Consider the following 144,179-nt stretch of genomic DNA (forward strand, 5'->3'; position numbering starts at 1 on the left):
TTTCTCTGATGGTCAGTGATGATGAGCATTTTTTCATGTGTCTGTTGGCTGCATAAATGTCTTCTTTAGAGAAATGTCTGTTCGTATCCTTTGCCCACTTTTTGATGGGTTTGTTTTTTTCTTGTAAATTTGTTTGAGTTCTTTGTAGATTCTGGATATTAGCCCTTTGTCAGATGAGTAGATTGCAAAAATTTTCTCCCATTCTGTAGGTTGTCTGTTCACTCTGGTGGTAGTTTCTTTTGCTGTGCAGAAGCTCTTTAGTTCAATTAGATCCTATTTGTCAATTTTGGCTTTTGTTGCCATTGCTTTTGGTGTTTTAGACATGAAGTCCTTGCCATGCCTGTGTCCTGAATGGTATTGCCTAGGTTTTCTTCTAGGGTTTTTAATGGTTTTAGGTCTAACATTTAAGTCTCTAATCATCTTGAATTAATTTTTGTATAAAGTGTATGGAAGGGATACAGGTTCAGTTTTCTACTTATGACTAGCCAGTTTTCCCAGCACCATTTATTAAATAGGGAATCCTTTTCCCACTTCTTGTTTTTGTCAGGTTTGTCAAAGATCAGATGGTTGTAGATGTACAGTATTATTTCTGAGGGCTCTGTTCTGTTCCATTGGTCTATATACCTGTTTTGGTACCAGTAGCATGCTGTGTTGGTTACTGTAGCCTTGTAGTATTGTTTGAAGTCAGGTAGTGTGATGCCTCCAGCTTTGTTCTTTTTGCTTAGGATTGTCTTGGCAATGCGGGCTCTTTTGTGGTTCCATATGAACTTTAAAGTAGTTTTTTCCAATTCTGTGAAGAAAGTCATTGGTAGCTTAATGGGGATGGCATTGAATCTATAAATAACCTTGGACAGTATGGCCATTTTGACGATATTGATTCTCCTATCCATGAGCATGGAAAGTTCTTCCATTTGTTTGTGTCCTTTTTATTTCACTGAGCAGTGGTTTGTAGTTCTCCTTGAAGAGGTCCTTCACATCCCTTCGATGTTGGATTCCTAGGTATTTTATTCTCTTGGAAGCAATTGTGAATGGGAATTCATTCATGATTTGGCTCTCTGTTTGTCTGTTACTGGTGTATAAGAATGCTTGTGATTTTTGCACATTAATTTTGTATCCTGAGACTTTGCTGAAGTTGCTTATCAGCTTAAGGAGATTTGGGGCTGAGACGATGGGGTTTTCTAAATATACAATCATGTCATCTGCAACAGGGACAATTTCACTTCCTCTTTTCCTAATTGAATACCCTTTATTTCTTTCTCTTGCCTGATTGCCCTGGCCAGAACTTCCAACACTATGTTGAATAGGAGTGGTGAGAGAGGGCATCCTATTTTGTGCCAGTTTTCAAAGGGAATGCTTCCAGTTTTTGTCCATTCAGTATGATATTGACTGTGGGCTTGTCATAAATAGCTCTTATTATTTTGAGATACATTCCATCAATACCAAATTTATTGAGAGTTTTTAGCATGAAGGGCTGTTGAATTTTATCAAAGGCCTTTTCTGTATCTATTGAAATAATCATGTGGTTTTTGTCTTTGGTTCTGTTAATATGCTGGATTACATTTATTGATTTATGTGTGTTGAACCAGCCTTGCATCCTAGGGATGAAGCCAACTTGATCATGGTAGATAAGTTTTTTGATGTGCTGCTGGATTTGGTTTGCTAGTATTTTATTGAGGATTTTTGCATCGATGTTCATCAGGGATATTGGTCTAAAATTCTCTTTTTTGTTGTTGTGTCTCTGCCAGGCTTTGGTATCAGGATGATGTGGCATTCTGTGTATTTCCTGAATTTGAATGTTGGCTTGCCTTGCTAGGTTGGGGAAGTTCTCCTGGATAATATCCTGCAGAGTGTTTTCCAACTTGGTTCCATTCTCCCCATCAATTTCAGGTACACCAATCAGACGTAGATTTGGTCTTTTCACATAGTCCCATATTTCTTGGAGGCTTTGTTCATTTCTTTTTACTCTTTTTTCTCTAAACTTCTCTTCTCGCTTCATTTCATTCATTTGATCTTCAATCACTGATACCCTTTCCTCCAGTTGATCGAGTTGGTTACTGAAGCTTGTGCATTTGTCACGTAGTTCTCCTGTCATGGTTTTCAGCTCTATCGGGTAATTTAAGGTCTTCTCTGCATTGGTTATTCTAGTTAGTGATTTGTTAAATCGTTTTTCAATGTTTTTAGCTTCTCTGCAATGGGTTCCAACTTCCTCCTTTAGCTCGGAGAGGTTTGATCATCTGAAGGCTTCTTCTCTCAACTTGTGAAAGTCATTCTGCATCCAGCTTTGATCTGTTACTGGTGAGGAGCTGCATTCCTTTGCAGGGGGAGAGATGCTCTGATTTTTTGAATTTTCAGCTTTTCTGCGCTGCTTTTTCCCCATCTTTGTGACTTTATCTACCTTTGGTCTTTGAAGATGGTGATGTACAGATGGGGTTTCGGTGTGGATATCCCTTCTGTTTGTTTTCCTTCTAACAGTCAGGACCCTCAGCTGCTGGTCTCTTGGAGTTTGCTTGAGGTCCACTCTAGAACCTGTTTGCCTGGGTATCAGCAGTGGAGGCTGGAGAAGAATGAATATTGCTGAGCAGCAAATGTTGCTGCCTGATCATTCCTCTGGAAGCTTCATCTCAGAGGGGTACCTGGCCATGTGAGGTGTCAGGTGTCAGTCTGCCCCTAGTTGGGGATGTCTCCCAGTTAGGCTACTCGGGGGTCAGGGACCCACTTGAGCAGGCAGTTTGTCCATTCTCAGATCTCAAACTCCATGCTGGGAGAACCACTACTCTCTTCAAAGCTGTCAGACAGGGACATTTAAATCTGCAGAGGTTTCTCCTGCCTTTTGTTTGGCTAAGCCCTGTCCCCAGAGGTGGAGTCTACAGAGGCAGGCAGGCTTCCTTGAGCTGAGGTGGGCTCCACCCAGTTCGAGCTTCCTGGCCACTTTGTTTACCTACTTAAGCCTCAGCAATGGCAGGCGCCCCTCCCCCAGCCTCGCTGCTGCCTTGCAGTAGATCTCAGACTGCTGTGCTAGCAATGAGGGAGGCTCCGTGGGCATGAGACCCTCTGAGCCAGGCACGGGATATAATCTCCTGGTGTGCCATTTGCTAAGACCCTTGGTAAAGCGGGTAAAGCACAGTATTAGGGTGGGAGTGACCCGATTTTCCAGATGTTTTGTGTCACAGTTTCCCTTGGCTAGGAAAGGGTATTCCCTTCCCCCTTGCACTTCTCGGATGAGTTGATGCCTCACCCTTCTTCGGCTCTTGCTTGTTGGGCTGCACCCACTGTCCTGCACCCACTGTCTGACACGCCCCAGTGAAATGAACCTGCTACCTCAGTTGGAAATGCAGAAATCACCCATCTTCTGTGTCGCTGACGCTGGGAGCTGGAGGCTGGAGCTATTCCTATTTAGTCATCTTGGAACCATCTCCTGGCCTGGCATTTTATATCTGTTCTAGAATTTCTTTTCCTAACAACTCTCCTTCTCTTCTATGACTTGTGTAAGCTGAGTAGAAGCAGCACTGAACATGGCTTGAGCCCATTTCTCCCACCCAGTGTCAAATGCTGGGTCTCATTACCCTTTGTGCCTTCTGACCTAAGAGGCCACCAACAGTTCTTAAACTCTGAGGGTGGAGTCATGAGGGAGAGTGGCTGGAAAATCTTCCTGTGTCTGCAGAAATACCATGACTACCAGTGTACACAGTACTCTAGTGTTTATGTTAGAGAACTTTCTCACATGTAGTTTCATTGGATTCTCACAATTCCGTCTACTAAATAGGACAGTTATCTTACCTATCCTAAAAGATTATGCTAAATGGTCTTACAGAGGTTTCAAGGTGTGACAAAAGGGTAACACGAGAATTCTAATTCATGTCACACTGCTTTGCCCATTGCCGTGCTCTTTCAAGAGCTTTTCAGGGCATTATAAAGAAGATCTTATAGAATACCCAATCACTAGCTTGGAGCCCGATAATTTAAAGTTCCCTATACTAACAGAAACAACCAGAATCAGATCAACTTATAGTTATTGAATGCTTACTGTGTGCCAGGAACTGTGCTGAGAACTTCATGTGTATTATCTCATTTAAGCTTAAAATGAGAACCCAGGCAAGCTTTGCCCCTCAAAATGTGGTCCACAGGTCAGCAGCATGGGCATCGCCTGGAATCTTGTTTGAAATGCAGATCTCAGGTCCTGCCTCAGACCTCCTGAATTAGAGCCTGCATTTTAACAAGAGACCAGGTGATTTATGTGCACATTAAAGTTTGAGATGTTCCTCTCGCTTCTCTGTGAGGAACTGTCAAAGCCCATTTTACAGAGGAGGAAAGGGAGGCTAAGAGAGATTTAAGTAACTTACATATTCATTTATCCAGTGGAGTAAAACCAGGCAACTTGCCTCAAAAACCTTGCACATCACTACTGGTCACCTTCCTTCTTTGAGCCTTAGCCTGCACACCTGATACATGGAAATAATTACGTCTTGGAGCTTTGATGTCATTTTGTGAAATGCAAGAATCACGCAAAGTGGCAGGCTCAGTGTTTGGCCCACAGATAAAGAAAGGCTTGATATATTTTCTGTAAAATAGTCTTTCTAATACTCACTTGTCAATATTCTGAAACTTCTACCATAACGCCCGCAAAGGACTTAACCAGAGTTTAACAAATGATGCTTATTACGTGTATAAGAATGAAAATCTGTGGTTGAGGACTGGACTGAGCAAGTATTTTTGCCTGAATTTCCAGGCAAAGTGTGATTTCTGATTGTTTGCAAGGACAAAAACCCTTTCTGTACCCCCACCCCCCACACACGCGCACACACACACACTCCTGTTGCAAGAAACCTGGAGTGAGATAAGCACGATCAGAAACATCACATCTACCCAGAGGCATCAGGCTTCTCTTGAAATTATTTGCTTAGCAGGAAGCAAGCTGGACCATGAGCAAATGTCAGTTTCTGTATTTTCTAGCAATATCTCCCTGCTATGGATGTGATCCTGGAAGTGTTTCAGCCTGAGTGAGTGAATGCCATTTTTTTATTTACGAGAAAACTATAGTCGGCTTGAAATCTGTAATACAATCTATACATTCTTAATTGCTCCAGTTTTCTTCACTGTGTCCTCTTATGTCATAAGGCCCCCTTTCTTTGTCACCAAGGAGACATCTTGGTTGGCACACACTGTGGAGGGGATCACACAGGGACATGACATACTGGGATCTGGCCACTGGGAGGCTTGCTGGTGTCACGGGTGTGAGTCTGACCTCTGATGGATGAGCACTGACCCCTCACCCACTCTTTGTACTCTTCTGTACCCTCCTCCTGGGTTAAGCACCATCCTGCTTTGCACACATTTTCCTGGGGTGACCAGTGCCATTCACCTTTCCTTGAATGCCTTACATTGTGTAGCTACTAAATCTAGGGCTTCTGTTGTCATTGTTTTCCATTTACAGTGAGACAAGGGTACAGTGGCCAAGGCACCCCAGTTTAATAGACTGCCTAAGTTGAACTCCTGGCTCTGCAGTTGACTTAATTTTTTTGTGACTTGTTTCATCTGTATTAGGTTGGTGCAAACATAATTGTGGTTTTTACCATTACTTTCAATGGCAAAAACTGCAATTACTTTTGCACCAACCTAGTTAAAGGATAATAATAAAAATACCTACCTGCTTTATAGGGTTGTGAGAATTTAGACAAACTTAGAACAGTGGATGCACAGTGAGTATTCGGTAATGGCTCTTGTTACCTTCCCCCCGCCCCACCCAGAAAATCTGTCGTCTGGTCAGGACATTTTTGTGTTTTCCTTGAACAGATGAATAATTTGGAGTCACCTAACTACAGGTTCGTAATCCTTTGTGCCAAAAAACACTGAAGACAAAAGGGAATTCTTTTTTAAAAAGTAATTCATTTGATGATCAAACTGACATGATGATATTTGTGATCTTTCATCCCAGTTTGTGTAAATATTTGTGTTGCTGAAACGTAATGTATTTGGTTTTGGATGTGGCTACATGCACTGCTGGGGAGTTGATGAAATTCTCTGAGCCTCAGACTGCTTGCCTGAAAAACAGGGTTAACGATTCCCCCCTCTTGAGGAGACTATAAAAAATGAGGAGACAGAGCCATCCCATTTCTCTTCTCCCAAAGGGAGACTAACGACAGCTAAGACTTATGGAAGTAATTTAATACGACTGTTTCCTGAACGGGCCATTTAGTGTGTCTCTTGTGTAAACAATTGGGCTATACCATTAAGGTGTGCTAAGGCCCAGTTCTTAATTCTGCAGGCTCCCAGGCAAGCAGGGAAAGAGCCAAACACTGCTCTGTGCACCAGTCAACCCTGCAATCCTGTTTTCTTCCTCCTTTTCTACCAAGCACTTATCTAATATGTTCTGATCTGTTGAGTTATCTTCTTATTGTCCCTCTCCCCTCATTGGAATGCAAGCCCTCTAGGGAGGGGTTTCTCAGTCTTGGTCATTACCGTGTTCTCAGAGTTTAGAACAGTGCCTGGCAATCCACTAATTGTGAATAATGAATGTGTGAAATAAATGAGTTAAGGAGCAGAAAAGGGAAACTCAACCTGGAAGACCCTTGTTCACTTTATACGATGGTGTCTGGAGAGCCAGATTCTACCTCTTTTCCCCACTTTAAAATGTTTTGAGGAGCTTGGAAATCCTGCTGGCATCATGGGAAGGCAAACGCTAGACTTTTCCAGACCAAAAAGTCTGGAGAAAAATGCACGAGGCAAAACATCATATCTCTAAAGCAGTGTCCTCTACTTAGGGGATGAGGGAGGAAGGAGGGTATGGGGTTGGAAGTGTTAGGATTGTGGGATTTAATTATTTTTGTAAAATATTGTTACTTTTTAGAAAAAGAATCACAGGTAAATATAGCAAAAGTGTTTAGATTTGATAAAACTTGGAGGAGGGTACACAGATATTTAGCATCTGATTTATCACAGTGTTCTCATTATTGGAAAGACTTTACATTATAACATACTATGAAAAACAGAGATTCTGTAAGATCCAGGAGACTCCTTTCTGTGGTTAGGGGTGATTTCACTGAGAGATGGATGGAATTCACACATGGACCCTTGCAGAAAGAGGTGACTGGGAGAGAGAGAAGCAGGAACCACAGGGCAGGGCAGCCAGGTAGGTTCTGTGGAGTATCCATGAACGATCCTCTTGTGGAGGGTTCATTTCCTTGGGGACTTTACCTCTGGCTTCTGGAAGCAGTTAACAAACACAGCCTCTCCTTCTCTCCGTGAGGTAACTCCCTTTTAAAATTTGTCCTAACCCTTTAGTGAAGAAATTCATGAAGGTATAGCTTCTTGCAACAGCCTGGGGGAAATGGAAGACTCGCTCCTATCCTGGAGAGGAAGCCTCATCCTATTGAGTTGACAGTCAGGATTTCTGCACATGGCCATTAGTGCTGTGAAAAGTTGCTCATGATGGGGGTTAGGAGGGATGGAGGATGAAGTCTTGATACTGAGAACAGCTCCTCAGGAGTCACACACAGCTGTATAAAGCCTGTGCTTGTCCTCATATATTAGGAGGCTGGAATTTGAGCAAGAAAGGGAAGTGGACATCTGGATTTTATGTGTGGTAGATATGTAATAGAATGTCAATGGAAGGTCGATCTCCAAAATTTGGTTGAAGTCTGTACTAGTCTGTTTTCACGCTGCTGTTAAAGATATACCTGAGACTGGGTAATTTATAAAAAAAAAAAAGAGATTTAATGGACACACAGTTCCATGTGGCTGGGAGGCCTCACAATCACGACAGAAGGTGAAAGGTACGTCTTACATGCTGAGAGACAAGAGAGAAATGATAGCCAAGCAAAAGGGGAAACTCCTTACAAAATCATCAGATCTCATGAGACTTCTTCCTTCCATGAGAATAGTATGGAGGAAACTGTCCCCATGATTCAATTATCTCCCACTGAGTCCCGCCCACAACATATGGGAATTATGGGAGCTACAATCCAAGATGAGATTTGGGTGGGGACACAGCTAAACCATATCAAAGTCCAACACCTTAGACTAGGGGATAAGTATCCTCATATTGTAAAGACAAGTAATAGACACATCCAAGCCAGTCTTACTAAAAGATAGAAAATCTGATCCAGCAAATAGCACTGCCACCCAGCCGCATTTTCAGCTTATAAAGAAATGAAAAGAAATTCGAATGGGTTTTATTAGAAGGAGTCCATATAAATAGAGATCCTTGCCTGTTTTCCCAGGATGTTTCTAACAACTCTTCCCCTCCCCCAGCAAGTGAGGCCTCCCAGGAGGACCCCCGTAGAGACTGGCAGTGCCCAAAGCCTACAGAAGGGAGGACTGGTTCCTCAGTCCTGGCGGGAGGTCTGTTGGGGAGTGTCACCATCTGTATGGAGCATGGAGAGGGAGTTCCTGAGAAACCTCCTGTGTCCACAGGTGTGACATTAAGACTGAAGCCTGTGTCCTGCAAGTTCTGAAGGCAGGAGGGTATCTGAAGTAGCCCACAGGGCAGAGGGTGGGTGGGCTGTACCTGAGCAGATTTATAACGAAGATGAGTTCCCAAGGACCAAGGTAACAGGGCCATCTGGATGAGATCCTTTTCAAAGATCACCTACAGTTAGATCTTTTGGGGGTTGGACTGCTGAGGACAGGAGGTGGAGGTGATGCAGGATTTTTGCTTCTTAGTTCAGCTAAATATGAGTTCTTGTCTCACAACCAGAAAAAATTAGGCATGCAGAAACATTGAATGGTGAGAAGGATGGAATTTATTAAATGAAAAAAAGCTCTCGGCAAAAGAGGGGATGTCCTGCCAACAGGTTTTCACCTCCCTAACTGAATATCAGGGCTACCACACACGCCCTGAAGGGGTCACTCCTTCCTTGCATAAGGCATGAATTCCTGGTGGCTCCACCCCATTCCCCCAGTGCACAGGCAGGCACGCCCAGGCAAGCCATAGATTGTATTGGAAAAGGCAACATTTGATTGGTTAAAGGGCAAGATTCAGAAAGAATCAATTGGGAAAGAGGGCAAACAGGGGCAGAAGTTTTCCCTCTGGATTGCAGGTTTCCTCTGGAACCAGTACTTCAGTCTTTCAGCTTTCAGGCTGCTTTAAGCTTGAAGGTGGGGTCTCACCCAGGACCCTTCCCTATCTGCCTAGGCATTTGTCTGCCTCGTGCCTTCATCAGAGCAAGACTGAAAGAGGCTGGCCAGAGAGCCCCTTGCCCAGGTCCGAGAGCTCAACACATCTGCGGGGAACCTTGGAAGTATGGATGTCTTCATCACTTGAGGGCTGATGTCCAGCTGGGGTGATCTCAAGGGGAATTTCTGTAGTTTGCTCCTCTTCCTCCTTGGCTCTGTGAGGCTGAGAGAGAAGGAAGATAGAGAAGGAAAGGTGGAAAAGGCATGAGAGACCAGTTTGGGCACCTTTATACCTACTCTAGTTGTCTGACCTGCAGGCTAGGCCTGAGTTAAGGGGGAGGAAAAAGTTGTAAATGTGATCTTGGTGTTTTGATGACTCTACTGGACTTTTCAATATCTAAGAGTGAGTCTTACTTAAAGCGAATGAAAGAGGTGGGAGTTGCCTGAGCTCTTGACCAGGGATGGGACAGGAAGCTTTGATGTAGCAGACCAGCAATGGGAGAAGAAAAGAGGTGTTTCCTGGTTGTACCTTGTTGTGATCATCTCATTTAATAAGCCACACAGAACCTGATATGTTGCTGTAAATGGCAAATTCTTGGTAAGTGCTAAGTGAAAGACAGCTTTGTGATCATCCTTTTTTTTAATCTTCCCTATGTATCAAGTGAGTCAGAACCAAATCACCACTTTGCAGACACAGAGGGCACAAGGTAACAAGAGTTAAGCGATGCCTGACACCCAAAAATCCAAGAAAATGTCAGTAATCAGATCATACTTTAAAGTTCACCCTCCGACCCACTTGTCTGGGAAAATGCCAAGGAAATAAATAGGAAAGATGAAGTCTCTTAATACACAATACACATTAGTATTGAACAAATGTGCTGTCCTTCCCAGGGGAACAGGATTATGTTGACCCACCTTCAGTGACATTTCCCAGATGCTGTCCCTGAAAAGCCCCTTTATAAAGCCTTCAAGACACTTCAGTAAACTGGGGAAGGAGTTGTGGTTTTCAATGGTCCATAAGTCATGGGAATTGCAGGGTGTGAATCCATTCCTGCTCTTCTTGGCTTTGGTGTGGGATTAGCATAATTCCGTCTTTTAGTAAGCCTAAGTCATGCCATTTCTCCATGCCTGCATCTTATAAGTGGAGAAGAGCCTATGTACAAACTCTCAGGGTAAGGAGGATCTGGAAGGCATGACTATGCTAGTGAATATCAATTTTCATGACATGAACCGGCCTGGGGAAAGCATAGACGATTGAAATACACACATAATCCAAAAACGTCATCTTAGTCAATTGCTTTAATCCTTACCAGCCATCTTCACTGAGACCTTAAGTTCTTAATAGACTAGTTTGAGTTTTTTTTTTTTTTTTCTTCTTGCCAACCTAATACTTGGGGATAATGACAAGCACTGAAATGAAAAGAAAGTAGGTAAAGTGATGGAACAGGGTAGTCGAATTCATAAACTGGATCATCAGCCTTTGAATGCTTTGGAGTCAGCTATAAATACTCTTTTGTGATTATGTGTAAGCATCTGGCTGATTTAAACCCAGTCTGTGAAATGTGACAGGATAGATGTACCCTGCACTTGTTTTTCTTCCTCTTTGGATTTGTTAATAATGAAGCTTATACAACTCAAGAAAATTACCGCTGACAGAATCACAGGAGGCTCCGTGCTTTGGGCGGTATAAATTTTAGGCGATTAAGTCTGCATTTGAAGCAAACCTTTGTTGGATAAGACCATTTCCTGGAATAGAACGCTATTGAGATTTGCCATGATTGATTCTGAGAATCTTGGGGTCACTTTCCCTAGTATTGTGAGAAAAAGAACCCACAGATAAAATCAATACGGTCAGGAATAGCATCTACTGAACAGTTTAACATGTCCTTCTCTCCTTTAGGAAATAGCTTATTTTTCAACCACAGGAATACTTTGCTCTTTTGAATGCTGACCCTACCTTTATTCGAGCTGACCAGAGACAGTAATTTAACAACAACAGAAAAAAGGTCTTTAAATGCATGATGGAAGTTGACTCATTAATGTGGAGACAAACATTTAAGGACACAGAACCTGTCTAAATCTAGCTACCCTGTTATTCAGCTGCAGCCCAAGGACCTGCCTGAGCCTGTGGACAGCTCTCCGCCCCCACTGAGACCTCCAAATACTGTCCACTCCTGATTACCTTAATTCATATATACACACCCCAATCATTTCATTCATTTATTATATGTCTTATTTATTTGTTTCTTATGAGATGGAGTCCTTGCTCTGTTGCCCAGGCCGGAGTGCAGTGGTATGATCTCGACTCACTGCAACCTCTGCCTCTCAGATTCAAGCAATTCTCCAGCCTCAGCCTCCCGAGTAGCTGCGACTACAGGCACATGACACGTGTCCAGCTAATTTTTGTAATTTTAGTAGAGACAGGGTTTCACCATGTTGGTCAGGATGGCCTTGAACTCCTGACCTCAGGTGATCCGCCCACCTTGGCCTCCCAAAGTGCTGGGATTACAGGCATAAGCCACCGTGCCCGACCTCTTGTTCATTTAATTCATTGTTATACATCTTGCTCATTTTGTTCATTTGCTGTACATCTCCTTGTTTATCTCATTGATTTGTCATTCAGCTCTGCTCATTTGCTGGGACAGGGCTGGCCAATGGGAATAGAAAAAGCTTCAGGACAGAAGGAATGACAGGAACCTTGTCTCCTTACAACAAAGACTGAATGAATGTGGGAAAACCTCAATCAAATCCAGGGTGGTCCCACTATCCAAGGAACCAGGTTGAACTTTAAAAGGGCCAAGGTACCCCAATCCTGTCTAAAATATGGGTTTGGTTTCCAAGTAAGAAGAACCACTAACTGGTTACAACTCCCAAGGGGATTGACAAGTACTGGGCAAAGTATGTGAGATTGCCTGGCTCACTGGTTGGAATTGAGGACCACTGCTTGAGTCCCCTCCCTCTGGAATGGTGGTAGATGGTTGGGGGAAGGGGGGATTAAGATGGTAGCAGGTTCTGGTCGAGGTAGGAACACCCTGTGGAATAGGAACAATGCAGAAAAGCCATAACCTTATGCTTGTGTTGCACTTAGAAAGCTCTGCTTCTCGATAATCAGATTTGAGGTAAGAGATAACTAAGAATTTTTCAATTTGATGCTGGACTGGACTTTATTGCTTCATAGTTAAGCCATCAGATGAGTGATCTTAGTGTATTTTCAGTAGCCAGAGTTGGGTGATGCTTCTTGAGGACAGGCTCTGTGCCTTATTCACCCTCCTACATGTTTGAGTACCTCTCACTAGGCATTGGACGCAGTCAACATGTCAAGGCAACATTTGAATACATATTTGAATGTTTTGATATTGAGCTTTACTCTACAACCTTATCCGTTATTTTTTCTAATTTCAATAGACTTTGTGGTTAGAAAGACCTGGATTTGGATTCAAGTTGTGTTAGTTAATAGCTGCAAAACTTCAGGCAAGTTGCTTTCTCTGAGCCTCCTTACTCACCTCTGAATTGTGGATGACACAGTTATATCTTAGCATTATTGTGAAGATGCAGTAAAGTAGAAAGTATAACACACCTAAGGGTGCTAACAAGGAGGTGCTGAATCTTTTGCTGAATCTCCTTACTGTACCGGACCATTGTGAGACCCTCCCTCAGTGGTTAGAGTGCCTTTCATGCATTACTCTGAACTATAGTTTTTATCATAAGATATATTATCTTTATTTCCTAGTAAAACAAAAACAAATTAATTTATTCATGGATATAGGCCTGGAGTTCAGTATAGCCAGGATTCAAATCCCATTCTTTCTAACTCATATGCCCACAGACTCTTTTTGCTCTTATTTCTCCTCTCTGTTGCAATTAGCAAGATTCTAGCATTAACTGTATTTTATTTTACTCTGGCACTTTGAAAATTGGATCAAGTTTTTGCAGTTTTGTATTCTCGCAGAATCACGTATGATAAACACAAAGCAGACAAAACAAAATGCTAAATTGCTGTGGTTATGTTTTGCTGACTCAATATCCCATTCCTCAACTAGCAGAAATTGGTTTCCTTTGTGCCCATGTCTGCACTTTCACATATACTCACGTGTGGTCAGCTGAAAAATGCCTCCTCGAAAGATATCCATGTCAAACTACTGGCAGCTGTGAATGTGATCTTATTTGGAAAAAGGGTCTTTGCAGGTGTAATTAAATGAAGGATGTTGACATAAGGTGATCATTTGGGATTGCTCAGCTGGGCCCTAATTCGAATGACAAATGTCTTTATCAGAGAATGGCAGAGGCAGATTTGAGATAGATAGGAGTGAAAACACAGAGAGGAGAAGGAGGCAATGTGACCATGGAATAAGATATTGGAGTGAAGCAGCCACAAGTCAAGGAATGCCTGGAGCCACCAAAAGCTGGAAGACACAGGAAAGGAGCCTCCTGGAGAGCCTTCTAAGGGAGCACAGCCCCACCGACACCATGATTTCAGACTTCTGATTCCCAGAATTGTGGAAGAGTAAATTTCTGTTGTTTCAAGTGGCAAAGTTGGTGGTAATTTGCTACTGAAACCCCAGGAAAGTAATATACCATGTTTTTATCGGTATATGATAAATATAATGAGAAGAAATTATTTCTCTTGAGGGCCTACCCTCTTCTGTGATTTCTATCTCAGACATTGCTCCAAGCTTTGAAGTAACTATCAGCTTTGTTTCTTATCTTAACTAAGACATAAATCTTAATGCAGCAGCTGCCTCAGCTGGTGGTGTAGCTGCAGGGTCTGCTAACCCATCTTGGATAGAGCAAAGTCAGATGACTTCTAGCGGAGTTTGGAGAGTTTGGAAAACCGGGTCTTGAAGACCCAAGGTCAGCTTTTTTGTCTTTAATCATTTGCTTAGAGGAAGGTGGAAAGGTGAGGTCAGAATTTCCATTAAATATGGAAAATATTAATTAGGGAAATGGACAAAGAAGATTGTCTCATTACCTGGCAAATTAATTTTAGCTCACCAGCAACATGGTGCCACTAGATCTGAAGATCCTGCCAATGAATAGTTTAATACATTCTTTGCAAGGAGGTGACAACTGCCACAGTGAAGAATGTGCATCATTTTAAAATGAAAGTAAATTCCTGTAGAATACTATTGAGATAAAAATCAGAGTGATCTCCTGACGTCTAGAAATGAATGAAATGACCAAGGGTTATGTGTAAGAGGTTGGTAGCGAATAATTGCAGACTTAAGATGGAAAATGAAATAGATTAAATCTTAAAGACTGAGACAAGGATTCTGTTTCTAAAGCTAATGCAGTGCAATCTCTGTATCTTACTAGTGAGGAGAGAAAGGAAAATGGCATTCTGATGAAAGAAACCTGTCCACAGTGATGATTTCTCTAAGGGCCTATTTTCATTGTCAGAAAATTCAAGAGACAAATTATGTTGCGAGGGCACAGAACTAATCTTTCTCTGAACAACGACCAGAACAAAAATGCAATTAAAAATATATAGATGTACACCTAGAAGTCAATCTTTTCGAAAGGATGCGGTTCCTGAGTGTCAGGTGAATAGGGACTCACACACAAATTAAACAATCTTCCTGGTTACAAGAGCTGTGGAAGTTGGATTTGATTTCAGGTCAGAGTTGTTGGTCACTCAGAGGTGGCCTAGCTCTGTGCTGCAGGAAGGGCAAATTAATTCTGGTGAGCAAAAAATAGAAGTGGAGATGTTCCTGTTCTTCCCCATTTTGTCGCAATTTTATAAATTCTCTATTTTGCTGTAATATCCGTCATAAATTCTACTTTAATGGCTGATACTGGGTCAGAGACATCAGACAACTGTCCCTATGGCTCAGGTCCCTTCCTTTCTCTCTCTCCCTCTTTCTTTCTTTCTTTTTTTTTTAAATAAGTCCCTATCATTATCTTAGTGCTTGAATGAAAGCTTAAAAAACAGAATATAGAGGGCAACAGTCTCTTCCCTTCAATTGTTAATGTCTACATGTAATTTTCCAGGGAAATAGATTAAAAAGAATGTGTAATTTTTGGAAATCAGCCATTCAGTGGTAAATATAAGGCATGATTCTTCTTGTCACATAAGTATAAGAATTTTTAAAAAGTACCAAGAAAGAAAACTAAAATAAAGAAAGCAGTGAGTGATGTCTCTTGGAGATTCCTATCACTATCACATCTGGGTTATCTGAGACTCCTTGACAAGATTTTATTCATGTTGGGTGTGTATTATCATTGTTGTGTAATAAACTAGCTTAAGACTATCATCTTCAAATAGCAGACATTTATTATATGTGAGATTCTGTGGGTCAGAAACCAAGAAGTGGCTTAGCTGGTGGTTCTGTCTTAGAGTCTGTCCTGGGGTTGTCGTGAAGCTATTGGCTAGGGCCATAGTCACCTCAAGTCTCGACTGTGGGAGTATCTATTTCCAAGCTCATTCATGCAGTTGCTGGCTCTTGGCAGAGTGGGCAGTTAGCAGTGGCTGTAGCCAGGCTGGCCTTGCTGAGTGGAAGTCCACGTTACTGAGACCATGCATAACCTCCATCCTTGCCTCCACTGCCTCTTTGTGAACCATCTGGGCAGTGACAGAAATGGCAGGGAAGGAGGCTGACTAGCCTCCACAGACTGGTCATCCAACCCACTTGATTATTATAATCCTTCCCTGAAGTCACTTTTTTCATGAGGGACACAAATATCTTTACACTCTACTCATTTGAACATATCTCTCTACATACTTCTTTCCTAGACTTACTAGCCACCAATTTTCTAGTTGTGTTTCTTTCAAGTCTTTGACCATCCCACCAAACAATTTATTAGCCACAGCTCATAAATTGGTATAGACATGTATCTTTGGACATCTCTCTTTCTTGAAAAGTGAACAATCTGGTTCACTGCTTGAAGTTCAGCCCACTGGAAGAACCTCCCTTCACCTTCTGGGTTCTTCCAGATTGGGACTGTAATATTGCAACCCTCCACTTTGGTTGGTAACTGCATGTTGCACAGAACTATGTGTAATCCAAGCCTTATATTTTTTTCTTCAATCAAATGATTGTAGAGAACTCCCTAAGAGGCCATAGATATTGTGTGTGTGTGTGTGTGTGTATGTGTGTGTGTGAGAGAGAGAGAGAGAGAGAAAGACAGAGAGAGAGAGAGAGGAGAGAGAGAGAGAGAGAGAATATAATGTATCATGATTGGGATCATTTCTTGTCAGACTTGTGTCTAAAGACCTGCTTACGCCTGACCTCATAGTGCTGCTGTGCATGCCCATCTCTATAACTGGGTGAGTCAGAACATACCCAGTTCATAATTAATGTTTAATGTTAATGGCAGTTCAGGTTTAATGTTAACTTGATATCCTATGGACAAGTATTCAGTCTCTACCAATGCCCAGCAGCAAACCAAATGCTGTTTCTCAAGATGAGTGCAATTATCTTCAGAGGTTGGAATAACTTTACTCCAAAATCCTAAGCATCTTCACTATAATTCATGTATAGGGGCCTCCCAAAGGCTTCAAACAGCATCCTTATGGGCCACTGCCACTTCAAGCACCACCAGATCTGCTGAGTTATACAGGCCATGTAGCAGAGCACCTTGCATGGCAGCCTGGGCCTGTTGCAGACCCTCTCTCATTTTAAGCACCACTAAAAACTGGCAGCTCCTATGGATCACTTGGTAAGTGGGTTGAGGTATACATTGCCCCTCAAATCAAAAGAGGGCTACTAGGTGTTATACTTCTTTCTTACTGGCAGGGAGGACCAGGTGCAGCAATTGTCTTTCTCTTGGAAAGGCTATCTCAACATTCCCCAGACAAGTGGGACTCTAGAAATTTAATTGAGGTGGCAGGCCCTGGAATTGTTATGGAATTTATTTTCTATTCTTTGGTATTTTAGTATCTTATCAATATATCTAGAGTAGTTGCTATTCCCTGATCACCAGGACCAATCAACATCACATCATCAATTTCTTTTTTTTTTTTTTTTTTTTCCTGGTAGATCTATTTTTTTTTTTTTTTTTTTTTTTTTTTTTTTATTATACTTTAAGTTCTAGGGTACATGTGCATGACGTTTATATCATGTATAACTCCCCAATGCAATCCCTCCCTCCTCCCCCCTCCCCATGATAGGCCCCAGTGTGTGATGCATCATCAATTTCATGGACATCCTGTGGAGGGGAAAGGAAGTCAAGGTCCCTGCAAACTTGATCATGACATAGGGCCGGAGAGTTGATATACCACCGAAGTAGGTCAGTAAGGATATTTTGCCGGTCTTCCTAGCTGGAAGCAAACTGCCTCTGATGGTCTTTACTAATAGATCTAGAAAAAAAATTTCCCAAAGAAATTCCTGCATAACAAGTACCAATAGATGTGTTTACAAATGAAACCACATTTGGAAGAACAGCTGCATTTGGAGTCCTCACCTAATTACGTTTATCATAGTTCACTGTCATTCTCCAAGACCTGCCTTCTTCAGAAGCCAAACAGGCAAACTGAATAGGGATGTGTTAGGAGTTGGGAATAAGCACTCTTGCATCTTTCAAGTCCTTGATAATGGCACTAATATTTGCAATTTCTACAAGAATGGTATTGCTTTTGGTTTACTATTTTCCTAGGTAAAGACAGTTCTAGTGGCTTCTGCTGGACTTTCCTACAGTACTAAGCCTTATTCCATGGTCAGGGAACCAATGTGGATATTCTTCCAGTTTGTGAGCCTATCTATTCCAATTACACCTTCTTGAAATGGTATAAAAACCATACATCGTGTTTAGACTCACTGGGCCCACTATAACAGACCTGAGCCAAAACTCCATTGATCCCCATTCACCTGACCTCCACAAGCTTCTTTTGTTCTGACGTGATAGAGAAGTGACACTTAGGTTTCCAGGAAACACTTAGGTTTATAGTTTAGAGTCAGTATCTGGTAAATCCCTAGAAAGCCTGATTATTTCCCCTTCCTCAATGTGCAATTATTCCAGTAAATGGCTTCAGGTACATTTTGGGACAGCTGAAAAGATTAGTAGCATACAGGCACTTTTTTGGAAGCATAGCAGGGTTTCTTCTTAGAAGGATCTGGCCTCCTCTTTATTTAAGGAGATCTGGGCCTATCCACTGGCTCAAGCTGGGGATGGAGTGAGGGACTGTGACTCTGTTTTGGTGATCCAAGTTAGACTTCTGTTCACTATCTCTAGAGCTTTCCTCCTATACAAATCAAGTAAGATTTTAGTCGGCTACTTTGCTGTGCATTATGGTAACCAGGCACAACTTGCTCATGGATAGCAGAATCAGCTCTTGCCTGAGAGTTTTCAGCCTACCCTTCTCCACAATTTGCCCTGCAGATTTTGCTTTGCCTAGCCAACCCTGACAGTCACTAATTCCTTGCAGTAAGTCTCTTAATACATATTTCCCATTGGTTCTTTTTCTCTGGTGGAGCTCTGACTGACATGGAAGCCATGCTTCCTCCCATTATTTTCAAGCTTTTATTCTCATGTCATTCCCTCATATTTCATTATTTGTCTCCTCATTGTTCAGTAGCAGCCATGATATATCAAACAAGATCATCTTTAGTGGCATAAAACTGATTAATGTCTTATTTCAAAAAGAGATTTATTGTTCTCATATAACTATTAGTCTAAAGATGGCAGTCCAGGCTCTTTCCTCAAGGGAAACTTCAAGGATCAACGTTCCTTTTAACCTGCTACTACTATCCCTAGGACATAGTTTTCCCACTCTTGATTTTAAGGAAATAGCAAAGTTCTTCTAACCTTTTCTCTACAGCTTTGTGCCTGGATACTAGTAGGAAGGAAAAGGAGGAGCAAAAGTGGAAGGTTTGTACCAACTAGTTCTTATCCTTTTTAATGAGGAAAACAAGAGCATCCCTATTCTGCTCTTATCTCACCAAGTTCCATGGCCATTCTGAGCTGCAGTAGAGTCTGGGGAGGTGAGTATTTTTTATTGCGCATATTTTCTTCCCAAACAAAAATGGGGTTCTCTATGGAAGGAAGAGATGCATAATGGATATTGAAAATTCCTACTGCTTGGGATTTTCTTCTTTTCCGAGTTTGTATGTGTTGAAGTTGGTGGATAGACATGAGAAGCAGATTGAAGGATCTGCAGAAAGGGAGAGGAAGAGGAGGAGGGGGCTGTCAGAGGATTAATGGATGCTAGAGGAATGGATTCCCTCCAGTTTTAGTAAATATACATAATTTTCACTGCATGTAAACTCTCGTTCTCTTCTTAAGAGAGAAGGCTTGGGAGGTAAGGATTCCTTAAACTTCAAGCCATTTCTGCTGCCTTTTCTCTCTGAAAGGAGAACCTCTTTTCCCCCATTATTGCTTGCTGAGTCTTATGAGGGTTTGTTTTGACCCACGATACCTGTTTGGTGATCTTGTACCTTCTCTGTCAACAACCAAAGTGACTTCTTTGGGTTTGGGTTTCCATTTTTCCATTCCTTGGAGACGTTGTCTCTAAATGTGCTGTCAAAGTAAGAGAATGACTCTCAGCTTATGATGTTAGGCTGAGTAGTTAGGAAGGACAGAATTTATAACATCAGTGAAAGAGTTACTTTCAGGCAGGTGGAACTTGGGAAGATATCAGGTCACACCATATAGAAGTTTCCTACTTGGCCAAAACACAGATGTTTTGGCTGTGGAAATTCTCCTTAAACTCATTCTAGTGTCACTGACTATCCAGGTCCCATCTGAATGCTTCCTAAATCCCTGTGGAATAAACTTTGAACAGGGTGGCCTACCCTGCAGAAACCTCTGTCCTATGGTCATCACAGTATTTAATTAACAAGACATCAGCTGTACTGAATATTAGTTAAGTGGCAGGCCTTTCTGCCAACGACTTACTAGCATGCCATCTTCTGACGCTGTACCAGAATAGAACATTGATTATTTGGGGGCGGGGCCATGGTAGTTAACACATTTGTTATGTGCAACTCTGTACTATATCATCTAGTATATCTTATAAATCATACATATATAAATTGACAAACTGACAGGATGAAGCTATGGAAGCTACTGCACCATAAAATTTCTGCATCTAGACTAATAATGAATATGGTGAGATAAACCTGGTGTCACAGTTCATAAACTATGTAGAAAATAATGTTAATTTCTCTTTTGCTCCAAGATAAGTATTGCCAGTCTCAATGGAAAACTATTCAAATTATCAGGGTTTCTGCTTCTTAGATTAGTAGGTTTTAATAATTTAAGTCGTATCTTTGATTGCTAAGCTGTCTCCATGGTAACCTAGTTGGAAGTCTTCGTGGCAACTAAGTGGGTGAGAACATGTCCCACGGCCACTTTGACTTGTGGAAAACTGCCAATAGCTGTTTATTCTTATCAGACACAGAGCGTCTCATCAGAGCTGAATTATCCCCAAAAACTTCATACTGAAGAAGATTTAGACCCTTACATTTCAGGATGGGGGACTCCTCTGCTCTCTGCCTGACATGATACTACCTACCCCCATGTCCCACCCGTCCAGCCTATGTTTTCTATTGTGGCGTGACCAGTGTCCAAATTCCCTGATTCTGCTGGAAATTCAAACTTCTCAGAGGCAGAATGGCTTGTGATTGCTACTATGGTCATTGTTTGTGACCTTTATGTACCCTCTGTGATGACCTTGTGATTTTCTGCCTTCTCCAAGCCAGGAATATACTTTGTCAGCTGATCTATCACCACATTTGGATAAAGTTCTCTTCATGTTCATGACCCACTTATGTGTAATAACAACATAAAGTGAAGGAAGAGGAAGGGAGTCTTAGAGCATTCACTTCTTCATTGCCTGCCATCCCATTCTCTGGCAGCTCATTAGACAAGGCTGCCAAATCCCAAGGTGAGATGTCAGGCTACTTTGAAAACTACATTTACTAAAAACTTCATTTGTAACAGACACCTGGGGGAACATAGGAGAGTGTCACAGAACAATTAGCTGACAATATTTTTTTCTGAATCTATTATTTATCCTTTTCTTGCAACTGTCAGAACATATTTGTTTGGGTAGTCATTTCAAAATGCTGGCAGGAGTTTGTAGAAATCCATTTTTTAGTTTATCTTCTATGGTGGTCTCATGGAGCAGTTGTCTTGTTCATGTCCTAGAGAGATACAGCCCACAGGAGTTCAGAGAGTTAAGGCTGAGTAGTTAGGAATTCAGGGAGTATTCAGATGGGGCCGGGATAGTCAGTGCCACTAGATTGAGTTTAGGGAGAATTTCTACAGCCAAAATACCTTTGTTTGGGCAGAGTAGGAGACTTCTGTATGGTGTGACCTGGTATCTTCCTATGTCCCACCTGCCTCAAAGTAACTCATTGATGGTATAAATTCTGCCCTTCATAACTACTCCCTTACCTAAGTCAGGGACTTCAGTTAAGCTGACTAGGGAAAGTGCAGGATAAGAAATCCTCTCATAAATATATTGTAATACTTCAACATCTCATATACCATGTCTATCCTCTCTTTCTTTTCTTTCTTCTCACAAAAAATTCTTTTAAAAAATGGTAATTTCTCAGATTTTTAATCTCCTCAGATCAACCACAATCCTGCATTCTGTGGTTTAACTGGCCATGGCAGAGACCACTAGCTATCTGAAACAAATTTGTGCTCCTCTTTACACAGTGGGCAGCCACTCAGTGAGACTACACTTCCCAGAAGCCTTTGCAGCAAGGCAGGGTCACATGACTAATTTTCACCAACAGAGTGTGAGTGGAATAATATACTCCTCTTCTGGGCTAGGGTTTTAAGAAATGTTTGTGCATTTTCTACTCTTTCTTCTCGGGATATTTGGCTGGATTCAAAGAACTCTGAAACCCAAGGTGATGGAGGAACCACAGGATGGAAGGTGCCTGAATCCTGAATGACTGTGTGGACAGTTTACAAACATTTGGGTATGCCATCTCTATCACATAAACTTCTTTTGTCTTCTTTTATTGCTTCTTACCTTCCCATGATTTTCCTGGGTGAATGACTAATTAGAAGAGTAAGATGAGGTAGAGGGTGAAATAGAGAGATGATAAATTCTGCTTTGGGGATATTAATCTGAGTTGTATGTAGATGTCCAAGTGAAGATGTCAAGCAAAAATTTAGATATTTGTGCCCTGGTGTGGTGGCTCATGCCTGTAATCCCAGTACTTTGGGAAGCTGAGGCCACTGGAGGTCAGGAGTTGGACACCATTCTGACAAACATGTCGAAGCCCCATCTGTACTGAAAATACAAAAATTAGACAGTCCTGGTTGTAGGTGCCTGTAATCCCAGCTACTTGGGAGGCTGAGGCAGGAGAATTGCTTGAACCTTGGAGGCAGAGGTTGTAGTGAGCCGAGATCATGCCATTGCACTCCAACCTGGGCAATAAGAGCAAAACTTGTCTCAAAAAAAAAAATTTAGATATTTGCCTATGGATTTTAGAGGAGAAATGTGGTGAGAGTAAAAGTTTCAGAGTCAACAACCTAATACTTGTATTTAGCTCCAAAAGAATTGTTGAAACTTTATAGGGAAAGAGGGTAGAGATTAAAGAAGTGCCTGAAGTTGAGACTTAAGATTCCTCAACATTTAGAGTTTGGGTAGGAATGGAGTTCAAGAAACAGCAGAAGGAAAAGTAGAAGGGATATCAGGAGAGCATGAGGTCAGAGAAGTCAAGAGAGAAATATTGTTCAAGATGGAAGATGTGGCCACCATTATGAGTTCTACTGAGTGGTGAAGTAGCTATGGGAGCCATTGGTGGCCTTGACAAGAGACATTTCCTGGGATGATGGTTGGAACCTAGACTAGAGCAGATTGAGGAGAGAGCCAGCAGTAAGGCTACAGAGAAAAGGGAACACTTACACACTGTTGGTGGGAATGTAAATTGGTTCATCTACTGTGGAAAACAGTTTGGAGATTTCTCAAAGAACTTAAAACAGAACTACCATTTGACTCAGCAGTCCCATTACTGGGTATATATTCAAAAGAAAATAAATCAAATAACTTAAAACAGAACTACCATTTGACTCAGCAATCCCATTACTGGGTATATATCCAAAAGAAAATAAATCGTCCTAACAAAAAAGCCACATGTTCTCATATGTTCATCACAATACTATTCACAATATCAAAGAACTAGAATCAACCTAAGCACTCATCAACCATGGATTGGAAAAAGAAAATGTGGTAATATATACCATGAAGTACTACAGAGCCATAAAAAATAATGAAATCATGTCCTTTGCGGCAACATGAATAGAGCTGGAGGCCATTATCCTAAGTGAATTATGCAGGAATAGAACACCAAATATTACACATTCTCATTTATAAGTGGGAGCTAAATACTAGGTACTCATAGACATAAAGATGGTGATAATAAGGCTAGGTGCAGTGGCTCATGCCTGTAATCCCAGCACTTTAGGAGGCCGAGGCAGGCGGATCAGGAGGTCAGGAGATCGGGACCATCCTGGCTAACACGGTGAAACCCCGTCTCTACTAAAAATACAAAAAATTAGCCGGGCGAGGTGGCGGGCGCCTGTAGTCCCAGCTACTCGGGAGGCTGAGGCAGGAGAATGGTGTGAACCCGGGAGGCGGAGCTTGCAGTGAGCCCAGATCGTGCTGCTGCACTCCAGCCTGGGCAACAGAGGGAGACTCTGTCTCAAAAAAAAAAAAAAAAAAAAAAAAAAAAAGATGGCAATAATAGACACTGAAGACTACTGGAGAGAGAGGGTGAAAGGGGGAAGAACTGAAAAACTAGCTGTTGGGTATATACTCTGTGCTGGGCGATGGGATCGTCTGTATCTTAAACCTCAAAATCATGCAATATACCCATATAACAAATCTGTACCCCCTGAATCTAAATAAAAGTTGAAATAATGAAAAAAGGTGTTCACCATCATTAGCTATTAGAAAAATGCAAATTAAAATTACAATGCAGGCTGGGCCCGGTGGCTCATGTCTGTCATCGCAGCACTTTTGGAGGCCGAGGCGGGCGGATCACGAGGTCAGTAGATCGAGACCATCCTGGCTAATACAGTGAAACCCCGTCTCCACTAAAAATACAAAAAATTAGCCAGGTGTGGTGGCGGGTGCCTGTAGTCCCAGCTACTTGGGAGGCTGAGGCAGGAGAATGGCATGAACCTGGGAGGTGGAGGTTGCAGTGAGTCGAGATCATGCCATTGAACTCTAGCCTGGGCGACAGGGCGAGACTTTGTGTCAAAAAAAAAAAAAAGACAATGCAATATCACTACAGATCTACATGAATGGCTAAAATAAAAATTAGTGACAAGACCTAATGCTAGCAAGTTACAGGGAAACTGAATTACTCTTACATTGTTGGTATGCATGGGTGGGAATGTAAAATGGTACAGTCACTCTGAAACAGTTAAGCAATTTCTTATAAAACAAAATATGTGTAGTACACCTCAGAAACTTCACTCTTAGGCATTTATTACAGAGAAATGAAAACTTACATGCACACAGAAAACTTATACATGAATATGCATGAATATGCATAGCAGCTTTATTTGTAATAGCCAAAAAGTAGAAAAAAACCCAGATATTATTTTTACAGGTGAATGGTTAACAAACTATAATACACTCATATGATGTAATATTACTCAGCAATAGAAGGGAATGAACAATTGATACTAGCTACAATTTATATAAATCTTCAGAATTTATGCTGAGTGAAAAAAATCAATCCCCAAAGATTAACTACTGTATAATTTCTTTTTTTTTTTTATTATTATACTTTAAGTTCTAGGGTACATGTGCATGACGTTTATATCATGTATAACTCCCCAATGCAATCCCTCCCTCCTCCCCCTCCCCATGATAGGCCCCAGTGTGTGATGTTCCCCTTCCCAAGTCCAAGTGATCTCATTGTTCAGTTCCCACCTATGAGTGAGAACATGCGGTGTTTGGTTTTCTCTTCTTGTGATAGTTTGCTAAGAATGATGGTTTCCAGCTGCATCCATGTCCCTACAAAGGATGCAAGTATAATTTCAAATACACATGCACATACACACACACACACACACATATGCATATATGTATTTTTTAAATGATACAACTTTAGAAAAGGAGCACATTAATGGTTTCCAGGGCTTAGGGAAAGAAAGTTGGGGGCGGGGGGCGGGGGAGATGAGAAGGAGAAAGGGATCAGGAAAGAATGAGAGACAGGCAGGTGTGGTTATTAAAGGGCAACCAACTGGAGGGATCCTAGTGATGATGGAATGGCTCTGTGTCTTGACAGTGGTGAAGGATATCTGACCCTATACATGTGATAAAATTAAGTACAACTAAATAGATGCATGTGCACACACGTGCACAGGACAAAAAGCTGCTCAAATCTAAATAAGATCCATGGATTATATGAATATCAATATCCAAGTCATGATATTGTATCATAATTTTGCAAGATGTTACCATTGGGTAAAGGGTACATGACATTGCTAAGTTTTATTTCTTACAACTGCCTGTGAATCTACAAATTTCTCAATTAAAAATTTGATTTATAAAAAGCAAAAAAAAAAAAAAGAAATTACATAAAAAGAGGGGCAGGGAAATTAGGTAGAATGGGAAGGGATGTGAAGTGTGGGGTCAAGAGGAAGATTTTCTATAGGTAAAAGGTACTCGAGCCTCTTCTAATGCTATTGGAAATAATCTGGTGGGGACAGGGAAAGAAATGATGAGGAAAGAGAGGGAGGGAGAGAGAGAGAGAGAAAGATATATATATATAAGAATATATTATTTATATATATTATATATTATAATTATATATAATTATTTTAAAAATATATATATAATACATTATAATATATATTAAAGAATACATATAAAATAATATATATAATATATATACTAAAGAAGAGAAGTCTTTGAGAAATAGATGAGTGATGAAGAGAGGAACCCCAGTGGGGGAACTGAGCTTTGAGAGCAGGAGGGACATGTCTTCCACTCTAACAGGAGAGAAGGAGAGGTATCAGTTAAGTGAGGATGCAGGCAGATTTAGTGTTGGAAGATGAAGGATTTTATTTCTATTTTCTGAATGAAATATGAGGTGAGACGTCTGATGGAATTGAGGGGAAGGAGGTGGTGAGAAAAGTCTAAAAAGAGTGGGTATGAAGGTTGTAGTAGCCAAGGATATCCAGTCCTAAACCCTGAAATCTGTAAATGTTACCTTACATGGCAAGTATTTTGCAGATGGGATTAAGGATCTTGCCTTGGGAAGACTGTCTTGGATTACCTGAGTAGGACCTAAATGGGATTACATAAAAGGAAGGCAGAGGGAGATTTCACACAGACACTGTGTTAGACTATTCTTGTATTGCTATAAAGAAATACCTGAGAGTAATTTATAATGAAAAGAGGCTTAATTGGATCACAGTTCTGCAGGCTGAACAGGAAGCATGATGTTCGCATCTGCTCAGCTTCTAGGGAGGCCTCTGGAAGCTTTCAATCATGGTGAAAGGCGAAGTGGGGAGTAGATACGCCACATGACAAATGCAGGAGCAAGTGAGAGAGAGTATGGTTGGAAGTGCCACACCCTTTAAAAAATTGTACTTTAAGTTCTGGGGTATGTGTACTGAACGTGCAGTTTGTTAACACAGGTATACACGTGCCATGGTGGTTTGCTGCACCTATCGACCTGTCATCTACATTAGGTATTTCCCCTAATGCTATCTATCCCCTTGTCCCCAACCTGCTGACAGGCACTGGTGTGTGATGTTCCTCTCCCTGTGTCCATGTGTTCTCATTATTCAACTCCCATTTATGAGAGAGAACATGCAGTGTTTGATTTTCTGTTCTTGTGTTAGTTTGCTGAGGATGATGGTTTCTAGCTTCATCCATGTCCCTGAAAAGGACATGAACTCATCCTGTTTTATGGCTGCATAGTATTCCATGGTGTATATGTGCCACATTTTCTTTATCCAGTCTATGATTGATGGGCATTTGGGTTGGTTCCAAGTTCCTTTGCTGTTGTAAATAGTGCTGCAGTAAACATACATGTGCATGTATCTTTATAGTAGAATGATTTATAATCCTTTGGGTATATACCCAGTAATGGGATTGCTGGTTCAAACACACTTTTAAATGACTGGATTTCATGTGAACTCAGAGTGAGACTTCACTTATCAAGGGGATGACCCAAGCCATTCATGACAGATCTGTTCCCATGATCTAGCATCACCCACCAGGCCTTACCTCCTGCACTGAGGGTTACAATGCAACATGCGATTTGGGTGGAAACAAACATCAACTCTATATTAGACACATAGAGGAGAAGGTGGTGTGAAGATGGAGCAGAGAGGGGCTACCAGCCAAGAAATATCACTTGCTACCAGAAGCTGGAAGAACTGAGGGATAAATTCTCTTCTAGAGCCTCCAGAAAGAATGTGGCCCTGCTGACACCTTGATTTTAGCCCATCAATACTACTTTCAGACTTCTGGTCTTCAAACTGAGATAATAAATTTCTGTTGTTTAAGCCACTAAGTTTGTGATAACTTATTGCAGCAGGCATAGGAATCGAATGTAAAGGTACTCTATACTTGTATTTCATTCAGTAGCTCTCAGTAAGACACTGTTGGGGGGTGAAATAATTTCTCCTAGGATAGTCAGTCACCTAGTACTTATTAGTACTTTTGTTAGCACTGGTACTGATAGTCTAGCTAGTTTTCTGTGCTGCTGACAATTTCCAAATTTCACAGACAGACAGACAGACAGACACACACACACACATTTTTTTCTCCCTGCAAAAAGTACAGATTTTTGAAGGCAAGCACCTGCTCTATAGGTTTTTTGTTTTTTCCTAAAATGTTCCTTTATTGTGCTTAGAACAGTACTGGGATGTGACAGATACTAAAAAACTAGTATTTGAATTTAAATGCAGTAGTCACTTAAGTACACATTTAATTTTGTTTTAGTTCATATACAAATCTATGGTCTTTTGGCCTGTGAATTTTGGGGGAAAAGTATGTCTATTTCACTGTACTGTTGACAGAATGAGGCAGTGGATGGGAAAGTGGCTGTCCATGGTGCTGCGTGAGCTTGTTTTGACATGAAGCTGCCTCTGTCTAGGGCTTCACAACTCCAGTTCTAATGCATTTCCCTGGGACAGAACTGTGTTTTCTGAAGACTTTACAAAAATGCTTTTATGAAACAGTCTTGGTAGTGTTGAATATTTTGCTTTTTGAGTCAGATAATTTGTTTCAATTAATTTATTGTTGATTTTTCTTCACTTAATGGGATATACATACAATTTTTACTATACTTAATAGAATATGTTCTGCTTTCTTAATTCCTGGGGCAGTTTGCTTTGATCTTCCACTTCCTCCTTATCTAGGCCTTCACTTCTAGTCTGGTTTATTTACCAAGTAAAGAAATGTTTTGAAAACACTTATATGAAAATGTAGAATTGACACAAAACAAACAGGATGTGTTCTCAGGTAGATTATAATTCATTAATCTATCCATTTATTAATCCATCTATCCATTATCCATCCATTTTGACAAATATTTTTCAAATGCTTATTGTGGTCCAGGCCCTATATCATGGGTATAATAAAAATAATAATATTAGTAATAATAAAACATGCTATCTCTTTCATCAAGGAGTATATACCTGGGGAGGTAAGGGAGATAAGTGACTATTGTGTTGTGTGTTTTTAGTGCTATGGTAGAGATGAGAAGATGCTGCTTTAGCAGCATGGTGGAGGGCCATCTAGCCATCTAGTCAGGGGCAAGAGGGCTGGGAAAGGTAAAGAGAGCACAGAGGAAGTCAATCTCAATTGTGAAGAACCGTAGATTAGCTGAATGAGGGTTATTCTAAGCATAACACAATATGGCACCACCCGACCTGAACCATTCTTCCAAATAAGATACAGTCTCTTGGTACTCCTTGTAGCCTTCCTTGATTGACCTAACCTAAAGTTACCTCAGTCTCCTCCAGTCTGCAGAATGTATGCTATGTATGGTGTTTTTCACATCTGCTCTGCACGGCTTGGTGTGGTGGGAGCACCAGGGTGTGGTTGGAAAGACTGGAGTTGAGTCTTCCTTCACCTATCTGCCAATGCTTCTTGACACACATGCCTTTTCACTCCTACCTTCCCACTTTCTATTCCAGCCATTCTGACTTACCTGAAGTTCCTTCGTGTGCATTTCCCCACACATTCCTGACCTTTGCAGGGGCTAATTGCCTGGTCAGGTAAGCCCATATCCTCTTCTCCCATCTTGGCATGGCTAACTCCTATGTATCAAACTCAAGTATTTTCTACATAATATTTCCTTGATATCTGTAGTTAGATTCTCCTCCAGTGTGCTGTGCAGAACTGCAAACATCCCTCTGCAGTACGCTTATCACAGCAAAGGACAATCGTCCTTGCCACTCTTATTCTCTGGCAGACCTTGAGCACTTTGAAAATAGAGACCATGGCCTGTTTATCTTTGGATCCCAAGTAACTTGCATAGTGTCAATGACATGATAGGCATTCAAAACGTATTTAATGAATACATGAGCAACTGAAATAGGCAATAGATTGGCTGTTGTTTCACTGAGTTGGTTGTTATTAATAATCTTTACCCAGCACCTAAGAATATATTTTTTCTTATGTAGGCTCAAAAACACTCTGCATTTAATCACATACAAGACCACTATACTTAAGGATTAGAAAATGTCTATTTCATCGCTAGAAATTTAGTAAAATATGTGGTAGTTATAGATGACATGGTTTGAGAAACTTTAACAAATAAAGAATTGAAATTGGGTAGAAAAATACAATCTATTGATTAGAACTAATTCTACTGCTTGGAACAAAGTTTTTGATTTTAAAGAACTCAAGGGGCATTATACTGTGTATTTCTGCTGCTGAGAAAGTTAATTTACATTAGGTAAAGAGGACTAATATATGATGTAATGTTAAGAGTAATTAAATTGATGATGACAAAATATCTTTCTGATTTAGCTTTTATTGAAATGAAGCTGCTGTTTTAATCCCCCTTTGAGATGGAGTGGGAGTGGGGAGGGTATGATATCTCATTTTCAGGGTAATTTACGAAATATGTCATTTTCAGTGGGACCATTTGTGAATTACCAATAAGGGATTTGAAAAGCCAGACCTAAAATTTACAGTCATAGCAGTTGGTTTGTTTTAAGAAATAAGTCACCTTTCAGGCTCTGATTAGAAGATGCTCCCAGAGAACTTTTAAAATCTCCCAGTACTCAGAGAACTGTTAGGATCTCCTCTGGGAACTTGTTAGAAATGCAGAATCTGAAATCCCAGGTAATTCATGTACACGTTCGAGTTTGAGAAGCACTGCTCTAGGCTATCCATGCTAAGATTTTAGTTCAACCATTCTGCACCACACCCACTGCCTCCATCTCTGGGCCTTAGTTTTCCATCTGTAGGTTGGATAGAGTGGGGTTAGTCACTAGGTTCTTATTCCTGAGCATGAAGAGACACTGAAGTGGAGGGACTCTTGGGAGGGAGAGAGCTATGTCTGTGCCAGATACGTGGCAAGTGCTGTGCTGAACATCATGGACTTTGTATCCTGTAAAATGTAATATACACGCAAAACTGTTCTGTCAGTTGATGAAATGCCAGACCAGAAAAGGTGACATTTTTTTTTTCCTTTGGAGTGCCATACTGTGATGGCAGGGGTCATCAGCCATCAGTTATGGACAACAGGGAGCTGAAGTCAAAGGAGAGAGAGCAAGAGAGTAAGGGCATGTGAGCTCAGGGCAGAGCAGCTGCAATAACCTGGGAGGACAGGACCAGGTTAGAACAAAGTGGAAGGAACCAGAGCCATGGGGCTTGGTGAAGCAGAGATTTAATAGGGGCAGAGCAGGGCTGTCTGACAATTTGAGGCGTGTAAAACTGCAAGAGTAAGAGAGTGTTTGATCCACGGGAGATTTCAGCATGAGATGCAAATGGAAACCTCAGTGCAAGATTTTCCAGAAGAGCTGATGAGAAGGGGATAGACTCAAGGGATGTCCGACAGCTTGAATCATGAAATGGACAGAGTATTGAAGTACACTTCAAATCAATCCTCTCTGCTCTCGGTGTGTGGGGTGGGAAGGGGAAAAGGAAACAGGGTGTTATCTTTTCAGGTTACATTAATAACAGCACACTCACCTTGCTTTTTCCTCCACAGAGTCCTCATTGGATCTATCCCAGTGACTTCCACCTAGTCTTTACTGGTCTGCTCATGTTAACTACCATTAAATATTTGCCCAGTCTTGATATGCTTCAAATCTTTTTTCATTTAATGCTAGCCTGAGAGCTCCAGAGTCTTTTCCATTTCACTTCACCCTCTATGTCCCCCTGTTCAAAAATGCCACAGCACATCTCACAGGTGCTGCCTGGAACTGATGAACAGCTGTTCAGTTAAGCTGTTCCTTTTCAGTGCCATCTCCTGCCAAATTTTTACAAGAGCTACAGACATGCAGAGAAATCAGAAATGACTGAAAAGCTAGCATTCCAAATAGTGCCAAAAAAACAACAAAAATAAACTAGATAAGTGAAAGATAGCATAATTAACCCTTGCACAATGTGGAGGGGACTGAGTCACTTGCCACCTCTGCTGGGACCTCTGAGAGAAACTGATCCTCAGGGGCCATTGTCAACTATTTAGAGGGGACACATTGTCCACAGTGCCCCATCTTTCCTTAATCTCAAAAGAATTGGCTTTAGTTCCTTTAAATTTAGTTGTTGGAAATGTTCTGTAGCAATGTTTCTTAAGAAGTGTCTGACTTTTTCATCGTGAAGATGCTGTGGCATAGGAAAATCAACTTTGGGTCTGCAGTTGGGAGACTAGGTTCTGACTCACTAGCTAAGTGCCCTTAGGAAAGTCACTTGTCTTTTTGAGCATCTGTTGTCCTGCAAAGTCTGTTCCTTCCCCCTGGGTACATGGCTGCACAGCTAAGGACTACATTTCTCAGCTTCCTTCCTAACTGGATATGACCAGTCTCATGACTTAGTTCTCACCAGTGGAATATAAGGAGAGGTGTTATTTGAGAAAATTGCCTACCCTAGACTCTCTCCTCCTTCCCATTCTCTTGAGCTGGATCCTGGATCTGGAGGTGATCCAGATTCTATAGTGCAGATGAGAACGACTTCCCTAGGAACAGCAGACCAAGAAGAGGAAGGAACCTGGTTCCTAAGATGACTTTGTGAAACAGCTTTCTCACCAGCTTGGACCTCTTAGCTCCACAGGATAAAATGGGAGAGGAACAAATGTCTGTCTTATTTAATCCTCTGTATTTTTTGCCTCTATATTATACCTGCTTAGTCTTAGCATTAGTTAATAGAACATCTGTATCTTTACTGGTAAGATTGGAGAAATCATATGTACCTTGCAGAACTGTTGTGAGAGTTAAGTCATATGATATACACAAATGTTTGACAAATTGTTAAGTACTATGACAACGCTAGCTTTTGTAGTTATTGCCATTCATTGCATTTGTAAGACCATGAGGTGGAGCATGGCAAATGATGGGATATAAGGTGAGCACCAATAATCAAGTCTCTGGAGGGGCATGCAGCACTTCTGGTGGTCTATCTTCTGCCCCTGCAGGGAAACATGGGAAGGCATCAATAGAAAAACATGATGTCTTTGTAGCAGAATGATTTCTACTCCTTTGGATATATACCCAATAATGGAATTGCTTGGTTGAATGGTAATTCTGTTTTTTTTAAAAAAATATATTTTTATTATACTTAAGTTCTGGGTACATGTGCAGAACGTGCAGGTTTGTTACATAGGTATACACGTGCCATGGTGATTTGCTGCATCCATCAACCCATCATCTACATTAGGTATTTCTCCTAATGCTATCTCTCCCCTAGTCCCCCACCCCCCGACAGGCCCTGCCTGGTGTGGGATGTTCCCCTCCCTCTGTCCATGTTTTCTCATTGTTCAACTCCCACTTATGAGTAAGAACATGTGGTGTTTGGTTTTCTGTTCTTGTGTTAGTTTGCTGAGAATGATGGTTTCCAGTTTCATCCATGTCCCTGCAAGGGACACGAACTCATCCTTTTCTATGGCTGCATAGTATTCCATGGTGTATATGTGCCATATTTTCTTTATCCAGTCTATCACTGATGGGCATTTGGGTTGCTTCCAAGTCTTTGCTATTGTGAATAGTGCCACATAAACATACATGTGCATGTGTCTTTATAGTAGAATGATTTATAATCCTTTGGTTGTATACCTAGTAATAGGATTGCTCAGTCAAATGGTATTTCTGATTGTAGATCCCCCAGGAATCGCCACACTGACTTCCACAATCGTTGAACTAATTTACACTTTCACCAACAGTGTAAAAGCATTCCTATTTCTCCACATCCTCTCCAGAATCTGTTGTTTCTTGACTTTTTAATGATCACCGTTATAACTGGCATGAGATATGGCAAAGACTCCATGACTAAAACACTGAAAGCAATGGCAACAAAAGCCAAAATTGACAAATGGGATATAATTAAAGTAAACAGCTTCTGCGCAGCAAGAAAAACTATCATCAGAGTGAACAGACAACCTAGAGAATGGGAGAAACTTTTTGCAATCTATCCATCTGACAAAGGGCTAATATCCAGAATCTACAAGAAACTTAAACAAATTTACAAGAAAAAACAAACAACCCATCAAAAAGTGGGAGAAGGATATGAACAGACAATTCTCTAAAGAAGAAATTTATACAGCCAGCAAACATATGAAAAAAAGCTCATCATCACTGGTCATTAGAGAATTCAAAACCATAATGAGGTAATTCTGTGTTAAGTTGTTTGAGAAATCATCAAACTGCTTTCCACAATAGCTAAACTAATGTACTTCACCAGCAGTGTATGAGCATTTCCTTTTCTCCACAACCTCACCAACATCTGTTTTTTTTTTTTTTTTTTTTTTTTTACTTTTTAATTATAGCCATTATGACCGGTGTGAGATGGTATCTCATTGTGGTTTTGATTTGTATTTCTCTAATGATCAGTGATGTTGAACTTTTTTTGATATGCTTGTTGGCTGCATATATGTCTTCTTTTGAAAAGTGTCTGTTCACATCCTTTGCCCACTTTTTAATGGGGATATTTGGTTTTTGCTTTTAAGTTTGCTTAAGTTCCTTATGCTGGATATTAGACCTTTGTCAGAGGCACAGTTTGCAAATATTTTCTCCCATTCTGTAGGTTGTCTTTTTACTCTGTTGATAGTTCCTTTTGCTGCACAGAAGTTCTTTAGTTTAATTGGGTCTGATTTGTCAATTTTTGTTGTTGTTGCAATTGCTTTTGGCATCTTCACCATGAGATCTTTGTCAGGTCCTACGTCCAGAATGGTATTTCCTAGGATATCTTCCAGGGTTTTTTATTTTTTATAGTTTTTGGGTTTTAAATTTAGGTCTTTAATCCATCTTGAGTTGATTTTTATGTATGATGTAAGAAAGGGCTCCCGTTTCAATCTTCTGCATATGGCTAGCCAGTTATCCCACCACCATTTATTGAACATGGAGTCTTTTCCTCATTGATTGTTTTTGCCAGCTTTGTTGAAGATCAGATGATCTTAGGTGTGTGGCCTTGTTTCTTGGCTCTCTATTCTGTTCCATTATTCTATGTGTCTGTTTTTGTACTAGTATCATGCTATTTTGGTTATTGTAACCTTGCAGTATAGTTTGAAGTCAGGTAATGTGATGGCACACATATGATTATCGTAGCACTATTCACAATAGTAAAGACATGGAATCAACCTAAATGCCCAGCAATGGTAGGTTGGATAGAGAAAATGTGGTACATATACACCATGGAATACCATGCAGCCATAAAGAAGAATATCATGCCCTTTGCAGAAACATGGATGGAGCTGGAGGCCATTATCCTAAGCAAATTAACATAGGGACAGAAAACCAAATACTTCATTTTCTCACTTGTAAGTGGGAGCTAAACTTTCAGTACATATGGACATGAAGAAGGGAACAACAGAATTCAGGGCCTCCCTGAGAGTGGTAGGTGAGAGGAGGGTGAGGATCACAACTACCTATCAGGTACTATGGTTATTACCTGAGTGACAAAAGAATCTGTACACCAAACCTCTGTGACATACAATTTGCCTATATAAGAAACCTGCACGTGTACTCCTAAACCTAAAATAAAAGTTTTTTAAAAAGGGAGAAGCACAATGGCCTAATGCAAAGGCTTTGATTCACACTGCCCGATTTGAATTCAGGACCTGCCACTTACTATCTTAGAATAAGTAAGTGTTCTAAGAGGTTGATTAATTTCTAGCAACACATGATTCAATTGAGGGAAAACATATGAATTAAGTGGGAAATGTTGATGCAACTTCAGTGGCTTTTGGCATGCCTAGAAATTTATACTAATGGTACTTAAGAGATAAAGCACTTGATCGTGGATTGGAAAGCACCATATCCTTTAATAATATGCATAATTGCACTGGTCAAAAGTCACCATATTTAATTGACTCCACAAAAATATATCAAATAATGAGATATTCCTCAAAGAGGAAAGAAACAGATGAATAGGTGATGGTTAAATTGGTAGAGTACTGGCATGAAGTCCCATGTGTCTATTTTTGTTTTTGCTGTATTTGCTTTTGAGGTCTGTATCATACATTCTTTGCCTAGGCCAATGTTGGACATCTCAATGTTCACATTCACACTCCAACCAGAATTTCATGGCCTTCCAGAGTTCTTATTCTCTTACACAAAATGTGTTCTTTGCTTCAAGGAAATATCCAATTGCCTTAGTTCCTCTTTTCTATTTTCCTTGCCAGCTCATGTCTCCCTTCCTCTGACTACTTCATCATCCATTCTGACCCCACAGCACATCTCTTCAGCTACTCTCCTGCTGGCACCTTCAACTTTGCAGTACTTTCTCTTTAATCCCATGTCACAGTTGTTTAGCTAATTGTCCAACTTTGTATCAACATGTTTTAATTGCTTCTTTAAAAATTAATTACAATATGAAATATGGTTAGGCTTTGTGTCTTCACCCAAGTTTCATCTTGAATTGTAATCTCCATAATCTCCATGTATCAAGGGAGAGACCAGGTGGAGGTAACGGAATTATGGGGCCAGTTTCCCCCATGCTGTTCTCGTGATAGTGAGTTCTTGTGAGATCTGATGGTTTTATAAGTGTTTGGTAGTTGCTGCAAGGAAGATATTTCCTTATGTGTCTTTGAGCTTGTGTGCAAGAATCTCTCTAGGGTATAATAGAAGTGGGATTGCTGGATGGCAGGATATATACCTATTCAAGTTTACTAGGTATTGCCAAATTGCCTTACAAATACACCAGTGCTGTATGTTGATTTCTGTCATAGAGAAGCTTTAAATCTTAAAGAAACCAAGTTTATCAATCTTTTTCTTTATGATTTGTCCTTTTCAATGTGTTGTGTAAGAAACCTTCTTTTACCACAAGATCGTTAAATATTTGACTACATTTTCTTCTAAAAGCTAAAATTTTTCTTTAAAAAATTTTGTCCTTTGATGTACTTATATTAACTTTTGAGTATGGGATGAAGTTAGAATATAATTGTATCATTTTCCACATTGTAGGCCCTTTGTCCTAGCACACTTTATTTCATTCCACTGGTCTACGTGATTATCCCTGTTCTCACACTTAAAATTCTTATAGCTTTATAGTTTGTCTTAATTTCTGACAGGGAATCAAAGGTTAGTGACTCATGGTGGAATCAAGGGTTAGTGACTCATTGTTATTTATTTTCTTCAAAACTGTCTCGGCTATGTTTGGCGTTTTACTCTCTCGAATGAATGTTAGGATCAAGTTTTATGAAAACCCCTGTTGGGATTTTGATTAAAATTGTGCTGAATTTATAAGTAAGTTTGGGGGAGAACTTATATTTTTGTGATACTGAGGGGGACATCTTACTAAATAGGGTCTTGCTCTTCAGCCTGTGATCTTCAGGCCAGTAATATTGACATCACCTGGATGCTGTTTGAAATGCAGCATTTTGGGTGCTATCCTGTTCTTACTGAATCAGAATCTGCATTTTAACAAAAGCCCAGATTTTCCTGCACATTAAAGTTTGAGAAATATGGTTCTAAAGGCATCTCTCCCCTCATTTTAAATATAGCTATTAATTTAGGGGTTGGATGTCATTTTTCAAACCTCTCTCTCTACTAGATTATCTTGAGCAGAAAAGACACATGCTAACATATCTATCATTTTAATAAAGATACCCCAACCTCAGACTCTGACTCCATCTAGCTATTGTCCACTGTCATTGTCTCCCTTCACCGTCAAACTCTGTGACAGATATGTTTGTGCTCCTGGCGCACACTTCCTCACCTTTCAGCCTTCTCAGTCCCTATCATTTCATCAAAACTGCTTGATTTTAGGTTATGGAGGACCTTCTAATACCCAAATTATCTGGGTATCTCCCAGAGCTCACTCTACTTGACCTTCTTGCAGCATCTGTGCACCTTTTCACGATTCACTCATTTCTCCTATATTCACAACATTTGACTCAGTTCAGCTTATAATCATCTTTCTTGATTGAAATTCTCTCCTAACCAATATTTTCTTCTCCAGCCCATGCCTTCAACTCTCTATAAAGCTTCTACAATTCTTCTAAATGTAAACCAGAACACGTTACTACTTCACTTGAAACCACTCTGTAGGGCTCCCAGATAAAACCTAAAACTTCTTGGTTCATCATCAGAGGGCCTTGTTGATTATGCCTGCCTGTCTTCACTTCATTTCCCTCCCATTCCCTTTCATGAGACTTATGTTCTAGCCAGTCTAGTTGACTTGCAGTTACCCAATAGACATTCCGTTCTATTTCCTGTGTCCATGCCTTTGCATTTCCTTGCACCAGAGCTGTCCCTTACTCCTGTGTCTATGTATCAAGCACTTACTCATCCTTTGAGATCCAGTCCAAATGTCTTTTCCTCTGTGAAGCCTTCCATTTCCACCTAGACAGAGAATCTCTGCTACCTTGGGCTGCATTTTTATGATTTGCTATCACAGTTTATAGCAACTATTGTTTACCTTTCCTCCCCTACCAGCCTGTGAGCTTGCTGTGACTGGACTTACTTGTACTCATGTTTATATCTCCCATAAAAGCATATAGTAGGCACACAATAAATGCTGATTGCACGAACAAATGGAAGACTGAATCAGGCCATTATTTGCAGTTGTTTCTCCTTCTGAAATTTAAGCACATCCTTCTGGTACGATTGCAAATTATTCCTCACCTGGAAAGTCCTTCCTGCGATGCTCCAGTTGGGTGGAACCTCTCATCCTCATGTGCTGAAGTACCAATTCTAGCTGATCCCTCTCTTAGACACTTCCCTCTTGCTCTGTATTTGAATCTCTTGCTCAACCCAAGTTATTCGTAAGTTCCCCAAAGAAAGAGATTCTGCTTCATTCTTTTTCATCCTTTCCCCAAATGCCCATCTCAGTGCTTTGACATGGGAGATGCTTGATTGATGTCTGTTAAAATGAATCAACATTGTTTTAAGTCAAGCAACGAGGAGTTTTCCAATGAGAACATAAAGGAGCTGTGGATTCCTAAACTGGTGAGAACATTATATGGGTAGAGCACATGCTGTGATTGTTAATATCAGATAGACCAGTCACTCTAGAAGTCAGAAGCTGAATACTTGCTGAGAGAGAGGCTTGTGGAGGTTTGAAAAATCTAACTCCACAAGGAAGCTGCCCCACAGAAATGCTCTTAACCCACATAGGAGTGTTTGGTGTATCCTCTGTACTCTTATTCTGGGGCAGTAGCAAAAACTGCCTTTTCACTAAGCCCATCTAAACTTCTGATTGGACTTTGGGGCTAAGCTTGGTGAAACTTCTAAAAGGCTGTTCTTAGAAGATGTCAAAGGAGGTGATTAAATCTTCTTGAGCCATGGGAGACCCTGGGAGAAAATGCATTCCCTCCGGCTCGGTTCCCTTGGCTGAAACATCATGGTTGAGGAGTGTTCCTTTCTCACTCCCAGAGGCCTTAGTATTCTAATCTCTGGTTAAATTAAGCATCACTGGAGAGGAAAAAAAGCCTGACTTGGGAAAAAACAATAAGCTTAAGTGGAACAACCTGAGCTTGTGGTACAGCGCATGCCTTCGGCAAGTAAATGAGCTCAGACCCTCATCCTGATTCTGATCCACACTCCTGACTAGAAGAAGGGACCCATTAAATATCAAATTTACCAACCATCAACATTTTCTTTGATTTTCTCGTAAGGCATTAGAAATTTCAATATTTTGTTTTAATATGTTTTCATCATGTGCTGTTTCGAAACAGGCTTGAAAATAGGCCTGCAGCCCCAGCTCCTTTCTTGCCTGCTAAAGGAAGCAAGGCTGTGCCTAGTCCTGGATGGCTCACACTTGGACCCTGATCATACCCGGGGTGGTGTGGTAAGTGGTGACCTCCCCACAGTTACTCTAGCAACAGGACGGAAGTCCCAGCGAGATGACCTTTGGGCTTGCAGGACCTGAAAATGCTTATTAAAATATGCGGCATGAGACACGGCCATTCTGTGACCCAGAAAGGGTCATGTTTAATTTTTTAAAATCCCTCAATTACATTAAACCCCAACAAAGCATAGATGAATATTTCTCCTGTGAAGGCTAGAGGACAGCAGTGTTTCAGTGGCTTCATTTTCCCAAGTAGAAACAAAAGGAAAACATAAAAGATAAGTAGACGAAAACTCTACCTTTATTTTATTCTTGTGGCCAGTGAGCTTACTGAGTACCCACTCACTTCCTGCATCAAAGAGGCATGTGTCCTTCTTCCATGGAAGTCAGAGTTTAGTTGGGAAAGACACTGTACCATGTAAATGCAATGACTGAAGCTGTGTTGGATGTTTTCTGTTTGTCTTTCTAGCTCTACCTCCTTCTCTTTCTCTGATTCCTAGGAGGTTAAGCACTACAAGCCGAATCAGAGGACTCTCTTGCCCTCTGGCTCCAGGTGGTGGTTGATCCTTTGATCAAACTAGCAAGAGGTGGAAGGAAAGGAAGACCGTAAGTCTGGTGTGTTTATTTCTTGGCTCTTCCCTGGTTGTCACCGCAGGTTAGATGGGTTTCTACTTACAGCCACAGCTTCTGTCAAGCGATCCTCCCTTACAATTTCACTGACTTTCTCGAGATTTTGGCAGTTGTCTCTTCCCTTTGCTGCTTCAGACCTTGGAGGAAGAAACAGCTCCCTGATGTTGCTACTCTCAGGGTACTATACTATTCCTTGTCCCTTAACCCTCGCCAAATTTTGGAGATTCCTGATATGGTTTGGTTGTGTCTCTACCCCCAATCGCACCTTAAATTGTAATAATCCCCACCTGTCAAGGGTGGAGCCAGGTGGAGATAATTGAATCATGGTAGCGGTTTCCTCGTACTGTTCTCGTGGTAGTAAATAAGTCTCACGAGATCTGATGGTTTTATAAATGGGAGTTCCCCTACACAAGCTCTCTTGCCTGCCGCCATGTGTGAGACGTGGCTTTTCTCCTCCCTCGCCTTCCAGCCACGTGGAACTGTGAGTCCATTAAACCTCTTTTTCTTTATAAATTACCCAGTCTATGGGTGTGTCTTTATTAGCAGCATAAGACCAGACTAATACAAGTCCCTTTATTAATGCCTCCTCTAGTGCCCTCCCTGAGTGTGCCAATTGTTTTCTGCTAAGACCTTGCCTGATACAATAGGTATCTTGGAAATATAAGATGGGGCACTTAATACACCATGTGGAAATTCTAGAAGGTATTTGGAGGAAGTCAGGCATGAAACAAATTGTGGGTTAGCCTGGTGGGGAGGAGATTTCAAGCAGCTGGAACTGAAGAAAGTACTAGTTTGTCGTGGTTGAAACATATTGCTCGAAAGGCAAAGGCATCATTACCTATCTTATTGTTACAGGCTAAGCTTCCACTGAAGCCCCAGGTACATCATTTGTGATCAACCACATTTGCCAAATAAGTAGAAGAATGAAGGAAGGCAGGGAATTGAAGATGCTGGGGTGTTCTGCATAGTTCAGATGACAGGGAAATGGTTAAGCCATGGTAAAGAGCTGAGGTAGAGAGAAAGGAACGCATTAAAAATTATGTAGAAGGAAAAGAATAAAAAACTTGGCAAATGATCAGATGAGTGGAATACAAAATTCAAGAATGGCAACTACTAGAAAACCTTGCTCATCATTTTTAATAAGCTATTTTCTCCTGTATTCTTCTGGGGTCCTTTTGCAACTTTCAATGATTCATTCATACTGAACTGGCGAGAATTCCTGCTAACTGAAACTTGTAATGTGAGGCAGATTTTACCTACATATTTAGATCTTCAAGTTGATAAAATGCCCTGGGGACACCTGAGTTAAAAAGGACACAGATGTTCTTAATCCTTGCCCTTTATTAAGTTTCTCCTTCCAAAGCCCAGGCTCCTGGAATCAACATTAAGCTCGTGCCAAGAAGGCAACACCTTCTGAGTTGTTAGCATGTTGCTTTTGAAAGACGGGTTCTTCTTCAAAATGTGAATACTTTAAACAATTTTTTAGATTCTTTTCCACATAAGTCTCCACCCTTCTTTTTACCAGTATTCATTGAAAACCTGCTGTATGCCGGACATGGATAGATTTGGGAATTACAGAGAAAAACAGCCACAGTCCTTGCTTTAAAGAGCTTAAGGCAATTTCAGTTGTAAATACAAGACAGTATTACCTCCTGCACAGGTTGTTCCTGAAAATATCTGTAGGAGAGTGTTTGAAGTTAGGGGAACAAAGTTTATCATGAGAGAGTTGTGTGTACTAAGATGCGCATGGTTGCAGAGAAGTGATATGGCTACAACTTCGAGTTGAAGTTCATGGTTGGGAGGAAACAACACCTCTCTGAAGGTGTGGTAAAGCAGCCAGAGATGGATGGAAGTGCACAGAGAGGGCACAATACTCAGTTTCCTAAGGTTAGGAACACCTGCTAAAATGAGGTTTCATCTGTGCTTAGCCTTAAAGGAGGATTAGTTTGCTGCCTTATGAGGTGGGGGGTGGGGAAGGTGAGGTTTCTGTTAGAGTGAATGTTGTGTGCAAAGGTGAAGTGTGTGGGAGGCAGGTGAATGGCCATGAGCTAGGCAGGAGTCAGATCACAATAGAAAATTGCCTATTTTATTTCCTTTTTCTATTAATTAGGTTGTATTCTATTATAAGAATAGTTCTTTAAAGTTTTTTAAATTATACAGAAAAATACAAGGTGAAAGGTAAGTTTTTCACACGCCAGTCTAAATCCCTAGAGGGATGAAAAAGCATGAAGACATTTCCATGTTTTCTTACAGATAATTTTTGTTGGCATACCTGCCTGCACATTCATATATTCCATATTTTGCAAGTAAAGTTTCAGTCTAGATTATGCACTCTACATAAAACGCAAAATTTTAAAACTGTAATGCCATTTGATTTCCATCTGGCTTCTAATTATTGCATGGTATTCTACATTAGGAGTCATCATAATTTAGTAACCAAGCCAAATGAGGAATGTGTATGTTGTTTGGTATTACAACAGTACAGAAGTTGGAACTGACGGATTCTTAAGCGTGGAATAGATAAATTCAAGGGAAGTAAGTAGCTTTAATTTTGATGTCCATTTCCATGTTATCTTCCAAAAGCGGAACCATTTTATGCTCGCAGCCATAAATGTATGAGAGCACTGGATACTAGATTTTATTCAACTTGACAAATCTGAGTGTTATTACACTTAATATTTCATACGACTGGAAAACAGGCTTTTAATAGTTGTCTGATAGGTGAACTCCTACTCATTTTTATTTATCCCACCTCTCCCAACCAAATAATTTATTTAGGCATCAATAACTTTCATTTCTCATATATAAATTGCAAACTCCAGTTAGAATAAAAAGAATTTTTATTTTTTATTTTTTAAAATTTTTTTATGACACTGAGTCTCACTCTGTCACCTAGGCTAGAGTGCAGTGGCATGATCTCGGCTCACTGCAAGCTCCGCCTCCCAGGTTCACGCCATTCTCCTGTCTCAGCCTCCCGAGTAGCTGGGACTACAGGCTCCTGCCACCATGCCCGGCTAATTTTTTGTATTTTTGTAGAGACAGGTTTCACCATGTTAGCCAGGATGGTCCGATCTCCTGACTTCGTGATCTGCCCACCTTGGCCTCCCAAAGTGTTGGGATTATGGGTGTGAGCCACTGCATCTGGCCAAGAAAATCTTAGAAGTATTAATTAAACACTTGCTATTTTTGACCATTTGTTTTATTCCCTATATTCACTTCCTTCAGGATATTTCTACAGCTCTGAAATGGATTTTCTTTTTCTATCTTAAATATGTGACTATTTTAAATTAGCTTACATATTAATTTTTCCCTTAGCTCATCTTTACTGCTTTCTCTGGCATTTAACATTATTTCCTAGTTTTTCAAGGGTAATCTGGAAATGCAATTTCTGCATATGTTGTAGTTAGGGAGGCAGAAAATGAACACTTGAAGAAGAAACCAATATGATTTCAGGTGGAGATAAGTGCTATAAAAATAAGGACAGGGTTTGAGGTTATGTACCTTGGGGGATGTGGGTGATGAAGCTGGTGCTCAGATATGTAGTAGATGCAAGACCTCCTCGAGGAGGCAACATTTGAGCAGATCCTGAATGATAAGAAGTAATGAGACACATGAAGATAGGAGGGGTTGGGGGGTGAACCAAGCAGAGAGAAGCATGTGCAGAGGGGTAGGAAGGAGCTTGGGACATTTGAGATCAGCTGGAAGACAGCTTGGCAGGATCCTAGTGAGCAAGGAGAGGAAGACAAGGGCAGGGCCACTAAGGGCCTGGCACCCACTGTAAGGAGTTTGGATGTTTCTGGATTGAAGGGATGCCACGGGAAGGTGTTAAGCTGCAAAGTGACATGATGTGACATGTTTTTAACAGGTCCTTCTGGTGACATGTGCTACCCTGGCTGCTTCCTCTTCTTTCCATTCCACTCAGCCTCAGGAGGCTTCTCCCTGCATAAATGTAGCCCCCTATTACACCACTTGACATTGTGAAGTTACCAAAGGTGAGGATTAAACTGCAATGATGGTTTTGCATGTGGTCTTTTATCTCTCCTCCAAGTCCTTCAATTTATTACATCAGAGATAGTTTAATTATGCTAAGTCATTGGGTAATAGCTGAAGTATTTTGGATAGATCTGTTAAGAGTAGACGTCATTTGGAAACCACCACAGTTGTTTTAGACCATGTCCAAGTACAGAATTGGATTGCTTAACATTAACTGCTGCTTTGACTCTTCAGAGATGCCTGAAATGTTCCATTCCCATGAAACTTTAAAAAGAAAGCAATTTCAAATAAATCTTCCCATTTTTCCTCTTTCCAGTTTTTTACCCTCCTTGTTTAAAAATATTGCCAATAAAAGTCAACTTGAGTGTGAATTATAATTAGAGATACAGTGTCTGAGGTTGCCAAATTATGTTCTTCACAGATCCATTAACATTTCCCCAGTTGTCTGTTGGCTGATGTAGATCCAGTACCAGAAGGACTTTTGGCTACTTCTCCATTTAGTCTCTGCACATAGGCTGATGTGTATCAAGTTAATTGTGGGCTAATTCTGTAATAGATGGCTCCCAGATGTTAGTCTCATGAAGCTTGTACTCGGGTCTCTTCTGCACTTGGACTTGTACTTACATCTTTGTCAACTTGCACAATGCATGAATATCTAATCTCTCACAAACAATGCCCCTCCCCCTGCTGTAAACTCTGGATTAAAAAATACCCTGGCTGACTACATTGAGTTTAGTTCAGGAACTTTGATTAACAGCAAATATTAAATCTGGGAGCCTTATTTTGAACTAAAATCTGAGAATGTACAAGAGAATAGCCCAATCACACTGCAAATACAGAAAGAGTTTAGGATTGAGAGCAAAAGGGAGGTGGCAAAGGAAATAGCAGTACTCAGGCTCTAACGCTACTGTCTTTTGCTATGTCTTACGCATTACTTTCTACACAACAGCAATAAGTGGACCTACGGTTTCAAGGTGATGCTATATGCCTTCACCTTGTTTTTACTCCAGAAGTTTGGAATCTGAGCTGACATTTCCTAAATCTCAAATGACAAACTCTTTGGTATCATGGGTGGAAAGTTTTTAGCAGTCTTTTGCAGCCATAGCCTTTACCGGCGATCTATTGGTGACATATTGTTCACATACTGTTTTTCAAAGGACACCCACCCTTAACCACCATCCCATTTAAAATTGCAACACTACAGCCACCACTCCATACCATGCTCTTCTCTTGTTTTTCTTAGCACTTGTCACACTCAAAGCTACTATGTGACTTATTAATCTAATAAAGATTATTATCTTTATCTTCGCTAGAATGTGAATCATAAGACAGTAGGCACATTTGTTCACTCACATATACTGAGCACTTAGAATAGTGCCTGGCACATAATAGATGCTTAATAAGTATTTGTTGAATGAATAAATGAATGAATGAATGATGTCTCATGACAGGAATAGAACATGACCATCAGCTCTCAAGTTTTTTTCTTATTTTGGGCAGCCAATTAATTCAGCTCTTCAAGCAGTCTTCACTTGTGAATATTTTCATGATGTAATATGTAATATATTGACATCTATCATAAGTTTTAACATGAATTCCTTACCAATCATGTACATTTTCATCTTACTCTTGGACTACCAAACCCTGTAAAATTAGCTATTTGCGTGGTAGTCAAGCTGATCTAATATAGTCTGATCCTCATAATTATGTGATATCTTGATGTCTTTTCATTGTGCACCACTTTGTTTTATTTTCATGCTACCATCACCTCCTCCTTTGGATTTAGCATAGCACTAGGCACTTTGTAGATACCAATTAAGTACATGGTGATTCAAATGCTATAGGAATTTCCGTCTTACAATAACTATTTTCAAAGTATAGGTTATTAATAGTTGTATTATTGACAGCTGTAGCACCTCAGAGTTTATTCTCGTGAAATAGAAATTGCACACTTGCCTGCTGCAGATGTTGCCTCCAGGCTGTTTTCTCTGTCTCTAGTCCTTTCTGCCTCTGCATTATTCTCTACAACTCCATCCAGTTCCCTCCTTAAAGCCCAGATCTGACCATCTCATGCTAACCCCAGAAACCTTCCATCATCCCCAGTGTCTATATAACTAAGCAGAGATTTTTCAGCAACTTATTCAAAGCTCTCTTTAAAGGCCTCAGATTATCTTCATAGCTTTGTAGCTGATCATTTTCATATTCTCAGAAAACCAGGAAAATTATGCTTCCTGCTCTGTACTCTGGGCATTTCTGGTTCTACAACTTGGCTCATGCTGATTCTCTGACCAATTGTTTTCCTCTTTCAAACTTAGCTCCAAGGCAACCTTTTTTAATGAAACTTATTCTAATTCTCCCAATTGGATGTGCTTCTCCTTTCTCTAAACTGCCACAACATTTTGTACTTCTAATATACACCTTATTATTTTTACTTATATTTGGTGTATGAACTTGCATGGTTTCCCTCTTCTACTGGAAGCCACCTGTGGGCAGGGATTAAAGGTAGTGATCACATGCACAGTAGCTGGCGTATGATGTTACATTGCCACACTAATGTGAATGAATGAAGAGCCTTATCCCGAATAGTCAAACATTTTTCATCCTTGTCTTTGGCCTTATTTCAAAGTTTAAGTAAATTCAGCTTCCCTGGTTATCATATCAGAGTTGGAGGGATTACTTCATGAGATTGTCTCCTGGAATTTCTAACTTTCATTTAGCATAAAAATCAAAATTAATGTATATGAAAGCACTTTGAAAATTAAAAATAGTTATGTAATCTAAACTATTTTTATTTTATAGCTCTAGCACACTGCCTGAAATGTAGTTGACACTTCATAAATCTTTGTTGCATTGCATGGAATGGAAAATTAATTGAATATTTGAGATGTATGATAATAAGTTGACTGTCACTATTGGGTCCTTCCTCTGTGCCCTTCTATTGACATGAGGCAGCTTCTGCTGGAATCCCTATCCAAGGTTGGGAGTTTTGACAGGGTGTGTTTGGATGCTCTCCTGTGCCACTCTGCATCTGTGGGCAGAGGCCATCTCTGCCTAAACACTCTCCATTCCCAGTTCTCCTCCACTGCTGCTATTGCTGATCTCACAAAAATCTTCTGAATGGAAAGTTGATATTTTGTTATTAGAATGATTGGTTTGGCCACTTTGTCATTTAATTATAGGTTACAAGGAGTGCAATTATGCATGAACACAATTGAAAGGGCAATAAAAGCATCGGTCTCAATTGGCCACATTCCACTATGTAGTCATTCATTTATTCCACAAACGCATATTTGATCACCTAGTATGTCAAGGCTTTCTAATACGTGCTGACATAAAAGGTGAAAAAGTGTAATTCCGGCTGTGAAAGACTGACAATGCCACTGTCAAGACAGACAATTAAAGTGTTTTATTACAATTCCACAGGGTAAGAGCTTGATAGGGCTGTGAACGAAGTACCGTGGCCACGTTTTGCCTGGGGTTGTCTAGGGATACCCCACAGAGATGGTTGGCATTTGAATTGGGCGCTGAAGGTGGTAACAGGAAGAGATAGAGGGGAATGATATTCCTGGCAATGAGACTTGAATGTGTAGGATCAAGATTTGTGAAAGGGTAATGTGCTTAGGAATGGTGAGATACTACATGTGACTAGAGTCCCTGGTGTGGAGGTAATTACAGATCTGAAAAGACTTTTAGGTCAGTTTATGGAAGGTGGTTTTGTGTTATAGCCCAGGGGTGGAACAGATTCATGCTCCAATTTATTTCCACCTCTGGTTAATGTATAGAGGTTGTACTGAAGTGGGAAGGCTAGGATCAGATGAAACCTCGTTGGAGACTATTTGTAATATTCTAGCTCTGAAATGATGAGATTCCCACTAAAGCCATGGCCATGGGCATGGAGATGCTGGGCTGGGCTGGATGGGGACATTTCTAAGGATGAATGGCAGGATACGGTGACTGATTAGATATAGAAGATGAGGTGGTCTGTAAGGAAGAGGGAAGGGAGGCTCTTTGGCTAACAGGGTTAGTAGGCTCCATTAACTGAAACTTGTAGAATTGGAATGAGAGCAGAAATGGGTTTTCATGCATACATTAAGTCTGGAGTGCTTTAGAGATACTGAGTAGAGCTGGAATTCAGGTAAGGAGCAATGGAAGAGGGCAATAATGAGATCATCAAGGCAGGTAAATAAAAGGAGAAGATGACCAAAGATGGAACTCTGAGCTTATCCAACAGTTAGGGAGTTAACAGAAACAATGATCACCACAACAAGAAAAAGTGGGATCAGAGAGGTAGGAGGGCAGCCAGGTGCTCTGGCAGCTAAAGGAGTGGAGAGCATTAGGGAGGGGAAGGTGGCCAGCAGTGTTGTTGCTGCCATGAGATCCAGGAGGGTGAAGAGTTCATTGAGGCCTTTGGGTCCGGACATAAGGAGGTCTACAGTGTTCTTAGGCAGGACCTTCACCTTTACAGTGTGAGGGCAGATGATAAAGCAGACTAGAAGACAGCGACCAACTGCAGCTTGTTCTTAGGAGACAATTGACAGTAAAAAAACAAACCAGAAGACAAAATGATAACGAGGGGAAAAGAGCTATATCTTCATGGAAATTGAGGGAACTAATGTAATTATTGTAACTTGGAATGGAGGAGGTTTAAGTTTATAGGCTGATGGATAGGAAGGAGGAAAGGAATAAGGGGGCAGTGAGATATGAAAATAGGAAGGAGGGCTGAAAAAAATGGAATGTGGTTCAGAATAGCATGGAAAAAGGATGGACCAGTCTCTTAGCAAAAGGTAAAGGACAAGGCCAGGTATGTTTAGAAGGCGAAACAAAAGAAAATAAAAAGGTGGGTTGATAGGATGTATGGCAAGTTTTTTGCATGGTAGAAGGAAAAGTGAAAAGGAGTGAGTTGGCAAGAACATAGAGGGAGTGATATGATGAATGATGAGAATTTGAAGTGCTGTGATGGGGAATGAGAAAGAGTTAAGTGAACCTCTAAGGACTAATGAAAGCTCTGCTGAAGTATGAAGAGGACCCAGCTGAGCTGGCAAGGTGAGTCATGACACATTTATGTTGCTAAAGAATGAGGAATAAGTTGTGTACTATGTGCTAAGCAATATACTAAGCATTTTACAATAATAATTTTACAATAACATTTTACTAAATATAACTCCTATGTGGCATATGTCATTTCTATTTTACACGCGAAGTAACTGAGGCTCAATGATTTATTCATACAGCTAATGAGTGGCAGAGTCAGAATGAACCACCAGCTGTTTCTGGCTCCACATCTGGGGCGTTTTATATTCATACTATCCTGTCTCCATGGGAGCTGAGCTTGCAGGCTGGAGGCATACTTTAGCTCAAATGCAGAACTACTCAGCCAGAGAGCAAGTCCCATCACTTGTGGATTTTAGCTTCCCTGTGTCTAAAACTGACTGGAGGTGTTGGGATTGGGCAGAATGGGAGGTATCCTAGGTGGTCTCCAAGATCCTCCCTAACTCAAACATTCTGTGATTCTAGTCCTACAGCAAATATACTCAAACGGAGCTTTTACTTGGAATTACAAAACAAGATACAACAGCCTATGAAGAGTACCTCTGATGCGTTGTCTTTGTATAGGACAATCTCATTGCTATTGTTTTCAATTCAGACTGAGAATCTAGGCCTGACACAAATATATTTTTTTCTCAGCCACATTTTACCTTTTACCATGCTTGGGAGGAGACAGGGCTATTACATTTTCTTCTTTTCTACAAACTGCCTACTCTTTGTCTCTGCTTTTTGGCACTTTTGTGATCATGGTAGCTAGAGCATAAGTTTTCTTGACCTTTTACAGACCGCAATCTCATCTCAATCAGAGTTGTCAAGTGGATTGCTGAAAGCCACTATTTAGCCTGATTGGGGAATGGAGCCCTACCTGCCTGGAGACACCTCCTTGCTGAATACTTCCCAATTCTAGTACATTTCCTGCTTGGACACACACTTTGAATCACACAGTCTGCTCACTCTGACCTCAGCACCTCTTACTTCTGTGAAGTTGGAACCAATTCTCGGAAAGAAACACTTTCCAGCAAGTTTAGGGACTAGTATTTATGTAGAAATAACAAACTATAGGGTCAGAAAATCTAGGAGTAAATTAAAAATGCATTTTTGATTATGTTACATTCAAATCATCCAGGAGATTAGTATCTGTTTTAGGCAAGGTATACAAACAGTTATATCTTTCTTGATATATGAACTATGATCTTATCAGCAATATTTATACTGTGGAGCTAGTCCGTCAAAGATGAATCTCCACAGGTACTCACAGAAATTAGAGCTCATCTGTGCACAAATTCAGCGCTTATGGAGAAGGATGTGCCTAAAGTCTGAGGTCTCCAGGCATGGGGCCTTTGGCCTTCTATCATTAGCAGAACTTGAGAATTTCTAAGTTTGATTGATAATGAAACTCTACCAGATTGCCTTCCATTTAGCACTCACATTACCTGTCTCTAGTTATTTCTTATCAATAGGCAAAGGACACAGATATCCGGTTTGCACGCATTTCCCAAACACCTGTTTTCCGTGGGTACTGTGCGCCACAGGGAATTTTAAAATGAATAAACTGTGGAGTCACAGTGTGGCAGGGACAGGTACAGACGTAAATAGCTTAAATAGAAGGCAACTCTCCTTTTGTATTTTTTCAGAAATTATTTTAGGATTTCTTTAAAAAAAAAGATTTAGGGGATATAAGTGCAGTTTTGTTAATGGATATATTGCTTAGTGGTAAAGTCTGGGCTTTTGTTATAGCCATCACCTGAATAGTGTACTTGTACCCATTAAGTCATTTCTCATCCCTAATCCCCCTCCTGCACTTCCTAGACTCTAATGTCAATTATTCTACTCTCTATGTGCGTGTGTACACATTATTTAGCTCTCACTTGTAAATGAGAACATGTGGTACTTGGCTTTCTGTTTGAGTTATTTCACTTAAGATAATGGCCTCCAGTTTCATTCATGTTGCTGCAAAAGACATGATTTCATTCTGCTTTATGATGGGACATTATTCCATGGTGTATATATACCACATCTTTTTCTCCCTTTTTTTTTTGAGATGGAGTCTCACTCTGTCACCCAGACTGGAGTGTAGTGGCATAATCTCGGCTCACTGCAACATCTGCCTCCTGGGTTCAAGCAATTCTCAGGCCTCAGCCTCCCGAGTATCTGGGACTACAGGCATGCACCACCATGCCCGGCTACTTTTTTGTATTTTCAGTAGAGACAGGGTTTCACCATGTTGGCGAGGCTGGTCTCGAACTCCTGACCTCAGGTGATCCACCCACCTCAGCCTTCCAAAGTGCTGGGACTACAGGCATGAGCCACCACACTCACACATCTTCTTTATCCAGTATTTCATTGATAGACACTTAGATTGATTCCATATCCTTGCTATTATAATTTGCTCTTTGATACACATACAAGTGCAGGTATCTTTTAAATTTAAAGATGTATTAGGGTTCTCTAGAAGGATAGAACTAATGGAATATATATAGAGAGATAATATATAATGGACTACATATGTATGTAGGTAGGTAGGCAGGCAGGCAGGCAGGGAAGCTAGGCTGGTCCCTCCTCTCTTCACATTTTTCTGCCTGCTTATATTCTAGCTGTGCTGGCAGCTGATTAGATTGTGCCCACCCAGATTAAGGGTGGGTCTGCCTCTCCCAGCCCACTGACTCAAATGTTCATCTCCTTTAGCAACACCCTCACAGACACACCCAGGATCAATACTTTGTATCCTTCAATCCAATCAAGTTGACAGTCAGTACTAACCATTATAAATTATTTCATTTCTTTGGGTAGATACCCAGTAGTGGGCTGCTGGATCGAATGGTAGTTCTATTTTTAATTCTTTGAGAAATCTGCATAGTGTTTTCCACAGAGGTTATGTTTACGTTCCCATCAACGGTGTATATGAATTCCCTTTTCTCTGCATCCTCACCAATATCTGTTGTTGTTTTTTCTTTTTAGTAATAGCCATTCTGACTGATGTAAGTTAGTATCTCACTGTGGTTTTAATTTGCATTTCTCAGATGATTAGTGATGTTGAACATTTTTTCATGTTGGTCATCTGTGTTCTTTTGGAAAATGTGTGTTCATGTCCTTTGTCCACTTTTTAATGGGGTTTACATTACAAAGTAACACTAATAAGTGCTGTAATTAGGATGTCGAGAAAATACTGGAGTATAAGAGATTAATGCTTCTAAAACACAAAAGACTTTCCCCTCCTCTTGTTTTCTCCTAGAAATTTTCTTAGAGTAACATTCTTGGTCTCTTTCCCCCCATGTGAGCAGGAGTAATGTATTAGTCTGATGGCTTTGGAAAAGGAGCTCAGCTCAGGCCTGCTTTCTTCAATGTTTCAAAGTTAGTGGTAGAAACCCACAGAAGCAAAGGCTGTGTCAGTTCATGTCTCCCTGGGCTTGAGTGGGAAGCTTAGTTCTGGGCTTCATCTTAGGCCTCTTGGACTGTAACACATAAGCCTTTCTTTTCAACCATGATAAGAGATTAATGATAATAAAAGGGATTAGTCTCTATCTGCCTGATTTCTCTGAAACTTATACTGTATCCTAAACTCAGATTTTGAGGGAAGGAGCAGTTTTTTAATAACTCCCTAAAACCCCAAAGAGGACATTCCAGGAAGTAGAAACTATGTTGTTAGAGATGAGAGTGAGGGGTATAAAAATGCATAGAAACACTTTCATCTTGAAACAAGCATTTTAATTGTAGGGAATATGCTAAGTTACTTCTCATTTTATTGACCTGTTACATGGAAAATTCTATACTATGTTGTCAGCGTTTTGCTGATACCATATTGTATAATGAACAGTTCAAAAATACAATCACTTATGACAACAAATATTCATTACTTATAAGTCTGAGAATTGGCCAAGACTCTGCTGGGCTTCGCCGTGCTTGGCATGTCTTCTCACTCTGAGTTGAGTTACTGTCATGGTGGATGGCAGGAATGCAAACGGAACAAACCGAAACTTGTAATACCTCTCACAGTCACTGCTCCGATCTGGCATACTGTCATCTCTATGCACATTCAATCAGTTAAAGAAACTCACGTGACTAAGCCCAAAGCCAATGGGGCAAGGAAGTGTGATTCACCCACAGTGAAGTGTGGCAAGGATGGGACTGTGATACAGTCTCCCACATATGCCATTGGCTTTCATTTATCTTCTCATATATAATATCTTTAGCTGCTTTTTATGCTATTTGCATTATCTAGCTTATTTAATCTGTCTTTTATCAAACTCTGAAGATTTTCACATTTTTGGGGGTTTATTTTCCTGCTGTAAAGAACTATTAAACACTCTTCTATGTGAATGTCTAGACTACTTTTGTGAGTTATTTTAATATTTTATTCATGAAACTTTGGGGAATCCAGCGATGCTGGACTTTCTTTACTACCAGAAAATATTTTATTTATTAACTGTTGATGGGAGTGTAAATTCAACCATTGTGGAAAATAGTGTGGTGATTCCTCAAAGACCTAAACACAGAAATACCATTCGACCCAGCAATCCCATTACTGTGTATATATCCAAAGAAATATAAATCATTCTATTATAAGACAGAGGCACGTGTGTGTTTATTGCAGCACTATTCACAATAGTAAAGACAGGGAATCAACCTAAATACCCATCAGCGATAGACTGGATAAAGAAAATGTGGTACATATACATCATGGAATACTGTGCAGCCATAAAAAGGAATTAGATCATGTCCTTTGCAGGGACATGGATGAAGCTGGAGGCCATTTTCCTTGGCAAACTAACACAGAAACAGAAAACTGAATACTGCATGTTCTCACAAGTGGGAGCTAAGTGATAACACATGGATATATAGAAAGAAACCACACGCTGGGGCCTTTTGGAGGTTGGGAGTTGGGAGGAGGGAGAGGATCAGGAAAAATAACTAATGGGTACTAGGCTTAATACTCAGGTGATGAAATCTGTGCAACAAACCTCCATGACACATGTTGAACTATGTAAACTGTACATGTACTCCTGAACTTAAAAGTTAAAAAAAATTAAATGAACCAGCTTCCTTATAACTGTTCCATCTGTGATAGGCAGACTCCAGGGTGCCTCCTTGACCCCTGCCTCCTGGTACCCCCACCATTGTGGTCCCCTTGCTTTGAAAGTGAGCAGGACCTGTGACTTGCATCTAATCAACAGAATATGACAAGAGTGATGGGACGTATGTGATTAGGAAACTGAGGTCTTCCGTCCAACAGCTCACAAGAAATTGATGCTGCCAACTACCATGTAGGCCTCGAAATGGATCCTTCCCCAGTCAGTCCTCAGATGAGGCCACAGCCCTGGCTGATACTTTGATTGGAACCTTATGATATGAAGCAGAGGACTCAGCTAAGCCTTTCTCATACTCCTGATTCATTGAAATGGTGAGATAATAAATGGATATCATTTTAAGCTACTAAGTTTGTGGTAATATTGTTACACAGCAACAGAAAACTTTTAAATCCATTGTCTGTTTTAGAGTACCAAGGATAAAGTGTCTTGATTTGCTGCCTGCCAGTTCTATGCTTTATTTCATTTTGATCTCCCATTTTGTTACCGTTGGCTTAGTTGATGTATTAATGTCAAGAACTTTTGTTGGTAAGCACTGTGTAAGCAGATTTACTTAAATCCCTTTATGTCATATGTGTTTGTGTTTACAGAGAATTAAAAATACATACTTGTTAAGTTACTAAACCTCTACAATGTATTTGGCACACTTCTATCTAGTGGAGTTGGATACACAGAAAGACATGATCTCTGCTTTCATAAAGCTTATTGGAAGAGTCAGAATAACAATTAAATACAATTGAAAAATTACACATTTGAATAACTGTCTAGAAGACATAAATAGGCCACTCTGCTCTAGAATAACTAGAAGATCTTTTCTAGCAAAGTCTCTTGAGGAGTTAGCATTTAAGTTGAGATTCAAAAGATGAGAAGAGGCAAATATAGTGTTTAATTCTCATTAGTTTTGAACTGGGTGAGTTGGTGCAAAATTGTTTGCTCATGTGTGTAGATATAATATAGATGGGATTTATAACAAATTCAGAAATAAATTTTATAAGCACTTTAAGTTCTGGAAATGGAAGGAAAATATAATGAAATGAGCAAAAAGTGTGTATATTTGGAATGTAATCTGGTGATAAGTTGGGTAAGAATGGTATGGTGAAATACTATGTTAGAAATTATTAGGACAAGAGAAAGATCTTTTAAAATTATAAGGAGTTAGATTGAGTTCTATCTAGCATATATTGACCAAGCACATGGCTAGACTTGTATTTACAAGAGCAGAGTCAAGCTGTTTTTGAAAGTACTTTGTACATCTATCTCCCTCTGGCATCTCTATTATTTCTCTGCAATTGCTCTGCTGGCTTTTATTAAGCTACAGATATCTCATCCCACTGTGAATCTAAATCTTTTGCTTCTATCACTTCAGCGCACACATTGCATTTTAGAAGAAGCCAGTATGCAATTCTGGGTGTGCCAAGAAGGAAATAGTTTTCTCTTATATTGGCTTGAACTTTTTTCTTACCAAGTAGTTCTCAGAGGTGTTTATTTCTTAGGCATTTCTCTTGATGGCAATAATCTTTCTCCCCAAAGTATGTTTGGGTTTGAAAGTGCATCTGTCTTGCGAGTCTGGAGCCATCTTAAATGTAAATGTGTACTTTGTGAACATTAGTAAATTCTTGGGAAAGAAAAGTGATGGTGATTTGATGTATGAATTCTGTGTATATGTGAGTGACTGTGTGTGTGTGTGTGTGTGTGTGTGTGTGAGAGAGAGAGAGAGAGAGAGAAGGAGAAGGAGAGAGAAAGAGAGGGCAGGAAAAGAGAGTGGAGAGAGAGAAGGAGGGGCCTATATGTGTGTGTGTGTGTGTCTGTGTCTGTGTGTGTGAGAGAGAGAGAGAGACAGGGAGAAGGAGAGAGAAAGAGAGGGAAGGAAAAGAGTGGAGAGAGAGAGGGAGGGCCCGTGTGTGTGTGTGTGTGTGCGTGTGTGTGGAACAGGGAGAGAGTGAGTGAAAGTACAAATAGGAGGGAGTCGGAAGGAGGAGGCAGATGAGAAAAAATAAAACACAAATTCTTTGAAACAGTTGATAAACATAAATCAGTTTGACATGAAGCAGGTGCCAGGGTTACAGAGACAATCACACCAGGACTGTGTTTACTGATTAGACAGCAAGAAAATGATGAGAAAAGGGAAGCAACCACTTAGGGTAACCTTTTCAGATAGACAGGAAGGCCCCAGAGAAGGAAAATAGGAATGATGTGAGAATCCAGCTTCTCCTCCTTTCCTGAGTTCTGTGTTCTAGAAAGAGGCTAATTCAAGGTCCTAGTGACAGTAGAGGAGGAACACTTTTCTACATAAGTAGTTGACCTCTGCAGCCATAGTTTCAAAGTGCAATATGAGAGGAGGATTACTTGGAAATTGATCTCCAAAGGTACCTGTTTCCCCAGTATCAAAAAGTTGAGCGCTTGGATTGGGATTACAAGCAAGTAATGACAAGTGTGAAATTAGAAATGGGATAGAATAGAAGGCTGATGAACACATTATAGGGTGTTAATGCAGTCTAGAAGTGACTCTATATCTATAAATTCCTAGTGACTCCAGAAAAATGAAAAGATAAGGCAATAGTCTTGATATCCTTGGATTTTGGCAAAAGAAGAAAGGTTATTACATCTAGAACTCCTGGGAGGCATCTATTAATCTTGCTATTCTTCCCTTTTCATCCCCTCTCTTTACTTCAGACACATCATTTTCAGCTCTTTCTTGAACATTTGTCATCACATTTAAAAAAAATTCTTTATTTCTTTTTTCTCTTTTTCCCAATGGCTAACACTGAAGCATAAAATCTTTTCTTTTACTTTTTAAAATACCCAACTTCTAGTCTTTGGGACATTTCTTCTTTAATTCACTATGCTACTGAACCTTTAAAAGCAAACATATATTATTCAGTTAGATTTAATTCAACCATAATTTATTTAATTTCTTTTTCATTTTGTTTTTAGATTTAGGGGGCACATATGCAAGTTTGTTACAAGGGTATATATTGCATGATGCTGAGGTTTGGGCTTCTGTTGATTTCATCACCCAGATAGTGAACATAGTACCCAATAGGAAGTCTTTCAGCCCTTGCCTCCTACTCTCCTTCCCTCCTTTGAGAGTCCCCAGTGTCTGTTGTTCTCATCTTTATGTGTACCCTAGATTTAGCTCACACTTATGAGTGAGAACATGATATTTGGTTTTCTGTTTCTTTTCTGTGTTAACTCTCTTAGAGCGTTGGCCTCCAGCTCCATTCGTGGACATGATTTCATTCTTTTTTATGGCTGCGTAGTATTCCATGGCATATATGTACCACATTTTCTTTACCCATCCACCATTGATGGACATCCAAGTTGAGTCCATATCTTTGCTACTGTGAGTAGTGCTGTGATGAACATACGAGGGCACATATCTTTTTGGTAGAATGATTTATATTCCTTTGGGTTTGAACCCAGTAATGTGATTGCTGGATCATGATTCAACCAGTTTATTGAATGCATATATACCAGATGTTGTGCTCAGCATGTGGATGACGTGAGAGATGAGAAATCTGCCTCTGTTTTGTTTGACCTTATTGCTCCAGCAGTTTAGTGGGGACAGACTTGCCTTCCGCAGATACTGCTCACAACCATATATGCTCAACAGGGCAGGTTATATTTGAGTAGAATATTGAGAGACAGTAATAGCTCACTAAATGGTGGGAGATGGAAGTGGAGAGATGCCATGGGGGAAAAGGAGGGAAAGGGTGTTCAGGGTGAAGGGAATGTCCTGGGTGATATTAATAGTATGGAGTGAACAAATAGCATGGTTCCTTTCAGAAGTAGATGGAAGTTTCAAGGGAGTGATGAGAGATTAGATGAAAATGTGAAGAGGAGCCAGTTCCTAGAGCCATGGTGTAGGTGACAGTCAGCTATTGAAGGATTGAGGCAAGAAGAATTATGATTAGGTTTTGGTTTTAAAGACAAAATACCATTAGTTGTGCTGAGGATGGATTTGAGGAGAGGTTAAATAGAGGAAGAAAGCAGGTTAGCATACTATTGGCAATTGTTGGTGTGAGAAGTGAAGTGGGTCTGAAGTAGGTGGGGGTGATGTGATGGATACAGGAGTCAGATATATTTAGGAGGTAGAAACAAAAGCGTTTAGTAACTGGTTGAGTATTGGGAGTGGAGAGGAAAGGAGATTCTGTAATTCAGGAGGTGGAAAAGACATTTTGGGGAGAAATAATTTACCTTTGGACATGTGCTTGAGGGGTCATAGAAGTCAGCCTTATAGATAATACAGTGACTAGAAGTCAACCTCATATACAATAAGGAGTGTACTTTCAAAGTAAACAGAATCACCCGGGGCATTACAAAGAGTGAGAAAATGGATCTTTGGAAATACCAGCAGTTGAAAAACAGGTAAAAGAGGAAGACAGGTCAGCCAGAAACTAGATTTGCCAGAAAGGCGGGAGAACCTCTTAACCGGGCAAAATGCCTCTAATTCCATAGGTTAAATGGCTAAAATGGATTACTTCAGCAAATGAATGGAATTATCAGTCAAGTAACAGGCATGCTCAAATTTAGAGCTCTTTCTATTGTTGATGCTCAGAATAATATTCCAGAATGCTTATCCTAAAACTGAGTGTGTCAAAAGACTCTTCATTAGTCCTGAAGAGGGAGTGGAAACTTATGTAAGGAGCCAATTTGATTCAGAATACAGAGAAGCAAATGAAAAACTCTCAGTATGAAGGGGACTTTCTTTGAGTAGTTCATTTGAAAGCTATATTATTTCTCTCACTTTTATTATATTACCTTAATTCTTCTTTCTAAAAGTTTAGCTCAAGAAAACATTGATGTTTGAAAGTTAGATTTTATTGAAGAGATATTTTAGAAAATAGTATCTGAAACATTATGTATAGAGAGATAGATATATACATCAGATACAATTGTGTCCAGTGGTTCTCTTTATTTCATTTAAAAGTATATCTTAATTATCTTTTTGTATCAGTACACAAAGAATTTCCCTATTTTTTTTAAAGTTTCTGTGCAGTGTTCCACTGAATGAGTGTACAATAGATAGCCAACCCCATACTGATGGAACTTTAGGTGATTTTAAGTCTTCTCCATACAAACAATGCTGCAATGAATAACTATGTGTACATGTCACTTTTACAATCTGCTATTATAGGATAAATTCCTGAAAATGGAATTGCTGTATCAAATAGTATGTGCATTTGTAAATTCAATAGATATTGCCAAATTGCTTCTTTAGGGGTCGTTCCAAATTGCATCCTCACCAGTAACATACAAGAGTTCGTGTTTTCTCCACTGCTTTAGCAACAAAATCTGCCCAAATTTTCAAAAGTTGACAGTCTGATAAATGAAAAACAATGCAGTATAGTTTTAATTTGCATTTCTCTTTTTTGAATGTGATCAAATATATTTTCTATGTTTGAGAGCCATTCGTAAAGCATTTTCTGTGACCTACTTATTATTTTAATTTTCCTGTTAATTTTTTAATTGGTTGTAGAAATTTATTATGTGTTAGTGAAATTAGTATATACATTTTCCCCAAGTTATTCTTTTTTGTCTTTTAACTTTGCTTATGTGGTTTGTGCTTTGCAGAAACGTTTGACTTTTCTGTGATCAAATTTGTTATTTAAAAGTATTTCTAAATTTCATAAGCTATACATTCTAAAGTTATAAGAAAAAAAATCTATCTTTTATTGCTTTATTGGTTTGTTTGTGTTTTAATTTTTAAGGCTATTTGGAATTTTTCCAGATACACAGTTGGAGTTCCTGCATAGGGACTTAGCTTAGACCTAGAAAATGTTGTTTTTAAATGAGACATTAATTAAGAGAGAGAGAAACTTGAAGTTCTTTTAAAGTAAAAGAGCAGAGCAATTGAGGAAACAGTTTTGTTGTCAAAGATGGCTGACATCTCAGTACACAAAAACACTAGAAGTAATTTCATTTTTCCTGGTTTATTTTAGCAATGTTTTAAATAGAATTTAGCTGGGTAAAGAAAGTCTTTCTTTAGATGGTTTTGGAGTCAGACACAAAATTGTGACTATGAAAGTCAAAATCACAATGAGATAGCACCTCACATCTGTTGGGATGGCTATTATGAAAAGATGAAAGATGCCACTGTAGAAAGCAATTTGAAGATTTCTCAAAGAACTTAAAACAGAACTGCCTTTCGACCCAGCAATCCCATTACTGGATATATGATGCAGCTGGAGGCCATTATCCTAAATGAATTAATGTAGCAACAGAAAACCAAATATTGCATGTTCTCACTTATAAGTGGGAGCTAAACATTGAGTATACATGGACACAAACAGGGGAACAATAGATACCAGAGGTTACTTGAGGGTGGAGGGTGAGAGGAGAGAGAAGGAAATCCTGCCATTTGCAACAAACATGGATGAATCTGGAGGACATTATGGTAAGTGAAATAAGCCAGATACAGAAAGATAAATACTGCATGATCTCACTTACATGGGGAATCTAAGATAGTCTCACAGAAGCAGAGAGTTGGATGGTGGTTGCCAGGGGCTGGAGGAAGCAGACATAGGAAGATTTTGGTCAAAGAATTCAAAGTTTCACTTACACAGGATGAAAACATTCTGGAGATCTAATGTACAGCTGTGGCGACGACAGTAAACAATACTGTATTATATACCTGAAATTTGCTTAGAGAGTGGACCTGAAGTGTTCTTGCCACCCCCTCCTGGCCCCACACGTGAGAAACAGAATGGTAACCATGTGAAGTGACAGCTATGTTTGGTTAATTGTGGTGATCATGTTACAATGTACACATATGTCAAAACATCAACTTGTACACCTTGCATATATTTGTCAATGATACCTCAATAAGTCTGAAAAAAATAGTTTATATGCCATCCCTGTATATACACAAAACCCAATTCTGAGTTAGGGGTAGGTATGGAATGGAAGAATATGAATCAAGAAGCCTTAGAGTATTGTGAGAGCATAGAAGCAGACAGTTGAGGACAAATCACAAAGTAGTTCTTTTTTCTTATTTTGGCTAGTAACCAGATTTTAGAATGAAACTGCAGAACGATTATGGAAAAAAGTGTTGAATTGTAGCCCTGATGGTGTGATAAATAGAGACTTTATATAGCTCTTAGGTCAGGTTTTGTCATCAATTTGGTTCAGGTCAGGTCAGGTTTTGCTGCCAAATGAGTTTCTGAAAAAGTTTTAGTTTTAGAGCTTTTAGGATTTGAACATTTTCAGTTAAGAGAAATAATTTTCCTTGTATTTATCAGTGTCAGAAGAAGGTTGCTGTCCTCTGTGATGGAGTGGGAGTATATTTTATTCTTCAGAAAATCATTACAGGAGTAGAAAAGAAGACTCATACTTTAAATATCTTTACCTCTAGTTTCACTTCATTGAATGGCATGAAGAAATTTCTCAGATCAAATACATATGTATATGGAAAATGCTCAGCAAAACCAAACTTCATTCTTCTCTGTACATTTTATAGTTTTGGATCTTTATATTGTGCATTAGTATCCTACTGGCTAAATATTCTGCTTATGTGTTTATACAGTGCATGGTGCTAGGCATCGAGGAAACAAAAGAGATGCTCTCTCTTAAGTATTTGTAGTCAATTTAGTGAGACAAACAGGCAAACCAGTAAGTATAGCCCAGTATGGAGAGTGCTAGGTACAAATTGGCACAGGGTGCTTTTGGGACATGGAGAAAGCAGAGCTAAACTAAAGGGAGGAAAAAGCTTGAGCTGAGTTCTGAAGGAACTTGTTTTCTTCAGAAAACAAGTTAGAAGAAAAACAAGTTAAGTGCAGAAATGGAAAAATAAACGAGGGAACAATCAACTGTAAGATGTGTGGGTGTGGAAGTTCAAATGGCTGAGCTGGGCCGCAGTGAAAGGTGCATGTAAGAGAGTGAAGAAAACAAAACCAGTGAGGCAGGAAGGAGTCAGATCATGGAGCATCTGATGTCCTAAGCGAGGGCACAGCACCGCTGTTTTGAAACACACGCAGGTAACAGATACTACTGAATAATTTTAAGCAGCAAACTGACATGACTAAGTTTGCCTTTGACAAGGACCACTGTGATATCTCTGTGGAGGATAAATTTGGGCAGGCCACAGAGAAAGCCAGGAGACCTAGGCAAACAATAAGGGCCTGACCTAATAGGGTGGGTGGGAGGAGGAAAGACTCAAGAGACATTCAGGTAGTAGAAGCTATGGGGATTGATAATGGAATGTGGAAGAGGAAGAAGTGAAATGTGAGCCCCAGCTTTCTTGCTTGAGTAGTTTGGTGGATGATGGTACCTGTAATACGGGGGAGTTGCCTTGGGGAAAGGTGATCATTTCTGTTTTGGATATCTCAAATTTGAGAAGCTACTAGCATAAACTAATGGAGCTACCTAGTAGGTGGTTAGCAAAGAGTGCTATATGGCAGAGAGGTTAGAGTCAGAGAATAGATTTCGGCGTTATTAGAATATATCTGGTTTTCACAGCACGGGTTTGGGTAGGACCATACAGGATGGTGCTGTAGAGAGTAAAGAAGAGAAATTCTGGGTTGATGGCCCAAATGGACAGAGGTGTTTCCTGTACAAATTGGGCAGCCATTTTTTTAAAACAACTTCCTGATGAGGGTAGCTAAAAGCAATGAATGAACACTTCTAGCTATATGGATCAGCTGCTTGTTAGTTATCATGCAGCAGAGGATGGCTAGAATGGAAAAATCAGAGTGGTGCCTGACTGTTATACTTGACTGGGCTGTGCACTATTGCTTAAGTTTTCACTCTAAGTATCTTGGGTCCACTCTTCTGTACTGGAGGTGGGTCTTTTGGGGAGGTCAGAACAAGTGATCTGGGTAACAAATAATGGCCCCCACTGGTCATCATGAAATGCACTCAATTTCTTGTCTTCCTGTAGTTTGTCAGTGGAAGAATGTTGGTATATTGTAGGCTTAATGTACATGGAGATTTGGAATTTGATGAGAATGGTCAAGCCAAGTTTTAGAATTTAAGCCTCTGGAGTATTTTTGTTTTCATTGATTGTGAGCTGTCTGCCATTGTTCTCCTCTAATCTGTCACATCAAAATTTTCTATCTCAGAATTGAAGGGAAAAATAGGAGACAAAATTCCAGAACCTTTGTCCATCACCATTTTGTGTCACAATCCCACTCAGTTACTGTGTTCTAGTGTCACTGATCTGGCTTCATTCTCTTCAACTCATTGAGCTGTTTTATCTACCACAGGACTTTGGTACATTTTGCCTGGAATTTTTTCCACCTGGTTTTTATCATGGCTGGCATTTTCTTGTCCTTCACATTTCCATTCATACGCCACTTTCTTCCCTGATCACCGAATGCAGGTTCATCTCTCTCTCCCTCTCCCACTTCTCAGCAGTCTGTCAGTTTGCCTACTTGTTTTGTCTATTTCCTTTACTCAGTTTTAACTTTGACAAGGTAATAATTCATGTGTGTTCAATATTTTATCAAAATAATAAAATATATTTTAAATTCATTCTCATTTAAACCATCTAATATACCCAATGAGTGGTATTAACATTAACCTCATCTACAAATGGAAAATTTGAGGGCTGGAAAGCTCAGGTGACTTACCCAGGGCCACACAGCTAGTAAGTGGAGAGTTGCACTTGAAGGTAGAATTTCTGACTGACAGGCCATACCTGCTTTTAAAATATTGTTTTGAGTGCAGGTCACAATGTCATCTTTCTAAAGAGTAACATTTCTTTCAAAGAATCTGTCTATTGCAAAGGTTTCACCTCTGTCCGTCTTTCCTGTGAGTGAGTCCCTTTTATAACCCCATGAAATCTTAAGTGGATCTGCTAGAACTCCACAGAGGAATGATTTTGTTTTCCCTGGGAAAGGAAAATAGCAGCTCCTTTCAGAACTGATTAGAATTGATGGCTTTCCCTGGGGATATAATCAACCCTGGACAGTTGGTTCTGATGATGTCTGAGTTTCTTTATCCTGCTCTGTCTTGGGGGAGGTGAGGGGTTTTCAGTCTTTACTTCTTAATGACTATTTAAGGGATCAAGAACAAGCTGATGCCAGAGGAGAGGTCAGCCATATTGGAAATGGTAATGGGACATGCGAGGTTATAAGCCATGTGTCACTGGCAGGGGGCTGATTTCGGAGTCCTTTCCCCATACATGGTAATTATTTCAAGGAGCTCAATCAAACCCACTGTTGGCCCTGTGTAAATCAAAGGGAGAGTTAACTAATTGCCAATTTCTCCCTTTAAATTACATTTCTGCCTGTCATTAAATAGCTTTGTAACACAGATACATAAGTGAAAGCGCCAACTCTATATTTACTTGCACAATCTCTTCCCTCAATACTACTTCTAGCAAGAGGGGGCAACCCTGATGAATAAGAATTTCAAAGAGCACTGACAGCCATCTAATTAGAAGAAGATGAGATATAAATTGCTCTGGGTGAGGAATATCTTCCTTACTCTCTTGAAATTATCTTAACATTTTTTATAATAAAAAAGAATTTGACTTTTATATTGTTTTCATGCTACAAAAATGCATCACTCTCCCACTCTGATAAGTTCATCCTCAATTACAGTGCTAGCAGAAAGGAGAACACTTAGATACTGTCATCTCTATTTCATCTAAGCAGAACATAAGGAAATAGAAAATCCCCTCAAGGGCACAGCAGTTCTTCCCACTATATCAAGAAAGGTGTCAGAACAACTCAATGCTCACTGTTGTGCAAATGTATCACCATATTTTGCATATTCGTGTTGAAGCAGAGATTTAATTTCTAATCTCACCAAAAGCTTCAGTACCTACAACACAGAAGATCCAGGAAGGAACCCTTCAGTAACGATGGCTGCCTCTGCAGCAGACACATGGGGTGCTGGAGGAATACCTGGAGAGGGACGTCAGGGAACATCTGGGGTGATGGAAGTATTCAATATCTTGATTAAGGCGCTTACTCAAGTGTAGCTAATTGTTAACTTATACATTCAAAAGCTATATATTTTAGTACATGTAAATTAGATCTCAATTAAGATGTTTTAAAAATGTGATATTTTTCTTATTAATTGATGCACAGGGCCTTTCCACCAGTATCATTATAATAAAAACATATCTATATGACACATTGACTTCAGGTGCTACCTGACACTCACAGGTGCCAAACATCATTTGAAACCAGAAAAGTTGGAAATGTTTGAGGAGTTTGCTTTAGAGTGCTATAATCTGAATGTATCTCTCCAAAATTCCTGTGTTGAAACCTAATCCCCAAATCAAAAGTGTTAAGAGGTGGGGTCTTTAGGAGGTGAGTAGGTCACAAGGGTGGAGTCCTCATGGTGGAATTAGTGCCCTTAGAAAAGAGACCTTGGGGAGCTTGTTTTCTCTCCCACCCTGTGAGGACACAGCAAGAAAGCACCATTCCTGAATCAGATACTGAATCTGCCAGTGCATTGACCTTGGACTTTCCAGCCTCAAACCGTGAGCAATAAATTTCTGTTGTTTATATATAAAAACAAAAACTAAAAATGTGGGTCTCAGTCTCTCTTGCTGGTCCATACCGATGCTCCATGGAGTTATTAACTATTCCAGCTGAATTTTTCCAACTGGTGTTCAGTTGGGTCTGCCCCAGGTAAGCAAGTGCCTATGTCCTATGTTTCTCTGTAGATATCTTTTTGTACTTTGGAATAATTTGATTATCTTTCACCTCAACTCTGTAGTTTTTAAAAAGACTTATGAACTTGGAGTTTACTTGTCTTTTTTTTTTTAGATGTAAGAGTAGGAGAAAAACTCTTTATAGTTCTTTACATCCATGAATGGAAACTATTTTTGATTATTAAAAACGTCTTTTTTAAAGAATGGGCCAGACCTTATTCCATAAAATAGAATGTGTTCCTCTATTTTGATTTTTAAAAAATAAAAGCTGCAAATTTGGATTTTTGGGTAAAATCTTTTTAAAGGTTGTAAGTTGAGTACCTTGAAAAGCACAGACTTGATTGAATTCACCTATTCTATGGACAACTATTTTTTGATTTTGGATAAATCCAAAAACCTCATTAATTTACAAATCATAAAACTGAGTTTCAGAGATTTTGTGGTTTGCTCAAAGTTACTAAGGAAAAGTCAGAGGTGGAATTAAGTGAAATCCACTTGTTTTTTTCTTTTACTGTGGTGAAATACACATAAGGTACAATTTACCATTTTAATCATTTTTAGGCGTACAAGTCAGTGGGCATTAAGTATATTCACAATGTTGTACAATCAGCACCTTTATCCATTTCCAAAATTCTTTCTTGTGATCTGAAACTCTGTACCCTTTAAATAATAACTTTCTACTCTCATTTTCCCCTACACCCTGGTAGCCACCATTCTGCTTTCTGTTTCTATGAATGTCTACTCTAGATACCTCATAAAAATGGAATAATATTTGTACTTTTGTGTCTGGCTTATTTTACAATAATGAATGAAAAGCTCATCCATTGTAGCATGTGTTAATTGTCTTCCATTTTAAGGCTGACTATTCCACTGTCCACATTTTATTTATCCATTGATGGATGCTTGGCTTGTCCTTTTGGCTGTTGTGAACAATGCTGCTGTGAACATTGGTATACAGGTTTTTGTTTAAGTCCTTGCTTTCAATTCTTTATGGGCATATACCCAGAAGTGAAATTGCTGGATCATATAGTAATATGCTGAACATTTTGTGGAAAGGTCAAACTTTTCCATAGCAGCTGTGCCCATTTCCTACCAGTAATGCACAAGAGCTCCCATTTTTACATATCCTTGCCAACATTATTTTCTGTTTTAAAAAATATAATAACTATTAGCGGGTATGAAGTAGTTAAATATACTTCTTTTTATTCTCAGTATAATTCTGCCTTTCTAGAATCACATCCGACAATGCCAAATGGCCAAGTTACAGGAAAAACCTTCATGACAATGAATGTGATTGGTAATCTTTATTTGGGGTTAACATAGCAGATTATATATCTGGGAAGATATATACTTCCCAGATAATCTAGAGGTCAGAACAGATCCAAACTTCCATAAATTGGAAACTATTCTTTGGCAGTTAGAAAGAAAAGAAGGAAAACAAAAGCTCATCTCTCAAGCATTCCAGTTATAAATTGTCCCCTGATGACCCTGCTACCCTGCTGGGTGTCTTCATAACAAAGACAGTGTGACTTTGGCAACTTGTGTCACCTCTCTTTTGTTTTCTCATCTGAAAATAAGAGCAATGAGTGTTTTTCTTATAGGATAGACATGAGGATGACATGATTTGATTTATAGAGCTTCTTCGGACGCTGCCTGGCACAGAGCAAATGCTCCGCAAGCAGTATAAATAATCTTAGATTTCTCTTCAGTAGTAAAAGCACAATTATAACAATAATAATAATTTTAAAAGCTTTAAAAAATAGGCTTTTAAAATAGGTATGTTAAGGATGGTGGGAAACTGGAACCAGAATTTCTCATTTATACTTTTGCTATCCCTTCTTCTGGAGCCAGGGTTATTTCAAGAGTTGGCACACACCCAGTGGATCTCAGGCAGACTAGATTTTCCCTAATTCAGGCGTGTATTTAATTTTTTTTTTTGCTCTGAATAACTTACAGAATGAATTACTTAAAGTATTCTAGTTTGCAGAGGCCACTGTGATATGTATGGCAAAGGTGATGTTCTGAGTTTGCTGTGTGTGGGTAACTGAAAAGGAATAAAATGGCTCATCTGATTTATTTTCCATGATTACTCATGAACTCTGTTAGGTCAGAGCTTCCAAGTGGAAAAAAGAAAAACTTGATTTCATTGTTTAATGGGAGAGGTAGTCTCTCTATTTATATAGATGACAATCCCACAGTGCTTTCATTTTGTTCCTTGATCTAATGGTAATACTGTTCTAGTGACTTACTAACTGGAATAAGATCAGATGTTGAGTTTGTTGTTTGCTTCACATTTTCTTGCTCTTTCCATTTATTTATTCATCAGCATTCCCACTCGTATCTGACAGGGGCCCAGCAAGAAACAAATGTCATACATAAATTGGGGTAATTTGGGTATGGCTGAATAAACAACCTATTTTCAAAGGCATTGTTGGATGTAGGATGCCCCAGGTGATAGTGGATCACCCAGTACTACTAACAGAGGGGACTGCGATGGGGGAAGGGAGAGTAGCTCCTGGAATCTCAAAGAAGCCAGTATGAAGAGGGCTATTTTCAGAGGAGTGTGACCATTGCAAGATGATGAAAGCAGCCAACCAGGGGTGACCCCATAGGGAGAAATCTGGGGGACCAAATATTCCCACTTCTTTCTCCTCTTTCCTACCAATTTCTTGCCAGGATTTCACACTGGCTGATCCCAAAGACAACCAGAGCTTCAGAGCTGGTTGGTGGTCCTTGCAGGTCAGCCTTAGCTGAGTAGAGTAGGCTTGCATTGAATGCAGGAGGTATCACGTACTACCTGTCCTTTATTTCTTCTCTTTGACATCTGAGGTGGGCATGCAATGCCTGGAGCTCCCCATCCTCATTAATCATCCTTTCTCTCCCACATCACTGATCTTTCCCTTTCCACTGACTCCTTCCCATCACAGGATACTTCAGTTCATTTCTTCCATCTTAAAAATAACCACTGCCACCCAAGCTTTCCCTCCATGCTGTGGATCCTTTTAGCTTTCTTAAAGAAATGGCATTTAACACCTGAGGACTGAGATTGGTGTCAGCCAGGTGAAGAGTGCATTCCAGGATGGGAAAACCATAGTCTCAGCAAAATTCCTAATGAGGAAGAAGCAAGGGTCAGTGTGTTTGAAGCCCGGGGACCAAAGTACAAAGAAAGGCTAGGGGAACAGCTAGGAGCCAGATCATGCAGGGCCCTATAGGTTCCAGAAATAATTTTGGATTTATGCTGAGGATGATGAGAAGCTGATCTAGCCACTAATGCTGTATAACAAATTACCTCTCAATTTAGTGGTGTAAGAACAACAGTTTTGTTTCTGTTAAAAATGTTGTGGGCCAATAATTAAGGAAGGGGCAGTTTGGGAAGTTCTCATTCAGAGTATCTTATGTGGTTACAGCCAGGTGTTGGCTGGGGCTATAGTCATTTGAAGTCATGACTGAGCTGAATGGTTAAGATGTGTCACTCATGGCCAGCAGTTGGTCCTGGAGTTCAGCTAAGGCTGTTGATTGGAATGCCTAAGCGTGGCTTCTGCAAAACGGTAGTCTCAGGACAGCCAAACTTTCACGTGCCAGTTGACTTTTCCCAAAGCAAGTGCCTCAAAGAAAACAGATTACTGTTTTCAGATTACTGGAATCTTTATGGCTCTTCTTGATGTAGCCTTTGAAGTCACATGGTGTGACTTCCACTGCTTTCTATTGGAAGTCAATAATAAGGCTAGAGCAGAGTCAAGGGATGGGAGCTATATTCTACCTTTTGATGGAGAAGAATCATAGTGACATGCCTTAGTTCACTTGTGCTGTTATAACAGAATACCTGAGACTGGGTAATTTATAAAGAACAGAAATGTATTATCTCACAGTTCTGGAGGTTGAGGGGTCCAAGAGCAAGGCGCCAGCATCTGACGAGATATCTTCTTGCTGGGTCCTCATATATTAGAAGAAGGAAGGGAAAGAAAGAGCAAACCCATTCCCAGAAGCCCTTTTTATAGCAGCATTAATCCATTCATGAGGGTAGAGTCCTTATGACCAAAACACCTCCCGAAAGTCCCCACCTTCCAATGCTGTTGCACTGGGGATCAAGTTTCCAACACATAAATTCTGGGGGAAATACATTTAGACGTAACACGTGGTCATACGAGCCTGTGGGATGGAGTTATTGTGGCCATCTGTGGAGAACACAATCTCTCAGTCTATTGAAAGATTTTGAGCAAACAGTAATGTGAACCAATCTGTGTTTTACAAAGATCACTGATTGCTGCTCATACTATAGAGAGTGAAGAACACTGTGGCAGCCTATGGAGGCAATGCAGGCATGGGTTGATGGTGGCTTGATGTAAAGCACTGGCAGTGGAGATGGAGGGGGCAATGCGGAAATTGGAGTACAGTTACAGAGACTGTATTGACAAGTCTTGGTGAAGGGCTGTGTAGAGTGTGACTTCTAGGTTTTTGGGGTTGAAGCTACTGGGTAATTGCCAGTGCCATTTACTGAGAATTTGCAGGCAGCAGGAGAAGCAATTAATTCTGAAGGAGAAAAATCAAGGTTTTGGTTTAAGATGAGTGTTAAATTGCTTTTGGGACAACTAAGTGAACTTTTCAAGAGGCTGGCTGCACATTCGCGTCCCAAGCTCAGAAAATAATTCTGATCCAGAGATACAGTTATGGTAGTCATCATGATATATAAAGCCATGAGAATGGATGAGATATGTTTAGGAGAAGCCTGCAGAGAGAGGAGAGAGAAAATCTTAGGTGAAGGAACTGAGAACCTGTATCTGAACTTCCAAAGGAAATGGAAGTGGCCAGAGATTGAGTGTATTTTTGGTGGGGAAAAATAGATTTATACAACATGTAAAATATATAATGTAGATGTGTCTATATAGAATATGTATATTCTATATCAAGATTTTATATTTATATGGGTTAGAAAATTGTATATATATAATATATAAATATATTTTTATATAGCATGCATATAATATATAGTATATGTATACAATTTCTAACCTAATATACAATTCAATAAGCAATTTCCTAACCTGCATAAAATAATATAAAATCTGTCAAAAAATTGGAAATGTTAAATATGCCTCTCCAATTACCTTTAAAAAGAGCTTTTCCTTTTTCATCAAGCACCTTTCATATTTCAGTCTAATAAGCAGTTTCTGATCTGTGATTTCTGTGAATGAGATGTTTGTTTAAAACAATTAAGCATTAGAAGTGTTATGTTAGAATACTGATCTCTGTTCCCAAATAACTTAGCATATTGTGTTCTTTTTGTTTAGAAGCTACCTGAGTGTAAAAGGAAAAAAATAGTAGTCTACAATTAACTTCAAAAGGTGAGAATCAGATGGTTTGCTTTATTAGAGGTAGTTTGTTCAGCTTCTTACTTGTTGGAGAAATAACTATCTTGAGGTAAATGAGATGAGAACTTGAAAAAGGAGATGCCAAATTAGGTAGTAGATATAGATAGTGTTTCTTTGAAAGCAAAGAAAGCATGGGTAGTTTGGGTGACAGGAAGAAATGTGGCTGAGATGTATCATTTGGTACAATATAAAAATAAAACATACAATATCCCACTTTTGTTTTTTTCAAAATCACAGGAGTGAAGACTGCCAAGGGGAAGTAGGGTGGGGAATGGCAGAGGTGAGATGAAATATTGAAGCAGAATAATAGGAAAAAGGGCTGTGTAATTCGTGACTAATGAAATGAGGAACACGTAAAGAAATCACATGGAGGAAATTTAAAAACATCTTTGACAAAGAACACATTCCAGCTTTCATACTGATTCATTTCTATAAATGATCATTGGAACATCATTTAATTTTGAACTGGCACCTTCTGGAACTTCCAAGGTGGCCCATAAGCAGTCATAGGTCTCTGTTGGAATCACTCACTCATCTCTGCAAAGTAGAGAAATATTTCAAGCCTGCTGATGAGGGGACTATCTTTACTCAGATGGTGGTGTTTTCACAGCATGAATTTTAATGCAAATAACAACAAAAATAATGATGAACCAAGAGTGGCATAATCTGGTTTGTTTTTTAGGATGGAGAGGTGGGAAGTTGGTCAGACCAGAGGCAAAATAATTAATTAGAAAACCTGTAACAACTTGGGTTAGATAGAATGAGACTAAACCACCTAATTGACATTGGAGAGCCTAGATTTGAGAGCAATTTTTGAAGCATAATAAACAGATGTTGGTGACTCATTCGATTGAGGCAGATGAGATAAAGAGAAGAGACTATGATAAGGCCAATGTATAGCCACAGATAGAACAGGTTTTCTGCACACATGAAATTTGGAAGAAGGAAATGAACAATGTGTAGCATGGTCGTAGGATTTAGTCTTTCTGGGGCAAGCTCTGATGGGAAATCTGGGGAAAGAGTTGAGTCATGGCAGGAAAGAGGTTCTTCTTAGAGCAAGCTCACAGAAATATACATGGAGGAGCAGATGATGGATACGATACCAGTGTGACAATTACGGAATACACATATGCATTGTCTTCTGAAGAGCTCTGTGAAGTGGGTCAGACAAGCATTGTGATTTCTCTCTGAGAGAGTGCAGCTCAGTTCAGCTGCAAAGTTTAAGATTTCTAGGATGTGTAGAGTCACTTCTTGCTTGCCCCTGTGCCTCAGGTATGGGGAGTAGAATTTAGGGAAGGGGGTTGTCCATCTCACCCTGACACATTCTAGGCTTTGAAACCTTCTCTCCTTTTATTTATGGGTCTCTCCAGGAACACAGTCCAAGCAGTCAGTTATGACAAAAATCTTAGTATAAACGGAAGCAATTTTATGATGGATTGGCTTGCACATTACTCATTCCAAACCCCTTCCAGTATGCCTTTCGGTACTGGGGAGGCCAGAAAGTTAAAAGCAATATTTTTCATGCTTTCTTGCAGTTAGGGTTCCATATATGGCTCAGGTTTTACATATACATGAGATTTGGAAGAAGGAAGTGAGCAATGTGTGGGATGATAGTAGAAGCATTTAGTTTTTCTGGGGCAAGCTCTGATGGGAAACCTGGGGAAAGAGTTGAGTCACAGGAGGAAGGAGGTTTTTCCTAGAACAGTCTCATGGTGAATAGATGTTTCTCTGTTTGCAGGTGCTCCTGGCTATGGAGCATCTATTCTTGGCTCTTGGCCCTCCTGGAGATGCTATACATCACCTGGTACTGTCTAATAAATGCCTTTCTAATTAAACTTTCTGGAGTAGATTCTGTTGACTACACCTAAGAATGATGATGCTTGAACTATATATATCCATGTGTATCTATTTGCTAAAATAGACATATATATGTTCCTGTTGAACAATTCATCTTGGAACAAATCATAGCTTTGAGAGTGATTTCAAGCTGAAACTGACATTTTCAACTTGAAAAATTATTTAGCAGACATTAATTGAGAACTTAAGATTTATAATGCACTGTGCTAGACATAGATAATCTGATACAGTCAGATCTGGCCTTCAAAAAAATCTCAAAATCTAGTGTCACTCTCTTACTTATAATTCCCACTGGAAAATAATCTACGAAGGTAGAGACCATTTTCTTCTTGTTAACCACTGTATTCAGGGCCCAGCACCTGTGTTCAACACACATAGGTGAGCACAGACATGTAAACACAAATACACACAGGCATACTCACATCCATAGTCACACACTCATATATAAACAGATGCACATATGTATTTATCACATGAATGAATTAAGCTATATACAAAGAATACTTAAATACAATCAGGAGGGGTTATTTTGGGCTATTTTGTGCCCAATTAAAACTTCCCTGCTTCTAGTCACCAAACCCTAGTTTAAAAATGACTCTGTAATGCCAGCACTTTGGGAGGTGAAGGTGGTGGATCACCTGAGGTCAGGAGTTCAAGACTAGCCTGGCCAACATGGTGAAACACTGTTTCTACTAAAAATACAAAAAAAAGAAAAAAAACCCCAAAAACAAAAAAAAACCTTAGCCAGGCATGGTGACACACCCCTGTAGTCCCAGCTACTTGGGAGGCTGAGGCAGGAGAATCGCTTGAACCCGGGAAGCAGAGGTTACAGTGAGCCCAGATCATGCCACTGTACTCCAGCCTGGGTGACAGAGCCAGACCTCATCTCAAAAAAAAAAAAAAAAAAAAACGAAACAAAAAACAAAACAAGACTCCGAGTTTCTCTAACGTAATTTTCTTATAGTAAATTATCTAAGGTAATTTTCTCAGGCCAGAATTTTCTTTGTGTTTGAGATGGAGTCTCGCTCTGTCACCCAGGCTGGAGTACAGTGACGCGTTACAGTGGCGCAAACTCGGCTCACTGCAAGCTCCGCCTCCAGGGTTCACACCACTCTCCTGCCTCAGCCTCCCGAGTAGCTGGGACTACAGGTGCCTGCCACCACGCCCGGCTAATTTTTTGCATTTTTAGTAGAGATGGGGTTTCACCGTGTTAGCCAGGATGGTCTTGATCTCCTGACCTCATGATCTGTCCACCTCGGCCTCCCATAGTGCTGTGATTACAGGCATGAGCCACCGCGCCTGGCCCAGGCCAGAATTTTCTTGAAAATTTTGTTTTGCTTTCTGATTGTACAGTTTTTCTAAAAATCTGCTTTCTCATGATGATAATCAAGATTCCCGGTTGAAATTAACATGTGTTTCCAAGCAGATTCTAGGCAATCATTTACCAACCATTTATTTTCAGGACAAACACTGGTTTATCTGTTACCCAATCTGTCTACTCACATTAGCTAATCCAGATAGCTATCTCTATAGGAGTTTTTATTTGCAATTTCATGTATGATTTCTTTTCCAGTTTGAAGTTGCAGTGCAAGTGGACAGTGAGATATTTTGCCATAAAGTTTCATTTTATAAATGAGAAACGGTGACATAAAGAAGTTATGCAACTTGCCTAAGTTCGCTCAAAACTAGAGGAAGAATCAGTTTTTGCTTCTTAATTTCATTGTCTTACAGTCGATGTTCTTGTTCAAGGTTATCTGCAATCTGTTCTTTGAACACACTCCTAAGGCTTTTAAAGTAGGGATGACTCGGGCATAAAATGACAGTGATGGCTTAAAGGAAATTGTTGGGAGTCATCTCCAATCCTGGCTCTCAGACCACCAATAACCTCAAGTAGAACAACACGTCATGTGACAGGCACTGGGCAGGTAGGCCTCACATTGCTTAGGAAGGTGTTTAAAGCCTAATGTGGTTTTTAGAGTTACATTCTTTGATGCTGAAATCAATGAGAATGGAAACCACCATAGTCACTTCTAAAAATAAATATTTGTCCACTTCTCAAACTTTCTCAGGTTTTCCAGAATGAGTGATTCTTGGGAAACCTCAAATACAATCTTAGATTTTCATATACATAGCTGCGGCTTGGTATCGTTATCCTAAACTGGCTTCATTGAAATGCTTTGAATGCAGCATGTCAGAACACAAGCTTGTGGCATTTCAGAAAACTGCCTTGTGCTGCCTTAGGCCAAATCAATTTAGTAAACATTTATTGAACATTTTCTCAAGGATGTTCTGTAATAGGTGCTCTCGGGGTAAGAGATAGAAAAATGTCATTCCCTTCATGGTTTTCAGACTAATTATGAAATAGTCAAATAAAAAAAAATAGCACCAAGCAAAACCCACCTAATCACAAACTATAATATGATGTATTGTAATATGGGCACCTGTAAAATGCTCTGCAAGAACTGAGGCAGAGAAAAGGCAATAAGTAAATGCTTAAGTCCCCAAGCAATCAACCCCAATATTTTGAAGTTAACCTTATAGACTCAAGTAATTGTCAATTAACATTCGTCTTAAAGGTTTTAGAGTGGAAAGTTAATGCATAATAAGAAACTAAAAAAAGAATTTTCAATGAAACCCAAAGTTAACAGAAAAGGAAAAATAAAGACCAGAAAAGAAACAGATAGATTAGAAACAGGAAAACCAAAGAGGAAATCAGTAAAACCAAAAGCTCATTCATGAAAGGGTTGATAAAATTGATATCACTAGGGAGAATGATGAAGAAGTGATCAGAAATGAAGAGAGGTACATAAAAAGATTCTACAGATATAAGGACAATAAAGGAAAATTGTGAACACTCTATTATAATGGATATGACAAATTAGATAAAATGGGAAAATTCCTTGAAAGATAAACTGCCATAGCTCATTCAAGAAGAAATAGTTGACCTTAATAGCCCCATCTCTCTCAAAGGATCTAAATTTCTTTTTAAAAATCCCCTCCCCCCCTCCCCTCCCCTCTCTCCCCTCCCCCTTCCATGTCTGAACTTTTAGTGTACTTATTACTGGAATAGTGAACACTGTACCTAATAGGTAATTTTTTCGCTCTCATCACCTTATGGTGTATTATTTTTTGATATCCCCCTGCATTCTGTTTGGTAATATTTTGATGTGGATTTTTGTATCTATGTTCATCAGGGATATTGGCCTGGAGTTTTCTTTTATTTTTCTTGCTGTCTCCTTGTCTGGTTTTGGTGGCAGAATGATGCTGGCCTCATAGAATGAGTAAGGATGAATTCCCTCTTCAATTTTTTGAAATAGTTTCAGGAGGACTAGTATTCTTTTTTGTAAATTTGGTAGAACTTGGCTGTGAATTCGTTTGGTTCTGGGCTTTTTTGTGGGGAGACTTTTTAATACTGATTAAATCTTGTTCCTCCTTATTGGTCTGTTCAGGTTTTCTGTTTTTTTCCTCATTCAATCTTGGTAGATTTTATGCCTGCAGGAATTTATCCATTTCCTCTAGGTTTCCAATTTTTTAGCATATAGTTGTTCATAATAGTCTCTAATGATCTTTTGGATTTCTGTGGTATCAGTTGTAATGTCTCCTTTTTCATTTCTGATTTTATTTTTTGGGGTTGTCTTTTTTTCTTGGTTAGTTTAGCTATATCAGTTTGTTGATTTTTGTCCATCCTTTTTTTTTTTTTTTTTTTTTAAATTATACTTTAAGTTCTAGGGTACATGTGCATAACATGCAGGTTTGTTACATATGTACACTTATGCCATGTTGGTGTGCTGCACCCATCAACTCGTCAGCACCCATCACATTTCATTGATCCTTGGTATTTTTTCACCTCTATTTTAATTCTGTTCTGATCTTTATTATTCTTTTCTTCTAATTTTAGTTTTGGTTATTGCTTTTTTAGTTCATGTAAGTACACAGTAATGGGATTACTGGGTCAAATGGTATTTCTGGTTCGAGATCCTTGAAGAATCACCATACTGTCTTCCACAATGGTTGAACTAATTTAGATTCCCACCAGCAGTCTAAAAGCATTCCTATTTCTGCACATCCTTGCCAGGATCTATTGTTCCCTGACTTTTTAATAATCACTGTTCTGACTGGCGTGAGATGGTATCTCATTGTGGTTTTGATTTGCATTTCTCTGATGATCAGTGTTGTTGAGATTTTTTTCATGTTAGTTTGCCACATAAATGTCTTTTTTTGAAAACTGTTCATATCCTTTGCCCACTTTTTGAGTTTTTTTTTTTTCTTGTAAATTTAAGTTTCTAGTAGATTCTGGATGTTAGCCCTTTGTCAGATGGATAGATTGCAAAAACTTTCTCCCATTCTGTAGGTTGCCTGTTCACTCTGATGATAGTTTCTTTTGCTGTGCAGAAGCTCTTTAGTTTAATTAGATCCCGTTTGTCAATTTTGGCTTTTGTTGCAATTGCTTTTGGCATTTTTGTCATGAAGACTTTTCCCATGCCTATGACCTGAATGGTATTGCCTAGGTTTTCTTCCAGGGTTTTTGTAGTTTTGGGTTTTACATTTTAGTCTTTAATCCGTCTTGAGTTAATTTTTGTGTAAGGAAGGGGTCCAGTTTCAGTTTTCTGCCTATGAGTAGCCAGTTTTTCCAGCACTATTTACCGAAAAGGAGATCCTTTCCCCATTGCTTGTTTTTGTCAGGTTTTCTGAAGATCAGATGATGGTAGATATGTGGTGTTATTTCTGAGGTCTCTGTTCTGCTCCATTGGTCTATATGTATGTTTTGGTACCAGTATCACACTGTTTTGGTTACTGTAGCCTTGTAGTATAGTTTGAAGTCAGGTAGCATGATGCCTCCAGCTTTATTCTTTTGCTTAGGATTTTCTTGGCTATACAGGATCTTCTTTGATTCCATTTGAAATAGTTTTTTCTAATTCTGTGAAGAATGTCGATAGTAGTTTGATGGGAATAGCATTGAATCTGTAAATTACTTTGGGCAGTATGGCCATTTTCATGGTATTTATTCTTCCTATCCATAAGGATGGAATGTTTTTCCATTTGTTTGTGTCCTCTCTTATTTCCTTGAGCAGTGGTTTGTAGTTGTCCTTAAAGAGGTCCTTCACACCTCTTGTTAGCTCTGTTTTTAGGTATTTTATTCTATTTGTAGCAATTGTTAACAGAAGTTCATTCATGATTTGGTTCTCTACTTGCCTATTGTTGGTGTAAAGGAATGCTTGTGATTTTTGCACATTGATTTTGTATCCTGAGACTTGGCTGAAGTTGCTTATTAGTGAAAGGAGTTTTGGGGCTGAGATGATGGGGTTTCCTAAATATACAGTTATGTCATCTACAAACAGATGACTTGACTTCCTCTATTCCTATTTGAATACACTTTATTTCTTTTGCTTGCTTGATGGCCTTGGCCAGAGCTTCCAATACTATGTTGAATAAGACTGGTGAGAGGGGTCATCCTTGTCTTATACCGGTTTTCAAAGGGAATGCTTCTAGTTTTTGCCCATTCAATATGATATTGCCTGTGGGTTTGTCATAAATAGCTCTTACTATTTTAAGATATGTTTCATCAATATCTAGTTTATTGAGAGTTTTTAATATGAAGGGATGTTGAATTTTATCAAAGGCCTTTTTTGCATCTATTGAGATAATGTCTTTGGTTCTGTTTATGTGATGGATTACATTTATTGATTTGCAAATGTTGAACCAGCCTTGCATCTCAGGGATGAAGCTGACTTGATCATAATGGATAAGTGTTTTGATGTGCTGCTGGATTCAGTTTGCCAGTATTTTATTGAGGATTTTTGCATCGATATTCATCAGGTATACTCACCTTAAGTTTTCTTTTTTTGTTGTGTCTCTTCGTGGTTTTGGTATCAGGATGATGCTGGCTTCATAAAATGAGTTAAGGAGGAGTCTTTCCTTTTCAACTCTTAGGAATAGTTACAGAAGGAATGGTACCAGCTCCTTTTTGTATTTCTGGTGGAATTCAGCTGTGAATCCATCTGGTCATGGGATTTTTTTGGGATGGTAGATTATTAAGTACTGCCTCAATTTCAGAGCTTGTTATTGGTCTAGTCATGGATTTGACTTCTTCCTGGTTTAGTCTTGGGAGGGTGTATGTGTCCAGGGATTTATCCATTTCTTCTAGATTTTCTAGTTTATTTGCATAGAGGTGTTTATAGTATTCTCTGATGGTAGTTTTTATTTCTTTGGGGTCACTGGTGAGATCCCCATTATCATTTTTAATTGTGTGTATTTGATTTTTCTCTCTTGTCCTTTATTATTCTAGTTAGCAGTCTATCTATTTTGTTAATTTTTTCAAAAAGTCAGCTCTTGGATTTGTAGTTTTTTTTTTTTTTGGAAGGCTTTTTCATGTCTCTATCTCCTTCAGTTTTCTCTGGTCTTAGTTATTTCTTGTCTTCTGCTAGCTTTTGAATTAGTTTGCTCTTGCTTCTCTAGCTCTCTTAATTGTGACGTTAAGGTGTCGATTTGAGATCTTTCTAGCTTTCTAACATGGGTAGTGATATAAATTTCCCTCTTAACACTGCTTTAGCTATGTCCCAGAGATTCTGGTATATCATCTGTTTGTTCTCATTGGTTTCTAGGAACTTCTTGATTTCTGCCTTAATTTCATTATTTACCAAACAGTCATTCAGGAGCAGGTTAGTTTCCATGTTACTGTGTGTTTTTGGGTTAGTTTCTTAATCCTGAGTTCTAATTTGATTGCACTGTGGTCTGAGAGACTGTTATGATTTCAGTTCTTTTGCATTTGCTGAGGAGAGTTTTACTTCCAATTATGTGGTCAATTTTAGAATAAGTGCCATGTGGCACTAAGAAGAATGTATATTCTGTTGATTTGTAGTAGAGAGTTCTCTAGATGTCTACTAGGTCCACTTAATCCAGAGTTGAGTTCAAGTCCTGAATATCCTTGTTGATTTTCTGTTGCATTGATCTGTCTAATACTGAGAGTAGAGTGTTAAATTCTCCCAGTATTGTGTGGGAGTCTAAGTCTCTTTGTAGGTCTCTAAGAATTTGTTTTATGAACCTGGGTTCTTCTGTAATATGTGCATATATGTTTAGAATAGTTAGCTCTTCTTGTTGAATTGTTCCCTTTACCATTATGTAATGCCCTTCTTTGTCTTTTTTGATCTTTGTTGTTTAATGTCTGTTTTGTCAAAGACTAGGATTGCAACTCATTTTTTTTTCCTGTCCATTTGCTTGGTAAATTTTCCTCCATCTTTTTATTTTGAATCTGTGTGTCTTTGCATGTCAAATGAGTCTCCTGAATACAGCACACCAATGGGTCTTGACTCTATCCAATTTGCCAGTTTGTGTCTTTTAATTGGGGGCATTTCACCCATTTACATTTAAGGATAGTATTGTTATGTGTGAATTTGATTCTGTCATCATGATGCTATCTGGTTATTTTGCACACTAGTTGATGCAGTTTCTTCATAGTGTCATTGGTCATTATATTTTGGTGTGTTTTTGCACTGGTGAGTACCAGTTTTTCCTCTCCATATTTAGTGTTTCTTTCAGGAGCTCTTGGAGGGTAGACCTGGTGGTTATGAAATCCCTCAGCATTTGCTGGTCTGGAAAGGATTTTATTTCCCCTTCACTTATGAAGCCTAGTTTGACTGGATATGAAATTCTGAGTTGAGAATTCTTTTCTTTAAGAATGTTGAATATTGGCCCCCAATCTCTTCTGGCTTGTATAGTTTTTGCTGAGATGTTCACTGTCAGTCTGATGGTCTTCCCTTTGTAGCTGATCTAACCTTTCTCTCTGGCTGCCCTTAACAGTTTTTCCTTAATTTCAACCTTGGAGAATCTGATGATCATGTGTCTTGGGGTTGATCTTCTCATGGATTATCTTAATGGTGTTCTCTGTATTTACTGAATTTGCATGTTGGCCTGTCTTGCTAGGTTGGGGAAGTTCTCCTGGATAGTATTCTGAAGTGTGCTTTCCAGTTTGTTTCCATTCTCCCCATCTCCTTATGGTATTCCAATCAATTGTAGGTTCAGTCTTTTTATGAAGTCCCATATTTATTGGAGGCTCTGTTCATTCCCTTATACTCTTTTTTTCTCTATTCTTGCCTGCATATCTTATTTCAGTAAGGTGGTCTTCAAGTGATACCTTCTTCCACTTGGTTGATTTGGCAGTTTATACTTGTGTATGCTTCACGAAGTTCTCATGCTGTGTTTTTCAGCTCAATTAGGTCATTTATGTTCCTTTCTAAACTGGTTATTCTAGTTAGCTACTCCTCTAATCTTTTATCAAGGTTTTTAGCTTCCTTGCATTGCGTTAGAACTATGCTCTGCATAGTTTTTTAATACCCATTTTCTGAAGCCTACTTCTGTCAGTTCATCCGTCTGATCCTCTGTCCAGTTCTATGCCCTTGATGGATAGATGTTGTGATTATTTGGAGGAGAAGAGGTACTCTGGCCTTTTGGATTTTTAGCATTTTTTTCATTGATTCTTTCTCTTCTTCATAAGTTTGTCTAGTTTCGGTCTTTGAGGCTGCTGACCCTTGGATGGGGTTTTTGTGGGGACTTTTTTGTTACTGATGCTGTTGCTGCTTTCTGCTTGTTTGCTTTTCTTTTAATAGTCATGTCCCTCTTCTGCAGGGCTGCTGCAGTTTGCTGGAGGTTCACTTCAGGCCCTATTCATCTGATTTGCTCTTGTGTCTTGAGATGTCACTCAAGGAGCCTGGAGAACAGCAAAGATGGGTGCCTGCTCCTTCTGGAACCTCTGACCCCAAGGGGCACCAACCTCATGCCCATAGGGTCACTCCTGTTTAGGGTGTCTGACAAACCCTTTTGGAGGTTCTCACCCAGTTCGGTGGCATGGGGAGAAGGACATGTTTAACAAAGTACTTTGTCCCTTGGTGGAGGGGGTGTGCTTCGCTGGGGGAAATCCTCTCTTCTGGGCTGTCCTGATTCCTCAGAACGACTAGGAGGAAAGGCTAAGTCTGCTGGTTACAGAGACTGTGGCCACCCCTCCCCTTAGAGGCTCAGGCCCAGGGAGATCCAAATTCTGTTTCTGAACTTCTGGCTAGAGTTACTGAAGATCCTGCAGGGAAGTCCAGCCTAGTGAGGAAGGACGGGTCAGGGTTAGGCCTGAAGAGGCACTCTGGCAGCATACTGCCACAGCTGGTGTGTTGGGCTGTGGGGACACCTCTTGAAACCAATTATCCAGCCTTCCTGGCTCCAGCAGGGTAAAAGTGCAGCCTGGAGCTATAGAAATGGGTGCTGCCCTTCCCCCACCCAGGGATCTTAGCGTGTTAGGCAGGTGTGAATCCCAGTGCTGGCTGCTGCCCCTCCTGCAAGGAGCTCAAATGGCTTAGATAGCAAGCAGCCACAGCTGGTGCTGGTTGTCCCTCCCCCTGGGAGTTCGGTAGGCCTAAGTAGGTTCCAGCTGAGAGACTGTAAGAATCTATGCGTTCTGGGTTTGGGTTGCTAGGCCTTGGTGGCATGGGTTCATGAGTGAGATCTTCCGATCTGTGGGTTGCACAGTTCCGTGGAAAAAGTAGTTTCCCCGACTGGGTAGCATGCTCACCGCCTTTCTTGGCTCTCAGGGAGGGGGTTCACCAGCCGCTGTGGCTGTCAGGTGGGTCACCGCACCACACTGTTCTTCCTTCTCTCTGTGGGTCATGCCAGGCTTCTAGTCAATTTTGATGAGAGAACCTGGATACCTTGGCTGCCAGTGAAGGGATTCATAATGCTTATTATGGTTTGTTTTGATGGGAGCCTCCGAATGCTGCTGCTTCTAGTAGACCATCTTGGCCCTGCCCCTGTATTACGTATTTCCAAGCATAACATGTTTGAGAATAAAGTCATAGATGTGAAAGGAGTTAGCTTGCTTGCTTTAGGCAGACAGCAAGGGAAAGGTCCCCAGAGAACCTCTGACCCACCCCACAAGTGCTTACATTGGATGTTTTGAGCAGATAAGGGAACTTGCACAGGGCGCTTCCCTAAACGTGCCTGCAGCAGACTAAGGACCTGCATGTGCACTGGGGGAATGAGAGGGGGCCACAAGGAATTCATGCCTTATACAAATAGGGAACTCAGCTCTATTAGCTTATATAGCCCTGATATTCAACTGTGAAGTGGGCAACCAGAAACCTGCTTTTCAGGACCCCTCTCTTTGCTGAGAGCTTTCCTTTTGCTTAATAAATTCTACTCCATTCTCTGGTGTCCGTACACCTAATTTTTCCTGGTCGTGAGATAAGAACCTGGCCTAGCTGAGCTTAAAGGAGCAAAACAAAACAAAACAAAAAGCAAAACAAAAAACCGTGTATCAGGAGGATTGGAAAGACTAAATGCAAGAGAGATGGTACTCAGAGTCAAGAGGAATAACAACAAAAATAGTAATTAATAAAAAGAAAAAGAGCTTTGTGTAGTCTCATAATGGTAGTTCTCTATGAACTGAGGGGGTCATCTGATAGAAACATCAGGAGGACTCTGCAACCCCCATATAGAAAGGGAATCTTTCTCAATGACAGTGGTGAGAGGGCAAACACAGCAGACTTGGGAGTAAAAGTCACTTGAAATTTCTGGCATTGGAAGAACTTCAGATGGAGTGGGAGATGACACAGTTGTAGTTTGGAAGATGACAAAGGCATAATATGTACAAGATATACAGGGGTGATTATTGGGCCTCTAAGAACAATTTATAAAAAAAAAAAAATGTTCAGTCTTAAAATAGACCTTGGACCAATAGCCAGAAGCACTCCCTGTTTTAAGATTTGTAAACCAAATTTTTATACATTGACTAAATGATTCTGATGGAGTAGTAGACTCTGATGGCATCACCGACTGATGTATCTTTAGCTCCAACTTTGATTTGGGGAAACGAATAGTAATTTGTGAGAATTTCTCAGGGCTGACTGCTCTCAAAGGCCTTAGTGGCTACATTTGGAGAAAGAACATGTATAGACATTTGTAGGCACACACATTTCCTCTGAGTGAATTATTTTCTTTTTCCATTGTTACTTTTGCTTTTGAAATTGAAAAGATATGCTTTAAACAAATAGGTCTCTGGTTTTGGTCACTCTTGTTATCTCTTTGACTACTGGTTAGAATTTGACCAATACAGAACAAACTAACCTTGAATTCCATGCCTGTCCTCTTTTTAGTGCTTCTGCCCCATAAGTTTCTCTCCAGGGACTAAGAAAGAACCCAGCATGCCTAGCAGAGCCTCACTTGGCTGGTTTCATTTCCTTACAAATTACCACCTTTTATGATTTTTTTTTTTTCCAGGACAACTAAGTGCTGACATTTGAATATGAATCAAAAATCAATTTATTGTGTCCTAAGGGTTTTTTGGGTTTAATTTGGTATTTTAGTAAAATACTTTTGAAGCAGCAGCTATCAACTCTGAAAAGCCATTGATGTTTCCTTTAATCTTTTTCTGGGAAAAACCTTGGTTCCAAGGTTATAATATCCTCTTTAAGTAGAATTTGAGATAACAGCATTTAATAAGTAGTCTTTTAATTGTCAGATAATTGCCTGATTTTAATATAATAAAAGCACATGTCAATAAAAAGTCAGCTCTATCTTCATTGCTAATAAAATCAATACAAAGCCAAATAGTATGATAAGTAGGAAAACAGGGCATCTGGCTGTGCCTAAAAAAGTTTCTGCCAAGTAAAATTTCATAGGGGAGGTAGGTAGTGAGCCTCAGAGCCTGGAAAGATAAATATATTTTTGCAGTAGGAAAAGGGCATTGTAAACAGAGTGAAAAGAATGTTCAGAGGCACAGAGGATACCTTCAAAACTTTCTACTGTGATCACAGTTTAAAATATTGACTCTAATCTGGGTTTGGTGTTGGGTTAAGATAAAGAACGATGGTACCTCCAAATCCTAGGACTGAATATTTGAATCATGAACTTAAATACACACATGCCCACCCCACTACCACCACCATTACAGAAAACACTTCAGTGATGTGTCTCTCATAATTCTGGTATTGTAATTCCAGTTCCATAAGAAAGCTAGCCCAAGACAAATCTTAATTAAAAGGTGCAGTTCTAGGATTGCAGCATGGAAGAAGTATAATATGGAAGTAGAGAAAGCAAATACAAGGTGACATGTTACTGTGCTGGTGATGGTCCTGCAAGAAACCCAGCTAGTGCTTTATCATGTGCCATGTCACTGAACTGGCCATAGGAAAACCCACTGCCTGAAAATCATTCTTGTGGTGAAGAGGTGAGAGTATGAATGGGCAAGGAATTTATCCATCAGTCCCATTCATCTGTTTCTCTGGGGTCAAAGTCTGACACATTGTTCCTCATTACTCATTATTTTTAAAATAAATATAGATCCATGCACACTGTTTGTCATGCTGCTTTGCAGTTCTCCAGCCAGGTTGGCAGAGTATACTTCCCCATCTCACCAATGTTGAGCTAGGCTCCTCTTATGCAGGGTGACTCACTGAGCATTATTGTCTGTCTTAGTCATTTTGGGCTGCCATAACAAAACACCATGAATTGTGTGACTTTTAAACAACAGAACTCTATTTCTCACAGTTGTGGAGGCTGGAAGTCAGATCAGTGTGCCTAACTGATTGGGTTCTGGTGAGGGCCCTCTTCTGCACTGCAGATTGCTGGCTTCTCACCATGTCTTCACATGGTAGAAAGAGGGAGAGAGCTCTTTGGGATCCCTTTGTTAAGGGCACTAACTCCATTTATGAGGATTCCATCTTCATGACCTAGTTATCCTAATACCCTCACATTGGGAGTTAGGATCTCGGTCTATGAATTGTGGGGGTCCACAAACATTCAGTCCAAAATACTGACTGACTGATAGAAAAAACATGACAATGGATGCTTTGGCAAGATTATAAGATCATAAAGCTTGGATTATAGGATTCTGAGGTGTAGATGGGCCCTGAGCACAAAAGAATCCTACCCAATTCGGTTGTACCCACACATCTGACAATGAATGTTGTCAGGATGTGGGAACAAATTCTGCTAGCCAGGGCCCAGAAGTGCTTGTCTAAGAGTAATGGAGGCAAAAAGACCTTGTAGATGGAGGGAAATGTGCCGGCAGCAGAAGTGAACTGTGGGAGATGGTAGCTAGGCGGTGAGACAAGGAAAACATCGCTGAGGCAAGAGTAGAGGAGTTGGACAGCTCCAGACAGCTGGAGTAAGCGAGTGTTTCTCACAGGCAAGAATGTCCCTCCATTGCCATGTTAGTTCACGTACCTGTGAGAGAAGCCATTTCATAGCTGTACTTGGAAGCCTGCACTGAAATTAAAAAGAGGGGGTAAGCAACGAGGGACTGTATCTTAGAGGATATGATCACAAATTGTGGAATCATGCAGATCTATGCTCAAATCCTGGCTCCTTTTCCACATAACTGTGGGCAATTTTCTAAATTTCTGTAAGCCTTGCTTGTCCTTCTGTAAAATGAGGATAACAAAAGTCACTACTTCATTCAGCTGTTGGGTAGGGATAAAGAAAAAGGATTTAATGCACATTTGTAGTCATTAATGCTGTTGGATGGGAGACTGTTCACCTTCCAGGTCCATGGTAGCATTGCATATCCTAGCTCCTTTTTGGTTGACTGGGGCCACATGATTTATTCCTGACAATGAGTTGTGAATGGAAATGATCTGTGTCATTTCAGGGCTGGTACAAGACCCTCCAGAGACCTCTTCCCCTCTGGCAGGAGGATCAAATGTTCAGGATGGTAACTTCTCTGTTAATTTGGCTTGCTGAATAGTTACTGTGAGCAGAATTCCACTGCTGATCTTCAATGGGCCTGTAGTGTGAGGAAGTAATTAACTTTTGTGGTTGTAGCCACAGAGATCTTTGGTGGTGTTAGTTACAGCAACATAACCTGTCCTTTCCTGAAACAGTATGAAAGCACTTGACAAAGCTTCTGGTACACAGCAAGCAGTCAACAATATAGTGATTAATTGAGAAATCTTATTATGGTTTAGTTAGGCATATTCTCCAAAGATGTTTTGTTTCAATGTCTTATAATTGATAAATAGGAAAGAAGTAAAAAATATCTGGAATTTTGAGGTTTTTTTTTTTTTTATTATACTTTAAGTTCTAGGGTACATGTGCATAATGTGCAGGTTTGTTACATATGTATACTTATGCCATGTTGGTGTGCTGCACCCATCAACTCGTCAGCACCCATCAATTCATCATTTATATCATGTATAACTCCCCAATGCAATCCCTCCCTCCTCCCCCCTCCCCATAATAGGCCCCAGTGTGTGATGTTCCCCTTCCCGAGTCCAAGTGATCTCATTGTTCAGTTCCTACCTATGAGTGAGAACATGCGGTGTTTGGTTTTCTGTTCTTGTGATAGTTTGCTAAGAATGATGGTTTCCAGCTGCATCCATGTCCCTACAAAGGACGCAAACTCATCCTTTTTGATGGCTGCATAGTATTCCATGGTGTATATGTGCCACATTTTCTTAATCCAGTCTGTCACAGATGGACATTTGGGTTGATTCCAAGTCTTTGCTATTGTGAATAGTGCCGCAATAAACATACGTGTGCATGTGTCTTTGTAGTAGAATAATTTATAATCCTTTGGGTATATACCCAGTAGTGGGATGGCTGGGTCATATGGTACATCTAGTTCTAGATCCTTAAGGAATTGCCATACTGTTTTCCATAATGGTTGAACTAGTTTGCAATCCCACCAACACCATAAAAGTGTTCCTATTTCTCCACATCCTCTCCAACACCTGTTGTTTCCTGACTTCTTAATGATTGCCATTCTAACTGGTGTGAGATGGTATCTCATTGTGGTTTTGATTTGCATGTCTCTGATGGCCAGTGATGATGAGCATTTTTTCATGTGTCTGTTGGCTGTATGAATGTCTTCTTTTGACAAATGTCTGTTCATATCCTTTGCCCACTTTTTGATGGGGTTGTTTGTTTTTTTCTTGTATATTTGTTTGAGTTCTTTGTAGGTTCTGGATATTAGCCCTTTGTCAGATGAGTAGGTTGCAAAAATTTTCTCCCACTCTGTAGGTTGCCTGTTCACTCTGATGGTAGTTTCTTTTGCTGTGCAAAAGCTCTTTAGTTTAATGAGATCCCATTTGTCAATTTTGGCTTTTGCTGCCGTTGCTTTTGGTGTTTTAGACATGAAGTCCTTGCCCATGCCTATGTCCTGAATGGTACTACCTAGATTTTCTTCTAGGGTTTTTATGGTATTAGGTCTAACATTTAAGTCTCTAATCCATCTTGAATTAATCTTCGTATAAGGGGTAAGGAAAGGATCCAGTTTCAGCTTTCTACTTATGGCTAGCCAATTTTCCCAGCACCATTTATTGAAGAGGGAATCCTTTCCCCATTTCTTGTTTCTCTCAGGTTTGTCAAAGATCAGATGGCTGTAGATGTGTGGTATTATTTCTGAGGACTCTGTTCTGTTCCATTGGTCTATAGCTCTGTTGTGGTACCAGTACCATGCTGTTTTGGTTACTGTAGCCTTGTAGTATAGTTTGAAGTCAGGTAGTGTGACGCCTCCAGCTTTGTCCTTTTGACTTAGGATTGTCTTGGCAATGCGGGCTCTTTTTTGGTTCCATATGAACTTTAAAGCCGTTTTTTCCAATTCTGTGAAGAAAGTCATTGGTAGCTTGATGGGGATGGCACTGAATCTATAAATCACCTTGGGCAGTATGGCCATTTTCACGATATTGATTCTTCCTATCCATGAGCATGGTATGTTCCTCCATTTGTTTGTGTCCTCTTTGATTTCACTGAGCAGTGGTTTTTAGTTGTCCTTGAAGAGGTCCTTTACATCCCTTGTAAGTTGGATTCTTAAGTATTTTATTCTCTTTGAAGCAATTGTGAATGGAAGTTGATTCCTGATTTGGCTCTCTGCTTGTCTGTTACTGGTGTATGAGAATGCTTGTGATTTTTGCACATTAATTTTGTATCCTGAGACTTTGCTGAAGTTGCTTATCAGCTTAAGGAGATTTTGGGCTGAGACGATGGGGTTTTCTAAATATACAATCATGTCATCTGCAAACAGGGACAATTTGACTTCTTCTTTTCCTAACTGGATACCCTGTATTTCTTTCTCTTGCCTGATTGCCCTAGCCAGAACTTCCAACACTATGTTGAATAGGAGTGGTGAGAGAGGGCATCCCTGTCTTGTGCCAGTTTTCAAAGGGAATTTTTCCAGTTTTTGCCCATTCAGTATGATATTAGCTGTGGGTTTGTCATAAATAGCTCTTATTATTTTGAGGTACGTTCCATCAATACCGAATTTATTGAGAATTTTTAGCATAAAGGGCTGTTGAATTTTGTCAAAAGCCTTTTCTGCATCTATTGAGATAATCATGTGGTTCTTGTCTTTGGTTCTGTTTATATGCTAGATTACGTTTATTGATTTGCGAATGTTGAACCAGCCTTGCAAGGCTGAAGGGATGAAGCCCACTTGATCATGGTGGATAAGCTTTTTGATGTGCTGCTGAATCCGGTTTGCCAGTATTTTATTGAGGATTTTTGCATCGATGTTCATCAGGGATATTGGTCTAAAATTCTCTTTTTTTGTTGTGTCTCTGCCAGGCTTTGGTATCAGGATGATGTTGGCCTCATAAAATGAGTTAGGGAGGATTCCCTCTTTTTCTATTGATTGGAATAGTTTCAGAAGGAATGGTACCAGCTCCTCCTTGTACCTCTGGTAGAATTCAGCTGTGAATCCATCTGGTCCTGGACTTTTTTTGGTGGGTAGGCTATTAATTGTTGCCTCAATTTCAGAGCCTGCTATTGGTCTATTCAGGGATTCAACTTCTTCCTGGTTTCGTCTTGGGAGAGTGTAAGTGTCCAGGAAATTATCCATTTCTTCTAGATTTTCTAGTTGATTTGCGTAGAGGTGTTTATAGTATTCTCTGATGGTAGTTTGTATTTCTGTGGGGTCGGTGGTGATATCCCCTTTATCATTTTTTATTGCATCTATTTGATTCCTCTCTCTTTTCTTCTTTATTAGTCTTGCTAGCGGTCTGTCAATTTTGTTGATCTTTTCAAAAAACCAACTCCTGGAATCATTAGCATTTTTACTTTGAAATAATTTTTAAATCTGCAGAAAAATTTCAATATTAATACAGAGAGCTCCTATATCCTTTTTATTAAGATTTAATAATTTTTAACTTTTTATATTTTTTCCTTCAAGGATATTCTTAAGTTATCATTGTACAGTTTCAAGAACTTAACACGGCAATTTTTTGTCTATATAATAGATATTCCAATTTTGTCCATTTTCTTAGTAATGTCTTTATAATTTTTCTTCTAGTTCAAGTTCTATTCCAGAATCATGTATTGCATTTAATTTTCATATTTCTTTAATCTTTCTTAAAGGAATATTGTCTTTTTTCATCTTTTGTTGCATTGATACTGTAAAACAATAGAGGTCAGTTATTTATAGAATGATCTTCACTTTGGGTTCATTTAGTGTTACCTCATAATTAAATTTAGGTTATGTATCCCTTACCAGAACACTACAAAGGTGATGTATGTCTTTTTTGCAGGGCTTCACATCCAGAGGTGCCACAATACTTACCTGCCTCTTGGTAGTTTTAATTTTGATCACCCGGTAAAAGTTTTATCCAGTTTCTCCACTGTGTAGTTACCATTTTTCCTCTTACAAATTATTTATGAGAAAACACTGTGAGATTGTACATATATCCTACTTGTCATTAAACATTGCATCTAAGATTTAACAACCATTGTTGATTCTTGCCCAAGCCAATCTCCACAATTATCAGTTGAGTTTCTACTATAAGGAACAAGCCAGTATGCATCTATGTATGCACCTATATATCTATGTATTATCTACATATTCTATTAATCTATCATTTATTTACATCTACCTCTGTCATCCGCATGGACTCATATATTCCTATTATATACTCAATGGGTTATAATCTATAACTAATCTTATTTATTTTTCCAGCTTTGGCCATGGGAATCGCTCTTCTTCAAGCTGGTTCCTATGTCTTTTTGACATGCCCACTTTGTGTGTTTGTGTGTGTATGGTGAGAAGTGGTTAGCAACATGTCCTTACTTTCCTGCACAGCAAGATGTTCCAGCTCATGTTGTAACTACCTTGTTCCAGACCTGGACTTACAGATCCCAACCATAAGCTAACTGAATTAAGTGTCAGGAAGTGTGGTCCAGATAGCTGTACTTTAAAAGCTCCTAAATGATTCCGATGCTCTACAGCTGTACAAACCACTGTGTTATTTAATAAAAGGAGCTATAAAATGCCTCATAATCAGGCTAATGATGGGATTCCCGGGCTCAGTGATGAGTCTTTGGTTTCTTCAGGAGTCTGTTTTACAATTTGAAACTACCAAGATGACACCCAATTACCCTCCAGCAATGTTATCTTACTCACTGCTCAGATTATGACAGTGTGGTTCTTTCTTCATTAAGTGTGTACCTTTTAGACTGATTTTAATTCTGCATTACCTTAACATCTTTAATCTCAGCTTCAGATGCTGGATGCATCCTTGCTTTCCCTTCCTCCCTGATTCATTGTGCAATAGCATAAAAAAGGCTTAATATAAGATGGACTGTCTACTGATAGTATGAGATGGACTATCAGATTGCAGAAAGGGAAGCAAGTTGTTGGACATGAGAGTTTATTCTTTGAGTCAGTCAACATGTATTTATCGAGCACCCACTATGTTCAAGAAATTGTGATGTGCATGGAGCAGTTAACAAAGCAGTCATGTTTCTTTTTCTTTGGAAATTACTGTTTAGTGGGTTAAATCAATATTAGGAAAAGGAACACATATTTGTAAAATTACAAAAGAGATGAAAGATCCAGGAAATCTTTCCTAAGTAAAAGATGATTGAGCTGAGAATTTGCAGGAATTAGAGGAGTTAATAGATATAACACTGGAGGATGGGAAGAATGTTCCTGGCAGAGGAGACAGCCTATGCAAAGGCCCTGTGGAAAAAGAGTATGGATCATTGTAAGACCTGAAATGTGACCACTGTGGCTGGAAAACACAGAATAATGACTAATGTGGTGAAAAATAGTACAGAAAAAATAAAGAGCCAAGGTAATACAGCCCTTGTAATGTATATTAAATATTTCTATCTTAAAAACAATGTAAAGCCATTGGAGCACTTAAATGTGAAGAATGACATGATCAGATTTCTGTATTGGAAAGGTCACTATAATGGAAGAAATAGATCAAAGGAGGTAAGAGAAGACACGGGAGGGGATCTTCTAGCTGTTGATGGAGAGAAGAGGATAGATTCAGGAGATACAGAGGAGGGAAAGTGGCTGAATTTGTTGATGGATTAGTTATGGGGAGTAAGGGAGATACAGGTTAAAAAGCAAACTCATGATTTCAGACATACCCAAGACAACAGTGATACTATCTTGGGGATGAGATGGGAATGATTTGAGAACCAGGTTTGGGGCAGATCACAAATTCTCTTCTAGACATGTTGAATTTGAGATGTGTTTTCAATATACAAGTACAGATGTCAAGTGGTCAAGAGCCCAGGAAGAAATAGAGGTTAGAGATATTTAGGGAGTTTTGAGTTATTTTTGTAGATGATGTTGAGTGAGATCAGCCATGCGAATAAAGTGACCTATTAAGATGGTAGAGAGGAAGAAGAGAAAAAGATCTAAAAATGAACCTTGAGAAACTCTAACATTTACTGGCCAGTAGACAGGAGGAAGAGCATGTTGTGAAGAGGACAGAAAAGAAGTGGCCAGAGGGCAGGGCTGTGTTACAGGCCAAAGCTAGGAATGTTGTAGGAAGAAGTGCCTGATAAGCAGGATCAGATATTATCAAGGGGTGATGTAAGATGAACAAAAATTGTCCATGAGCTTAAGTGGCATGGAAGTCATTGCTGACTTTGCCAAAAGATGTCAGTGAAATGATGAAGGTAAAAAAAAAATATGAGTACAAGTTTAGAAAAATGAAGACAGAATGCATAGATAATTAAAGAAATTTGGATACAACTCAAAGGAGAGAGTTGGGTTGCTGATACTTTAAATTCCACCCTAGGTAAGTAAACCTCTGCCTTTGAAACACGCTCAAGGTCCTTTTTACCTTGTTTTGACCACGCTGAGCCTTACTCTACATATCTATCTATAATCATACCTGGCGAGAAAACTTAACCTTGGTAATAGTCTTTGCTCTTTCATCTTCTAGTTCACTGATTTCCAAGGTTATATGATGTTTATATGTGTCAGGAATCCTATAACTTTTTAGAAAGCCCTTGGTCTGTTTGTGTACTTGATCAACATGTGAAGCAAAATTCTTACCTATAATATTGCTAAGAGATTAAATTTCCCTTTTTTATGCTCAACAAAATGCTGGCCACTTGCCTTAATTATAGAAAATGGTGGAGGTGTGCGTGTGTGTGTGTTAACGTGTTTGCAGTGAACTTTCAGCTCTTCAATATGTGCTCTAAGTTACATTATGGTGAAATATTTAAACTCCTTTTGGCTGACAGAATAACATTTTTGGAGCTACTGCTGGAATGCATCCTTCATTGGACAGACACAAGGACAGACATAGACACTGTGTAACCCTAGGGCTTCCTAAGCTTATCTAACTTATGCCCAATATGATGGGTGAGGTGACAAGATGAAGGCTTTCTACCCTTCTGAATGGAGAAAGCTCTTTACTTCCTACTCAGATCTGAGACTGCAGGGAGTATGAGCGGCAATGTCTGTAAGTCACGTGTGATTGTAGCTGAAAGGGAAGTAACTTCATTCCCGGTGGCTTGCTGGCCTCTATGGCTGCAGCCCTTTCCCACAGAAATATCCCCAAATAGGAGCAGGGTTTCCAAGCTAATATGGTCCCCTGGATAAAAGTTGTCCTAAACTTAGGAAATGATTCCAAGTTATATTAATTTGGTGCAAAAGTAACTATGGGTTTGGTACAATCAGCAATTACTTTTGCACCAGCCAAATAGCTAGGTAGTTGACTAATTAACAACATTACTTCATGGTCTCTACATTAGTTTGAAACTGGAACTTGCTGGGGTTATTTTTAAAACGTGTGTGAAATCAGACTTCTTTATCAAATGGGCTATTGGCAAAGCAAAATGGGGTTCAAAACTTATTTTTCTCTATCTTTTTTCTTTTGGTCTGAATGCTTGAGTGTTCACTAATGAAGAAATTCTCTAAAATGATTAATCATTGATAATAAAGCCTTAGCTAGAAAGTTAATTGATATTAAAATTTGTGAGCTAAATAATCTCTGTTCCATGGCAGAGATTAATGTGTGGTAATGTGTGCTTTTGCATTTCTTTCCTCTGCAAATACTCCATAAGTAAATTTTTGTATGATCTTTTTGACTAGAGATAAGGGGCTGGTATAGAAAACAAAGAAGCCTAAGACCTGAATGTGGAGGGTGGAAGAGGTGAAGCAGACATCAAATCCTTAAGATAAACAAATGGTAAATCCCTGTTTCCAGAAAGAAGGCTGAATGAGAGTAATATAAGAACACTGAGTCTGCATGGCAGTTGCCACTGAAGAGATTTTTGATATGTGAAATTAGAAGTCAGAGAGAGCCTTCCTTGAAAACCCGATAGACATCGCAGTTTACAATGGAAAGCCTCAGGAAAACAGGAGTGAAGTGCTGCTGGATATAAGGCTGGGGACAGGACAGTGGAACCTATTGTTTGTATGGTCAAAGGGTCTGAAAGATATTTCCTCTAAATTTAAAGCATGGAACAGACTTCTGAGTGAGTCTCTCTGGTTTCAGGGTTTCACAATGAAGGGCTCAGGGGGAGAAAATCCCTAAGCAAGATGTATTTCTTTCTTTGGACTCTCCAACAGCAGTGGGTTGCTGTGTGTATATCCTGAACAGTCCTCCTAATAGAAGAAAATAGATTGTTACACTGAAGCCTGCACAGTCACAATTGTCAAAGGATTACCCCGGGGAAATTGCCTGTTGACCAGCAAGTGTGAAGATCTATTTGATCGTTTTCTTCTTCAAGCCTCTTTTCAGTTGACAGGAGTAGAGTTTCCCTACTTGCTGCTGGTGTAATGAAATGAAAGTTCCATCCACACCAGCATTGAAGAATAAGTCCTTTAACCCTTTCTCTTTGATCTTTCTCTTTCAATCATTTTCCTCTCATGGAAACACATGGTGGTTTTTCTCAATTTTAGTGCCTGCAAACTCCCAAGGCTGTCACTGCAGCTCTGGCTTAGATAAAGCAAGAGAAGCAAAGTAGTTAACCAAGATGCAAGTGTTACCCAGAATCTTGTGAAAGATAGAAGGGACATTAGGACAGGGAACTGAGGGACTCACTTTAGATAATCTTTATTGCTCAGATATGAGGCAAAGCTACTCAGCTGGTCAAAAGGAAGGAAAATGTGATAGAAAGTAAAGATGGCTAAACCAAGTCAGTCGCATTGTTGGTGAAGTTTAGCAGAGCTCCAGAAAAATTGAAATTTTTCTACCTCAATTGAGGCAGTTTGAAGAGCAGATAAAACACTTCTGTTGATCTGGTTAGACAGATAGTTGTAGGGAAACCTGGAGGGCAAATGTGCATAATGAGGTTGTCATTTAGCAAAGGTAGAGTTTTGAGAAATTTAATGTGTTCCCATCACACACTTACAACTCTCTCTTTATTGTAAATTAAGTGAACTCATTGTTCCCAAAAACAACCCCAAAATAATGTGCACATCATCTTTTAATGAATAATAGCAATCCTTAGAACAAATAGAATGCACAAACTTAAACTCCTTAATAAAGGAGCCCACCAGAATCGTGTGCTAGCTGGTAGAGGGCAGCCTGTGGAATTGATGTGCTCTTAATCAGGATATGTTTTATATCAGGCTCAGAGAAGGTTTATTTTCTGTCTTTTGCTGACTTACACAATTCCTTTTAAGAAAAACAACAGCAAAAGCAAATCAGTTCGTCAAAGCCCCAGCTAATAGCATCAGCTGAGTAAAACACTGCTCTTGCCCCAGGTGTGTCCAAATGGCTTGAGCTGGAGGACGAGTCCTCATGACTCAGCAGCGCTTGGATCCCTGCCTCTCAGGGAGTGCCTCCCTGCCCAACTCTGTCCTCCAGGACCACAGTCCTTTGAAGAAACAGGCTGAGTCCCTGTCTAGCACTTCACCTCAGGTAGAGGGACAAAGCTGTTTTCTATAGGAGACTTGGATTTGTGACTTTGTTTTGAAGATCTTCTGAACAAAATGCAACAGGGCATTAGTACACAATAAATCGAGTGAATGGATTTTAGATCATGTATTGGTTTTATTAGTATTTAAAAGTGTTCCCTACTGCCCTGCCTACTCATCACGGATCAGCTGCTTGCTGTTCCTTGGGCGCAGTCCCCCTTGATGGCTGCTGCTCAGCTCCCAGAGACAGGCTGCTGGCGTCCTCTCTTAGGGAAGCTACAACAAATTCCATCAAATGCTCAAGTAATGAGGTCAAGAGAGGTTCACATCTATCAGAAATCCTCATTCTGTGTGCTCAGAAGAGCAGAAAAAATTTAGAAAAGCAAGCACTTGTAGGAGAGACAGAAGTAGCTGTTGAAAGCATCTTTGTGTTGGGCGTGGTTCTCTTTATGTATGTAAGCCTGTATTATTGGAATATAATAGCGTTCACTGATCCTTCTACTTGTGGCAGTCTCTGGAGCCACATATACAATTTAAACTCTCCTAGGAACTAGAGTTAGTAGAAGTTAAAAAAAGGCAAAATTTATTTTAATAATATATTTAAATGAAGATACCCAGAATATTATCAATTTAATATGTAATTAGTATAAAAATTATGAGTTATTTTATATTCTTTTTTATCATAAGTATTTGAAACCTGATGTTCTACCCTTATTTTAGCTTTTTATCACAAGTATTTGTATCACGAAATCCTTTATTCAACACAATTTCTCATGCTTGCATATTATTGCATCACAGGAAAGTTCTGTCATTTTGTATTTCTGTTTTTGGACATGGAAGGTTTTCATTTTGAGCAGGTATTATAATTGATGTGATGTTTAGCATTTTTCTGTAAAATTATTTTCAGGTTTATGATTTTGTTCTTAAACCAGATTGATAAGAACAGATTTACTGTTTAGATATCATAAAACCTAATGCCAAAAGTTTGTACCATCCAAATTTCCGTTAGTATTCTATGAGAGAGCTCATTTTACTTCATACTCCGTAAATGAAAGAGGAAGGGGTCAACAAGGTGTCAACATTCCTCAAAGCCTTAAATTACTTTTAAGACAGGAAAAAATCTGTGAAAGATAGTGAGTGAGAGAAGTGTTTCCTCATTTGCTGATCAAAATTAGGAACCTGTGGAGTGTGGAGGTGGGGAGAGTGAGAATCTGGAGATAAAGCAAGAGACTTAGGCCCTGATGTGGGAAACTGTGTGCTTCATTGTTTTCTCCTATGGGTGAAGTCTTGGGCAGGGGAAAGAGATGAAGGAACCTTATGCTCCCCTTTAAATTTGGAGATCTGTGAGAAAAGGAGGTGAATGTCACCCTTGGGTGGCTTTCCCTGAAGGCTGTCTTCTCTCATAAAAGCATCCTTATGCCGAGACAACCCATCAGAGATAGCTGCATTCAGCACCTAGGCAGATGGATCAGAGTAACTCCATCTGGATTCTTTTTAACTCCATGGCTGTTTGGGAAGCAGACTCATATCTTCATTGATGGTAAAGAGTGTCTTGAGTGAGACACTGCGAGTAGGAAGGACTCAGAAATGGCTATGGTCCTTTAGCAGTTGTCATCTGTGAATGGCTAAGTGTTAACCAGATCAGTGGAGAGTCAGGATGACAGTCTTTTAGACCCTGCCCTCTTGGTACCCAGGTCCTTGTCAGGTGTCCAGGAAGAATCAGGTCACCCAGAATTGAAGGATGGTGAATGTGGGAATTTTATTGAGTGATGGAAGTGGCTCTCAGCAGGAGGGATGGGGAGTTGGAAAAGGGGATGGAGTGGGAAGATAAATCTTCCCCTGAAGTTCGGCCATTCTGTAGCCGATCTCCTCTCCAACCATGCCCAGCTAAATTGATGTTCAGATGCTCCTTCTCTTCTCTCCCTCTCTGCCATGCCATTCTGCCTGTCTGCCAATGGAGTTCAGGGTTTATATGGGCACAGGATATGAGCATGGTAGGCCAGAGTGGTCTTGGAAAAAGCAACACTTGGGTGCGCAAACAGGAATGCCTGGTTCCATTTAGGGCTGTAGGTTTCCAGGCTTGAGGGTGGGGCCTTTGCTGAGGAACCACCCACTTCTACCCAGGATTTCCCTGCCTCTTGTCCATGGGATGGATGAACTCCAGGGGAAGATTATCTTTCCACTCCATCCCCTTTCCAGCTCTCCATCCATCCTGCTGAGAGCCACCTCCATCACTCAATAAAATACCTGTATCCACCATCCTTCAGTTATGTGTGACCTGATTCTTCCTGTATGGTGGACAAGGACCTGGGTACCAAGAGGGCAATGTGTAAAAGGCTGTCACCCTGACTGGTTAACACTTAACTGTCCATGGACAGCAGCTGCTAAAAGAGCATGAATTGTAACACACCCCAGATGCTACTGTGGGGCTGGAACCCAAAAGCACTTGTCCTGGCTCCTGCACCTGCCCATCTGCATGCTCCCCCTCCTGTAAGGGGTTTGGGCATATGGCAGCTGAGCAAACAAGCCACACCGCTGTTGCAAGTCCCATAAGAGGGTCAGGGAACTCTTCCATTTCATCATGACTGGGCAATGTATCTTTTCATAGCAGTATGGACAACGCAAGCCTGAGGGGGGAAGTGGCTTCCCAGCAGATATCAACATTATTGAGTGCCCATGGCCTCAGCACAGGCCCTTATAGAGCAGATCAGGACAGAGGAGTGGATAGCCTCCTACCAATGCTACATCCTGTAGAATAAGGGGTGGCAACAGTGCTAAAAGTAATTGAGTCTTAAACCCAAATGATTTAGAGGTCACTGATTTGACAAAATTGTTTTGGAATTGAGTCAATTAGGTATTGCACCATCAGTTGGAAGTGGGAGTGGATAAAACAGAAATTTAGTTTGGTTATAGAAAAATAAAGTACTTATCTTTTGCAATATAAAAGAGAGGAAAGTGAAAACTCATTGTTTAAAATATGCATTGTTTCTGTACTTTCTGCCGTGGCAATTTTTTTCAGAGATGAAACAAAAATAAATGACTTAGATTGTTCAACTGCTGCTGCAGAATTGCATATAGCTCCCAGGTGGTGATTATTCTCCTTGAGAAAGACAGTAACCAAACACAAGTTATTTCATCTGTCTTTATTTGACATGCCATTTCGGCCCGATCAAAAGTTTCTGGGTTTCTTGAAAAATAATTTCACTTATCTCTCTTGATGGCAAAACAAATTAAGAAGAGTCTTTCAACAGAAACGGTGTAGAAGCTCACTGAGGCAAAGAAAATAAGGCATGAGGTTCGCAGAACTATTAACAGGAGAGTAATCTTCATATGTCATTGAAAATCAGCATAATTGAGATGCCCTGCATGAGTCCTGCTTAAATGTAAAGAAATTGGTAGTAGATATGGATGTGGTTCAACTCAATTTCCATTATTTGTTATAATTTATTTAAATACTGGATATTTTCTGGAGGGGACAGGTTAACACCCACATCACCATCGTTGCTGAAAAGTACAATCAAGCATACAGTATACTATAGAGTGTCACAAGGAAAATATTCTACTTTTTACTGCAGTTTGGCCTCAGCAGAAGATAATGTGGACAAATGGTAAGTCTTGGAATTTTAGAGGGGGTGGGAACCTCAACGCATTCAGTCTAGTAGCTTTCAGACAAATGTTAAGACCCAAGAGTACTTCTTATAACAAATATTTTGTAACAGCCCTGCACTACCCGAAAATAAAATTCCTACAATAATTTATATACTCATATAACTGAAAATGCCCTAACTATAAGTGAGAAGTAAAATGAGTCATTTATGGTAATATTTATATTCAATATATAAAGGCGCAGATCTGATACACCAGTCTTGAAGACATGTTGAATTAGCTAGAGGCTTGTACTACTTTACAGTGAATAAATTAAGATTTGAAAGAAGATCTGGAGCCATTCTCTATAAGCAAAAAGAAAAATGCAAGAGCAGAAGGGACAGGTGAATATTAGAATAGAAACTAGATAGTGGGAACCATATGCATAAAAATTGTAAAGCAGAGTTAAACTCTGTGACATAAACTCTGTAAAACAGAGTTAGGTGTTAGGCTTATTAATGATAACAAGGGTTTTCATCTACCTCAATGTCAGAAGAGCATTAGAAAGCTGTGCAGGCTGGAGACAGTTCTTGGTTGTGCTAGACTGTGCTAAGCACCCAGGACATTCAGTGTCCCTGTCCACACCTGCTAAATGCCAGTAGCACTGCCCAATCTTTGCAACAAGCAGAACTTTTCTCCCACATGGTCAAAATGTCCCCCCGCGGGGCAATGTGGAGAACCTTGTGGAAAACTATGAGTCTAATGGAATGCTTTTGGTGAGAAGGAAACAGAGGAGCAAAGGAGTTACATGGACTGTTCCAAGGTCACTAAGCTGTCACTAAGAGGCAGAAAAAGGAGTAGTTCCCCGTGACCCCTGTCCAGAGTTATCTCACACTTTGCTATATTCCATCATATTGCTCCCTAAATGTTTGGTAAATAGGAGATCAAAGTTCTTCCAGTTTTTGGAAGAACAGGACCACAATTGAGGCTATGTTTTCATTAACAATGTAGGCTTTTTTGAAATGGCTTGAAGGTCTGATGGAGATTAGGAAGGAGCTCCCCTGCACCCTCCCAGTACTCACTCATAAGTACCCCTTTCAGCTGTCATTTCCTTTGGTCCGTTTCTCACTCTCTGCCTTGAGAGAGGTTCTGTTTTAGGTTATTCTGTTCTTCTCGGGTGTATAAGCAACTTAATACTAGCACCAATCATTGCCTCTTCAATAATAACATTAATATGTACTTTCCTATTGCCTCATGGTCATTTTATGTGGATTATATTTTTCTGCTAATTGCAATTCTCAGTGAAATACTACTATATATCTAGTATGTGACAGGCACTTATCTAGGCCCTTTCACAACCTGATTCATTTTCCTCACAACACTTAAGATAGGAATTATTAGCCCCAATGTACAATTGAGAAAACTGATCCTTACAGAGGTTAAGGAGGGAGGGATAGAAGAAAGCATTCTAGGCAGTTAGCGGACTCTGCAAAGATCTGGGAGCCATAAATTAGGGGCCAATTAAACCAAAATCCAAAGAATTTGTGTAAATGGGTTAGAGTTCTTTTTATCTCCATCACTTGGTCATTCCTTCTGAATCAGTTTTTTAACCTCATTTCTCCCTTTTTATTTATAGTACGTTTTTCTGAAAGAGGGTTCACACATCTACCCACCATCTTTGCAGGTTTGAATTTCCTGCAATATGCCTCCACACCCTAATACCTTGCTGAAGTTAGTCTCAGGAGCACGTCCAGTAACCTTTTTACATCTCTAATTCATTGAGTAGCTTTGAGTTCTTTGAAGGTTCTAAAGTTCTTTGCATGGATGGCCATCTGTCCTCCTTAAATGTCTCATCTCTTGAATCCCTGTATTATTTCTCCTGTTTTTTCCCCCCATCTACTATATTTACATATTCTTCCTATAACCATATATAAAAAATTATTTCCTATAACTACAGATGCCATTCTGTATTTCTAACTTGTCATAATTTATTTGAATTAAATTAATTAACTTACATATGAGTATGTTCTACAAAGGCTTTGAAACATCTGGTGTATAACCACACAGAAATACAAATAACCATCAGAGACTACTATGAACCACCTCTATGCACACAAACTAGAAAATGTAGAAGAAATGGATAAATTCCCTGACCCATACACCCACTCAGGACTGAATCAGGGAGAAATTGAAACCCTGAACAGACCAATAACAAGTTCCAAAGTTTAATCAGTAATAAATAGCCTACCAGCCAAAAAAAGCCCAGGACCAGACGGATTCACAGCTGAATTCTACCAGATGTACAAAGAAGAGCTGGTACCATTCCTACTAAAACTATTCCAAAAAAAAAAAAAAAAAAAATGAGGAGGAGGAACTCCTCCCCAACTCATTCTATGAGGCTCGCATCATCCTGACACCAAAACCTGCAGAGACAAAAAAAAAAAAAAAAAAAAAAAAAGAAGACTGCAGGCCAATATCCTTGATGAACATTGATGCAAAAATCCTCCACTAAGCACCAGCAAATTGAATCTAGCAGCACATTGACTAGCTAATCCACCAAGATCAAGTCGACTTAATCCCTGGCATGGAAGGTTGGTTCAATATGTGAAAATCAATAAATGTGGTTCATCACATAGACAGAAATAAAGACAAAAACCATATGATCATCCCAATAGATGCAGAAAAGGCTTTCAATAAAATTCAACACTGCTGGCTGGGCGCGGTGGCTCAAGCCTGTAATCCCAGCACTTTGGGAGGCTGAGACGGGCGGATCACGAGGTCAGGAGATCGAGACCATCCTGGCTAACATGGTGAAACCCTGTCTCTACTAAAAAAAAAAAAAAAAAACAAAAAACTAGCTGGGCGAGGTGGCGGGCGCCTGTAGTCCCAGCTACTTGGGAGGCTGAGGCAGGAGAATGGCGTGAACCCGGGAGGCAGAGCTTGCAGTGAGCTGAGATCCGGCCACTGCACTCCAGCCTGGGTGACAGAGCGAGACTCCATCTCAAAATAAAATAAAATAAATAAATAAATAAATAAAATTCAACACTGCTTCATGTTACAAACTCTCAACAAAGGGGGTATTGAAGGAACATACCTCAAAATAAGAGCCAACTCTGACAACCCTACAGCCATCCCACTGGATGGGCAAAATCTGGAAGCATTCCCCTTGCAAATTGGCACAAGGATGCCCTCTCTCCCTGAACAACTCCGTTGTTCAGCTGATTCAACGTAATATTGGAAGGGCTGGCCAGAGCAATCAAGCAAGAGAAATAAAGGGTATCCAAATAAAAAGAGAGGAAGTCAAACTATCCCTGTTTGCAGATGACATGATTCTATATCTGGAAGACTCCCTCATCTCAGCACAAAAGCACCTTCAGCTGATAACTTCAGCAAAGTTTCAGAATACAGAACCACTGTGCAAGAACCACTAGCATTCCTATACATCAACAACAGTCAAACCAAGAGCCATATCAGGAACTCAATCACATTCATAATTGCCATAAAAAGAAAATACCTAGGAATACAGCTAATCAACAAGCTGAAAGATCTCTGCAATGATAATTACTAAACACTGCTCAAAGAAATCAGAGATGACTCAGACAAATGGAAAAACATTCTATGCTCATGGATAGGAAGAATCAGTGTTGTTAAAATGGCCATATTACCCAAAGCAATTTATAGATTCAATGCTGTTTTTATTAAACTACCAATGACATTCTTCACTGAACTAGAAAAAAACTATTTGGAGATTCATATGGAACCAAAAAAAAAAAAAAAAAAAAAAAGAGCCTGAATAGCCAAAGCAATCCTAAGCAAAAACAAATCAGAAGGCATCATGCTACCCAACTTCAAACCATACTACAGGGCTACAGCAATCAAAACAGTATGGTACTGGTTTAAAAAAAAAGTCAGACACAAAGACCAATGGAACAGAATAGAGAGCTCAGAAATAACTCTGCACATGTACAACTGTCTGATCTTTGATAAAACTGACAAAAATAAGCTGAAGTTAAAAATAAGCAATGGGGAAAAGATCCCCTATTCAATAAATGGTACTGGGATAACTGGCTAGTCATATGTAGAAGATTGAAACTGGACCCCTTATACCACATATAAAAATCAACTCAAGATGGATAATGGACTTAAATGTAAAATTTCAAACTACAAAAATTCTGGAAGACAACCTAGGTAATACCATTCAGGCCACAGTAATGGGCAGAGATTTCATGATGAAGATGCCAAAAGCAATTGCAACACTAGCAAAAACTGACAAATGGGATCTAATTACAGAGCTCCAGCACAGCAAAAGAAACTATCAACAGAGTAAACAGATGACATACAGAATGGGAGGGAATTTTTGCAAACTGTGCATCAGATAAAAGTCTGATGTCTAGCATCTATGTGGAGCTTAAATTTCCAAGATAGAAACAACCCTATTAAAAAATGGACAAAGGACGTGAACAGATATTTTTCAAAAGAAAGTTATATATGCGGCCAGCAAGCATACGAAAAACTCATTATCACTGATCATTGGAGAAATTCAAAACCACAATGAGATACCTTCTCACACCAGTCAGAATGGCTATCACTAAAAAGTCAAAAATAACAGATGCAATGCTGACAAGGTTGTGGAGAAAAGGGAATGCTTATATACTGTTGGTGGGAGTGTAAATTAAATCAAACATTGTGGAAAGCAGTATGGTGATTCCTCAAAGAGCTAAAAACAGAACAATAATTCTACCCAGCAATCGCATTACTGGATATATACCCAAAGAAATATAAATAATTCTACCGTAAAGACACATGCACTCATACATTCATCATAGCATTCTTCACAAAAACAAAGATGTGTAATCAACCTAAATGCCCATCAATGATAGATTGGATAAAGGAGATGTGGTACATATAAACATGGAATACTATGTAGCCATTAAATAGAATGCGATCATGTCCATTGCAGGAACATGGATAGAGCTGGAGGTTTATCAAGTATAGCTTGATAAGTATGGCAAACAAAGTGCAACATGTCCTCCCTTATAAGTGAAGCTGAATGATGGGAACGCATGGACAAAAAGGGGGGAACAACAGACACTGGGATCTACCTTAAGGTGGAGAGTGGGAGGAAAGAGAGGAGCAGAAAAATAACTATTGGGTACTAGGCTTAGTACCTGGGTGGTGAAATAATCTGTACAACAAACCCTTGTGACACAAGTTGACCTAAACAACAAACCTGTATATGTACCCCTGAACCTAATAAAAAAGGTCCCACTGGGACCTACCTGAAGGTGAAGGGTAGGAGGAAAGAGAGGCACAGAAAAATAACTATTGGGTACTAGGCTTAGTACCTGGGTTATGAAATCATCTGTACAAAAAGCCCTTGTGATACAAATTTACCTAAACAAACCTGTGTATGTACCTCTGAACCTAAAGTAAAAGGTTTTTCTTTAAAACAAACAAACTGGTATGGCCTCTTTCCTGAACCATGATTTTGAATTTTTAAACATTTATAGGAAATTTCTACCTAGTGGTCAGATTCACATCTAAAACTGGGTGTAAGTAAAAAAAAAGGAATTTTTTCTCTCATAAATAAGCTCTTCTACTTCTTGATATGTTTTCTTCATAAATGATATCATTATTCTTCCAACTTCCTACCTGTAACCCTTTCTTTTTCTTTGTTCCTCAAGTTCATTAAGTCATTGGCTAAGTCCCATTGGGTTTATCTTTTTGGAGTTGCTTGTGTTTGTGTGCTGTTTTCCATCCTCACTGTCCCTGGCCTGACTCACTGTGAGTTGTTATAATAACATTGTCTCTACATTTCACTTTCTACCTCCTCCAAAGCATCCTGTGCCCTGCTCCCAGGTGATTATTATAGTGCTCCTTAAACTTGCAATGACTCCCACATCCTCCATTGCATGTATATTTAGTTGAATAATATTTTGGTGTATTAAATACCTTTTTTTTCTTTCCCTTGATTTCCCCTCCTGATACAGTTTGGATATTTGGCCTCATCTAAATCTCATGTTGAAATGTAATCCTTAGTGTTGGAGGTGGGGCCTGGTGGGAAGTGTTTGGATCAGGGGGGCAGATCCCTCATGAATGGCTTGGGCTATCCTCTTGGTGAGAAGTGAGCTCTCACTTTGAGTTCACACAAGATCTGGTTGTTTAAAAGCAGGTAGCACCCTCACCCCTAAATATCTCATGTGCTCCTGCTTTCACCATGTGATGTGCCTGCTTCTACTTCGCTTTCCACCATGAGTAAAAGCTCCCTGAAGCCTCCCCGGAAGCAGAGGCTGGTGTTAGGCCTTCTATACAGCCTGCTGAACCATGAACCAATTAAACCTCTTTTCTTATAAAGTATCCAGTCTTAGGTACGTTTTTACAGCAAGGGAATAACAGTCTAATACACCTCCTCATTCTCTCAGTTAGTCAGACCTCTGCTTATTTTCTCAGGGCAAGAATGAGATGCAGAAATAATCAGGGAGTCTTCTTAAATTTTGCTTCCAAACCCTAAGCTCCAGAGCACAGATCAAAAGAGAGATTAGGTTATTAAAATTTTTTTTTTGGTGAAAAATTTTTGAGACTAAAGATTGTTCCAGACCAAAGAGCAATTTGATCCTGGGCTTTAGGGAAAAGAAGTGTGGTTATGGTGATGTCGTCGGTGGTAGTAGTGGTGATAGCGTTGGAGGTGGTGGTGATGTTGGTAGCGAAGAAGGTGATTGTCGATATTGCAGAGATGGTGGTGATGATGGTGTGTTAGTGATGGTATGGTGGTAAGGGTCATGCATCAGTTTCCAAGCAGTGCTACCAGTAGATGAGAGGACCTTAAAGAAGTTTATGATGCTCTAGAGAGTGGAAACCTGTGCTTTCCAGAATTACTGCTGGAGATGCAAGGTGCTGGGTATGGCCACATATTATATTAGATAAAGCTATAATCAGGTTTGTATGAAAGCGTCTCAGGAACTGACACACTGGGAAAAAACACAACTTTTCAGTAAAGTTCATGAAAGACTAAAGGATCCAGTGGTCCTTCCAGCACCTTATCATGATGCTAAACTTCGACTCAACTTCTCAGGGTAAGAAAAGGAGAGAAACAGAAAAACTGGGATTAAATTCTCCTGTCAGCCCAGCAGAATATGGCCCAAAATAGAAATTGAGCAGTTGAAAGTAAAGGAGGCTATATTGCTTACACACAGAAATTTACAGACTGAGATTCATTCATTTAACACAGCATTGACATAGAGTCTTGTAGAACAGAGCTCGAATCAACATTTTTAGTTTTTTTAATGGCCTTTTTTTTTACTATTTCTTATCACAATTCATCTTTTAATTCTATTTTTATTTTTTTGATGTAAAATATACATACGAAACTTACCATCTTTCTCATTTTTCAGGATACCACTCAGTGGTAATAAGTACATTTATATTCTTTTTTCCCTCCTCTTCTCCCTAGTTTTCCTGTCCTCTGGTAACCACCAATCTACTCTCTATCTTCATGAGATCTATATTTTTAGCTTCCAATATGAGTGAGAACATGCAATATTTGTCTCTCTGTGCATGGCTTATTTCACTTAAGATAATAGCCTGCCTCTAGTTTCATCCATGTAGCTGCAAATGACAGGATTTCATTTTTTTTATGGCTGAATCACATTCCGTTGTGTATATATATCAGATTTCCTTTACCTGTTTATCCATTGATGGGCTCTTAGGTTGATTCCATATTTGGCTATTGTGAGTAGTGCTGAAATAAATGTGGGAGGGTAGATATCTCTTCAATATATTGATTTTCTTTCTTTTTATAAATACCCATTAGTGGAACTGCTGGATCATACAGGGTTTCTATTTTTGAGTTTTTTGAGGAACCTCTATACTGTTCTCCATAGTGGCTGTACTCATTTACATTCCCACCAGCAATGTATGAGGGTTCCCCTCTCTCCACATCCTCACCAGTATCTTTTATTGTCTTTCTGATAAAAGTCATTTTAGCTAAAATTAGATGATATCTCATTGTGGTTTTGATTTGCATTTCTCTGATGATTGGTGATACTGAACGTTTTTCATATACCTGTTGGCCATTTGCATGACTCTTGGGAAATGTGTGTTCAGATATTTTGCCTGTTTTTAATCAATTATTTGTTTTTCTGGCTATTGAGTTGTTTGAGCTCCTTATATATCCTGGTTATTAATCCCTTATCAGATGGACAATTTGCAAATATCTTCTCCCATGCTGTATGTTGTCTCTTCACTTTATTTTTTTTGCTATGCAGAAGCTTTTTAGCTTGATGTAATGCTATTTGTCTATTTTTGCTTTGGTTGCCTGTGCTTTGGGGTCCTATACAAAAATTCTTTGCCCAGACCAATGAAGCATTTCCCAATTTTTTTCTAATATTTTCATAGTTTCAGGTTTTAAATTTAAGTCTTTAACCAATTTAAATCTGATTTTTGTGTATGGTGAGAGATAGAGGTCTAGTTTCATTCCTCTGCATGTAGTTGTCTAGTTTTCTCAGCACCATTTATTGAAGACACTGTCCTTTCCCCATCAAATGTTTTTGGTGCCTTGTTAAAGATGAGTTGATTGTAAATGCATGAATTCATATTTGGGTTCTCTATTCTGTCCCAATGGTCTATGTCTGTTTTTATGCCAGTACCATTCAATTTCGATTACTACAGCTTTTGAGCTCTCTTGTGGTTCCATATGAATGTTTGATTATTTTTCTATTTATGTGAAGAATGTCCTTGGTATTTTGATAGAGATTGTGCTGAATCTGTAAATTGCTTTGGATAGCATGTCTACTTTAACAATATTAATTGTGTCCTCTTCAATCTTTTTCATCAGTTTTATAGATTTTTTTTGTGTGTGTAGCTATTTCATCTATTTGGTTAGATTCCTAAGTATTTTATATTCTTCATAGTATTGTAAATGGGATTGCTTCATTTATTTCTTCTTCAGATTGTTCACTGTTGGTATTTATAAATGCTACTGATTTTTGTATGTGAACTTATTTCTAAAATTTTTTGGTTAATTCTGTAGGTTTACCTAGGTATAAGATCATGTTGTCTGTGAACAAGGCTAATTTGACTTCCTTTCTAATTTGGGTACCCTTTATTTCTTTTTCTTGCCTAATACTTCCAGTATTGTGTTGAACAAAAGTGGATTTTCTTATTCCAATCCTTGGAGGAAAGGCCTTCAATTTTTCTACCTTCAGTATAATGTTAACTGTGGGTTTCTTATATACAGTCTTTATTATTTTGAGCTGTGTTTGTCTGCATTCATTTTGATGATAGTTTTTCATCATAAAATGATGTTGAATTTTATCAAATGATCTTTCAGCATCTATCTAGACAATCATGATTTTTGTTCTTGATTATATTAATGTGATGTATCATGTTTATTGATTTGTGCCTGTTGAACTATCCTTGTACCCCTGTGATGAAACCTACTTAATCATGGTGAATGATCTGTTTAATGTGTTGTTGTATTTGGTTTGCTAGTATTTTGTTGAAGATTTTTACATCTGTGTTCATCAATGATACTGACTTGTAGTTTTCTTGTTGTGCCCTTAGCTGATTTTGGTATCAAGGTAATAATGACTCTGTAAATGAGTTTGAAAGTATTCCCTCTCCTTCAATTTTGTTTTGGAAGAGTTTAAGATTAAGATTATTTCTTCTTTAAATGTTGGGTAGAATTCACCAGTGAATCCATCAGATCCTGGTATTTTCTTTGATGAGAGACATTTTTATTATGGCATCAATCTTGTTATTTGTTATTGGTTCATTGAAGTTTTCTATTTCTTCGTGGCTCAATCTTGGTAGGTTGTATGTGTCAATGAATTTATGAATTTCTTGTAAGTTTTCCAATTTGCTGGCATTTAGCTGTTCCTAATTATCTCTGATTCTCTATTTCTGAGGTCTCAGTTGTTATGTCTCCTTTTTTCATTTCTGATTTTATTTGAATCTTCTCTCTTGTCTTAGTCTTGCTAAGCATTGTCAATTTTGTTAGTCTTATTAAAAAAACCCAACTTTTCATTTTGTCTATCTTATGTACTGATTTTTTGGTCTTAATTTCATTATATTTTCCCTGACCTTTATTATTTCTTTTCTTCTATTAGTTTTGCATTTGGTTTATTCTTGATTTTCTAGTTCGTTGAGTTGCATTGTTAGGCTGTTTATTTGAAGTCCCCTTCTACTTTTATGATACAGCCATTTATTATTATATAAATTCCCTCTTAGTACTGTTTTTGCTGTATGCCATAGATCTTAGTATATTGTATTTCCATTTTCATTCAAGAAATTATTAAAATTTTCTTAATTTCTTTTCACTGACCCATTGTTCATGCAGAAGCATGTTATTTAGTTTCCATGTGTTTGTGGATTTTTCAAGGTTTCTCTTACTGATTTCTAGTTTTATTCCACTGTGGTCAGAAAAGATACTTGATAATGATTCCTTTTATTTTGAATTCATTCAGACTTGTATGGTGGCTTAAGATACGGATTATTCTGGAAAATGTACCTCCATATGCTGATGAAAAGAAAGTGTATTCTGCAGAAGTTGGGTGGCATGTTCCATAAATGCCAGTTAGTCCTATTTGATCTTGGGTGCAGTTTAACTCCAGTGCTTTTTTACTGACTTTCTGTCTATATGATCTCTCCATTACTGACAGTGGGGGTGTTAAAGTCTTCTACTATTACTACATTGCAATCTGTCTTTCCCTTTAGATCTATTAATGTTTGCTTTATATACTTGGGAGTTTCCTTGTTGGGTGTATACATATTTATAATTATTATATCTTCTTACTGAATTGACTCGTTTTTCATAATATAGTGATCTTCTTGGTATCTGTTTATAAGCCTAGATTTGTAGTTAATTTTATTTGATATAAATATAGATATTTCTGCTCTTTCTTGGTTTCCAGTTGCATGGAATATTTTTTTCTACCCTTTCACTTTGAGTCTATGTGTGTCTTCATCAGTGAATGGGGTTTCTTGAAGGCATCACGTAGTTGGGTTTTCTTTATTTATTCAGCCACTCTATGCCTTTTACTTGGAGAACTGAGACTATTTACATCCAGTGTTATTAAGTAAGGGCTTACTGTTGCCATTTTATTACTTTTTTTTCTGGTTGCTGTGAGATTTCTCCCTTCCTTCCTTTCTTACAGTCTTCCTATATGTTTAAGTAGTTTTCTACAATAGTATGCTTTATTTGGTAGTTTTCTATTTTTGGTGAATCTATTATATGTTTTTGCATTGTGGTTATGAGGCTTACAAAAACATAGTATTGATATAACATGGTATTTTAAATAGATGATAATTTAGATCACAAAGAAATGAATAAAACCAAACCAAGGCAGAAAAAAAAACCCATAAAAAATTCTACACTTTAACTTTATTTTTCTCAGCACTTGACTTTACTTGTTTCAATTTACATATTTTTATATTATGTATCTTTTAACAGGTTGCTATAGCTATTATTGCTTTTGATAGATTTAACTATGGGGTTTTATATAGAACTATGAGTGGATTGCATGCTACAATTACAGTAATAGAGTATTGTAGGTTTGTCTATGTACTTAGTTTTATCAGTGGGTTTGAAAACTTTTCTTTTTATGTGCTGGTGTTTTTTCTTTCAGATTGAAAAATGCCTTTCAGCATTTTTTATTAGACCAATTGGGTGGTGGTAAATTATCTCAGCTTTTGTTTGTCTGGGAAAGATTATCTCTCTCCATTATAGTTGAAGGATGATTTTGCTCAATACAATATTATTGAATGGCGTTTTTTTTCCTTTGAGCACTTAGTGCTTAGAGTGTTATTAGAATAACACTTAACGGTGTTAGTCCACTGTCTCCTGGCCTTGTATGGTTTCTGTTGAAAAGTCTGTTGCCAGATGAATAGAAGCTTTATAGGTTATTTACTTCTTTTCTTTTGCTTCTTTTAGGATCCTATGTTTGTCCTTGACTTTTCAGAATTTAATTATTATATGCCTTTGGGTAGTCTTATTTGGCCTGAATCTATTTATTGTTCTCAGACCTCCCTGTACCTGGAAATTTATCTTTTCCTAAAGTTTTGGAAAGTGTTCTGTTATTTCTTTGAAGTTTTGTACTTCTTGTTCTTGCTCAGCTCCCTTTGAACATCAATAATTCTTAGGTTTGGTTATTTGAGGTAATTTTCTATATCTTGTAGATGATCTTTGTTCCTTTTCATTCGTTTTTCTTTTTTTCTCTTTTTCTTTTCTTTTTTTTTTTTTTTTTTTGAGATGGGGTCTCACTCTGTCGCCCAGGCTGGAGTGTGGTGGTGCCATCTCAGCTCACTGCAAGCTCCACCTCCCGGGTTGACGTCATTCTCCTGCCTCAGCCTACCAGTAGCTGGGACTACAGGCGCCCGCCACCATGCCCGGCTAATTTTTTGTATTTTTTAGTAGAGACGGGGTTTCACTGTGTTAGCCAGGATGGTCTCGATCTCCTGAGCTCGTGATCCACCGCCTGGGTCTCCCAAAGTGCTAGGATTACAGGTGTGGACCACCGCGCCCGACCTTCATTCGTTTTCCTACTCTGATTGTATATTTTCACATAGCTGATCTCAGAGTTCTCTGATTCTTTACTTGGTCCATTCTGCTGTTGGGATCCTCTAATGAGTTTTTCAGTTCAGCAAGTGTATTTTTCAGTTTCATAATTTCTGTTTAATTTCTTTTTTATTGTTTCAATCTGATTGTTAAATTTTTCACATAAATTTTGGAAATGCTTTTCTGTGCTATCTTGGGGAGCACTAAATTTTCTTAAAGTGGTTATTTTTAATTCTTGTTCAGAGAACTCACATATTGCAGTGTTACAGGTAGTCACTGGATTTTTGCTTTGTTCTTTTGGAAGGTCATAGATCCCTGTTTTCTGTTGTTTGTTGTGGGTATATGTCTAAACATATATGTCTTTTCATTGAAGAATTGGTTATTTCATATTTCTATCTGGCTTGTTTTGGTTTTTATTGAATATGTTTTCTTAACATATTCAATAAAATGTTGAATATTTTATTCCTACTTTATTGCTCCTTTATTGCTACATTGGTGCCTACTTTTTGGGTCTAAGTGGTATGTCAGGTAAACTGTGGCTCTAGCAAATGATTGGAGCACTATACAAATAAAGGAGGCCCCCAAAGGGATTATTTTGACATTATGAGAAGCCTGGCTAGGGGTTTGTGCTGCCAATTAGCCACTCTGACTTGGCATCTCCTTTGGTGGAATTACAGACCAGAGTTTCCAGGGCTGGTAGTTCCACCTGCCCCCTTTATCTCTGCCTTTTCCCAGATACATTTTTTTCCTTTAGGCAGTAACAATGCTTCCTGTAGGTTAAGGCAAGGACATATTTACTGGAAGAGAACTCAAGATGGTGGGGAAGCTGATGGGCCAGCTCAGTCTCACTTTTTCTTGTGCAGAAACTGAGTTGGGGGGGATTATCCACCTCTTGGTGCTGGACAGAATGGTGTTAGGGACTTTGCAGATGTGGAATTCCAATTTTCTCAACATCTGCTTGTAGTTTTTTCACTTTGGTGCCAGGAACTGTCTCATCTTCATATTTGTGTTCTGGGTTGTTCCTGGTGATTATCTCAACACTGTATATTTGTTTTTGGTTTTCTACGGGGAGTGGGGAGAAGTGAAGCCAGCTTGCTTCTGTGCAGCTATTTTAAAACCAGGAGTTTCCATTTTTTGTTTTCTATATTTTATTTAGACATAGTCTATTCTCAATCTCCTGGTCATGTTTTCCTGCTCCTGATCCTTGGCTGGCCTTTCTCTCTCTGCCTAGAAAGCCCTCCTCCAACATTCCTTTCCAACATTCCTTTCCAACATCCCACCAGCTTTTCAACACCATCTCAAATGCCATCTGCTTCACAAAACCTTTCTGTTGTTCTCCTTTTCTAAACTCATGAGACATTTTGCACACACTTATCCTCTGGCCCATGCTGAAGAAGAAAAGCCAGACACCACATTTACTCTCAGCTCTGATGTAAATGCAGCCAAATTCATAAGCTCTAAAATTGTATGTGTTCACTCTTGCAAACTACAAATACCTGCAAGTTTTATTCTCATAACTTTTCTCCTATTAATAATTAATAGGCAGAGGGTGAAAAAGAATAAGTTTTATGGTAACCATTTTGGATAACCAATAGGAGTAGGAACCACTTATCAGCTTAGATGGAGGATGGGGAGGGAATAGTTCGTCAAATGAGCTTACAGGGTGATATGATACCCAGCTCTAGGGACTCAGACATGAGGGTAATGAAATTAAGTGTCATATCTGAATCCACAATAGGAACATTCATTGCAAAAAATTTTTAATAACCCTGAGTCTGTTTCACTCAGGACTTTCCTGACTTGTGGTTTTTCTGAATGTTGGGGAATTGTAAAAGAAGCAGCAATCCTGGTTCCCCAAATCTACCAGAAAAGATAGTTGCTTAAATTGGAGAGACCTCTAGCCACATTTATAATCTGCCTTGTGTCATGATTATTTAAAGTATGTCTTGGTTTTATTTTGCTCAATTATAAACTGCTTGAGGTTAGAGGCTATTCACCTATTTTTATATTCTTCTTAGTAACTAGCCCATAGTTATGTGGTCAACAAAAATTTATGAAATTGGATTCTTTAATAATATTTCTTAGTCCTATTAAATATTTTCATGAATCATTAATTTTTAAAAATTAATCTCAAAATGAGTGGAGACTGTTAAGTGCCTAGAACAGACCACAGTAACAGAGACTATCTTACATGTTCTGAGATGACAGCATCATTTCATGTATTGTTTTTCTTTTCAGTAATAGCACTTCATTCATTATTAAACCACATACAATGTTATTTTTCTTCATTTATGAGATTTTCACACAAATACATTTATAATTCAAACTATGTATTAGGTGGTATGTCCTAATCTTTAAAATTGAAAATATGGTTACTGTTAACATTATAGGTATCCAATAATGTTAGCTGATTCTAAATCGATTATATTTACCCAGTGCATTTTGCTTATAAAAGAAAATTGGACAAGGTTCTTCTCCATGAGATATGAATTTAAATCAAAGATGATGATTCAAACACATGGGCTTTTGTTAAATTCAATATGCTTCTGATCAGTGCTTATTCAATTGCAAGGTTTAGATTGAAAACAACTTTGCAGTGTCCCTCCCTTTCTTACTAGGATAATGACATAATTCATTTCATACATTGCTGAGTATTGCATGGTTCTAGGAAGAAAAACCAGTTTAAGGGAGTAAATGCCAATTAGAGATAGTTGTGATCTTGCTGGACCACTCTGGAACCAGAATCACATAACTTACAGACCTTTAGAATTCTTAGTTTTTGGAGCATAGTGGTGCAATCTCGGCTCACTGCAAGCTTCGCCTCCCAGGTTCATGCCATTCTCCTGCCTCAGCCTCCCAAGTAGCTGGGACTATAGGCAGCCGCCACCACGCCCGGCGAGTTTTTTGTATTTTTTAGTAGAGACGGGGTTTCACCGTGTTAGCCAGGATGGTCTCTATCTCCTGACCTCGTGATCCGCCCATCTCGGCCTCCCAAAGTGCTGGGATTACAGGCTTGAGCCACCGCACCCGGCTGGTGATGGCTAATTTTATATGTCAAATTATCTGGGCCACAATGTGCCCAGATATTTGATCAAATAATATTCTGGATGATTAGGGAAAGGTTTTTGGATGAGATGAACACAGTAGTTGGTAAAGTTTGCCCTCCATAATGTGGGTGGGCCTCATCCAATTAGTTGAAAGCCTGTATAGAACAAAAGGATTGATCCTATCCTTTCCTGAGTAAGAGAGAACTTTTTTTTTTTTTTTTGAGACGGAGTCTTGCTCTGTCACCCAGGCTGGAGTGCAGTGGCACAATCTCAGCTCATTGCAAGCTCTGCTTCCCAGGTTGACGCCATTCTCCTGCCTCAGCCTTCCGAGTACCTGGGACTACAGGCACCTGCCACCATGCTCAGCTAATTTTTTTAATTTTTAGTAGAGATGGGGTTTTACCGTGTTAGCTAGGATGGTCTCGATCTCTTGACCTCATGATCTGCCTGCCTCGGCCTCCCAATGTGCTGAGATTACAGGAGTGAGCCACCGTGCCTGGCAGAGAGTTCTTTCTAAATCTTTCTCTATATGCTATTGGCTTTTCCTGGAGAACTCTGACTAATACAGCAACTGATTAATTGTAGGCAAGTCACCTATTGTCTCTGAAACTCTCTTTCCTCATCGCTAAAAGTAGATATAGTAATATTTGTCTTTGAGTTAGGATTATATGTGGTTGAACACATGTATCAATGTCCCAAATTAATATGCAATTCTAAATGATTAAAGATAGTAACTCATTTAACCCTTATAACAATCCAATGAGATAACATTCCCATTTTATAGACAAGAAAACTGAAGCACAAAGGAGTTCAGTGACTTGTCCAAAGTTACATGGTTAGCAAATTGTGTGGCAGAGACAATGTTATGTGTTCACTAAAACCAGTTAACACTTTCCTGAGTATACTGAAAGGCTACATTTCCTAGCCCACCCTGTGGATAGGCAGAGGCTGTATGATTGATTTCAGTCTAATAAAAAGGTAGGCAGAAATAATGTATGTTATATCCAGGCCTGGCCATAAAACACACAAACTGTTGCTTTCCCTCTTTCTTTTTCTCTGGCAACACTGAAGTCATTTTTTGTTGATGATTGAGCTGCAAGACTTAAAAAATAAAATCCTAGGTCTTAGGTCATTGTTTAGAAGAGAACTGCTAGACAACCTTCTCATCAGATACATCTACATTAAGCTTTGTTTCAGGATTTGTTAGCATAACAGAGTCTAACCTAGACTATCTAATGGTACATTAGCACTGGGGTTTGAACCAAAGTATTCTGGCTGTACAGATTATCCATCTCTAGCTGAATGTAGCATAATGCTTTTCAGCACCTGGCACATGGAGTACTCTTAGAAAATATTAGTTCTGATTATTTTCTTACCTTTTGAGAGGTCTTCAAAAATTGAAATTAAATACATTTTGCTATTCAGTTTAAGTAAAGCTATACAGGTTCCTTTAGTTGGACTTCTTAATATGCTAATGTGTATTATGAGAGAGGAGATAGTATGAAATGTTTCCTAAAATTATTCTTCCCATTGAACATTTTTTGTAAAAATACACTTGGGGAAACATTGGAGGCAGCGTACGTGGCAAGTGTTCTGGAGCTAGATTCTCTGGGTTCAAATCCAACTCCTCCGCTAATAATGGTATGACCTTGAATAAACCACTTCACCAAGATGGAGATAATAGTAATTACCATATAGGATTGTTATGAGACTTTAAAAATTATTTTTAAAGGATTTAGAATACTGACTAACATATCGTAAGTGCTGTGTGCATGTATTAGTCCATTCTTGCATTGTTACAAAGAAATGCCTGAGATTGGATAATGTATAAAGAAAACAGGTTTAATTCGCTCATGGTTCTGCCGGCTGTATATGAAACATGATGCTGGCATCTGCATAGCTTCTGGGGAGTTCTCAGGAAACTTACAATCATGGTGGAAGGCCAAGGGAAAACAGGTACATCTTACATATAGAGTAGAAGCAAGAGACAGAGGGAGTAGGTGCTAACACTTTTTTTTTTTTTTTTATTATACTTTAAGTTCTAGGGTACATGTGCATGACGTTTATATCATGTATAACTCCCCAATGCAATCCCTCCCTCCTCCCCCCTCCCCATGATAGGCCCCAGTGTGTGATGTTCCCCTTCCCGAGTCCAAGTGATCTCATTGTTCAGTTCCCACCTATGAGTGAGAACATGCGGTGTTTGGTTTTCTGTTCTTGTGATAGTTTGCTAAGAATGATGGTTTCCAGCTGCATCCATGTCCCTACAAGGACGCAAACTCATCCTTTTTGATGGCTGCATAGTATTCCATGGTGTATATGTGCCACATTTTCTTAATCCAGTCTGTCACAGGTGGACATTTGGGTTGATTCCAAGTCTTTGCTATTGTGAATAGTGCCGCAATAAACAAACGTGTGCATGTGTCTTTGTAGTAGAGTAATTTATAATCCTTTGGGTATATACCCAGTAGTGGGATGGCTGGGTCATATGGTACATCTAGTTCTAGATCCTTGAGGAATCGCCATACTGTTTTCCATAATGGTTGAACTAGTTTACAATCCCACCAACAGTGTAAAAGTGTTCCTATTTCTCCACATCCTCTCCAACACCTGTTGTTTCCTGACTTCTTAATGATTGCCATTCTAACTGGTGTGAGATGGTATCTCATTGTGGTTTGATTTGCATTTCTCTGATGGCGAGTGATGATGAGCATTTTTTCATGTGTCTGTTGGCTGTATGGATGTCTTCTTTTGAGAAATGTCTGTTCATATCCTTTCCCCACTTTTTGATGGGGTTGTTTGCTTTTTTCTTGTCTATTTGTTTGAGTTCTTGGTAGATTCTGGATATTAGCCCTTTGTCAGATGAGTAGGTTGCGAAAATTTTTTCCCATTCTGTAGGTTGCCTGTTCACTCTGATGGTAGTTTCTTTGGCTGTGCAAAAGCTCTTTAGTTTATTAGATCCCATGTGTCAATTTTTGCTTTTGCTGCCGTTGCTTTTGGTGTTTTAGACATGAAGTCCTTGCCCATGCCTATGTCCTGAATGGTACTACCTAGATTTTCTTCTAGGGTTTTTATGGTATTAGGTCTAACATTTAAGTCTCTAATCCATCTTGAATTAATTTTCGTATAAGGGGTAAGGAAAGGATCCAGTTTCAGCTTTCTACTTATGGCTAGCCAATTTTCCCAGCACCATTTATTAAATAGGGAATCCTTTCCCCATTTCTTGTTTCTCTCAGATTTGTCAAAGATCAGATGGCTGTAGATGTGTGGTATTATTTCTGAGGACTCTGTTCTGTTCCATTGGTCTATATCTCTGTTGTGGTACCAGTACCATGCTGTTTTGGTTACTGTAGCCTTGTAGTATAGTTTGAAGTCAGGTAGCGTGACGCCTCCAGCTTTGTCCTTTTGACTTAGGATTGTCTTGGCAATGCGGGCTCTTTTTTGGTTCCATATGAACTTTAAAGCCGTTTTTTCCAATTCTGTGAAGAAAGTCATTGGTAGCTTGATGGGGATGGCATTGAATCTATAAATAACCTTGGGCAGTATGGCCATTTTCACGATATTGATTCTTCCTATCCATGAGCATGGTATGTTCTTCCATTTGTTTGTGTCCTCTTTGATTTCACTGAGCAGTGGTTTGTAGTTCTCCTTGAAGAGGTCCTTTACATCCCTTGTAAGCTGGATTCCTAGGTATTTGATTCTCTTTGAAGCAATTGTGAATGGAAGTTGATTCCTGATTTGGCTCTCTGCTTGTCTGTTACTGGTGTATAAGAATGCTTGGATTTTTGCACATTAATTTTGTATCCTGAGACTTTGCTGAAGTTGCTTATCAGCTTAAGCAGATTTTGGGCTGAGACAATGGGGTTTTCTAAATATACAATCATGTCATCTGCAAACAGGGACAATTTGACTTCTTCTTTTCCTAACTGGATACCCTGTATTTCTTTCTCTTGCCTGATTGCCCTAGCCAGAACTTCCAACACTATGTTGAATAGGAGTGGTGAGAGAGGGCATCCCTGTCTTGTGCCAGTTTTCAAAGGGAATTTTTCCAGTTTTTGCCCATTCAGTATGATATTAGCTGTGGGTTTGTCATAAATAGCTCTTATTATTTTGAGGTACTTTCCATCAATACCAAATTTATTGAGCGTTTTAGCATAAAGGGCTGTTGAATTTTGTCAAAAGCCTTTTCTGCATCTATTGAGATAATCATGTGGTTCTTGTCTTCAGTTCTGTTATATGCTGGATTACGTTTATTGATTTGCGAATGTTGAACCAGCCTTGCATCCCAGGGATGAAGCCCACTTGATCATGGTGGATAAGCTTTTTGATGTGCTGCTGAATCCGGTTTGCCAGTATTTTATTGAGGATTTTTGCATCGATGTTCATCAGGGATATTGGTCTAAAATTCTCTCTTTTTGTTGTGTCTCTGCCAGGCTTTGGTATCAGGATGATGTTGGCCTCATAAAAAGAGTTAGGGAGGATTCCCTCTTTTTCTATTGATTGAAATAGTTTCAGAAGGAATGGCACCAGCTCCACCTTGTACCTCTGGTAGAATTCAGCTGTGAATCCATCTGGTCCTGGACTTTTTTTGGTGGGTAGGCTATTAATTGTTGCCTCAATTTCAGAGCCTGCTATTGGTCTATTCAGGGATTCAACTTCTTCCTGGTTTAGTCTTGGGAGAGTGTAAGTGTCCAGCAAATTATCCATTTCTTCTAGATTTTCTAGTTGATTTGCGTAGAGGTGTTTATAGTATTCTCTGATGGTAGTTTGTATTTCTGTGGGGTCGGTGGTGATATCCCCTTTATCATTTTTTATTGCGTCTATTTGATTCCTCTCTCTTTTCTTCTTTATTAGTCTAGCTAGCGGTCTGTCAATTTCGTTGATCTTTTCAAAAAACCAACTCCTGGATTCATTGATTTTTTGGAGGGTTTTTTGTGTCTCTATCTCCTTCAGTTCTGCTCTGATCTTAGTTATTTCTTGCCTTCTGCTAGCTTTTGAATGTGTTTGCTCTTGCCTCTCTAGTTCTTTTAATTGTGATGTTAGAGTGTCAATTTTAGATCTCTCCTGCTTTCTCTTGTGGGCATTTAGTGCTATAAATTTCCCTCTACACACTGCTTTAAATGTGTCCCAGAGATTCTGGTATGTTGTATCTTTGTTCTCATTGGTTTCAAAGAACATCTTTATTTCTGCTTTCATTTCGTTATGTACCCAGTAGTCATTCAGGAGCAGGTTATTCAGTTTCCATGTAGTTGAGCGGTTTTGATTGAGTTTCTTAGTCCTGAGTTCTAGTTTGATTGCACTGTGGTCTGAGAGACAGTTTGTTATAATTTCTGTTCTTGTACATTTGCTGAGGAGTGCTTTACTTCCAATTATGTGGTCAATTTTGGAATAAGTGCGATGTGGTGCTGAGAAGAATGTATATTCTGTTGATTTGGGGTGGAGAGTTCTATAGATGTCTATTAGGTCCGCTTGGTGCAGAGATGAGTTCAATTCCTGGATATCCTTGTTCACTTTCTGTCTCGTTGATCTGTCTAATGTTGACAGTGGAGTGTTGAAGTCTCCCATTATTATTGTAGGGGAGTCTAAGTCTCTTTGTAGGTCTCTAAGGACTTGCTTTATGAATCTGGGTGCTCCTGTATTGGGTGCATATATATTTAGGAGAGTTAGCTCTTCCTGTTGAATTGATCCCTTTACCATGATGTAATGGCCTTCTTTGTCTCTTTTGATCTTTGATGGTTTAAAGTCTGTTTTATCAGAGACTAGGATTGCAACCCCTGCTTTTTTTTGTTCTCCATTTGCTTGGTAGATCTTCCTCCATCCCTTTATTTTGAGCCTATGTATGTCTCTGCATGTGAGATGGGTCTCCTGAATACAGCAGACTGATGGGTCTTGACTCTTGATCCAGTTTGCCAGTCTGTGTCTTTTAATTGGAGCATTTAGTCCATTGACATTTAAGGTTAATATTGTTATGTGTGAACTTGATCCTGTCATTATGATATTAACTGGTTATTTTGCTCGTTAGTTGATGCAGTTTCTTCCTAGCCTCGATGGTCTTTACATTTTGGCATGTTTTTGCAATGGCTGGTACCGCTTGTTCCTTTCCATGTTTAGGGCTTCCTTCAGGGTCTCTTGTAGGCAGGCCTGGTGGTGACAAAATCTCTAAGCATTTGCTTATCTGTAAAGGATTTTATTTCTCCTTCACTGATGAAGCTTAGTTTGGCTGGATATGAAATTCTGGGTTGAAAATTCTTTTCTTTAAGAACGTTGAATATTGGCCCCCACTCTCTTCTGGCTTGTAGAGTTTCTGCCGAGATCTGCTGTTATTCTGATGGGCTTCCCTTTGTGGGTAACCCGACCTTTCTCTCTGGCTGCTCTTAAGATTTTTTCCTTCATTTCAACTTTGGTGAATCTGGCAATTATGTGTCTTGGAGTTGCTCTTCTGGAGGAGTATCTTTGTGGCGTTCTCTGTATTTCCTGAATTTGAATGTTGGCCTGCCCTACTAGGTTGGGGAAGTTCTCCTGGATGATATCCTGAAGAGTGTTTTCCAACTTGGTTCCATTTTCCCCCTCACTTTCAGGCACCCCATCAGACGTAGATTTGGTCTTTTTACATAATCCCATACTTCTTGCAGGCTTTGTTCATTTCTTTTTCTTCTTTTTTCTTTTGGTTTCTCTTCTCGCTTCATTTCATTCATTTGATCCTCAATCGCTGATACTCTTTCTTCCAGTTGATCGAGTCGGTTACTGAAGCTTGTGCATTTGTCACGTATTTCTCGTGTCATGGTTTTCATCTCTGTCATTTCGTTTATGATCTTCTCTGCATTAATTAATCTAGCTGTCAATTCTTCCACTTTTTTTTCAAGATTTTAGTTTCTTTGCGCTGGGTACGTAATTCCTCCTTTAGCTCTGAGAGGTTTGATGGAGTGAAGCCTTCTTCTCTCATCTCGTCAAAGTCATTCTCTGACCAGCTTTGATCCGTTGCTGGCGATGGGCTGCGCTCCTTTGCAGGGGGAGATGCGCTCTTATTTTTGAATTTCCAGCTTTTCTGCCCTGCTTCTTCCCCATCTTTGTGGTTTTATCTGTCTCTGGACTTTGATGATGGTGACGTACTGATGGGGTTTTGGTATAGGTGTCCTTCCTGTTTGATAGTTTTCCGTCTGACAGTCAGAAGGACTGTCTGTTGGTCTGTTGGAGATTGCTTGAGGTCCACTCCAGACCCTGTTTGCCTGGGTATCAGCAGCAGAGGTTGCCGAAGATAGAATATTGCTGAACAGCGAGTGTACCTGTCTGATTCTTCCTTTGGAAGTTTCCTCTCAGGGGTGACGCCACCCTGTGAGGTGTGGGGTGTCAGACTGCCCCTAGTGGGGGATGTCTCCCAGCTAGGCTACTCAGGGGTCAGGGACCCACCTGAGCAGGCAGTCTGTCCGTTCTCGGATCTCAACCTCCGCGTTAGGAGATCCACGGCTCTCCCCAAAGCTGTCAGACAGAGTCGTTCGCCTCTGCACCGCCCCGCTCTTTCCCCTAATGGGCTGCAGCTGTGCGCTGTCCGCAGAGGTAGAGTCTACAGAGACAGGCAGGCTTCCTTGAGCTGCTGTGAGCTCCACCCAGTTCGAGCTTCCCAGCGGCTTTGTTTACCTACTTAAGCCTCAGCAATGGCGGGCGCCCCTCCCCCAGCCTCGCTGCTGCCTTGCGGATAGATCGCCGCAGACGGCTGTGTTAGCAGTGAGGGAGGCTCCGTGGGCGTGGGACCCTCCCGGCCAGGTGTGGGATATATTCTCCTGGTGTGCCTGTTTCCTTAAAGCGCAGTATTGGGGTGGGAGTTACCCGATTTTCCAGGTGTTGTGTGTCTCAGTTCCCCTGGCTAGGAAAAAGGGATTCCTTTCCCCCTTGAGCTTCCAGGTGAGGCGATGCCTCGCCCTGCTTCAGCTCACGCTGGTCAGGTTGCAGCAGCTGACCAGCACCGATTGTCCGGCACTCCCTAGCGAGATGACCCCAGTACCTCAGTTGAAAACGCAGAAATCACCGGTCTTCTGTGTCGCTCGCGCTGGGAGTTGGAGACTGGAGCTGCTCCTATTCGGCCATCTTGCTCCGCCCCCGGTGCTAACACTTTTAAACAGCCAGTTCTCACTATTGCAATGACAGCACCAAGGAGGGTGGTGTTAAACCATTAGAAACTACCCCCATGATCTAATTAGCTACCCCTGGGTCCTACCTCTAACATTAGAGATTATAATTTGACATGAGATTTGTGCAGGGACACAGATCCAAACCATATCAGTGCACAAGTGCACGTATGTTTGTGTGTAAGAGAATGTGTGTTTAGTAAATTAATGAATAAGTAACTTTTGCCTTGCCTACTAGTTTATTATACTTGAACTCCTTGAAAGCCAGGAGTGCCTTTTTCAATATTTGGAAGTTCACTGTCTTAATATGTAGAAATACTTATTAAACATATACTTGGTGCTTAAAGATGTACCAAGGGTAGGAGGGAAGTAATCTGAAACTAAGTTTTTTTTGTTATCTTTAAGAACACTCAAGTTAAAAAGTACCTCCCTTTTGGCATTGTTATCAAAGGATATCTGAAAGACCAGAATCCAACAAATAACTTGCCAAGATTCTGGTGCTTGCAGTACACAGATAAGATAAACAACAAATATTGTTTTACTCCTTGATTCTCTTACATACCATATCAGCACCTAGGGCAATAGATTTTAATTAATTAAATGGCAGAATTAGGTTAAAGACACTTAGCAAATTTTCTGACATTTTCTCAAAGCTTTAATTAATGTTATATATTTTCCCTTTTATACACCAGAGGGCGTTAATCACAAGTTCACCTTTGTGCATGTTGGCCATATGATTCCCAGACTCTTTAACCAAAACTTCTAATCATGGAGAAGAAAAACCTGGGCTAAACAAATGCAATTTATGGACAGAAGGTAAAAATGAGTTTGACAAAAACTAAGGAATAATAGTAGAAAAAAGTAAAATGCTAAAATTAATAAGAATTTGCATTGCATGGAGAAAAGGATCAAATACTATGCTTTCCAGGCAGAGGTCAGAAAGCAGGCAATAACACCGGGTAGGTTTGCAGAAACTAAGAATGGTCTTTCCCTGAAGTAAGATATATGGCAGGGATAACTGGAAGTATCTTACTGATGATGTAATATATGTCCATAAAATGTCATCTGAAAGTAAACCTAAAAAGGTAATCAAACTAAAACCACTTACCAGTCTTGAACTGCTCTTTTCATGAAAGTGGGTTGCAAAAAGAGAAGGTTGTTGTAATGCTATGTTTTTCAAACTGGAGTTCCCAGCCTTCTAAGACTAAAACATGTAATCTTAGACCCCTGAGAGTTCTTTAGAAACATTTTCAGATAATATATTTTCATCTGGAATCCAAACTCACGCCACCCTTCCTCTTCAGCAAATGAATATTCTAGATATTTATATGTCTGCATTATTTTTATGGAAATATGATAGAATATTTCCACTTGATTTCAGTGCCTGAGTTTGCTATGTGTTCATGAGAAAAATAGGCAGATTGTATATGAATATGAATGTTAATGCCAAGTGACAGCTGAATGATGCCACGGTGTGCTGGAGTAGAAGCTTGAGTAGATAAACATGATGGAATAAGTTGTCAAACAGCAAATGGCAATGTGACTCAATATTTTAAAAATATTGAAAACAATTGTTTTGGTCTATACAGTTTTTAGGAGACAGGCTAGAGGAGCCCTATCATCCTTCAACCTTCCTGTGCATCTTGATTCCTATAAAGAATGTGTAGGAAATGAAAAATCTTAACATATATTTGGGGAACCCAAGAGTAGAGGATATCTGGACTTTGCCTCTAGGGTTAGAGAGTCCTCTGGAGGTGGCAAAACCCACATGGATTATGGCCGTTGAGTATGTCTGGGAAGATGGAATGATTGACTGTGTGATGCACTTTTCTGTGCCACAGCTAGGCGTAGACATGGGAAGAGAGCACTGGGAAAATGAAGGAGTGCAATGGACAGAAATGAGGGAATTCTTCATGGTAACTGGCATATGTTGACAATGGGTTTCTCCACAAGCACTAGTGTGGGTGGAGGATTTGAAGATCAAACTGTGACTTTCTCTGTTCCACCACCTTTTCTCCTACCATACATTCCTCTCCCCACTCAAAACACTTTGGTACCATCTAAGAACCACAGAACCTAAGTGCAGTCAGGAGAGAAGCAAGACAAACCCTCAACTGACTGAGATTAAGTTTCAACTGTCATGGCAGATGACAGCTAAAAAGAGAAATTAAATTGAGTCACTGAAGTAATGAAGAAAATGATTTTCAGGTACACCTGAAATTACGAACAAAGGGGCATGCCCCTACAATATTTATTATAGACATACCAACTCAAATGAACCTGGACAATAACAAATCAATCCCCATTCTTGTTGTAAGCAGTGATTTAATTTTAGCAAACCAAGATTATGTGTCACATTAAATTAATGTTAACTGGAATTTTATTGACTTTGCAGTTTTGTTTTATATTTTTTTATAGTTATTTAAAAGTTGGAGTTATATCCAATTTTATGTTTGTACATGTTGAGTAGCATAATATCAGTAATTTATGTCAACACAATAGTAGTCCACTAGGATTTTTTTCTTTAAAAGGATTCTAGGCTGGGCGTGGTGGCTCACACCTGTAATCCCAGCACTTTGGGAGGCCAAGATGGGTAGATCACTTGAGATCAGGAGTTTGAGACCAGTTGGGCCAACATATAGTGAAACCTCATCTCTACTAAAAAAAAATACAAAAATTAGCTGGACATGGTGGTGTGTGCCTGTAGTCCCAGTGTATCTGGAATTGGTTCCTTCCAGTGGGTTCCTGGTCTCGCTGACTTCAAGAATGAAGCCACGGACCCTCACAGTGAGTGTTACAGTTCTTAAAGACAATGTGTCTGGAGTTTGTTCCTTCAGATGTTCAGATGTGTCTGGAGTTTCTTCCTTCTGGTGGGTTCATGGTCTCGCTGACTTCAGGAGTGAAGCTGCAGACCTTCGCGGCTAGTGTTACAGCTCTAAAGGTGGTGAGGACTCAAAGAGTGAGCAGCAGCAAGATTTATTGTGAAGAGTAAAGAACAAAGCTTCTACAGCGTGAAAAGGGACCTGAGCAGGTTGTCCCTGCTGGCTCTGGTAGCCAGCTTTTATTCCCTTATTTGGCCCCACCCACATCCTGCTTATTGGTCCATTTTACAGAGTGCTGATTGGTGCATTTACATACCTTTAGCTAGACACAGAATGCTGATTGGTGTGTTTACAATCCTTTAGCTAGATGGAAGAGTTCTCCAAGTCCCCACCTGACCCAGAAGCCCAGCTGGCTTCGCCTCTCAGCAGCTACTTGGGAAGCTGAGGCAGAAGAATTGCTTGAACTCGGGAGGTGAAGGTTGCAGTGAGCAGAGATTGTGCCACTGCACTCCAGCGTGAGTGACAGAGCGAACAAAAAAGGAGTCTAGACTTTTTAAAATCTGAGAAGCACTTTTATTGTAAAGACAAAGTTGTAAACTTAAGAAATCTGGGCTGGCCGGGCGCGGTGGCTCAAGCCTGTAATCCCAGCACTTTGGGAGGCCGAGACGGGCGGATCACGAGGTCAGGAGATCGAGACCATCCTGGCTAACACGGTGAAACCCCGTCTCTACTAAAAAAAAAAAATACAAAAACTAGCCGGGCAAGGTGGCGGGCGCCTGTAGTCCCAGCTACTCGGGAGGCTGAGGCAGGAGAATGGCGTAAACCTGGGAGGCGGAGTGTGCAGTGAGCTGAGATCTGGCCACTGCATTCCAGTCCGGGCGACAGAGCGAGACTCCGCCTCAAAAAAAAACAAAACAAAAAAAAAAAAAAAAAAAAAAAAAAAAAAAAAAAAAAAAAAAAAATCTGGGAACATGAAATTAAGAAGTATTTACCATTGTTTTTAAATCTTTGATAAAAAGACTGACCACCCTTAACTCTGCAAAAACAATTACAGTTAATTACAGAAGGCATTTTTGGATAAAAAAGTCATCCATTCATCTTAATCAGCATTTAGTAAGTATATATTGAACATGTACTTGGTATCAAACCTTGTGCTAGGAGCTATAAGTATACAAAGATAAACATGGCTTCTCTATTCCAGTAGAAACTCCAACTATAGGGAAATGTAGATGGCACAGTAGTAGTACACTAGGATTTTTTTTTAAAAGGAGTACAGTTAAGTGAATAACATAATACTGCACTTGGGATTTGAACAATATTGCATGGGAAGAAAGTGATTAGTGTTCCTTTTGCATAAGGGAGTGTGGTATGTTGCAAAAACCAGTTACAAATTTATCCCCTTCATGTGTCCATGCCCTTGTAATTTCCCATGCAGACATGGAGTCTATTTTTGTACCCGTTGAATTTGGGCTGGCCTTGTGACTTGTTTTGGCCAGTGGAATGCATCAGAAGTGACAGTGTACCAGTTCTGAGTTTAGGCCTAAAAAGCCATTATGTACTTCCTCTCTTGTTTTGGGAACCCTGCTGCCACCATGTGAGCAAGCCCAGGATAGCTTGTTGGAGGATGAGAGACCATGTGGAGCAGAGGCCAGCTCTGCTGGCTGAGAATCCCCAACACTAGCCTGTCAGTAGCTAAGCACAGACACACGAAGAATTCCAGCTGAGACTGCAGGGAACAGAAGAGCTGCCCAGTTGAGCTCAGATTAAATTTCTAACCCATCAAATCATGAGTTAAATAAATGGTTGCCGTTTTAAGCCACTACATTTTGGAGTGATTTGTTTTTGCAAAAAATGCTAACTGAGACAGCAAATCAGGGAACACTTTCACCAGTGAGGTAACACTTGAGTAGACATTGAAGGAAGTGGTTTCTACAGACAGAAAAGAAGGGAGAGGAAAGGATGTTACAGGCAAAGGAGGAAGCATGAACAAAGGCAGAGAGGGCAGAACCTTCTGTTCATGGTGTTCTGAAACAGCCAGTGCTATAGTTTAGGGCATGAAGAGTTTAGATTAAAACAAAATACATATGACTGAGGACAAGACCCTGAGTTTCCCCAGTGGTGAAGGCATGGGACAAGAGTCTGTGTAAGAGGTGATTTAAAACGCACAAAAAACAATCTGTTGAAAATGTTGGAGAAGAAGAAAAGGGAGGCTTGTGAAAGGATAACTCTGCAGTGAGTGTCATCAACAGTGCTGAATGAGGTCAATTAAGGTGAGAACTAGAAAAAGTTGATTGGATTTGGCAGTGCTGAGGAAGATACTATTGACCTCTAAAGGGTGGTTTTGGTGGAATGGTGCAGGCCAAGAGGCAAATTGTCTTATAGAAAACAAAACAAAGACAAAAAGTGGTTAAAACAGCTCTAGTTTGTTATCACATCATCAGGCTGAAATAAGCGTCTCCAGTATGTGCACATTTTCAGGTTTTTAAGTGCAGGGTAATCTTACATTCTGTCCTAGCTAAGTGCAACTCATGATTTCTTCTTTTCTGCTGATCATGCAAATCTTCTTCTTCTTCTTCTTCTTTTTTTTCTTTATAATGAGGATGTATTGCCTGCAAGCTATGGGAAAAAAAGTTTATTAGCTATTTCTTAATATTCCTATTATGTATCTCTCAGCGATTTCAAATGCCCAGGATCATTACAGTCTCTTGGCTTTATCATCGGAGCCTATATAACACATCTTTGAGCTTGTGTGTTGTGATTTCAATGATTGTGTGCTCTCCAAAACTCATGTTGAAACTTAATTCCCAATGCAACAAAAAGAGGTGTGGCCTTTGGGAGGTCATTAAGTCATGAGGGCTCTGCCTGCATAAATGGAATTAGCACCCTTATAAAAGGGTTCAAGGTTGAAGGAAGTGTTCTCTTGGCCTTTTGCCTTCTGTCATGTGAGGATACAGTAATAAGGCACCATCTTGGAAACAGTGTTCACCAGACACTAGTCCTGCTGGCACCTTAATTTTCAACTTCACAGCCTCCAGAATTGTAAGATATACATTTCTATTCTTCATAAACTACTCAGTCTAGAGTATTTTGTTATAGCAGGCCAAACAAAGAAATTTGTACCAAGAAACTAGGTAATGGGTAGATGCTAGAAGACTGTGGAGGTGGAGGTTAGAAAAAGCCTGCATTGCCATGAACAGAGCATTAAGGGTAATTCTGGTGAGAGCTCAGAAGACGAGGAGAGCTGTAAACAGAACCTGAATCTTCTTAAGATGATCTGAGTGGTCATGATCAGAATGCTGGTAGAAAGATGAAAAGTAAAGGTAATTCTAAAAAGATCTTAGATGGAAACAAGGAATATCTTACTGGAAACTGGAAGAAAGGCTGTCCTTGTTATGAAGTGGCAAAGAATTTGGCTGCAGTGTGTCCATGTGCTAATGTTCTGTGGAGGGCAGAACTGAAGAGCAATAAACTAAGCTATTTGGCAGAAGAAATCTCTAAGCAAAGTGTTCAGGGTGCCACATGGTGTTTCTTAACTGCTCATAGTGAAATTTGAAAAGAGAAAATAATTAAAGACAGAATTTATGATCATAAGAGAAGCAGAATTTAAAGAGTTGAAAAATTCTTAGCCTGGCCAAATAAAGAATGACAGAGTGAGTTTGGGAGAGAATACCAAGGGTGTGACAAAGCTACATTTGATAAGATTAGTATAAATAGGTGGAAGTCAGGTGGTATGCATTAAGACAGTGGAAGAATGACTCCAAAGTCATTTGGAGATGTTCTAGGCTGCCACTCCCATTACAGGCCCAGAGTGCCGAATGATTTCAAGAGAGGGACCTCAGAGTTCACTGCTCAGGGCCTCCTCACATTTCTGCTCCCTGAATTTCAGAGCAGAATTCCTTAGTATCAACAGCTGTGGCTCAAATGTGCCTCGGTGGGGATTGGGTCCCCACTCCAGAAGATACAGGCCATAAACCTTGATGGTGTTTGTAAGGTGCTAACTCTGCAGGTATACAGAGTGCATGAGCTGAGAGAGCATGGCTACCTGCACCTAAATTTCAAAGGGTGTCTCAGAGAATCTGCTGCATGGGTGGGGCTACCATAGAGAGTTCCAATTAGGGCAGTGCCCAGCAGAGCCCTAGGGTCAGAGCCACTGCAGAGAGCCCCAACTTAGGGCAATGTCTAGCGGAGCCACTGCAGCAGGGCCATCCCTGAGACCCCAGGCCTGAAAAGCCACCTGTGTGTAATGCCAGCTGTAGGCATCTGACTCAAACCTGTTAGAGTTGCAGTGTGGGCTGTGGCCAGCAAAGCCATGGGGCAGGGTCCCTTGGACTCTTGGGAATGCAACTCCTGCCCCAGTGTGTCTGAAAAGTGGGACATGGAGTCGAAAAAGATTATTCTCAAGCTTTAAGATTTAATGTTATTTTCCTTGTTCGGTTTTGGACTTCCTTGGGACCTGTTACCCCTTTATTCTTGCCTAGTTCTCTCTTGTGGAATGGGAATACCTATCATATGTTTGTGCCACCATTATATTTTGGAAGTGCATACTTGGTTGATTTCACAAACAAGTTGATTTTACTTGTTTGGAGAGATATTTGCGTTAGGATGCATTGTGCCTTGAGTCTCACTCACATCAGATTTAGATGATATTTAGATGATACTTTGGACTTAGACTTGAAAGTTGATACTGGAATGAGTTACAAATATTTCAAGCTATTGGGATGGAATGAATGTATTTTGTGTGTGAGAAGAACATGAATTTTAGGAGACCGGGGAAGAAAGCCATGGTTTGGATGGTAGTATTTGCTCCAAAATTCAAATTGAAACTCAATCTCCAATACAACAATATTAAGAGGTATGGCCTTTGGGAGGTAATTATATTGTGAGGGCACCACCTTTGATATAGGTTCAATGTATGTCTCCACCCAAATCTTTTTCTTTATTATTATACTTTAAGTTCTAGGGTACATGTGCACACCATGCAGGTTTGTTACATATGTATGCATGTGCCATGTTGGTGTGCTGCACCCATTAACTTGTCATTTACATTAGGTATTTCTCCTAATGTTGTCCCTCCCCACTCCCCGACCCAATGATAGGCCCTGGTGTGTGATGTCCCCACCCTATGTCCAAGTGTTCTCATTGTTCAATTCCCACCTATGAGTGAGAACATGTGGTGTTTGGTTTTCTGTCCCAGTGATAGTTTGCTCAGAATGATGGTTTCCAGCTTCATCCACGTCCCTACAAAGGACATAAATTCATCCTTTTTTATGGTTGCATAATATTCCATAGTGTATATGTACCACATTTTCTTTTTCTTTTTTTCTTTTTTTTCTATTATTATACTTTAAGTTCTAGGGTACATGTGCATAATGTGCAGGTTTGTTACATATGTATACATGTGCGATGCTGGTGTGCTGCACCCATCAACTTGTCCTTTACATCAGATATAACTCCCAATGCAATTCCTCCCCCCTCACCCCTACCCCCTACCTCTTCCCATAATAGGCCCCGGTGTGTGATGTTCCCTTTCCCGAGTTCAAGTGTTCTCATTGTTCAGTTCCCACCTATGAGTGAGAACATGCGGTGTTTGGTTTTCTGTTCTTGTGATAGTTAACTGAGAATGATGGTTTCCAGCTGCATCCATGTCCCTACAAAGGACACAAACTCATCCTTTTTTATGGCTGCATAGTATTCCATGGTGTATATGTGCCACATTTTCTTAATCTAGTCTGTCACTGATGGACATTTGGGTTGATTCCAAGTCTTTGCTATTGTGAATAGTACCGCAATAAACATACGTGTGCATGTGTCTTTATAGCAGCATGATTTATAATCCTTTGGCTATATACCCAGTAATGGGATGGCTGGGTCATATGGTACATCTAGTTCTAGATCCTTGAGGAATTGCCATACTGTTTTCCATAATGGTTGAACTAGTTTACAATCCCACCAACACCATAAAAGTGTTCCTATTTCTCCACATCCTCTCCAGCACCTGTTGTTTCCTGACTTTTTAATGATTGCCATTCTAACTGGTGTGAGATGGTATCTCATTGTGGTTTTGATTTGCATTTCTCTGATGGCGAGTGATGATGAGCATTTTTTCATGTGTCTGTTGGCGGTATGGATGTCTTCTTTTGAGAATGTCTGTTCATATCCTTTGCCCACTTTTTGATGGGGTTGTTTTTTTCTTGTAAATTGTTTGAGTTCTTTGTAGGTTCTGGATATTAGCCCTTTGTCAGATGAGTAGATTGCAAAAATTTTCTCCCATTCTGTAGGTTGCCTGTTCACTCTGATGGTAGTTTCTTTTGCTATGCAGAAGCTCTTTAGGTTAATTAGATCCCATTTGTCAATTTTGGCTTTTGTTGCCGTTGCTTTTGGTGTTTTAGACATGAAGTCCTTGCCCATGCCTATGTCCTGAATGGTATTACCTAGGTTTTCTTCCAGGGTTTTTATGGTATTAGGTCTAACATTTAAGTCTCTAATCCATCTTGAATTAGTTTTTGTGTAAGGAGAAAGGAAAGGATCCAGTTTCAGCTTTCTACTTATGGCTAGCCAATTTTCCCAGCACCATTTATTAAATAGGGAATTCTTTTCCCATTTCTTGTTTCTCTCAGATTTGTCAAAGATCAGATGGCTGTAGATGTGTGGTATTATTTCTGAGGACTCTGTTCTGTTCCATTGGTCTATAGCTCTGTTTTGGTACCAGTACCATGCTGTTTTGGTTACTGTAGCCTTGTAGTATAGTTTGAAGTCAGGTAGCGTGATGCCTCCAGCTTTGTTCTTTTGACTTAGGATTGTCTTGGCGATGCGGGGTCTTTTTTGGTTTCATATGAACTTTAAAGCCGTTTTTTCCAATTCTGTGAAGAAAGTCATTGGTAGCTTGATGGGGATGGCATTGAATCTATCAATTACCTTGGGCAGTATGGCCATTTTCACGACATTGATTCTTCCTATCCATGAGCATGGTATGTTCTTCCATTTGTTTGTGTCCTCTTTGATTTCACTGAGCAGTGGTTTTTAGTTGTCCTTGAAGAGGTCCTTTACATCCCTTGTAAGTTGGATTCCTAGGTATTTTATTCTTTTTGAAGCAATTTTGAATGGAAGTTCATTTATGGTTTGGCTCTCTGTTTTTCTGTTACTGGTGCATAAGAATGCTTGTGATTTTCACACATTAATTTTGTATCCTGAGACTTTGCTGAAGTTGCTTATCAGCTTGAGGAGATTTTGGGCTGAGACGATGGGGTTTTCTAAATATACAATCATGTCATCTGCAAACAGGGACAATTCGACTTCTTCTTTTCCTAACTGAATACCCTGTATTTCTTTCTCTTGACTGATTGCCCTAGCCAGAACTTCCAACACTATGTTGAATAGGAGTGGTGAGAGAGGGCATCCCTGTCTTGTGCCAGTTTTCAAAGGGAATTTTTCCAGTTTTTGCCCATTCAGTATGATATTGGCTGTGGGTTTGTCATAAATAGCTCTTATTATTTTGTGATACATTCCATCAATACCGAATTTATTGAGAATTTTTAGCATAAAGGGCTGTTGAATTTTGTCAAAAGCCTTTTCTGCATCTATTGAGATAATCATGTGATTTTTGTCTTTGGTTCTGTTTATATGCTGGATTACGTTTATTGATTTGTGTATATTGAACCAGCCTTGCATCCCAGGGATGAAGCCCACTTGATCATGGTGGTTAAGCTTTTGGATGTGCTGCTGGATGCGGTTTGCCAGTATTTTATTGAGGATTTTTGCATCGATGTTCATCAGGGATATTGGTCTAAAATTCTCTTTTTTTGTGTGTGTCTCTGCCAGGCTTTGGTGTCAGGAGGATGATGGCCTCGTAAAATGAGTTAGGGAGGATTCCCTCTTTTTCTATTGATTGGAATAGTTTCAGACGGAATGGTACCAGCTCCTCCTTGTACCTCTGGTAGAATTCAGCTGTGAATCCATCTGGTCCTGGACTTTTTTTGGTGGGTAGGCTATTAATTATTGCCTCAATTTCAGAGCCTGCTATTGGTCTATTCAGGGAATCTTCCTGGTTTAGCCTTGGGAGAATGTAAGTGTCCAGCAAATTATCCATTTCTTCTAGATTTTCTAGTTTATTTGCGTAGAGGTGTTTATAGTATTCTCTGATGGTAGTTTGTATTTCTGTGAGGCCAGTGGTGATATCTCCTTTATCATATTTTATTATGTCTATTTGATTCTTCTCTCTTTTCTTCTTTATTCATCTTGCTAGCGGTCTATCAATTTTGTTGATCTTTTCAAAAACCAACTCCTGGATTCATTGATTTTTTTGGAGGGTTTTTTGTGTCTCTATCTCCTTCAGTTCTGCTCTGATCTATTTCTTGCCTTCTGTTAGTTTTTGAATGTGTTTGCTCTTGCTTCTCTACTTCTTTTAATTGTGATGTTAGAGTGTCAATTTTAGATCTTTCTAGCTTTGTCTTGTGGGCACTTAGTGCTATAAATTTCCCTCTACACACTGCTTTAAATGTGTCTCAGAGATTCTGATATGTTGTATCTTTGTTCTCATTGGTTTCCAAGAACATCTGTATTTCTGCCTTCATTTCGTTATGTACCCAATAGTCATTCAGGAGCACGTTGTTCAGTTTCCATGTAGTTGAGCGGTTTTGATTGAGTTTCTTAGTCCTGAGTTCTAGTTTGATTGCACTGTGGTCTGAGAGACAGTTTGTTATAATTTCTGTTCTTGTACATTTGCTGAGGAGTGCTTTACTTCCAATTATGTGGTCAATTTTGGAATAAGTGTGATGTGGTGCTGAGAAGAATGTATATTCTGTTGATTTGGGGTGGAGAGTTCTATAGATGTCTATTAGGTCCGCTTGGTGCAGAGATGAGTTCAATTCCTGGATATCCTTGTTAACTTTCTGTCTCGTTGATCTGTCTAATGTTGATAGTGGAGTGTTGAAGTCTCCCATTATTATTGTATGGGAGTCTAAGTCTCTTTGTAAGTCTCTAAGGACTTGCTTTATGAATCTGGGTGCTCCTGTATTGGGTGCATATATATTTAGGAGAGTTAGCTCTTCCTGTTGAATTGATCCCTTTACCATTATGTAATGGCCTTCTTTGTCTCTTTTGATCTTTGATGGTTTAAAGTCTGTTTTATCAGAGACTAGGATTGCAACCCCTGCTTTTTTTGTTCTCCATTTCCTTGGTAGATCTTCCTCCATCCCTTTATTTTGAGCCTATGTATGTCTCTGCATGTGAGATGGGTCTCCTGAATACAGCAAACTGATGGGTTTTGACTCTTTATCCAGTTTACCAGTCTGTGTCTTTTAATTGGACCATTTAGTTCCTTTACATTTAAGGTTAATATTGTTATGTGTGAACTTGATCCTGTCATTGTGATATTAACTGGTTATTTTGCTCATTAGTTAATGCGGTTTCTTCCTAGCATTGATGGTCTTTACATTTTGGCATGTTTTTGCAATGGCTGGTACCGGTTGTTCCTTTCCATGTTTAGTGCTTCCTTCAGGGTCTCTTGTAAGGCAGGCCTTGTGACATAATCTCTAAGCATTTGCTTATCTGTAAAGGATGTTATTTCTCCTTCATTTATGAAACTTAGTTTGGCTGGATATGAAATTCTGGGTTGAAAATTCTTTTCTTTAAGAACGTTGAATATTGGCCCCCACTCTCTTCTGGCTTATAGAGTTTCTGCCGAGAGATCTGCTGTTAGTCTGATGGGCTCCCCTTTGTGTGTAACCCGACCTTTCTCTCTGGCTGCCCTTAAGATTTTTTCCTTCATTTCAACTTTGGTGAATCTGGCAATTATGTGTGTTGGAATTGCTCTTCTGGAGGAGTATCTTTGTGGCGGTCTCTGTTTATCCTGAATTTGCATGTTGGCCTGCCTTACTAGGTTGGGGAAGTTCTCCTGGATCATATCCTGAAGAGTGTTTTACAATTTGGTTCCATTTTCCCCCTCCCTTTCAGGCACCTCAATCAGACGTAGATTTGTTCTTTTCAAATAATCCCATACTTCTTGCAGGCTTTGTTCATTTCTGTTTCTTCTTTTTTCTTTAGACTTCTCCTCTTGCTTCATTTCATTCATTTGATCTTCAATCCCTGATACTTTCTTCCAGTTGATCGAGTCAGTTACTGAAGCTTGTGCATTTGTCATGTATTTCTCATGTCATGGTTTTTACCTCTGTCAGTTTGTTCATAGCCTTCTCTGCATTGATTATTCTAGTTATCCATTCTTCCATTCTTTTTTCAAGATTTTTAGTTTCTTTGTGCTGCCTACGTAATTCCTCCTTTAGCTCTGAGAAGTTTGATGGACTGAAGCCTTCTTCTCTCATCTCGTCAAAGTCATTCTCCGTCCAGCTTTGATCCGTTCCTGGCGATGAGCTGCGTTCCTTTGGAGGGGGAGATGCGCTCTTATTTTTTGAATTTCCAGCTTTTCTGCCCTGCTTTTTCCCCATCTTTGTGGTTTTATCTGCCTTTGGTCTTTGATGATGGTGACGTACTGATGGTTTTGGTGTGGCTTTCCTTCCTGTTTGTTAGTTTTCCTTCTAACCATCAGGATCCTCAGCTGTAGGTCTGTTGGAGATTGCTTGAGGTCCACTCCAGATGTTGTTTGCCTGGGTATCAGCAGCAGAGGTTGCAGAAGATAGAATATTGCTGAACAGCAAGTGTACCTGTCTGATTCTTGCTTTGGAAGCTTCGTCTCAAGGGTGTATCCCACTGTGTGAGGTGTGGGGTGTTGGTCTGCCCCTAGTGGGGGATGTCTCCCAGTTAGGCTACTCAGGGGTAGGGACCCACTTGATCAGGCAGTCTGTCCGTTCTCAGATCTCAACCTCCATGTTGGGAGATCCTCTGCTCTCTTCAAAGCTGTCAGACAGAGTCGTTTGCGTCTGCAGAGCTTTCTGCTGCTTTTTGTTTGTTTGTTTGTTTAGCTGTGCCCTGTCCCCAGAGGTGGAGTCTACAGAGACAGGCAGGCCTCCTTGAGCTGCTGTGGGCTCCACCCAGTTCGAACTTCCTAGTGGCTTTGTTTACCTACTTAAGCCTCAGCAATGGTGGGCGCCCCACCCCAGCCTTGCTACTGCCTTGCCGTTAGATCTCAGACTGCTGTGCTAGCAATGAGGGAGGTTGCGCAGGCGTGGGACTCTCCTGGCCAGGTGTGGGATATAATCTTCTGGTGTGCCGTTTGCTAAGACCCTTGGTAAAGCGCAGTGTTTGGGTGGGAGTTACCTGATTTTCCAGGTGTTGTGTGTCTCAGTTCCCTTGGCTAGGAAAAGGGATTCCCTTTCCCCTTGCGCTTCCCAGGTGAGGCAATGCCTCGCCCTGCTTCTGCTCTCACTGGTCGGGCTGCAGCAGCTGACCAGCACCGATTGTCCGGCACTCCCTATTGAGATGAACTGAGTACCTCAGTTGAAAATGCAGAAATCACCGTCTTCTGTGTTGTACCCTGCCGTGTGAGGTGTGGGGTGTTGTTCTGCCCCTACTGGGGGATGTCTCCCAGTTAGGCTACTCAGGGGTCAGGGACCCACTTGAGCAGGCAGTCTGTCCGTTCTCAGATCTCAGTCTCCATGTTGGGAGATCCACTGCTCTCTTCAAAGCTGTCAGACTGGGTCGTTTGCGTCTGCAGAGGTTTCTGCTGCTTTTTGTTTGTTTGTTTAGCTGTGACCTCCAGCTGGGAGCTGGAGACTGGAGCTGTTCTTATCATGTGCCACATTTTCTTAATCCAGTCTATCATTGATGGACATTTGGGTTGGTTCCAAGTCTTTGCTATTGTGAATAGTGCCGCAATAAACATACGTGTGCATGTGTCTTTATAGCAGCATGATTTATAATCCTTTGGCTATATACCCAGTAATGGGATGGCTGGGTCAATTGATGCTTCTAGTTCTAGATCCTTGAGGCATCGCCATACTGTCTTCCACAATGGTTGAACTAGTTTATGGTCCCACTAGCAGTGTAAAAGTGTTCCTTTTTCTCCACATCCTCTCGAGCACCTGTTGTTTCCTGACTTTTTAATGATCGCCATTCTAACTGGTGTGAGATGGTATCTCATTGTGGTTTTGATTTTCATTTCTCTGATGACCAGTGATAATGAGCATTTTTTTCATGTGTCTGTTGGCTGCATAAATATCGTCTTTTGGAAATGTCTGTTTTTATCCTTCACCCACTTTTTGATGGGGTTATTTCTTTTCTTGTAAATTTGTTTTTGTTCTTTGTATAAATCTTATATTAAAATGTAATCCACAAGGTGGGAGGTGGGGTCTGGTGCGAGGTGGGGCCTGGTAGGAGGTGACTGGATTATGGGGTCAGTTTTCACATGAATGGTTAGCACCATCCCCCTTGGCACTATCCTCATGATAGTGAGTGAGTTCTTATGAAATCTGGTTGTTTACAAGCATATAGCATCTCCCCTCTCACTCTCTTGCTTCTGCTCTGGTCATGTGACATGCCTGCTACCCCTTCACCTTCTGCCATGATTGTAAGCTTCCTGATACTGCCTGAGAAGCTGAGCAGATGCCAGCACCATGCTTCCTGTACTGCCTGCAGAACGAATTAAACCTCTTTAAATTGCCCAGTCTTAGGTATTTCTTTATAACAATGTGAGAATGGACAAGTACAACCCTTATGAGTGGGATTAGCACTTCTCTAAAACGACTCAAGATTGAAGGATACGCACTCTTGCCCTTCCACCTTCCTCCATGTAAGGATACAGCAAGAAGGCACCATTCTGGAATCAGAGAGCAGCCCTCACCAGACACTAATTCCAGTGCCTTGACCTTGTACTTCCCTGCATCCAGAACTATAATAAATAATTTTTTTCTCTATAAATTGTCCAGTCTAAGGTGTTTTCTTATGGACAAGACAATGTGGAATTGGAATAAGTATTAATTATCTGGGGAAATTAGCAAAAATGTTAGAAAAAACTGGTAAGAAATCTTTTAGAGCAGATTTCTACAATATAGATATAAAAATCTATCTTCTCTACTGTATTCTTTCTAAAACAAAACAAAACAAATTGGTCATGGTATTTTCCTTACCATTAAATCCCCAGAGCTACAAGATGAAGTTCAATGTCTCCTATTTCTCCTGATGCATTCAATCTAATCCCTAACATTTGCCATATTAGTTTTTTCTGCCCCCATCCCAAGTCCCAGGAGAAGATAATCCTTCCCTAAGTTAGTACAGCCAATTACTGCTTTTATTGCTACTACTGGCACCTCTGCTGCAACCTGTGCCTCAGCACCCACATCTTATTGGTTTCTGTAGATTTGGCCAATGGGAGATCACTAAATATTGGTACCAAGGAATGCACAAAGACTATCTGAGTCTGGACATTATTGGATGTGTCTGCACCAACTCCCCATCCCTTTTCATGTCACTGAAATCAGATCCTACTAACAGCACTGACATATGTGTATGTGTGTGTGTGTTTGTATGCATGTGCACATATGTGTGGCAGATTCTCATTTGTTACTCAGAATGATTACATCTCTTTGGAGGAGCACCAAAAAAATAATGAACAACTTCCCCGAACCCCAAAGCATCATTTAATCTGATTATCAAAGGAAATTTTCTTCCTACCCCTAGTTGCTCACTGGCTCCTGAGGGTGGCATATCTCATTTTCATGGTGAGAAGAAGTTCAGTTCATTCTCTGAATGTATTTTTTCCTCAAAAGCAACAGTAATTTCTGGGATACTCTATTTTGCCTCCTCATTATTTTCCCTTTACAACTTGTGTTTTCACTCTTTCCTATTCATATTTTCTTTAAACTGGACCTCAGATTTAATATTTCCCCCTTTTTGATGTGGGTCTTTCTACTTTAACAAAATATTTTGAACACATATGCCATTCCTCCTCTGCTGGGAATATGACTGAAGAAGCTGTGGTCCATACCCTGAGGATGCTCCCACAGCTTTTTTTTTTTTTTTTTTTTTTTTTTTAAGAGACGAGCCTCACTCTTTCATCCAGACTGGATTGCAGTGGCGCTTTCATAGCTTACTACAGCCTTGAACTCCTGGCCTCAAGCCATCCTGCTTCCTCAGCCTCCCAAAATGCCAGAGTTGTAGGTATGAGCCACTGTACCCAGCAACACTAGGCTTTTAAACCTGCTAGGGCAGAGACCACCACAGTAGAATCTTCTCAACTAAAGTAGTGTGCCACCTTGACATACCCAATGTCTCCACTGTGTTTGCCACCTAGTGGATGTGGCAAACACTTCTTCATTAATCAATTATTAAATTCTTTGTGCCTTGGTTTTCTCATCTGCAAAACGGTATTAATATCAACCTCATGGTGTGATTAGGAGAAATTACATTAATACATATAGAGCCCTTGGAAAAGTTCATAAATGCTGTGAATGCTACTCAAGTGTTAGATATTATTATTCTATACTATGCCAAGCCCTAGGCTTTTAGCCTGAATAAAACATAAATACAGCCCATTCCTCAATGAAGTTTCATTTTAGGGGAAGATATTAATTTAACAAATAATTATAATGAGGTATAACAAATAAATGAACTAAAGGTCTCTCTAGTTGTCTTAAATTTCAGTCACCTTTCAACTTATCTCTTTTCTTCTGGAATAGATAAATAAATGAAAGCCCTGGACACACATGACCATAGAGGGCTGGACACTGTCAACTTGGCAGGCACAGGTTTTCATTGAAATTATAAAAAAAAAATTTCTCTACAAGTTTGTGCATACAACTGGTTTACATACCGTTTAGTTATTAATTTTGGTTGTGTGATCTGTGACTTCTCGACATTCCTCCAGAATAGTCCAGGATGGTTTCATTGAGTGTAAAACAACTCCTTTCTCCTGGAGGGGCCAATTGGCCCCTGGCCCTTCAAGGGCGCAGGTGGCAAGTTCCACACTGTAATTCTTACCCTCAGTGTGCTCCTGAGGTTGGTAATTTAATTAAACTATGTGGAATCTTATTAATTCACCAATGACACTTTCAGCTAATTGAGAGTAAGTCACAGCAGTGATCTCCTTTGAGTACTTGTACCTGAAGTAATAGGGGCAAAAATAATTACTTCACCTTCCAAAGACTTCTAGGAACAAAGCATATGTTTGAACACCCTTTCCAAGGATAATGTATTTCAAACATGCTACATGTGTTATCTCTAAAAGGAAGGTATAATTGTACATTTATTTCTGTATCTAATGAGGCCATCTTGAAAGAGTGTATTTAGCTTCAAGGTATATTTCCACTTTGGAACACAGACTAGAATGACATACAAAATAGTCTTTTTATTGAGGTATAATTGACTTAAATTACATATATTTACGGTATAATATTTGATGTTTCAACATGTATATACACCTATGGAACCATCTTTATGGTCAAGATAGTAAATGGATCCATCATGCCCCAAGATTTCCTCCTGGCCCTGTGTGATCCCTGTCTCTGTCTCCTCCCCACGTCAGCTCTCTCCAAGTATCTCCTGATCCACTATACACTGATTTACTTTCTCTTGAGTTTTGTATAAGTGGAATCAAACAATATGTACTCTTTTTGTCTGCTTTTTTCACTCAGCATAATTATCATGAGATTCATCCATGTTGTTGCATCTATTAATAGTTATTCTTTTTTGTTACTGATTAGTATTACATTGTATAGATATGCCACCTTTTCCTTTTATCCATTTACTTCTTCATGGCCATTTGGGTCATTTCCAGTTTTTTACTATTACAAGTATACCTACTTTTGTTGAAGTAATTTTGTCTGTAGATCTTTGTATAAAAGTATGCTTTTTCTTCTCTTGGTAAATATCTAAAAGTGTAGAGGCTTGATTATGTATTTGATGTGTTTTTAACTTTTAAGAATACATGAAGAGAGATCAGTTTGACTTTTTGAAGAGGGTTTGTTTGACTTTTCCCTATTTCGATGCCTTTTATTTCTATCTTTTGCCTGATTTCTCTGGCTAGCACTTCCAGTACTATGTTGAATAGGAGTGGTAAGAGTGGGGAACCTTGTCTTGTCACAGGTCTCAAGGAGAATGCTTCCATTTTTTTCTGGTTCAGTATGATGTTGGCTGTGGGTTTGTCATAGATGGCTCTTGTTATTTTGAGATGTTTCCTTGATGCCTATATTCTTGAGGGATTTTGTCATGAAGTTGGGTCTTCGGTTTTAATTCTGTTTATGTAGTAAATCACATTTATTGATTTGCATCCCAGAAATGAAGCCTACTTGGTCATGGTAAATTAACTTTTTAAAAAATGTTTTTGGTTTTGATATTTATTTTGTTATTTGATTTCTTTTGCATTTATCTATAAATTGTAGGGTCAGCTGGCCAATTTCTGTAAAAAGATAGCTGGGATTGTAACAAAAATTGCATTGAATCTGCAGATCTCTTTGAAGAATATTGTGATCTTATCAAAATTAAGTTTGTTATCTTTGAATATTAGCTGTCCTTCCATTTATTTAGATTGTCTGTTTTTTTTTTTCCAAAAAATTTTAACTTTAAAGTGGACGAATCTGAAACTTCTTTTGTTAAGTCTATTTCTAAGTATTTTTGAGTTATTGTAAATGGAATTTTTTGTTCTTTCCCACTTTCATTTTAAATCCAAGGGGTGGCCGGGCACGGTGGCTCAAGCCTGTAATCCCAGCACTTTGGGAGGCCGAGACGGGTGGATCACAAGGTCAGGAGATCCAGACCATCCTGGCTAACACAGTGAAACCCCGTCTCTACTAAAAATACAAAAACTAGCCGGGCGAGGTGGCAGGCGCCTGTAGTCCCAGCTACTATGGAGGCTGAGGCAGGAGAATGGTGTAAACCCAGGAGGCGGAGCTTGCAGTGAGCTGAGATCTGGCCACTGCACTCCAGTCCAGGCAACAGAACGAGACTCCGCCTCAAAAAAAAAAAAAGAAAAAAAAAATCCAAGGGGTACATGTGCAGGTTTGTTACATGAGCAAATTGCATGTCATGTTGGTTTGATGTACAGATAATTTTATCACCCAGGTAATCAGTGTAATATCCAATTGGTAGTTTTTCAATCCTCAGACTCTTCCCACCTTCCTCCCCGCAAAATGCTCTGGTGTCTATTGTTCCCTTCTTTGTGTCCATGTATACTCAATATTTAGCTCCCACTTATAAGTGAGAACATGTGTTATTTGGTTTTCTCTTTGGGTTAATTTGCTTAGAATAACGGCCTTCAGCTATATCCGTGTTCCTGCAAATAACATAATCTAATTCTTTTTCATGGCTGCATAGTATTCCATAGTATATATGTACCATATTTTCTTTATCTAATTCACCACTGATGGCCATCTAGGTTGATTCCATGTCTTTGCCATTGTGAATAGTCCTGTGATGAACATACATGTGCATGTGTCTTTGTGGTAGAATGATTTACATTCATTTGGGTAATGGGATTGGGATTGACCCAGTAATGGGATTGACCTGGTAATGAGATTACTGGGTCACATGGCAGTTCTATTTTAAGTTCTTTGAGAAATCACCAAACTGCTTTCCATACTGGCTGAACTAATTTACATTCCTGCTAGCAGTGTGTAAGTGTTTCCTTTGCTCTGCAACCTTGTCAGCATATGTTATTTTTTGACTTTTTAATGACAGCCATTCTCACTAGCATGACACGGTGTCTTATTGTGGTTTTGACTTGCATTTCCCGGATGATTAGTGATATGGAGCGTTTTCTTCATATTTTTGTTGACCATATGTATGTCTTTTGAGAAGTGTGTTTATGTCCTTTACTCATTTTTAATAGAGTTTGTTTTTGGCTTGTTGATTAGTTTAATTTCCTTATAAATTCTGGATATTAGACCTTTGTCAGATGCTGATATGGTTTGGCTGTGTCCCCACCAAATTCTTAACTTGAATTGTATCTCCCAGAATTCTGACATGTTGTGGGAGGGACCCAGGGGGGAGGTAATTGAATCAGGGGGGCTGGTCTTTCCCATGCTATTCTTGTGATAGTGAATAAGTCTCACAAGACCTGCT

Source organism: Trachypithecus francoisi, unplaced genomic scaffold (assembly GCF_009764315.1).
Source record: "Trachypithecus francoisi isolate TF-2019V2 unplaced genomic scaffold, Tfra_2.0 Lachesis_group18, whole genome shotgun sequence".
Taxonomy (NCBI): Eukaryota; Metazoa; Chordata; class Mammalia; order Primates; family Cercopithecidae; genus Trachypithecus; species Trachypithecus francoisi.